We start from the raw sequence: 144,179 nt of genomic DNA, 5'->3' as shown, positions 1-144,179 counted from the left end.
AACCATGATTTCAATCCACATTAACACAATTGTCCTCTTTAAATACTGTACATGCTTAAATTACAACAAAGAAAGTATAAATGTCATCTTTATCCCTATATTCTGGGGACTCATTCATGGACTGAGGTCTCTGTTACATAAGGGGCTGCATTCTGGGGATCTAAACCAGAGATGCTGATCCAATGATGCATGCATATCAGGTGTTTTAAAATTAAATAGCTGCTTTGACAGCAGCTGTGGGGATTATTTTTAACATGTGAAGTATTTCTGTGTAAAGGGGAGGCAGTTTTAGGGCATGGTCTGGCTTGCTGATCTTTGCTCCAAAGCTTCTTTACCTGTTGCAAAAGGAAAGTATGCTGACAAGAAGCCCTTCTCTTATCTGCTACATGTATGGTTTTTGTTTTCACCACCTTCTCCAATTCTCTTTAATTTTTCCAGGGAAACTTGATTTTGTTCTCGGTTGGAACTTGTTTCTAGAGTTAGCCCCAGATTTAAGGCATCCTGGGCAAAGTTCTCGCTAACTAGCCACTTCTTCCATTGATGAGACTGGTTGGGGTGACATAGAAGAGATGGAAGACAGCAGAGACATCAGCAGTGCTTCAAACATCACTGATTGCTAGAATTAGCTGCCCTTTTCATCTCCACATTACCGTGACATTATGTTTGGAACATTATGTGAAATTTAAATGGTACTACATTGCCCAGGAAGGAAATCATCAGTTGGCCCTGTTAAGGACATGGCAGTTACCCAAATAAGTTAGATGATGAGATCTGGAAATAATGCTGGCTGATTCATCTCATCTATTTGATCTGCAATCTTTTGTGTTTTTATTTCTACCTTTTCAGTTTGCGTCATCTTAAAATGCCACAGTCTTTAAATACAGCTAGTTCTTTGATACTTCACTGTTTGTGTTGACACGATGAAACATTCAGTGCTGCAAATTTTGTTAAATGAATAACACAGTAGCCTGAACAAATAAATTCCTAACCCTTTGATCCTACTACAATCCTTCTGCTCTAAACTGGCTGCTGGGTTCAAATAATTTAAAAGTTAATTCCAGTAAGCAGCACCTTGAGCAAATCACTCTCAAACTAGCATATTTCAGAAAGCTTTTATGAAGATAACATGGGATAAACCCTATACATGTCACCCCCTCCCCCAAATGCCAATGTAACTGTATTTGATGATGGTGCAATTACTCTATTCTTCAAAATGGGGGGGTATCTTAGAGCTAAAGTATGTGTGTGTCCTTCATAAAAGGGGGAGGGGAAGTGGGGAGAATTTCTCCTCTGCAGAGATGTGATTGGGGCCATGGAAATTGGGCAGGTTATTGCTTTAGTTTTTCCTGACATTTTCCTTTTCCAATTTTGTTACCTAAGAGTTCCAGGTTTCAAATGCTTGCATCTGAAATACCGTAGTGGAAAAGCCATAAGTTATCATTTGGAGCAAGGAAAGAAAGGATAGGAAAACATGGAATATATTGTAATCGTTCTATGCTGAAAGCTTGGTTCCAGTTTTAAAAGATGTCTCTCGCCGGTATTATATGTCTTTGCATCTATTACTTAGTTTAGCCTTTCACACACTGTTAAAATATGTTTATAATAATAAAATCTGGGTTGTACATAAGGTTGTGACAAAATGCTCAGTCTTTGCTTCTGAGGCTGATCTGTAGACCAAATACTTGTGTTGTATCACAAATATACAACAGGTGTTTGTTACAAACAGGGGAGGGGAGAGACTTTTTCCAGAAAGAATTCAGTCTGACCTTGGTCCTGTTAATTGCAAACGCCAGAAACAAAATGTTTCATTCTCAGAATCTTGTGTCCTTCACCTTAGAGGTGCAATACTGTAGTCCTAAAATATGTGCTCACTAACCTATATTCATTTCTTTCTCTGTACAATGCCCCCCACCCTTTCCCCTATTGCTAAACTAGTTTTCAGCCTGTTTTTAAAGGTTTATTTTCATTTGGGATCAAACAGTTCCTTATCTAATGTAAGTATTTATAAATCCTAACCTTCTACCTGCAGTCTAGAAGATCTTGACTCTGAGGATATAAGCAGACATGCTTGGTTTGCTTTTTTATTTTTATTTTTGGACTTTTCCACTTGTCTGTTCACATACTGCATTATCTATAGGCAGATCCCAAGTAAAAATATTCTTATTATTCCTTTACTATTTATTATGTCTATACTCCACTGTGTAGCTATATTGTTTGCACTACCTAAGGGAAAACAAAGAAGTTGTTTCTTGGTATAAGAATTTAAGGGGAAAAATGGCTGCATCCTACCATCTCAATAATCATGTTTCACTATAAGGAGAATATGTTGGGGCCAGTCTTAGGTTGGCTTTCTCTGCTCTCTACCTTCTTCCTTCTGGCATATGGTTCTGGTAAACTACATCTAAAGTCACAAAACTGGGATTTGCACAACCATTAGTAGATTACAAATCAGTGTTTCATACCAAGTTCAAACTAAGTTTTTATATCTTGTTTTGTTAAGGGTGCCCTGTACAGATTGCTAAAGTCAGATGAAATCAGAAACTTGTTGCAAATTGTTTAATTTTTTTCCCCCTTATGCACAAAGGAGGACGGTAAAAGAGGAGCCCAACCCAAAAGTTTGCTATACGATATTTCTTCCTCAATGTCTTAAGTTTTATTATGAAGTCTAAGCACATCCAATGTGTAATGGAAGAAGTATCTTTGCACATTTCATAAAAAGGAACATAAATCTTTATTTCATATGACCATGAACTGGCCAATAATTATTTTAACCAAAGATCACATGATCCAATTAACCATAATACACTATTATATCCTGAGTAAGGAGCTTCTTTGTGTTACTCTCCATTTGTGCTGCTGTAGCATAATCAAAAGACAGATGCTAGAAAGGTAGTGCGAAAGGATGCATCTCACTTGCTAAGCCCAACTCGTTGAAAATTAAGCCAGGGAGACACCAGGTCCTGCTTTCCTTTACGACTTTCTATTCCTAACACTATTTGAAACAAGCTGCTCAGTTGCTCCCCCATAGGGAAGCTTTCTCAATATAAATGCAGATCTATAAGGAGAGGGATAAGTTGTGCAACCTACTGCTCCTTTCTTTGTCCATCCCTAATAATTATGCCATTTCCCCATGACTCAGTGATATGATAAGTGAGGTTGGCTGTGGAATGAGAAAGCTGTTCTAGCTTTATTTTATTTTTGCTCTCATTCATCACAGCTTAGAATTCCCATCTAACATTATAGGAGTGTAGAAACCACATAATCTACTTTCATTGCTCTTCTACTCCCACTAGGGTTGCTGAGGAGTTTCACAATTAGATTCAGTGGGAGCCTTGTAGAGACAAAAATGGTTTTCCCTCATTGATAAATCTTTTCCATTATTAAGTGTATGGATATATCATCTGGAGATTTCAATAATTCTAACAGTGATGATTAGAAAACATATTAATTGGATTTGGAGACATTTTTGGACTCCAGTTACAGTTCTAGATGAAGAATCTTATTCAGATTGACAGCAATTTGTCACTTCATGTCTGCTATTCAGTAGGACAAGCAAGCAAGATGAAATAAATGCAGATGACAATGAGATATTAGTTTGGATTTTCAAATTGTTTGTATTGGTTTCAGTGGAAAAAATATCGATTAGGCAGGAGCGTATAGCAAAAGCTGGAGAACTTGCAATAAAGTGAAAAATATTTTTTAATCAACAGTAAAGAAATTACAAAAACAAATTCTTGGCTGAAAGCTTAAAAGGATAGGTTTGGAATGTTATCTGAAAGTACATTACAAGCTCTGAGTTAGTAGTCAAACCTCAGATAAAGCTCTTTGTTTATATCTTACCCAAAGCCATTTAAAATGGCTTTCCTAATTGATGTGCTGGCAATATTTATCTTAGGGTTTGAGGACTGATATATCAGTTTAATTAGTCAGTTGTTTCTTCGTCATCCATTTTAATATACAGCACTTTGTAGATTAAATGTATCTCTCTGCTAATCTGCAGAATTTACACACAGGCATAATTTTCTATGTGCAAATCCAGAGTTATCCTGCTGAGTTTGACAGGATGCATATTTAAACCAAGGGTGTTAAAAGTTAACAAGGGGAGCTGCTTGAAAAACAAGTTTATGAGGTTGCTACACACTCCATTTCCTGATTGTTTTGATTCTTTATTAAAAAATTATTACCTTATTATTTTATTTGACATTTTTTGTGTATTGAGATATGTTGCTGTTGATGTTGCTTAGGCTTTGTAAGCCACTTAGTTATGATCTTACAGTGGCACAAAAATCTCAGCAGTCTGGTTGCCATATCTGTTCAACAACCGACTCCATATTTTGGATGGTCTTTGCCCATTCTCCTTTGTCCTGTAGCTCTCCTGCCAGCTACTACCTAGAAGGAGAGATGAGAGCAAGGAAGAGATACAATGCTCCCAGCAAGTTTTTGAAATTACTAATAGCTCCTGTGCAGAGTCGTCAACCTCAGCAAGTACCCCATTATGCCATCCATCCCCTGACATCAGTCCTGTTGACCAAGAATTACAGTTCCTCATGACTTACCCCAGAAGGGGCTAGTCAGTGGCCCAAGAATCATGAGTCATGCTAAACTTCATCAACCAACTGTCAAATAACAATGGTGGTTTTTCCCAAGATTTTTAGCAGGACATGAAAAATGACCACCTCGAAATATGAAAAAATAGGCTGAAAATCCTACCCTGTCGCTTTTGTGGAATCCCATCATTGCCACCCTGCCTACTTTATCCCTCAGTAGCCAAAACAATGACAGCAACTATACTAAGTGTGGCCCCTAAGCATGGAAAGGTTGCTTGCTCCTAGTTTACATTGTTACAGGAAAACCTTATCTTCAGGACACTTATCTTGGCAGTTGTTTCTTCCTTTTTGGCAATTGTAACTCAGGATCCAGGTGATTTCAAAAATGTCACAGCATGTAGGGCTGGAATAAGACTTGTTTGTTAATGGACTGGAGTAACCAAACTTCCTTTCTGGACTATTATTGCATGTCAACTATGAATGGGCTCCAGACACTTAAAACTGCAAGGCAGAAAGAACAGAAACTTCTTCTCCTGACATAAAGTTGTTAATTGTTTTACCTAGTTTTTGAAAACTGATTCAAATTGCTCAGTAGAATAATAAAGTGGAATTGCTATAGGAATAGCCTAACTCATATGAACTTTTTAGTAGGGCTCCATCTTCCTCTGTCTGCAGGACTCTGTACTTCTTGCCATAAATGATGCTTGTGTTGACAGGCCTTGTAAGATCTGCCATGTGCGAGTGAAAAAGGACCATTTTAAGAAGTCCTACATTGTTTTCCCACTTCAGACTTAAAAAAAAGTCAGTTCTTCTAGATCAGATCAGAACCAGAAAGAAACATTCCCAACGTATGCAGTAAAAAGGTTTTAGATGCTTTTCTTATGCTAAAAGCCAGATGTGCCACTACTCAAAGGAAAAGAAAAGTGTAATATATAGTATTGAAAGCAGGAGATTTCAATTTTATATCCTATTTTCTTTCATTGAGCTGATCATTCCCAAATAGTGGTAGAGATCCACCAGAGAGTATTAGAGACCTCATGGGTGGGTAGGTAGCTAACTGTCAGAAGATAGTTAGGGGACAATGGTAAATTCTTTGGGGACGCTGATTTCAGCAGGCATTTACAAACATAACCTTGCCTCTTGGGGATTCTTTTATGGAATATTTGGGGAGAATTGTATATTACAGATATCAATGTAATGCATACAAAAAAAAAAAAGTAACTAAGCAAAGATTAGCAACTGGCTTCCCTATTGGTTTATATTGTGTTCAGCTGTTGGCATTTGTTTAATTTCATTTAGGCAACAGGGCACTATTGTACATTCTTTTGCCTTGGATAATCCCTTGCCTACATCAGAACCTTAATACCACCATTACTGGCATTACAGTGAGCCGTAACGAAGTAGATCAAAAAGAGATTCACAGTTCTATAAACAAGTTTGCAGCTCACCTTTCAAAATATGTGTGACCATAGAAAACCAATATCTCAAAACCTATTAGTTGGCTGCTGTATTGCTGCCTCCCCCCCTCCCCCCCCCCCCCACGTTAAGGAATGAAAAGCCAGTCTTCTGCTTGTGCAGATTGAGGAGCAGTGTTGTTTTCTCAGCAATAGGTGGAAGAAGAGACAGGAGGACCAATAGCAGGTAGGACCACTAATGTTTTTTGGTTTGGGGGGAGAAGGAAATATCTCATAGTTGAAGACATTCACTGGGGGAGGGGGGGATGATGAGTTAAAAATTATTAAGATGGCAGCCACAATCGGACCGTCTTCCTGCCTTGCGAGTCCCCCTGCCTGAGGTCACTAAGGGCTTTTTGTGTGGTTCCCATCCTCACCCCCAGCTACCACCAAGTTTCACTATGTTAAAATTGTGATTTTAAGACTAATTAGGTTGTGAGCAATGGATGGGGGAAAATTAACTTAAGGAGAAAAGAGGATGGGTTTAAGAAAACAAACAAACTCTGAACATATCACCTTCTGCACTGACTATATCTTGACCTACCCACATTCAGCCTTGGGCACATCCCACTAATCCCCTACGCAGCCCTTGACCCCAAAAGATTGTCCATCCACCACAGGAGAAGCAGCAAGCGGGAAATGAAAGAAGGAAAGCACTGAAGAGGAAATGATGGCAGAGACGTTGTGGAATGTAGAGGAGTGGAGGCAATAGGAAGCAGAGGCTGATGCAGATTGTTAGTGTCACGGGCTGCAGTGGATGTCACCACAGGCGTCCCACGTTACTTTATGGTCCTGGCATAAAAGAATACCAGCCACTCCCACCTCCAGCATCCATCTGTGAAGCCTCACATTTCCCAGCAGGCCCAGGGGGACAAGTACAGCAAAGGAGCATGCAGCCATTCAATCTGCTGCTGCTCAGTACGGTCACCTATACCTTAAAAAGTCAGCTCAAAGCAAAGCCCCATGCTAGGAGCCTCTGTCGATATATACCAGTCCTGTGGGAGGCTGAAGTACATTTGTGTCTTCTTTGAGAGACACTGGAAAGCGTTGCAGTTCCACCTTCTGTCTGTCAAAGAGCACAGGAACCTTTTACAAAAGATGATAAGGAAGTAAGGCTACATCGAGAACTTGGCTTAAATTTCAACTGATGCTTGAGCAATTGCTTGATCCCTGGGAAGTTCAGCTGTTTTCTTTCAGGACTGAGAAGCCCTTCCTGTTCTGAGCTCCACACAACCCAGCCTCACCGTGCAGGAGAAATTTCAGCTCCAACTCCTACGCTTGCACCACACACACACACACACCCCGTGCAAGTTCTAACTAGAGTAGAAATTGGTCACTGTCATAGGAATGATGAGGTTGGCCTTTTATTTTCATGAGGAGGGGTAGTTCCTCTCTATATTCCTGAATCATCTATCATCATCGCTTGCACCTTTCAGTTTACTTCTACTTGGCTATTCAGGCTAATTGCTAGTTGAAACGGTGCTACAAGCTGGATTTGAAGACTGTCTCTGTGTATCATCTTTCTAAATTCCATTCCATTGCATTTCATTCCAAACTATTACTGGTTTTAATATTTTTATGCACTGAAGTAGTCATTTTAGTATTAAAACAATAGAATAGGCCCTGAAGTTAGGCATATTGTATCTGTAATATACTATCTAATTTGCCAGGGTTAAGGGAATTGAAGGGAATAATTCTGTAGTAGAGATTGTGAACACATTTATCCTCTGGACTGACATGGATTAAGCTGCAGGAATATCAGTTTATTGAAAAGGTTTTTGTTTTTGGGGGTCTAACAAACAAATCCAGATGGGAAATACTAGCAGAAATAGAGCCAAAATGGACTCTGAGAAGCACCAGTTTTCCACAAGCTTAGTTGAACCCTGAGATTTGCAAAAGAATAAAACTGTTAAAAACAACACTAAAAGGGTGAAACTCCTTCTGCTAAACCTGCCCAATTAATATGGAACATACTAGATAGTCACTGACTGCTGAGTGATTGTAGAGGAAGGCAAGTGGAGGGAGCAGGGAATGGAATAGAATATCCTGGTACGCGAGCTGGAACCTTGAACAGGAGCACTCCTATCAGAACAATATTTTGCTGCAGATTTTACTTGTATTTGAAAAACAAACTGCCCTTGCACATGGCCTTTGAAAACAGCACCAGCGATTCTACCCATAGATATTTCTAAGCATAGGTGAGTCTAAACATGGGCTGCGTGTGGACAAATTCATGGAATACGTGACATCTCCCTGATTGATTCAACATTCCTTAAAAAACAAACAAACGTTAGAATGGGAGCTGATAACAAAGCAAAGGAGCCCACATGGAAGTCAACTGCAATTTCACTTAATACACGGACAAAGGAATTCCACTTTTATCCACTTTATCCACTGTGAAGTCTTGTTATTTAACTCATTGTTTTAATACCTATTTCTGGGCTAAGACAGATTGCCGATGTTGGGCTGTGCACACACATTTTCTTTTTCATAGAGATAATGGTAATGCTCACTGCGTCTACATTCAGAGAGGCAAACTGCACATGGGGAAAATATGCCACGTAATATATACAGTGCATTGCACTGCCAGCCACGGCTGTTTAGGGTTTGGTTGCATTGGAATATACATTTATCTGAAGCTGAGTAATTTTATAGATCCATAAAACCTACATTTTCTTCTGTGCTCCTATTTTCTTTTTAAGTTAGATACTCAAACCTAACTAAAACCCAAAAATAAATCTTCAAATACTACAGAAGGCAGAACATGGCTTTTATTACATATCTCTGCAATTAGAACTAATTTACAGCCTTGAGAGCTGGGGTGAAGGGGGGAGAAAGTGGTGGGGGCAGCGTGCAAGCTACTTCTTGGATAAATATACCTGGGTAGGACAAGCAGAGCTTCTCTGTAAATGTTATCTCCTTTATTCAACAAGTACCAAGGTCATTCTTACTGCTACATACCTCAGAATTTTAATTAATGGCCCTGCAGCTGGCGGTACCACCTTGGCTCCTTAGTCCATGTTTTTCTGGTTCCTATGAGCAGACTTGGATAACATCCCATGGCTCGCTTCCCCCGCAGCCGCCTTTCCCCTCCCTTCCCCTTCCCTTGCTGCCCTAAAGTACAAAACAGACTTTAGTAGTCTCTCATGGAGGAATGCCAGCCGTTCACAGAAACCAGAGAAGAAGTTATGTCTATTTCTATTTATATCACTTTATAAAAAGCAACTAACTGTATTGTTCTCTGGGGTGAATGTGCACCTATTAGCCTTGTTTTGGTTTGTAGCCCATGTGGTAGGGAATCGCAATCCAGAATGGTAGGGCTGCCAGAAGAAAAAAGGAAATGAAGGAGGCCGCAGATGGCAGCTTCCAGTGCAGAGAATGAGGCTCCCCCCTGCCCGGCCTTTTCCCTCTTCTCCTTCCATGCAAAATAGGACCTTTGATCCTAACATGAGCTAATTCTAGCTTGTCTTTGGATCAGCAACACTATTTAGTATCTTAGGATAAGATGGTCATTGCAGCAGCATCAGGACTCCGGAGGGATGATTTGGATCAAATCTGCTTTAGTCCAAATTGGATTCCCACCCAACTGTCAAACAAAAAGTAGTATTTTATTATTTTTGTAATAAAAAATGTAATAGAAAAAGACACCTAGAGTTCAGGTCATGGAGCTTTATCACTTCACATTCTTTGACCTTGAAACATGGGGTGGAGGTGAAAATGGGATCCTGCTTAAAAACATAGCGTATAAGTTCTAGTAGGATTGAGAAGCCCATAAATATATGCAAAATTTGAGATGGTTTGGGTTTTTTCATGCTTGCAAATTTATGTAAAACTGATTATTTATATGTTAGATCTTTAGATTATGTATGTTAGATCTTTCATCATCCCAGCCCTCCAGATGTATTGGAAAGTTCTTCTGTCATCTCCTTGCTGCTAGTGATTATGGGAGTTGTAGTCCAATACATCTGGGAGCTGGCAGATTGAAGAGGACTAACCCAATGTGAAAGTCATTATTTAAGGTGGGGGAAGGACATATGGTTTTGTAATCTTCAGTACTGTTAACTATGTATATTTCAATATGGTTTGGTGCTGAAAAGTGAAAAATGTCTTTTGCCACTGAAACTTGGAAACATATTTTACAGTTTATGACAAGAGGACTTTGGGTAGAAGTAATTTATCTATGCAATTAATACCAATAAAAATGTTTCTTATGCTACTGGTTCATCAACAAAGATGTGAGACTTTCAGCAGGACTGGTGGTAGGGCTGAAATGGGGCAGCTGTTCAGTGTGTGATCAAAACAACCTGGGATGGGACCTTGTTTACAGTGAGAGGATAATGGCGGGGGGGGGGGGGGGGAGTCATGGTTGGGTGGATTAATGGGAGGATGTTCTCTTGCCAGTTGGTCCTTGGTGGACTGTTGGATGAGGTATGGAAATGTAAGTTGAAGTAAGCCATTGTGTTAGATATGTGAGGTGCCAGAATTTATTTTTTCATTTTCCATTTTTATTTTTATTGGACTGTGGACATTTTAGTGTATTCAGTGATGTCATAAGCAACGGAGAGTCTTTCAACTTGGCAGATAGAAATCAAATAAATGACCAAATAAATAAATAAATAAATAGTTCTTGCTGCATTCATCAACCAATCTTAAACTTCACCTTTGTGCAAAAAAATTCCATAATTCAAATATTCCATAAATCAATAAATGTACAATATACTTTCTTTATCATATTCACACTTTTCTCAGCAAGTGCATTTCCATCCAGCTGAAAAAAATATTCAGCCATTTCAAGGGTGTTCAGGCTATGAATTCAAGTGTCAAGGACATCCAGTGGTTAACTTAGTTTTGCATCTGTTGGCTGTATGTAATCTTACTTCTGCCTCAGTAGGTGGCAGCCCTTGGACGACCTTGTTTGGACTCAGGCCTGTTCAGTACTTAAATAAGAAATACCAGGAAACTCTAGGACTGTAGGCTAGATTGGGTAGTCAAAATTCATCCTAGAAGAAGACAGTGGCAAATCACAAGAAAACTTCATGGCTGTATCCAGGTAGATCCCAGGAGTCAAGCTTGATTTGGGAATGTTTTTAGGGTTGCTTTTGTGCAATCTTTTCTCTTGTAGAAATCTTGTAGCATATAATAAATAAATAAGGGAAAATCCATTGTATTTTTTACTGACAGAACCATTTCCATTAATGAAATAAAAAGGTGAAATGCATAAACCAAAGCCTCTCACACAATATTAAATTACATGTAATTAGAATGGGACTTACATTTTTAATGGAATGTTTACAGGTAGTCCTCACTTAATGACTGCCTGGTTAGTGACCGTTTGAAGTTACAATGGTGCTGAAAAAGTAACTTTGCAACTGGTCCTCGCACTTACAACCATTGCAGCACCCCCACAGTCACATGATCAAGATTTAGGCACTTCGTAACTGACAGGCATTTACAAACATTGCAGCATCCTGCAGTCATGTGATTGCCATTTGCACACTTCACAGCCAGCTTCTGACAAGCAGAGTCAATGGAGAAGCCAGCAGTAATGTTGCAAGTCACAGTTGCGTGATGTCTCATTTAACGACTGCATCACTGAGTGATGGAGTTGCCAGTCCCAATTATGGCTGTTGAGCGAGGACTACCTACAGTGGCTACCAATAAATGGCCACTTCAACTGCTACACAATTTTTAATATCCCTTTTTTGGGGAAATATTATTCTGGCAATGCCTTTTGATGTACTTATCAGTTATTGAGTCTACCATCTAACAATCTCGATATGTCTGTAATTGTTTTGACTTGATGTAAATAGCTCTTTGCATGATTCAGCAATACTTTAATTAGAAACTAAGATTTTCTATCTTATAAAATCTAGAACACAAATAAAGTCATATAATCACTATTTGCAATAAATAGCCATGACATTGTACAAGGTGTGACAACTTTACCATTTTTGGAATACTTTTATAGAACAACTTGGAACTCCTTTTGTCTTAGAAAGGGACACATTTAAATTAAAAAAGCATCTTATTTGTGTCTCATGAAAGAAAAAAAATATGTTCTTGAATATATTTACTAATATATGTCTTATTTTTGGGGGGGGTGCGTGTAATTTTTGCACATATATTCACATTCATTGTTCTTGCTGGCCTAAAAATATTAAGGTTAGTTGAAATGCTTTTGTTTGAGAAACTTTTCAAGCAAAGCCAAGACAGCAAATTAAAGATTTTTTTTCTTGTTTGTAGACAAAAATACATTAAAACAACCAAGGGAGCTATTACTCTTCCACATAATTATTTTTAATGTCTCTTTGGACATGTACAAAATGCCTTGTAGTTCCTTGGGGAGAAGAACAAAAAATGGGGGAAAGTACTTTTTGTTTTTACATTTTGCCGAGTGGCCTTTATTAAAAGCTGGCATGTTTTTTCCACTGGCCAAAATCTTCCTTCCAAGAGCTCAGAAAGAGTTTTGGATTCCAATGTGTAGTGCAGTGTTTCTCAACCTTGGCAAATTGAAGATGTGTGGACTTCAACTCCCAGAAATCCCCAGCCAGCATTGCTGGCTGGGGATTTCTGGGAGTTGAAGTCCATACATCTTCAAGTTGCTAAGGTTGAGAAACACTGGTGTAGTGAAACAAACAACAGTTGTCTTTAGAAATGCATTGGCACTCAAGTCTTTTAAGATATGTGCCATGTTTTAGGGCCAGAATACATAATGCTTATGTGTCAGATTTCTGAGAAACAGAAAATTTAATTTGGAATAACTAATCTGAAAAAAACTATCATTCTATCAATCTGCAACAACTGATAGAAGGCAAAGCTTTTGGATTCTAATAGATTAGTCGGTAGAGGATGGAACAACCAAAGCAAAAGTGTACAGGCTGAAAATGTAATGTCTGACACAGAAGTTTCAGGGTGCGTAGGTTGGCTGATGCAATTCTTGAGACTATCCTGTTTGGGGAGCTATGTAATTGTGGGAATGGAAGAAGATGTTGAAGCATGGGCAAGCTTGAGGACTAGAAACATGGCTAGGAAAAATGACAAACTGATAAATGTCAACAGTATCAATAACTGAAAAGAAGAAAATATGCACTGGACAGCCATAACACTGAACCCTTAGATAGCAGTATTTTTTACAAAGATGAATAAAAGCACAGGTTAAAAAAAAAGTCACTCAGAAATTATCCTGAACTGAAGAGGGTGCTCTAGTTAAGTCTGATCTGATCAACTTATAGGAGAAGAAAAGCGAATACTTTCGTGATAAGGAAGAATTCAGAAAGAATTGAAGCAGTAACTGGGGAATAAGATTTTATTAAGACTAGTAGCTAGGAAAAAAACCAGCAACTACTGTATACTGGAACAGTATCAGACACTTCAGCTGTATAGACCAATGAAGGAACAAAGGCCCCTTGCTGATAATTCTAGAGGGAAAAAGAGTCCTCACCTTCACAAGAACTTCCAGAAATAGAGTCAAATGAGTTGAATTTCAAGTAAGTTTGTATTATCAAAGGATAGTAACATCCAACAAACGTCATCAGATTTGGGTTCTTCGTCTTCAAACATAGAACCTGCAACTTCTAGAGGCAGAGCGCTCACAAAGCCTGCCCGTTACAAATTCTATGTTATGTTGGCACGTAGGTACTGTACTGGCTCAGAACAGTCCTCAGGTGAGCGGTGGTCTACTCATCTTCTTAGAGCTAGGAAATAGAAAATATCAGTAATGCTTATTTATTATGGATGAGTGGCTTGCATATAGTTCATGACTCAGCAGAGGAGAAAAGTAGTGAAATATAATCCCAGTCACTGAACAGAAGAAAGAGCCACTACTTTATGTGGTACTGAAGAACCCAGGGAGAAGTTTGCTGATGAAGCAGACAATGATTATAAGCGGTTGTGTATTATATTTATTGCAAATAAAGTAGGAATGTTGCTTGAATAGAAAGTCTCACGCCAGTTTATATAGAGCAAATGGATTCCTTTTTCTTCATAATCCATAAAGAGAATGATTACTTTGAAATCAAGGATGAATGGACCAAGAAACAGATAACACAGAAAGGCTAAAACAATATTGTAAGCTCTGGTTAACTGCATAGCAATGTATGGAGGAAGTGCAATGGTGATTGTCAGGTATATACAAATATGTACAAATCACAGTGTGTTTATTACCCATCTATTTTTATAGCTTTCCAAAATGAATGCACTGAGTAGACATAGATTAGGAACTTCATAATTAATGCTTCCATTTACAGCATGTGTTGTAATAGTTTATAAAAATAAAAAATAAAAATATTTTGCCCAACTCCTAAGGAAGTTATACACTTCTATCTCAACCAAGCAGATCTGTTGTATGTTCTCATTATCAGATTGCAACCAAACACCATATTTGGAAGAAACTAAACCCTGATAAGCACTGGTCATTCATGAAACTGTATGAAAGTGAGGTGCGTATGAGTAGTATCAAATTACTAAACCTGACATCCCACCCAGAATGGGATGAGTAGGTCATCCTGCCCTGAAAAACCGGCTAAGGAAATCTTAATGGTAGAGAGGATGAATCTGGGCGAGGGTAGTGGAGAGAACTGAATGTGAATCCAGTCGTCAGGGAGAGGGGGAATAGCCAGTTACATACATCAGAAAATGCTGACACAAGGCATCAGAGCATGTGGTGAGATCTGAAGTATGGATAGTTTAATGGTCTTTCTCATTGAGAACAATACCTTTATTTCATTTTTCCACAGTGTCTAAACAGAAATGCAAGCAAAAACATCATGAAACTACATTTAGTTCCTCATATTCTGCAGAAGACAGGAGATTTATAAAACCCCATGGAAAAGAAAACATCAGCAAGGTTGACAACGAAGTATGATATTGGCAAAATGATGACACATGTGCAAGGATGCCACTGAGTGAATGCCACAATTTTCTGCTTGTGTCACAACACATGATGCAAGCACAACAGTTGTGTTTCATCATGCATTGCACTAGACATCTTTTTCCTCCTTGTTTCCCCTTGCACATACCTCTGAAACACATATGCTTCTGGTGTGCTTGTGTCTTCTCAATATCCCAATGTGAGATTCAAGACATAAAGTCACATCCTGTGACAAACAGTATACAAATAGTATACAAAATTACTTTTCAGTTATTAGGTTTTTTTTTAAACCACAGCACAATTGCTACGAGTAACAGTTTCAGTAAATTGGTAGGAAGAATGTTTCCAGACCGAGAAATTGCTAAGAAATATGTTCCAAAGCCAGTCACCTTATTCACTGAACTGATTTGAGTTTAGGGAATGGAAGAGTCAACACTGTGAGAAACCCAGCTTAAGCCCAAGAAACCTAATGTCTTGATTTGGTCTCTTTCTTTAGAACTTCTAAGACAGAATCTGTTTTAGAGAATTGTCGGGGGGGTGGGGGGAGAGCAAGGGAAAAAAGCAATAAAAACATAATTTGGGGGAGGTGATATACTAAAGGTGGTGCATTTCTCACACCGTCTCCCTATGTTGGCAGATAGGGATTACTGTGCTTGTCCATTCCAGTGGAAAGAGGGGAAGACAAGGTGTTTTTTTCCAAGCAATTGAAATGTGCATACCTGTTCACTTTCCTTAGTCTGAACACAGGTTAATTTCAAGAGATGAAAGCGTAAGAAAAGAGGACCTCAAGGGAAATGGTGGAAGGACAAAGTGCAGAAAAGAAGACTAAATAATGGAGAGGCAGCAGCTATGTTGCTAAGCCATGGGACCAATGGGACTGAGATTTTGCTTTGAGTTCTTCACTAGCAAAGTCTGACTGATTAGAGGCTAAAAAGTGCAATTCTCGACATAAGTGGGCTTCCTCAATCATATTCCCTAATGGTGAGGTATGATTAAAGTTGCAATCTAGCACTTCTGAAAGGATCCAAACTGAGGACCAGTTTCTACTTCTACTGTTTTCTCTACCCTTGTAGAACAGAAGAACTGTTCCACATAGGAATTGTGATATGAGATTTTTTTAAAAAAAAATTAAACAGAGAAGCCAACAACACTTTTGTACTTTTCACAATGGCATAATGAATAATGGATGCAATTAAAGGAAAGGAAGGTTGAATAAGAAGATCTGTTAGATTGTGAACACATTTCTTGATGAACACGTTGGAAGCCCCACAGTGTGGGAAACATAACATGAGATTTGACAAAGAGTTGAAATGTATGCCATGGGGAGTAATCCTGCATTGTCAGTTGGAACCTGACCTGCATGGCCTAGTCACTCTTTTCCACCTCTTTTATTATTGTGAATCTAGGATCATAAGGAGTTCTTCTACATGCTGTAGGAGACTGATGTTAAGACCCCATGACTGCAGTTCTATGACTGATGCATTCCTAGTGACAAATACAAATTTGCTCCTTAAGGTCTACATTTCCAAATATGTTTAGATACAGCTTATAAAAGTGGACAGCAATGAACAGAATTAATTATTGCAGAAGACTCTTATATTATCTGCATTTTCAAATTACATGTATGCGTGTGGAGGTTTGGTCTGTTCTTCAAGGGCTGTTTTCACCACAAATAATATTTTGCTTAATCCACTGATAACTAGCAAGCAGCTCTTTGGGTGAAAGCTACAGTAGTTATACAAGAGGAATGTGAAGTTTTAGCGAAGCACATGAATGCTGATTCCAATTTCCTTTTGGCTCATCAAAAGCAGGAACAAAACTTCTGTTACCTTTGGGCATAGAATCTAAGCAGCTCCTCTGTTTAGGAGGAGTGAGGAGGGAGGCATTACTGTCACCTCTAACCCTCTCAGTTATGCCTTATGCCACAGAAGGGTGCAAATCTTTGGCGTGGCTCCCAGAGACTTCTCGAAATGGTTACGCAACTATTTTTCAATGTCACAGGATAATGTGTGGACTAGTGTGATTATATTAGTAATATTTAATTGTAATTAAAATTGAATGTAGAGGAAATCAAAATTAATTTTACATCCCAGCCCACCCATCTCTTTTGTGTTGATTGTCTTGGCATGCCATTCAAAAATCAAGCATGTCCTTTAGCTTGAAAAAAGATAGGTGCCTTTGCCCTAGACCCAGGGCCCCCACTCTCCATGGCCCCCTATTCCCAGAAACAGGGGGATCTCTAGGAGAATACAATGAAAAGGAAAGACCTGCTTTATGACTGTAAGAGCATTCTCTTCCATGCCCAGAAGGAATGCTAGGATTTAGACTAAGATACACATAATTGAGCATTATACCTGTTGAGCTCTGCTGAAATGTTTCATGTGCCACAACTTTGCTTCATAGCTAATTATTTTTCTCACTAAATCAAAACTGATCAAAAGTGCTAGTTAGAATTTCTGGAGGTGTGGGAAGAGGTGCTGAGCCAGAATAAGATAACGTGAAGGCTACTTCTAAAATGTTGCAATGATTTTAAGAATGAGCAGGAAGAAGATAACGTTAGTCTCTTTCTAAAATGTTGCAATTAGAAGGACTGTTGTTATTGTTTTTTATTTTTAATTTTTAATTTTTAATTACTGGCAGAGCTGACTCAAGTATTCTGGGCCTGAATGGAACCAAAGAGGAAGAAGATGCCCCCTCCCATTTCATAGGCAGAAACCAATTGAATTGGCCACTGAATCCTCCTCCTTGCTCCAAAAAAAGCAAGCTCCAAAATATGGAATTCTCTTGGATTTTAGATCTGGAAGTCCAAGATAGGGAAATCCTTGTAACTATATATGCCTCGATGGAAAACTGTAGGTTAGAGGAGGCCTACGACAGCATGTCAAGGGAAGGCTCCGTAAAGTAAAGTAGAGAAGCTGAGTTGCAAAGACTCCAAAGCAAATGTCTACTTTACTCCCAAGATCTAGAAGTACTGGAACTGCGGATTACTAACTTTTAAACACATTAAACAGAAATATCTGTTGACTCTTATAGGTAATTCATGGATAAATCATAAGATCCATAAGTGGACATTGTCAGTCTTTCAATTATCTTCTTATTAGAATTTTATATTTTTGCATCTCACAGGGAAATGCTTGGCCTGGCATCAGCAGACAGGTTTTCTAACAGGAAACTAGTTTTCTGTGGTGGAGGAAAAATGGCAGTGATGGAATAATTTTGTTCTGAAACAGTGGTCACAATGGAAGGTTCAACTGTTAGCCTTCTGGAAAGTGTTAAAAACCTGGTTTTTCTCCCTGGCATTGGGCCAAGATGATAGATGAGCCCAACTTCTGGGAGGTGAAGTGTGTGTTTGGTTGACCCCAGCTGTACGTTGCCTGGTATGCTGCTTATGGATTTTGTTCCTTTGTTCTTTGTTTTATTGGGGGGAAGGGTATATATTTTTTACTTATAATCGTTGCTTTCTGTCTGGTTTTTACTTGATATATACCGCTGGAGTTGTGGTTACACAAGTTGAATAAACAAACAAACAAACAACTGAACTCTGTAAGTAAAGTGAGAAGAGGAAGTAAATCTAATTTTAAAATGTACTGTGAAGGTGACATTGCATTTTTGAGAAAATGTGCTCTCTGTCTCTGTCTCTGTCTCTGTCTCTGTCTCTGTCTCTCTCTCTCAACAGCCCACCTTATTTTAAGATTTGATACATTTAACAGTAATCATATTAATAGCCGCCTGGAGTTTTCATGAGCTCCATTCCCTTTTGTAACTCACAAATCTTTTCAAGAGACTAAGATGATCTTCCAGAATGACTTTGGGTGGAAGAGAAGGGAGAGGATGGCAATAGGAAATCCCAGGAAAGAAGTGAAAGTCTACTGCTTCATACTGAATAATGTCACTCTTCTGAGAAAGGGAGTTGCAGAAGAAAGTGAGAACTGGTGAAAATCCCCCATCTCTTCTAAATTCCAAGATCTGACTTCTGCTATGAAAATTCTGCTATGAAAATTCAAACAATAAGAATGAAAATAAGAACACTTATGTTCCTCCATATTTGTGTGCCACACCCTCAATTTTTGGAAAATCTACCATTTATATCCATTGAAATAAAATGCTACCACCAGCATTAGTCTTGTATTAATCTTTGAAAAATGCTCTTGAAGAGCAATTATATATATCTTTTAAAAAATAAAGTAATAAAGTAGGGAGAGGGATTGATATATTTTTTTGCCCCAGTGCTAAATTGTAATAAATTAGAGGCAAGTTATGTTTCATATTCTTTGTCCAGAAAACTTACAGAACATTTATATCTTTTCATCTAACAGCAAACAGCAGGTTGATTGCTGAAAAAGGAAAGATATAAAGTCTATCAGCGAGGGCTGCAAAATATTTTTGCTGGCAAAAGGGAGCTCAGGGAGCTCAAGTCTTGATAGGCAGGCCAAAAGATGACATATTACATGTGCAAAGGGGAAAGTACTTTTAAAGTCTGAAAAATACATATTGCACACATACACAAATATTTGTTATAAATGAAATTTTGACACAAACTGCCAAATAAGGTATGGGCAGTTTTATCTGAGCTCTTTTTTTTTTTTTTAATGGTTATGAAAGTGCTTTGGTCACAGGAATTAAATGTAAAACATTAAATGTGCAAAACTGTCTCCCTAGGATACTGCTGGGAAACAAAGAATTTCACTGTTTGTCAAATTACTGGATATATTTAATGCTGTTCTTTAATCTGCTTTTGCATTTTTTCTCTTTCCTGCCATAAAATGGGCATCAAGGTCTGTAATACATAATGGAAGTTACTTTGTGTCCAAAGGTCAAGAAAGAAAATGTCCTATTTAGGGAGGAAATGAATAGAAATATGGATACCTTATTAGAGCTCTTGTTTGTCTGCAATCACCTGGAAATGATGGTTAGATTATATGAGATGTTGTGGCCCAAACCTGCTCACCTAAAGAAACCAAATCATTTTGAAGATGCCACATAATTTTATTTGCATGCATACGAGCAATAATACACCAGAGATAAATAAAAGTGTCTTCTTCAAGTCATGATTGAAGATGACATAGAGAGGTCCATGTATTTTTCTTAACTACAGAAATTTACCAAAGTGTTCTGGAATGTTTTGCTGACTTCTCAGTCTAGCTTACAGCTTGGTGTTTCCTGATATCTCCCTTCCAAGAATATATCCTACCTCCTTAGTTTTTCAAGATCAACCATGGTCATTTAAGTGCTGCTATCTAGCTAGTTCATATGGCACTGTGTCCCACATCACAGTCCAATGTTGTTCATCCTCATATGGCACAGTCCAAATAAGCTCATCACATTCAATGGGGTTTAGTCCCTAGAAAATCTGTCCATTTCTTTTAATGCACAGTTAGCGAGCTTTTCATTTATGGTTCCTGTTCTTCTGCATAGGAATTAATCTGTTCCTGTGCAGCTAGCATATTCCTCCTTTTTAAAAATCAAATTTCCTTTTAGTATACCCAGTTTGGTCTCATGAGTTTTTCCCAGGTCAAGCTTTTTAACAGATTTTTTTTCTTTTCCTTTTATTTTATACATCCTTGTAAAATGTGGTTTATTTTCTTCTTGATTATTGGTCCTAGAAGTTCTTCTAGCATGGTAAACTTTAATTCTGCATAACAGAATTTAAAGCATCACCATATAAATGTACTTTCTGAATATTTTTATATTCTTAGAAGATATGAACCATAGAATCAGCTTCAGATAGGAAAGAGGTATATTCTTTGCATCCAAATCTGTACATAAAGTTAAATAATTGTGTATTTGTGAAGAGGCTGACCAGGGATTTAGCTGTTCCTAAGGAATATATCATGGAATACAAATGACAAATTTCAATTATTTAATTTGTATAACAGTCCTTTGATAGCAATTTATGGCAGTAATACAATTTAGTCAGTTTAGACTCTAATGCTGAAGGCCTTATCTCCTCCCATTTTTAAATAGAAATATTTAGGTGGCAACATCTGCCCAATCTTGTCCTAGGTTTAAAAATTAATTCCTGATCTCTAGACTAGATTAGAAAAATGAATATATATATATATCCTAAAAGAAGGTAATGACAAATCGCTTCCATACTGTTGCCAGAAAACTGCATGAATGGCTGAGTTGACGTAAAGGAGACTTTAGTATTTTATTACTTCACTTATTTCAATACATTTTAAGCCTTCTATTCCTACCCATTGTCTTGACAACTGAAATACCCTCCTAAGATTGGGACAAGTGTTGCAAAGGAAGGTCCTGCTTTTAACTCAGGAGGAGCTCCTGGATGCTGTACTTGAAGAGGCATAGTAATGCCATGTATATTATATACTTACAATATATATTTAACAGTGAACTATACAGAGATCAAGAACATGTACTGTTACAAATAATATTTCTTCTGAAGGAAAATGAAAGAGTGAAATATTAAGTCCCAGGCAGCTAAGAAAAGGAGGGGGTGGGGTGGGGAGGAAAAGTAGAACATTTCATCTTTGTAAACTGTTTGAAATTTACTTTTGCTACACGAAGTCCTTGACTTTTTCCTATCTCACAAAGGGTTACAAATTACTTCTATTGACTCATGAACATTCTCCCCCCCACCCCATGTCCTACCAATTGCTCACATTGACTCACTACAATGTTCTGAGGAGTCCCAAATGTAGTTCCTAATTAACAAGAGAAATCTGCCCCTTTCCATCAGAGTTACCACATCCCCTTGCTTTAGATCCTTTCAGTTGTACCCCTTTACTAGTTTACCTGGGACTAAGCTCCAGGAAAGGTCAGTGGGTCAGTCCATGTATGCAATAACTAACTAACTAACCAACCAACCAACCAACCAACCAACTAAATAAATAAATAAATAAATGGCTCTTTCTCAGGCCTTGTGGCAACAGAAAAATACGCCAAGTACATTGCAATGCCTTCACTGGGGGTCCTATTTTGCCTCAGTAACAAGGCCAGGGAGTGTTGATAACCTTACTGTTTTAAGGAGGGACAAGTTAAGGAAAGTGATTGGTGACTTCTCCAGTTTTCTTTGCCCTCTTAGCAGATGTCACCAGCAGGCAGGAAAAGTATCCATCAATTGCTCTCCTTAACAGGAGGTGAGGTGTGTTTTGACAGATGACTAGATCAGTGGGTTTAGCCATCTGTCAAATGTTGTTCTGCTTTTGTGCAAGTGTTTTGTGTGGGTGTGTTTAAAGCCGGCATGAGTTTAGTGCTATTTGAGAATAGTACTATTCTGAAATAGCATTGTACCAAAATAAAGCTATGCTGGGAGAAAGAGAAATTTGTGTTTAAATATAATCTCCAAAGTGATTGACTGATTCCAAGGTGACGTGGGAAGGATGGGGTATGGACGGGTTTTCTGATAAATTTCAGTGGCAACAACCCCTGCAGGCTGCTTTAAAAAAAGAAGGAAAAATAACAACAACGAGACAGCATGATACCGACAAATCATATGAAGAAGCCACAGTGTGCCTCTGCCTTTCTTCTGCCTTTGAATATATATTGGCTCTTCCTTTCCCCTCTGGAGCCAAAGATGTTGGAGGGATAGAAGAGAGTTCATTAATGGGTTTAAACTGGGGAGCAGGAAGAACTTTAAAGAACTCTCTATCTAATTTATTACAATGCGATTGAGAGAGCAATGCTGGCTGGAACAGCATTTTTTCCTCCATCATCCCAGACCCTGCAATTCTTGGCAATTTTTCTGCTTTGCTAACACATATACATCCAAGAGAATGCTTTTCCTGTTTTTTTAAAGACAGCTCTACCACTCTCTCCAAAGATTAGTGAGCCTGTATTATAAAAAGCTTGTGTAACACCAGATAATTGTGAATTCAGAAAGTGCCAGTTGGGCATTGCCTCTGCATAAGCCACTCTCTTCTGCAGCTCAAGCCAAAAAGGCAATGGAGGGCAGTTCTCAGCAACTGTTTGGAAAGGCATGCCCACATCTGTCTAATGTGGCCAGTCCTGGCCCTTGAAAATGTCATCATCAGCACAACTGACGTAGCAATATAGATCATGTCTATGGCAAGCTTTGTACTAGGAGAGGAGGGAAAATGTTAAATTTAAACTGAAACAGCTAAAGATGAATGCAAGCAGTCTCCATGATGGAGTTGGGAGGAGAGGAAGGTAGCATCATGAGAACATGTCCTTTGAGAATGATTAGCAATGAGGCATCTTCATTTCACAATTACAACAACATAAAGATGAGCCGACATACAATGTGGAGAAAGATAAAACAGTGCAATGCCCTTATCTTTCCAACCTGGTAATCAGATCCCATTGAATTAAATAATTTCACTAGTACACTTACTATGGAAGACAAGACTGTCACCATTAATTTACAATTGGTGTAATGCTGAAATTAAACAGGGAGCCACTTTTTTCTTTCTTACCTATTTGAGAACTCCTAATCATGAATGCGTTCTCTGAGCAGCCTCAGCTAATCTTTGCATAGCTCCAGTTATGCAGCAGAGACTTTTAAAATGTCACAGCGATCTGAACAATGATCCAGTGCTTACTGGTGTATGAACTCTTGTTCACCAGAGTCTTGGCTGGGGTGAGCTGCGGAGGGATATTTTATAGCTTTACACATCCTGGTGATTTACGTTCAGCTTTGCCCTAGCAATATGCTAATAAATTTAACAAGACCTCTCTAGGACCCTCGGCCTTCACGTAAAATGAAGCTAGGTACAAGGTGAGACATCACTGTGATGGGGAGGGGGAAATTTGCCCCAGAGAGTAGAAAACACAATTCAATAATCTGCAATGCAGCTAATCCGTGGTTGACAAACCAATCTAGGGAATTACAAAAGGTATTCATTTATTGCTTTAATTAAAATGGCCCCATATTCCTACACCTACTAGATATGAATTCTACTGAAATCAAGATGTACTTCCAATAAACCACAAGGAAGGCTCCCCAGATTTACTTCTAAGCTATGTAAAGTGGGGTTGAGTGAATATCCCACAGGTATTGATATGGAAATCAGTCTGAATGGATCTTATGTGAGCATGTTTACTGGCAACAACCGGGACTGCAGGTGTCTACTCAAAGGTAAACTGGGCTGCGATCCATGGGTCCTATTCCCATGTTAATTTGCATAGAATGTCAATCCCTGCTTGGTTAAGGTCAAACTGGCTTCCAGCTAAAAAGCACTGGGTTCAGCCAGATTCACATTCCAGCAAGTAGGCCTTTTCCTCCAAGGAAAAAAATAATGCACAAACCAGTTCAAATCTGGACAGCTGAGCCATCAAGCCTTGTACAGGATGAACACTCCGAGATGCCCCAGTTGGGTGTTCCATCTGAAGAGGTGTGGATCGCTACCTTCACACACAGCAATTTACAGAGATAAGCGTCAGGGGGTCTGAATTGAGAATGCCCTGAGCTCTGAGGAAGAGGATTGAATTGGGGGGAGAGGCTCAGAAACTATTTGTCTAGCCACCCCAATCTCCTTCCTTTCAATACATATGGACAATACAGTATAAAGACATGGGTCCAGAGACAAGCATGTGTAGGCTAATTTCAAGGAAAATAAAGTTATGGGAAAAAAGAAATTAAAAAGCATTTTATTTCCTACAGGTGCAAAAATGACATTTCTCTCTATTCTTCCTTTTCTTTTCTTTTCTTTTCTTTTCTTTTCTTTTCTTTTCTTTTCTTTTCTTTTCTTTTCTTTTCTTTTCTTTTCTTTTCTTTTCTTTTCCCTCCCTCGTTCTTCCCCAAAGTTGAATCTGGGGTCAGAAATTCTCACTGTAACCCCAGACTGGAATTCCAGATGGTGTGCTCGGGACTCAGAGCAAGTCTCAGTTCATCAATTTCATGTGCTCAAGTGTCTGCTCTGGCTGTGGCCCCGACTCCATTCCCAACGTGGCATTAATGCAGAACAAATTGAGACATATCCTCTCGATAATTAGTTCCAGGATTGCCCAAGATTTACGGTAACATAATAGAGCAGCAAGTTCCACAAAGCGGGCTTCCCGTTGGCCTCCTTCCGCCCAACCAGGAGGAGGAGGAGGGAGGAGGAGGAGGAGGAGGAGAGCAATCGGCGGCGCGATCGCCGGGCCAGAAGGACGATCTGCAGCGCTGACACTGGAGCAGAAAAAGAGAGAGAGAGAGGCGGCGGGGGCGTCTGGGTTCAGTACCCCATGGGAGGGGGGTTAAACCATTTGTAGGGGGAGAACGAGAGAGCCCTCTTTCGGGGAGCGGGGGTTGTGGAAGAGATCGGGATCCATAAAACGCCAGGGCAGCAAGCCTGTGCGTAAATCATAAGAAACGTTGCTATTGTATTTAAATGGCTAGTCATTAATACAGACTCACTGAGCAGCTTAGGAATCAGAAGCACGCGATCGTTCTAGAGCAGGGTTCCTAAACTTTTAGTGTAGGTTAGTGTAATCTTAATGTACACAGCTCCTCTGAAAGTCCAAACATCAAAATGAACACAAGTGAACAATGAAAACGATACAATGAAACTTTGGAAAAGATGGATTTATTGTAACAATGTAACTAAAAGGTTCTTCACACCTCCCCTGGATTCTGTCTGCACCTCCCCTCTCGCAGTTTGGGAAACCCTGCTTTAGTAAGTCCCTCAAATACTGAAGTTCAGTATAACATCAGGAACATAAAGATGGTGCAAATAATACTTGGATGCTTCATAAGGCCTACAGACAGCTGAGGCTACTTCATAGCTAGAGGACCATCACCAAGAAGGGACTCCCTAATCATTTTTGGTTATACCTCATTTGGCAGAGCATCCTGAAAAGGACCCATGCAGGGAGACCTTAAAATGTGGACATATATACAGAGGAGAAATCAATATTCAGGTTTGCTGGACTTGGAAATAAGCACCACTGATCTTATAGGAATTAATTCTGAATAAGATTAAACCATAATTCCAGGCATTTACTGGTAGAACTGATTCTTGTTTGGGGAATGGGTAGCAGCTTTGTCTCCTACTAAGATATCTAAGCATCCCACAAATATCCAAAATACCCCATTTTATTAAACTGTAGAGGGCACCAATTGACATGGAAACATTGATCAGGGATACAAAAGCTTTAGGTGTCACTTTTGATGTAAAAGATGCTGTTCCTGGAGGAAAATACCACAATATCGCCATCTTATTGTTAGAAAACAGCAGGGGCCAAAGGAGACAAGCCTTAGTTTGATTCACCAATCCAGACATGTATTTTTCTTCCAGTCCCACTGAGTTCCAAAGAGAAACTACTCACAAGTAAGTATAGATAGGATTGTAAACTTACAAATACATAGACAATTTCATTTTTAGGATGGTAGACATAGGTTTTTTGCAATAAAAGCAGCAACACATCTTGTGGCACCTTAAAGACTAATTTATTATGTACATCCCAGTTCACTTAATCAAATGCATAGTATAGTAACACTGGGAGATGTTGTGGGGAGAAGGAAAGGGGGTGAATGGGAATAAGAAAAGAAACAAAATTGCTTTAGAAATGACAAACATAAGTGTGATAAAAAGACTGTGTTCACTAAACACAATTAACCAGGTCAAGTAAAGACCTAATGGCAGCCTATCCATAACATATTAAACCTGATTAACTTTAGCCTTGAATATGCATTTCTGATGAGTTAATGTGCTACACAAACCCAATCCTTTTATTTTGTAGCTCAATGTATTATGCAAACCCAAGTAATAGGTTAATTCAATAACCTGCTTAAATGTGTTGTGTCAGATCCTGAATAATTGGCTGACCTATGTAGGGGATCTGACCACTCCATGAAAGAGAACAAGACGGTTCTCATAGTTACTCAAAAAGTAAACAGCATCTTTCCCTTGAATTTGCATGAAATAAGTTTGAGAAAACCTACTATAGCTTCCCCAACTTGGAGCCTTCCCGGCTGGTTCAGTGCAACTTTCATAATTCTATCTACTTAGCAGATGGGAACTGTGGTAGAGTATTCCTGGGTGGGACCAGATTGGGGATAGCAGATCAAAGCATTCATACACTACCCATCCTGTTGTGACAACTGAATGGTGCAAAGAATGAGAAAGCCAAACAGGTTTGTCCAACTACTGGTTCCCTACACCACAACTTAAGTGTTAATACTTCATTACGTTATTGTGTTCCAATGAACAACTCAAGCCAATTCCTGAATTTAACAACCTCCAAAACAACTATCCAAAGAGCTGCTCAGCTTGAAGATGCCCCCAATTCACATGCTAGTTGAATAGAAATATCCCGTTTTGAATTGCTATTTATATATTAAAAATTTTATATCCTTCCTTTCCATGAATTATAGTCAAGGTGATAGACTAGAAAACTGAGTAACAGCTGTGTATTTCAATGCGTCTTTCTTTTAAATACTCTACCAACTGCTAGTCTCCATCATATGTCTTTGCTAGTCACTCCTAGAAGTCAAAAGCTATCCACCCCTTCAGTATCTTCATTGTCAATTCTAAGGCTGGTTGTTGTACCTGTTTAGTTTGGCTTTATATTTAATCTTAGTCCCATGTTTTCACTGTACTTCCTGACTTTCATTACTATTTATGTATTTATTATTTATTTATTAACTCAGTTAATAAATAAAAACAAGATAAAAACATCCAAGAGAAACAATAAATAACAAATATAGGAACCAAGACAAAACATAATCAAGATACGGGCTGAACCACGAGCCCTGGGCCTCAGGCTCGGAACAAAACCAGTTTTTGGAGACCAGTAGGGTCTGGAGCTTCCAGATCATTTGCATTTTTAGCTACCAGAGTAGTGTCATCAGCATCGCACAGGTTATTAAAGCTTCTTTCTCTGATTTTAAAATATGCTCATCTTGTTCCACTTCCCTCAATACACTATATATTCATATCAGGGGAAAGTATACAGCTTGTCTCATTCCTATACCAACCTAGAGTTTATCTGTTTTGCCATGTGCTGTCTGAACTATGGCTTCCTGGCGTGCGTATAGGTTTTGCATGAGGACCTAAAATGTTCTGGGATTCCCATGTTAAACTGTTGTCACATGATATCTGCAGGCAGGACCACAGCATCAAAATGGTGGGCATGATCAGGGGATCAAAGTCCTGCCCCCTGTTAATGTGCGCTGTGCACATTGCACACACAAAATGATGGGGCTTCAAATGCCTGCTCATGCTTACCATTTTGACACAGTTGACCTCCCCACAGACACCCCTGTTTGTGTGTGTGTGTGTGTGTGCGTGTGCACACTTATGTGTGTATATGTGTGTAGCTGAATGTGATTGAAACAGGCAAATACAAGGGAACTAACAAATAAGCAACAAAAGTTCAGCTGGGCATCTACCATTATTTCCTGACACTACAGCAGAAGAAAAGAGGACTACTACATTTTAAGATAAATGTATATTTCAGAAAACATTTACAGTGGATTAACACAGAAATGTCCCATATCCTTCCCCAAACAAAATAGCAGAGCTCTCCTTCCTTCCTTCCTTCCTTCCTTCCTTCCTTCCTTCCTTCCTTCCTTCCTTCCTTCCTTCCTTCCTTCCTTCCTTCCTTCCTTCCTTCCTTCCTTCCTTCCTCTGGAGAAAGATTGTGTCTGAAACAAAGTGCTAATGGAAAGGGCAAACTTTGGGAGAAAAAGGCCTATGGTGGAGGACGGCTAGTGACGGGTGGGGTGGGGGGCATCTGTGCCTCCCAGTGTTCCCCACAGACCTCTGCTCAGACCCACCACAGGTCAGCTGGCTTCCCTTCCAAGGTCATCTGTGACAAGGCAGGCTGCCATGGCTGGGACCAGAAGGCTTTCCCCACCAGCCCCTCGTCAAGCCGCAAACATTTTCTAGCAGCATCTTTTTAGGCCATGCCCCAAGGACATTGTTTTCATCTTGTCCCCAACCTATGAGTGAAATGAGTTTGAATCGTTCTTAGCCGTAACAGTATTTAACAAATATTTTCTCCTTGTTCGGATGCAATCCAAAGACACCTATTACTTTGAAGGAGGTCAGGTGTCTGCAGAGGGAGGGTCAAAAAAGTCAAGATGGTAGCCACAGCCAAGCAACCAGAGCCCCACCTCCTTTTTACACATGGGGAAAGTGAGTGGGAAAAGATCACATAGCTGCCATAATGAGATTTTGACAACCCCCAGTGGACACCCCTGAATTGCAGTGATGTGCAATGGAGGCAGGATAGTACTTTGTACTGCTATAGTTTTTTGCTGATTCAAGGACAGGCGGAGAGCATTTCAGCTCAGTAATAGGCATAGTCCTGGAATAAGGTGGAAAATACTATTTTTAAAGTGGAACAGCTAATGATGGCATAATGGGCTGCAGTTGAGATCAGTTCAGTCCTGTGGGGCCAGGAGAGAAAATTTCTGTTGTAAGGGCATGATGGTGCTGTGAGTAAGCGCATGTGGGGACAGGGCCTGAGCCTGCAGCCCTATACATTATCACTCCCTAATTCTGGCACCCTCCAGAGGGGTTAGAGTACAAGGCATTTTGCCCGTCAGGCTCATTATGTTGGCTGTGGATAATGGGAATAGTTGGCACCAGTTTGGGAAGGTGGCTATATAGGCTTACTTAGGGAATTCAGTGGGAGTTACTTATGAGTAGCTCTGCAGAGGACTGCCCCGTTGGACTACTGGCAATGTGTCTTTCTGGCTGGAACTGCAGGTCTGGTTCTTTGGACCTGGCCCTGTCTCTGTCTCCCACTTCGCACCTCTGAACTGTCCCAGCGAGGTGGGCATGAATTCAGCTCCCTCGGCTCCCTCCCATTTGTCATTGGTCAACGTCTTTGGATTGGCAGGGTGCTGCAGTCCAATTGCATTTCTGCCCTGGGATCTCATAATACATACTTGGGCGCTGGTTGAGGCCAAAGGGAGGTCACTGGGGCTATTTATTACTTTGTTAAGTTCCTGCACTAAGGAGTCCATGAATCTTGACAGATAACTCGTCTCTTGTCTGTTTTTACAGTTGTACATTGCTGCTGAGGTTACAGAGGAAGCGGGAAGAGACGGGCTCAAAGTACTTTTAATTCCCTGGCGAGGATGAGCTAACAGAGCCCGGCTCGTTTCTTTTTCCCCTTTTTTCCCTTCCCCGCTTAGATGTTGATGACAACATGTCAAAGTTTAAAGAAGGAGTTGGAGGGCAGAGGGAATCCCTCTCCCTTCCAGCGCGTTCCGTTTGATCTCCCAATAATATACACAGATCAGCTCGAGTGGCGATTTCGGTTTATCAAACATTCCTTGTGCGCTGCGGTTTCCTGCCTTCACGAAACCCACTCGCCCCTGAACATTTCTCCCTCTTCTGCCTTAGAGGGTCGCACGGGCTGCAAGGTTGATGCTGGAGCCCGTGGTCTGTCGAGTCTGGAAATATTCATTCAGTACAGTAGTAGACTTTGCAAAGAGTTTCAGTGTGTGTTGGTGGGTATGAGCGCGGGCGCACGTTTTACGGAAGAATTGTTTCCAGCGAGCTCTTGCCAAAACGCCGCCGCGCTGGACGCGAGCAAACTGGAAGGTGCAGGAACTGCTTCCTTCGAAGTTCAGTGGCCCTCCGCTTTCAGTAATTGGGGGTGAGGTAGGGGAAGTTATTTTTAAGAACTGGCAGTGAACATATATAGCTTTTGAAAGTTCTGGATCGATTCATTTAGAGCAATGGAGCCAAAATCCAAACTCCGGTTTGTGGCTTGAATAAGATTGAAAATGGTATTTTGGGTACGTCTGTTCTCAGCAAGGGCAGCCTTAACGCAGGCTGTTTGGCTTTCACGTGTGTCCAAGCTCTTATGTTGCCAAAGGTAGAGTGTGGGTGTTTAGTAGCATGGTTTGGGGTATATCATAACAAGTCTCCGCATGCGTTCCAGAGGTGTGTTGCTTTGATTATCCTCTCCCGCCATCAGTAGAGGGTACAAGCTAATCCCAACAGTCTGGAGCTACACACAACAGGTTACATTTCTTTTCTATTCTGCATTGCCTTTCGAAGCTATGCAGAACTTCTTGTACCTGCAGCCAGAGTCGCTTCCTTCCTGGAACTCATTGCCAGAACGCTGTTCACTGTATCGTTGCTTGATGAAGAGATCTGTGTAGCCAGTAAGCCTGCATTTATTTATTTATTTATTAGGTAAAAATTCGATGAAAACGGGGTGGCATGACGTGAAGCAATATCGGCAGGGAAGAAGGTCACTCTCTCTTCACCTGGCCTTCGGTGGAAGGAAGAGAAAAGGAAAAGATCGAGCTGCTAAACGTTGCTTTTCGCTGCAAAGCGGTTCTGGGAAGACGGGGTGGGGGTGGGGAGGAGGGAGGGAGGGAGGGAGGGAGAGGCAATAATTTGGGCAGCTCGGCTTGGCCTGACCGTCCTGTCCCGGAAGCTTCTGCCGCCCCGCCACATCCCATCCACCACCGCTTGCCCCGCTGCTCCTGCCGCTGCCCAGGCGGGCCGTGAGGAGCTGTACTGTAGTTCCATCCAGGCTCGCTGGGTGACAGCTCGCGCCTGAGAACCGGGGAAAGAGGGGCGCGGGAGGGAAGGCTGGCCGTAGGTGATTGATTTTCCGTCGCTCTGCTCTCTGCACCCGCCGCGGCTCCTGCCTGGAGATGGTTCGCAGCTTTGTTTCTCCTGGTGCTGGCACTTTAAATAATCAAACTCTGAACTGAGTGAGAGGAGACAGATCCTCCGCTTCTTTGCAGAGATTCAGCAGTGAGGAATAAGGATCAGAAGAGAAGACTGAATCTGTCTCTCATCTCGTTTGCAGGCTGCCCTGGGCCTGGTAGGAAGGCCCTATAAAAGAGGAGAGACTCACTCCTGGGTCAGTGGGATTAGATGGAAAGGCGACTTCGCCTCCGATCAGCTGGTCAATTTGGGGCAGGGTTACAACCCGTCTAGAGAGAGTGCAGAGAGAGTTTCAGTGGGTCAGCACCTAGTTTCATTCCGTTCCCACGTTCATTAGTGAATGGGTGATAATCAAATCGGTGGGTTTGGAATCTCTCGGTCGAAAACACCGATCTGCTTGCTGGTTGTTCAAGTGGCCTTCTAAAGCAAAGGGCTTTAGGACGAACTAGATGCAAGAATAAGCCATAGATTTATCTTGACGTCAACGTTTCCCTACTTTTTGGCGGGAATGGGTGACTGTTCTTATGGCTGTCGTTCCTAATGCAAAGGTTTCCTTTTTTATTAAAATTTCCTTGAAACTGGTGGCGGGAGAAAATATGGAACCGCAAACATTAGAATGCACATTGCTGTTGCTGCTGGGATTGTAATTTACCCACTTATTTCTGGATTCCTCTTTTCCTTTGGAAGAAGTCCTGCGCATCTCTGAGTTCTTTGCTAACCATACTGATGATCAGTTTGGGGGAGGAGAATCAGGCCCATAATTTCACATTTTTGAAGAACTGCTCTGTTAAGCATGACCTAAGATTGAGCCCCACAAGTCATCCAAACTATTTCCTTCCACTGAGTTCTGCTAGACCGAAGCAGCTAACATGCTGCTGGTTGGTTGTTTTTGTATCCTGCTCCTTCCTAAGGTTGGAGAAAGAATTACTGTCTTTTGAAAAACAGAAAAGAAGAATTGCCAGAAGCGCTATACTATAGAAAATAAATATTATTTTCTAAAATAATAAATTCTAGCCCTGTTTATAAGCTGGGGAAGGGGGGCAGCAGGAAACACTAACATGGGGTTAAAAGCAACAACAGCTGCAATCAATCCTTGTTATGATAGTGGGTGAACTCAAGATAGAGACGATCATGAGAATGGGTCGATTGACAAACTATTACGTGCAATCCTAGTCTTTCCAAATTATCTATAAAAAGCCTTTTAATGACAATCGAACAAAATGTAAAACCTTTGGAATACTTCAGAAAGTTGAAAGACGTGAAACCCTCAAAACAGACCTTCGAACACAAGTTAGTCAGTAGGGCCAGCATTTTCAGTACAGTAGGCAGAGAGAAGCAATCATTTAGGGAGGAATGCAGGCCATCTCCCGTGGGGGAACCACACTAGCGTCCTGCCCTTCAGATGGAGTGAACGATGCTTTCCTAAAGCCAGCGCCAAAATAAACCGCTAAGTGACAGAGCTGTTGGGTATTTTTCTTTGTGGAAAAGGGGGGGAGGAGTCTTTCTTTTCACCAAAAGTACCGGTGTCTTGGGACGCCCCTGCCAACTGTATTACCTTACCAAAGTTACTCACCTCTGTAAATGTAAGTGGTTTGCAAGAATCAACTTGATCCTTCGTTTGTGTTCAAGGTGACCATATTTGAAGATATTTCATTCTGGACTAGAAAGAGTTTTGCCTGCTGAGAAAATATTTTAGAGACATAGCCATTGGGCAGTGAAAGAATCTACACTTAAAAAAAACCATTTATTTGAATAGATACAAGTTTTAAGTAAATGTGACAAAGAAGTTGCTTACACTGCTATTTTATGGTGCAGATCTGAATGAAATGTCTGAAACTAGATCTGCTCAAAAATCACCTGTCAGAAATTAGGTATCTTGTTATTTCCAATCTACCATACAGTATGTATAGAATCAGAAGCAGGCCATGCATTTATTATTAATGTGTTACTATTTTTAGATTTACATATAGAATTGGCAACTGTGACATTCTCTATCATTGGTTTCAAATTTATCTACTCAAATGTACCAATTGCATTCAAAATTAATGTCACCACCTTCATGAATAATATGTCCAAAGCACATTTTAAGAAGGGCAAAATAGATTTTTTTTTTAAAAAAATCCCATTTTGCAATACTAATAATTATTAACTAAATTTTGCTGAATGACATAGGTTTGACTGGCTAGTTTTTAATTGTTTTAACAATATTTCTCAGTGTTGCTGAGATTGGAAATGAATTACTACATCAACTGTAGGTATCTCACTTATTTTTACTTTTAAAAAGAAAACAACATCAACACATCTTACATTATGCTTATATTTGTATGTTATTAAACTAGTACACTCAGACTGAAATTTTAGATGTTGCCCTTTTCATGTACCAAGTAACCCGGTCCCCTAGGGAGCATTACGTTAACTAGGCTCTTTAATACCTGCTGAAAAATTCCAAGTGACATTAGAAGAGTGATTTGCAACGTTTTGCTTCCTCTCCTGTAACATACACCAGCAAGTTTATTGCACTAAATTTCATCGGTTAAGAGCTGTCATCAGAGCCAGATGTCAAAAACATCTCAGGCTGCCATCTTGAGGCTGTGAGAGCATGTACTTACCTCCATCTGCCTCAGTGGGTCTTAACAGCACGAATTTAAGCACCAGTGTAGCTGGGCGATTTTGGATCCTGAACTGAGGGAGCGAGGAGGCTTTTTAAATGGCATGGCTCCTTGTTTTAGTTCACTAACTTCAAAGTAAGCCAGACTTGCTCTGTTTGGTGATGATGCTCCAGCTCATTCAGCTGGATGATGCTCTGGACTTCTGCCCCAAAGTAGGATCCAGATAGACCAAATGATGTTGTACATGCCGATTCAAAACTAAAAGCTAAGAAATTCACCAGGTCTTACTTCCAGGTAAATTGGTGGTTGCAATCTGACTGCTCCCACTGACAGGATTTATTCGGAGTAAATTTACTCCTGCAGGATTTACTCAGAAGAAAATTCCAAGTTGCGGAGGCATTAGCGCTTTAGAGAGAAGGAGGGAGGACCCAGATATTTCATTGGTTACACAGGTCAGTTTAGCGCAGAGATATATATGAGTTTGGGGAAATAGAAAAAAAAGCACACTCAGTGAGATTCGAAGATGTGTTTATCTTATTTCCCAAGACACTATTTAAAAATAATCCCAATCCAGTCCTCCTCAAACTGATGTTCGTCTATGCACATTTTAAAAAGGAAGTGTCATACAGGGCCCACTGTTAAATCCTCTTTCTGCTTGGCCTGTTAAAGAGGCAGGGCAACAGTTCACAAGTCATACAGCGACCTTGTAAGGAAGACTGGACAGACACTGCTACTCGTCCAGCGACTGGAAATTCAATGCTCTGGCCCCTCCATCACTCCCCCCCCCCTCGGTTCCAGGTCCTCCTCGGGGTCGCTTTGAATCCGACTCTTCGGCAGAAGGGGCAGTAGGACTTCAGAGACGTTGCGTCCTCCGCAGCCTGCAGCCTTCTTCAACACCCGTCATGTCATTGAAGGCTCAGATGAACCCAAGCGCCGATTCAGCCACGTATCATCCCCTATCGCTGGCTTTAGACGTAGGTTCGTACGGTTCTTAAGAAGGCTCATAATCCCACCAAATTGGTAGGAAGGCACTTGCTTTATACAGAAGGGTTCGCACCGAACTTCAGAATGGAAGGGCTGTAAAACGCTTTGCACCTGAAGTCATGAAGGAGCGTGGTGTTAAGGATTAAGCTGCTGGGGAAATTTAGGATTCAGTCCACGCTCAGCCACAGGAGTCTCCCGGCCACCCTGAGTCAGTCACTCTCTTTCATCCCAATCTCCTTTTACATCTGATAAGAAGCTGGTGGCAATTTAAGAGAGTAGCAGGTTTATTCTCACATAAACTTCGGTGGAGTAGCTGCCACAAGACCCGCTTGCTCCTCTGAAAATATGTTTCTGCAACATGAAGATCTTCCTGCAAGTGCTTGTACTGGGCTCAGTGAAGTTTAGGGAAGGAGGAGGGATTCGCTTGTCTGTGGCTGCTCCTTGGATTCCCCTAAAACGCACCCGGCAAGAGTGAAGCTGGGTGAACAGAATCCTGCCAAGTGCGCCTGCAGGATCTCTGGCGAGCAAGTTGAGGGGCCGGAAAGCGTCTCATTCCAATAGAACGTGAGAGCCAATAGAAAGAATATGCCCCGTGGAGGCTTTAGGAGGCATGCAGAAATAGCAAAGTGCATTTCAGGATTTGGAAGAACACGTGAAAAGTGCCCCTCCTTCCCAGTGTTGGCACCCCTGGGGTGGCTGATGGCTGACTCTTTGAGGAGAGTTGTGAAGTTTTAGGTTTAGTAATGCATGAGATTAGGGACCCTCTTTCCAGAAATGCTGTCCGCACAAGATTAGTCTTTGAGCCCACAGAGATGGGAGCGGACCCAGGATGCGGGCAGAATCGCCCTCTGTGAAAAGCAGTTCAAGGCTAAAGGCTGGAAACGGAAGAGGACAGAACAGATCTTTTACGTCGCCTTCCATTCATTCAGCCCAGCTGTTTGGGGCAGCGAGGTTACTGTGTGTTGGTGGAGAACATGGAGCATCCACGAGGGAAAACTCCTGAACGGTTCGAGAACTATATTAAACTGCTGGAAAGCCCCGATTATCCTTTTGCTTTGGAATTTGGCCCGTCTGAGCAGCACAGTCTGGCGGCAAACTCAGATTGAAGGAAGAAACTGGTTCCTTTTTAAAGACCACTCTCTTTCCATCCCCCTTTCCTGTGACAGCGCCATCAGATCCTCTTCTCCCCCCACCCTTCGCCCCAGGTTGGCCAGCTGAGGATTAGTCCCACAGGCTTCTCCCTGTATCCATTTAACTTGATGCTGACCGCCAACCTGGACAGCTTTAGACAAATTCATGGTCAATGAGGGTACTGATGGCTACCAGGTGGTTTGTGTGTAGCCTCCCTTATGGAAGAGTGTGTTTATGTAACTATGTTGACTCATAGCCATCCCTAAAAACTGTATGCTTCTGTAGGCCTGCAGCAGATGGCAGCACCCACCTTGAAAGGTCAGACTTGGTTAGTAGGTGGATGGGAGACCACCAGGAGCTCTTAAGGCTGTAGATTAGACCAGGAAATGAATGAATGAATGAATGAATGAATGAATGAATGAATAAATAAATAAATAAATAAGCAACAATCTCTCGGAAAAAATCAATGGCAAATCACTTCCATGCTGTGCGCCAAGCAAACTGTGTAGAAGTTTCCATGCAGTCACCAGGAATCCAGCTTGATTCCAGACAGTATAACACCCCAGTTTTTTGGAGAAAGCCAGAAGCAGGACGAGGTGGAGAAAAAGTGGGACTAGACTGGCCTTGCTGGTCTGATCCCACGTGATGTTTTAGGGAGTTCACCAAAGCATTTTGACCCTTAGCTCTGGCGTGTTCCAGAATTAACTTGTCAGGCCCCCATTATTGGAGGTAGTGTCGCTGCGCTCAGGCGTGCCCGTGAAAAAGATTTCGGGACAGCTGCAGCCCAGTCGCTTGGCGGCAGGTGAGCCGACCTAGCTCCTTTCTTACTACCAGGACCTTCACCAACCAACTCGGAACCCGTCCAGCCGGGTGGCTGAGCTGAAAGGCTTTACGGTGAACCACATGCTTGTTTCGAGGTGGCGCAGCGAAGTTCGGAAAGCAACCCACTGGGAACTGAGGCAGATTTGAGAATGTATTTGGGGGAAAGGCTGATCTTTGGCTCCTAGTTTAAATCAGGTGAGACTGAACATCTCAAGGGGCCTCTGACCAAGGTTAGGTGCCCTCTCCATCTTCTGTAAGCGAAGAGGTGGCTGAGAGGGCAGGTAGTTTCCACAGGGGTTCACAGTAGTTTTCACAGGTAGTTTCCACAGGTAGTTTCACAGAGTTTTCAGAACTCGCCTTCTCCCAAGGGAATTCCTTCCCCGCCACCTGTGGCATATTTCTCGCCTTTCTCGCCTCAGCAGCCAAGAGCCTCTGAAGACCTCGAATGCTCAGGTCTCTCAGGCGAGGGGCGGGTGGGCGAGGCTTATAGTTCCCGCGCCCTCACGTCTCTGCCACGCTCCTTGGTCTGAGGGGGAGAGCGCGGGTCCCTTCCTCTCCCGCCCCCTGCCTGCCTGCCTCCCTTCCTCCCTCCGCCGGCTGAGCTTTCTGCGCTCGAGGAGGCTGTGTTGCTGCGGGAAGTGTGAATGGAGCGCCCGCGCGCTGCTGACTCCTCCTCCGCCTCACGCGGATAGTCGCTCTCAATTAGCCGAGCTTTGGGGACTTGAGGGCAAAGCGCGGCTGAGGGAAGAAGTTCAAGGCGGCTTTTCAAATCAGTCCTGCGGGCCGCCCGAGCCTCCGCCTCCCTCTCGACCATCTTTCTGAGCGTTAGCCAGCAGTTCCTCGAGCTCCTTCTATCCCGCGGCTTCGAGCCTTTCTTCTGCGCCTTTTCCGCGCCGTTCGGCGGTCAGTCGGACCAAGGGGCGACCCTGGAGACCAATCTCGCCCTCTCGCTTTTGCCGGCGGCCGCAGGGCTGGAGCCGGCGGCTTGCCTTCCCAATCCGGACCCGGCGTCCCCGAAAGGGCTGAACTCGGCCGCCTGGTGCCTCCAGCCAGACCCAAGCAGGGGCCAAGGCGCTTGGAACAAGTGCGCTGGCCCCGGGGCGAGCGGAGGCAGAGAGTGGTTCCCGGCTCCGAGGAGAAAAGTTTGCGGCGAGCAGATGGGCTCGGACGTTCGCGACCTCAACGCGCTGTTGCCACCGTCGGTGCCGCCCCTTACGGGCAATGGGAACTGCTCCATGCCGGTGAGCAGCGCGACGCAGTGGGCTCCGGTGCTGGACTTTCCGCCGGGGGCCTCCTACGGCTCGCTGGCCCCGCCGCCCTCGGCCTTCATCAAGCAGGAGCCCAGCTGGAGCGCTACCGAGCCGCATGAGGAACAGTGCCTGAGCGCCTTCACCGTCCACTTCTCCGGGCAGTTCACTGGCACGGCTGGCGCTTGCCGCTACGGCCCCTTTGCGCCGCCTCCGCCGCCCAGCCAAGCGCCCTCCAGCCAGGCGCGGATGTTCCCCAACGGCCCTTACCTGCCCAACTGCCTAGAGAGCCAGCAAGCCATCCGCAATCAAGGTAAGGCCAGGCACCGGCTAGCTGAAGGAGGGGAGGGGGAGCCTGCGCTGTTTTCGGGACTCGCCGCTTTCACCTACCCAGGGGTCCCCCTCGCTTTCACGGCACCGCCAGCGCAATGGACAGGGAGGCTGGAGGAGGACCTTGGTGTTCACGAGCCCTCCACTGGACCAAGCGGTCCCTCGCAAGCTCCTGACCCGGGGCAACGTGGCAAGCCTGCAAGCCTCCGAAAAAACCTACAGGCTGATCCCGAGTATCACCGTTAGCAGGTTTTAATGTTTAAACCACAGCCGAAAAATCATTTATAAGAAAAGTAACCAAACAGTTATTAAAGGGGAAGGGATATCTTTCAAAGACGGCAAACTTGTTTAAGACCACCGCCATTAGCAACTCTAGCCACGAGAGACTGGACGTGTGCTAGGATGGCAGTTTGACTTCCGAATAAGGGGTGCAAAGGATTGCAATCATCCGAGACTAGGAATCAATCATTAGTCCTAAATATCCATGTAGAAAATCGACTGGAGTTACTTTTTCAATGCACGCGCATAGGATTGCTAGGGTGTAAAATTAGCACCTCTGGAATGTTACATTTCAGAATACTGTATGGTTAAATCAATGTACGGATCTGAATGGGTTGCAGATAAATGCTTCAGTGTTGGTTTTGAACTAAGTGCATGTAGTAGATCAACATACTTCACGTGCCTTGAAAGTGAACCTGTAGATTAAAACTGTAAACTTGTGAGAATGCCCTATTGAACTTAATAAAGCTAGGTTCCAAATAAATGTATTCAGGGATGTGCCATTAGTTATGATTTTATATTGTATGTTCAAATAGAAATATACATTTTGCAGACTCTAGAATGAGCAGCTGTAAATTATAGCTTTAAATATATATATTTTAAATGCAGATATTTATGGATTAAATGGCTTGTGGGTTTGATCCTTCTAAATATAACTTCGAAGTCTTCCCATGGAGTTCCCTGATAAAGCTACTTGGAAAAAAGAGGGTTGAGGATCGCAAGAGCTTTTGCTGTTGGTGCAATCCATATTCATCCCAACGAGTGGAATTGTGGGGCATGGATTTACTTTATGGTCTCTCCTATACGGCAACACCCTTTTGTAATATTACGCTTACTGGATTTTCAAGCATTGAATGAATCATACGATTGCTCCACCTTCTCCTTTCATAGTGGTATATATATATGCTTCAGAGCGAAATTCAGCAAAACCTCAGGGAAAGAAAATCTAACACTTGTGGTTCTGAATTAACTGGGACTTGCTTCCTTTCAGAATTAAAATCAGGAATGTAATGTATATGTGATCCCATTAACGTTTATTTAAAAGTCCGTTGTCTTTCAATGGGAATATAAACAACACTAAGTCTAAATTAGCAGTCTGATTATTCTCACTTATCCAAGAAGAGAACCTATTGAATTAAATGCCCCAGATTTCTGCATTAAAGCACATGGGACTATGCACTCAGTGAGTTGTTATTACAACTTTAATGTGTATGGAATTCACTTTTAATAATTATTTCACATATGGGCTCTCCTGTTAGTTTCTATTTACTTGCTAATGCCTTTGTGAATTATACTTGGTTTTCTCTTGCAGACGTTTTTTTTAAAGCAAGCAGGTAGTTTGTTTATAACTGGACTGTCTGGGCAGATACAAAAAAAAAAAAAGCATTCTTGATGAATCCAGCATCTCAGTTAATGTTACTGCAACCAAACTGCTGGAATGATTTCTATCAATAGGAATAAAGAATTGATTCCCATGGAAATAATTTTTTAAAGTTATTGTGCATAGGTACTCATATATAAAAAATAGTGCCAAGTGGATATTGGTGGGGGTGGGAAAGATGAATAATTATGATCTAATATAGCTTTTTGTGCAGCAATATAAAGTGAAAGATCACAACCCTCATGAGATTATGTTATTACATTAGCTCATCTACATATTTTAGGAAGCTAAAACTGCACAAAGGGAATTATACTGAAGAGAGGAAGGGTAAGTGGTTCCCTGGTTATCATTTTTAACACAGAGAAGTTGCAAAAATGGCATGTCAGTTCTCTTTTATGAAATACTGTAATCTGGCTCCCTAAATCTGTTGAAATCAGTGAGAGCTATGCTGCAATCTGAGAGTGAATGCCATTGATTTCAGTGATTTCATGCTGGGTAGGTGTACATAAGAGTGCACTGCTACAGTTTCAGAATTCATTTATACGGTGCTCTGTATTTGGCACTTAGAATCTCCATGCATTAAACAACTTTATGCAAAAACATGTGTTTCATTGACTGCAAGGGAAATTGCATCCAACAAGTATACTCAAGCTACATTCCTGTAAACACTGATTTGAGAGAAGTACCTTATTGAACAAATGGACATTGCTGGGTAAACACATGATGAAATATATTGCTGATTCCTATGGAATGGAAGCAACTTGACACAGCAAGTTTTGTGCTAAAACACTAGTTTTTATCTAGGTATCTTATGTGTGAATGGAAAAGGAATAATTTCTGTGAAATTCATGAAACCAGAATACAATTGGCCTTAACAAAAATCTTAGAAGTTAAAAACAAGGAACAAAAATTTTGATGGGGCTTGTGCAAAAGAATTACAATATCAGGAACTTATGACCTAAATTCTAGGCAATAGCTTACTTCAGTAGATGTATACACAGTATAATTAGCCAGAAAATAGTTAATTGTGATTTCCATAATTATTTGGAGTTAGTTTTGTAGTTTAGTCTGTTGCAGCAGTTACTGGTAGGTTCTGTAATGCTTTGGAGGAGTGTAATTGTGATGAACAGTTTAGAACAAGAGAGAGAATAATTCATTTCTAATAGCACATTTATTTTAATTATTCTTCAAGCTGTACATAATTTAATATTCTTCACATGATTTTCAATTCTTTAAAACGGTTTTTATCAAACTTTAATGACTCTACAAATAACTTCTATTGCATCTAAAAATAGTTAAGTGCTCAGTGTTTTTCAACACATTGACCTGTCTTACTCAGCATGTTAAGTTGTGGAGGCAATTTCTTTCACTATTTCAGGATATCATTCCATTCCCTAAATTGCTGTTCTCTTCTTGTTACCATTGATTTCTTGCATTTGGTTAATGTTTTAATTTTTTTAATCAACTCCACACTATTGGAATTCTGGAGTGTGACTACTGGACCCAGCTGATATTTAAAGCAATTAAACATCTTTACTCCGCATGATAGGATGATGAATAAAAATGCATGTGATGTTTTTATAATGTGTGACAGGAGGAGGGATCCCACTTCAATGAAATCAGCAGAACTGTCAAAACAACCTGAGTTGCAATGCTAACATTTTTGATATCACTAACTACCCTCCGAGTTTAATCTAATGGAGCCTTAGGGGTTTTCTCTTGTAAAATTCATCAGATTGCATGTGTGTGTGACACTCCCTCAGCTCTTCCATATCTATATTCATGCATGTATGCACACATAGCAAGAAGTGACGTATTGAAAATCTCCCATTTGCATAGGTGAGTGGGCACCTACATATGCAGAACTGGTTTGCATTTTATTACTTTATCAGATATGGATAAAAATTCTCACTCTACAACATTTTTTGTGTAACTGCGTCTCTTGATTATTCTAGTGATGGAGAAAGTAATAAAAAGAATAAAACTGAAAAATAAAGTTCTTTTAAAATAGCACCACTTAATTTAGAAAGATACTTTTTCTTGTACAAGCAACAATCTATACTAAATTTTTGTTTAAAAATAAAATCAGCTTAGTGCTGTTTAAAAACTACTAAGTAGAAGGTGGCCCAAAAGGCTATATATAATTCCATTCACAATAATTATTCAAGATATTTATTATCTGTATATTCTTAACACAAGACTTGGCAGTTGTGCCCAAAGTAGAACTTTAATCAGAAGGTTGAGAGACCATAGTTCTTTATGACACCATGGGTATGCTGATGGCATTTAAGACCTGGGACCTAACTTGATTTTATATTTGAAAACTCAGTCTTCTGTACTCACTCCAGAATAAAAGGGAACCCCCCCCCATGCTCTTGATTTTTAAAAGGATGGGTTGAGGAGTCTGGGCAGTTGACTTTAGAAGACCCTTTGGGTCCTCTTTTGGGTCCTCTTATGTGACAGGTCTAACCAAACACCAGAGATTTAGAGTTAGGTTGCAATTTCAGTCATTATAGGCTAAAAAAGTGAGAAGCCATTTTTTAATTACCACTTCAGAAGAACAGCAGTGGCTGAGAAGCAGGCATGATTTTAAAATTCATGAAAAATACCTTGGTATCCCAGAACAAAAACGGGGGAGTGTGGGGTGGGGGAGGAAGAGGGAAAGTATCCGGTGACAAATCCAACACTACACACACCACTTTATGGCTAAAAAGAATTTGGGGAAGTGGTCATGTTTGAGGGATGACTATAACGTTCTTTGCTTTGAGTCTATCAAGGTTGAATGTTCCGTTTGAGACGGGTTTTCTCACCATGGGAAAGACGTTACCTTGGCGTTTTTGCCAAGTCTTCGCCGGAAGAAAGAACTCTTCTGCTTTGAATTTTTTGCTGGGCCGCCTGCCCCCACCCTCTCCTTCCCCGCCACGCAGCTGGGTCCCCTAACAATTGTACCCCTTCAAAAGAGTTGCCTTCTTCGCCAGATGTCCACATTTCAATTATTTTCAGCACGTTTTAATCAGCTCAGCCTCTGATAAAGCCCTAATTAAAGAGACCTCGCTATCAGGGGGCTGGTTCAGAACTCCAACCTCCTTATCGCATTCTTGAAGCTTTGGGTCACGCAACACCGGAAAATGTGGCCAAAACACCATTCTGCTCCGGGCAGCGTTTTGAAGGCCACCGAACTGCTAGGCAGAGAATGCTCCAGATCTAGAGCGTCAATGCTTCAAAGAACATTGGAGAGAAAGGAGGAGGAGGAAAGCCTTGGCTTTGTGGGTTATGAGCTAAGATAAGGCAGCTTGGAGCAGCTGATGCCTGGAAGTGCAGGGGTTGGGCATCGGCCTGTCATCACTGTTCGCGGCCGAATAGACAAGGGACGCTAAGCGCCAGAACGCGTCAGGCACATGCGGCAGCTTTGAAGGCGCAGGCCGCGCCAGTTCCTAGTTGCCTGCCAAATGCATGGCGCGACGGCGGGTGGGAGGGGGAGAGAGAGAGAGAGAGACGGGGTGGGGGGAACAATCTACTGGACAAGGTGTCTTTCTGTCTCTTGCCCCCACCCCTTTACCTTCAAGTCAATGCACTGGAATCTCCATTCCATGGAGTGGGAGGGCAGAAGGACCTGAACTTTTCAAAAGCCGTTTAAGACTCTTTTCAATGGACCCGAGATAAGAAAGCAGCCCATTCGCCTTTTTGAACGGATGTGTTGTGACTTGAAACCTATTTCTGCCCAGGCTTTAGAAAGTTTTGTGCTACAGCTGCCCTATATGAGTGGGTTCAGGAGTAAGCCCCCTTCAGCACAGTGACTCTGGTTTTCTAGTGAAGGAAGAGGTCTGCAGATGAAAAGGCTGATCCCCACTTCCTGGAGAGTAAGGTCCCCTGAACTCGACAGAACAGACAAATTGAATTAAACTCTGTTCCCCCAAAGAGGTCAGGATAAATACACTTAAGATCACAGGTGTTGATTTGAAAATCAAATGGTGAAATATCTCTTTAAAAGTGAAGTGTGATTGTAAAGGTAGGATTCCTCAGAAACACCTTAAAACTGCTGAGGTTTTTAGGGGGTGATGAAACTGCAATATCTAGGTGACTCCCAGCTTTTAGACCAGGTCTTTGCATGAATTTGGAAAGACAGTAGGCTCCAGAGTCCAGGAGCCTTTAGCAGAAGAACTGAAAATTATGATCCAAGTAAACTTACCTGGAAAATAAATCCATTGAAACAGGAAGTTTTCTACATTCAATTTCCTTACATTTAGAAATATCTATATATTTGCAGTTAGATTCACTTCCATGTGTTGAAATCCATCCGGAGAGGCCCAGACTTGGGGAAGGCTGGTGTAGGCAAAAGGGTTTATAGATTTCAGACAATGGAATTCAGTAGGCTTTAATTTCAAAGAAGGAGGTAGTGGCTTGTTAGATTTCAGACTTCACCACTACTTCTGAATAAATAGATTAAAACATTTAGGAAGAGTGAACTTCTGAACTGAGAAGGTACGGCTCCCTCTTTCCGAGCCAATGCCCGGCACTGTCACCCAGGCTAAATGGCGACTCACCCAACAGAGGACAAAATGAGAATAAAACAAATATCGAAGCATTTCTATCCTTGCTGTCACCCACTTCAAGATGTGCAAGAGTTTCTTCACAGATTTTTGTTCATCTAACAAGGTTAAAGTAAAAATTTGTGTCCCCAAGATGAGAGTACTGTACTGCAGTGATGTAGGCTGTCCGCCTAGCCCATTTGTAAGAGTAAGTGGGAACGGCTGAATTCCACTATCGGCAGCCAGCACGGTTGATGAATTAGGAGCACAGGTTTACCTTGTCTTCTTCCAAACTCTTCTGTTGTTTTGAGTAGCTTGTGAACTGAGCCGCATCTTGTGGGCGGTCAGTGATGCATTTGTGTGAGTGATCTGCAATTTTCCCCCTTTCTCCCGTTTCTTTAGCTTCAGTTTTGTCACAGTCTGCTCTCGGTCCTGTGTAAAATCTGATCCCTTTTGAATGAAAGTTAACAGCTTTTTCGACATTAAGAGTTTGTCCGGAAAAGCAGGTCGTGAAGCGCTGCAGAAAAAGCACTTGCCGTCTTTTTCTCCAGCAAAGCTACGGCTTGCGGGTCCTCTGGAAAGCAACTTTGGTATTTGGAATGACCAAACCTGTTCTCTAAAGGGTAGTGAGTTTAAAAGAAACTAGTTCTAATTGAATGTTCCGGAAACCAAGCTCCCATAGAGTGATCATTTACTTTAAATTGCGTTTTGTGAGGGATTGGGAAAACAAGGGAAGATTTCATAGGGACTGCGCTAACATTCCACGGTCTTGGGGCAAATGCTGATGCGCTGAGAAGCCTTAAAGATAATATTACTTTGTAATTACTTTTTAGCCGAAGTTGTTTAACTGGCTCCACGTAATTAATGAAAGTTGGTGTCTAAACGTCTGATTTACGATTCCGTGTCACCCCGAGGTCACAATAGGCGATTCTTTTCCATCTGAATTCGCTCCTTTCTTTTTCTTTTTAAAATAAGCTGTTTATTATTATTTGAGCGAGTAATTTTCGGCTAAAGTAGGAGGTTATTTTTCATTTAATGGGCTGCCATTTTTATTGCAGACTCTCCAGAAAGTTAATCTTACAAAACAAGTGAGAAGCCAGAAAGAACAAGATTAAAGGATAACTTTAACATGTGGAATAGCAGACAAGTTTGTTCAACAGATGAGGACATTTTCTTATATATGGGGGACAATTAATGGAAACATCGCTTACTGGAGGAAACAGCCGACACAGGTGTTTAAAAGATAGCCAAACCCCGTTAAAGCATGGAGTCCAAAATTGAGAAAGTCCTTTGAGACTTCTTGCCCCAAAGTCTTACTGGCACTAAAAGTTTTAAGCACTGGAATCTACATCTAATATGCTCCGAGTTACAGATCCTCCAACTTCCCGCAGCTTCTGCAGCGGGAGCCTGAGGGAGTTCAACTTTTCTCAATTGCAGAGAGACATTTCATCGCTTTATAAAACGGGGGAAGAGACACAAACAAACCCCAATTCTGTATATGAGTAATACCTTTATTGGTACCAATCAGAACGTTAGAAAAGAGTGTGCACGTTTCCGACTTCTCCAGAATTTTTCACCGCAGGATAAAGAGTTTTGGAGAACTGGAAAATTTACACACCTTTTTCCTATCATTTTGGGTTGGTGTAATAAAAAGTAACCATATGTGGATTTTGACTTCACAGGTGGTTGTTTAAGGTAGCATAGATGAAGACAAGTAACTTGTTCTCTGCTCTGAATGGACATCTAAAATCAACTTTTATCTTTTTAATGGGCAGCAGCCCCTTCGCCCAGGCTGAGTTCAGTTGTAAAGGTAGGAGGCACTGCCGGAAAACGAGCCTGCCCTCGAATCAGCAAGAACCCCTGCCATCCATGGAGAGCGCCCCTTCCTTTCCTGGTCACCCAGCTCGGGTGATTCTGAGTTCACAGCTTTGGCCCTCTCTTTTTGCAAAAAGGAGCTATCTGCCGCTGCACAGAGCAGAGGCTTCCTATTTCTGACGCCTTCTTGCCTCCTGCCTGTCTGGGGGGACATTCTTGCAGGAAGAAAGTTCAAGGGCAGGCGATTCAGTCCCTGATTTCGACCCTGTTGTTCTTTTGGCAGGTTACGGCACAGTGGCGTTTGATGGAGCTCCAAGTTACGGCCATACTCCCTCTCACCCTGGGGCACAGTTTACAAACCACTCCTTCAAGCACGAGGACCCCATCGGCCAGCAGACGCCTTTAGGTAATGGTAGCGGAAAACATCTGTGCGAGGAACCAATCCCGCTGGGAGAGAGTGAAATTGCTTGCCCCACCCCCGGTCTAATATTGGGGCCGTGCCTGTACTAACAATAGAGAGGATTTGGCATGTCTGTGTGCCTAATCTGGCTCATCCTAATTGCAAAGAGTAGTCGGATAATTGGGAGGCTGGAGACAGAATGGATGGAACCTTGAGGCGTAAATAAAAGTGTAAGAACCACAAGCGGCTTTGTAACCTCTATGAGAATAACACCGCTTTGCCCCTCCATGCATCAGCAGTAACTTTGCTGCTACAGAACAGACCTTCCTCCAGCATAAACCAAAGGCAATCAAGTATAACCTTTGGGTTCTGTCCATATTTCTTCATTCACAGACAAGTCCAACTTTCCTCAATATGATTCCCTCCAGTTTTCTACATGATGTTTCAGCTCCCAGAATTCCCAGTCAGTACTGAAGAAGGTTGGCTGAGGATGACACTTGTTGTTGTTCTATATATAGAGGGCATTGGGATGGGAAGGCTGGATTAAATTAAGCCTGTGCAACCAAGCTATTCTGTACCCAACTCTAAGACATGTACCACTGTATTCTAAACTTTGTAACACACTTATCTGGTACCATGCTTTTGTGAACCTCTGTTTACTTCAGGGTGAATCTATTTAAGATTGACCCTGGTAAGCAGTAAATTTTAATGAAATCACTGATGATGTCCACAAAAAGTCTTTAGGGTTTCTAACTTCTAGATTTAGAAAACTCAAAATTATGTTGGAATCCTGTTGGTTCTAACATTGTTACTTTATTATTGTAATTATTTTTTTATTATCCACCCTTTCTACTGTAAGGCACATGAGAATAATGTTATTTTTATGTCACTGCTAAATAATTAGGGCACAACCCTAAAAGTTAAACATCAGTTTTAAGTACCATTGAAGGCAAATGTGACTTCAGTGGTATGTTAGCTCACACACTCAGTTAAAGGAGTTTTTGGGGTTTGCAGGATGCACTGAACCATGTGCTAACTATATTGGGGCTGGCTGTGTTCACACAGCACACTGGGTAAAACATTGTAGTTTGTTATTCAATGTGTTGTGAAAACCCAACCCCAGTGAGCAGTGCATTTACTATGCTTGGTGCTCAGGACTTCTTCCAAAGGAAAGTTCTTTCAGAGCTTGAAACTGCTTTGGGGCAGCTTTATAAAGTTGGTTACAAATATCACTGCATCCATATTAAAAATGGGAAATAAGTGTTTGGGGAATTCAAAACTGGGCTGAAATCTGAAGCAAGGCTTACTTGTCAAACAGCTCTTAAATCACCCATTATGTTCTGTCAAACTTTTTAATGTGACCTCCCCACAAATGAATGCTACAACTGAATTATAAGAAAGATTTGCTAGTCTAGCGAGGGCTCCTTGCCCCAGTCGATTACCCTTTAAAATGCAGCTTGGGAGTGTCTACAGAACATCGCCCCCCAACTTGTGACATTAATCAGTCATGCTGCAGGATTGTGAATTTTTTATGGTTTGTCTGCAGGTGACCAACAGTATTCGGTGCCTCCCCCAGTGTACGGCTGCCACACTCCCACAGACAGTTGCTCCGGCAGCCAGGCTCTTCTCCTGAGGAACCCTTACAACAGGTGCGAATCTTTACTGTGTCCTCCAGCCTCTTTTGCCTCCTGAAGCTTGGCAAATCAGCTTTTGAGGTTGGCTCCAATCCTTCTCTGAACTGAAGAGCTCCTCCTTCTCTTCTTCCTCCTGCTTTCCACCTGACTTTATTCCACCTCTGAGAATAGGGCGTACCATGTCATCACCCCTAGTTCTCTTTGAGGAGAAGTAATTAAGATCTAAATGCAAAGAAGAAGGAAGGAAGGAAGGAAGGAAGGAAGGAAGGAAGGAAGGAAGGAAGGAAGGAAGGAAGGAAGGAAGGAATTAGGCTTTCTAATCAACACCTGGGGGTGGAGTTATGGTGATATAATGTATTATACTCATTTAAAAAAATTAATATATGCAGGTGTTGCATAAATTAACCCCCTCCTAAAATAATAAAAGTCCTCTCTTGTCACCTGATACTGGCTCATTAGTAGAAATGCAAACATGTGGATGGAATAAGTCTAGATCATTGATTGGCAGACCTGACAACAGTGGAGACCTTTTTGTGCCTAACACAGAAAAACCAAAAAATAGACTTGTGGCATCTTAAACATAGGCAGGGAATGATTAGTCCAAACATCTGCAGGGCACCAGACTGGAGACGTTCAGTGTAAACTTTACTGTCACCATCAACAGCTTTCTTCAGTGTCAACTTTTATCACTGACACAAGTTGAAAAATCTGTAAAATATTTCTTTCTGTATACCTCTTCCAATGTAATTAATACCAAAAATAGATGAATTTTATGCCATTTTATCCAATCCTCTTTTCAGACCTACTCTTGTCCTCTGGTAGAACCATGTGGTTTTTTGAAAGAGAGCTTGATTTTTTCCAGAGTATTCACTATGGAGTGTTTGCAATATATCACTCTAGTCTGCATTGAAATGAAAGAGATAATCTGGCTTGAGAGAAAAGTATTGCCAATAGAAGTGAGATAGAAAGTTATGGAACATGTTCATTTGTTAATTAGTGAGCTGTGGGAAGGACTATTTAGGTCCTTAATTTTTCTTCATTCTAGTGAGTGACAAAAGCCCATCTCTCTGACATGAGAGAAAGGGAGTAATTGGGTGTGTTCCTTTCCACTAATACAGAAGGACAGAACAAAATAGAGGTACTTAAAACCATTAAAGGCATCTCTGAGGAGGAAAATGTCCCAGAATTCTTGGGTTTTAAAATTAATCAGGATAAATGGCCTCTTCCCGCAGTTCTCACCAACTGTGAGAAAAGAGAACATTACTAGTTTAAGTTTATAGGTTGCTAGTTCAGAATACACCATTCTTCTTTGTTCTCTTGGAATGTGCCCAGAACATTCTTGAAACCCTCATTTGCACTGTTAAAACAAATAGCACCCCTGCTGTTTATCTGAGAGATGTGGGGTGCATTTCCTTAAACTACTCTCCTTATAACAACTTGGGTTTTTAAGCTGAACCCTTCCTTTCCCAGGGGTGGGGTGGGTGGGTGGGTAACTGTGGCTGAGAATGTGATTTATTCAGAAGGCTACCTACCACTTGTCTGCCTTAACCAATCCAAGCAATCAAGAAGTTTGTTTTCATCTTTAATGAGCTTTAGGGCTTGGTCACCATACAGTTAAAAACAAAGCATCACCAATATGTCAGTCTGTCCTTGGGGCCACTAGCCTTTGCTGTTTTCTTGGACAAGACCATGGAGCAGGACCAGAAGGGAAGAAGGGAAAGCACCTTTTCACTTATTCTGAGTTTGCTTACTAGCCAGAACAAAATTCTCTTCCCCTCTTCTTTCCCCCACCTATTCTTCAACTTTTGGTGAACTTGGAACAATCCTATGTCTCAGAAACTGCTGAAAAATATTATGCACAAAACAAAGGGAGCTCTGCAAAGAGGAGCTATAAAACATCCTCCTTCTCTTCAGGCAGGCACCCTCCATGAGTGGGGACTATAGTGCCCAGAATTCCTAGCCAGCATAGAAGTTATAGCTGCAGCACACTGGAGCGTTCTGGACTGGAAAGCTGCAGTAAAGCTTGATTATACTGTAGAAGGGTATGCCTGGTTGTATAGTAGTATTGACTAATGGATAGCAAAAAGTCAGCCCCTCTCCAATTCTCGAAACCTCCTTTTTAGGGAACCTGCGATGATGTCAAGGGACAGAGATTAATTAATTAATTAATTAGCTTTATTCACATGGAGAAATCAGTTGCATAACAGAACAGTATGAGATAAATATTTTTAGGCAAAAATGCTGGGGGTTGGGGGATATCCAGACTTGACAATGTGTCTATTAAATGCATACTTGGAATTTTAATAACCCCATTAAAATCCGTAATACCTTTATTTAGACCAATCATGATCAGCATAAAAAGGATTGGAAGCTTTTGAGTTCTTTAAAACCTTTAATCAGGCAAACTGTTACAAAACAGAGGGGATGGGGAATGAGAGTACACAGGTTAAATCAGAACTTTCTACCAGAAGTTAGTTTGAATTGAATGGCCCTGACTTCTGAGTATAAGAGCTCACAAAGCTGTATCTTGAATCAGGTCAAAGGGAGGCCACTCTCCCCTGTCCTATTATAATCAAGGCCAAGCAGGTGAGACCCCAACAGAAGGTGTGAGCAGAAAGCACCTGAGATGGAAATGACTCTGCTTAGGAATTTGCAGGCAGATCCAAGGCCACATTGGGCTTTGCTTCACTAAGCTTAATGAGCAACAGCTGAGATGTGGGGTATCAGCGGTCAGCTAATGGAACCAAATAGTATCCGTAGAGTCTACAGCTTGGTGCCAAAAGCAATGCTGCAACAAATAGACTGGAAAAATATGCTATTTAAGCAAGGTTCTGGCCTTGTCAGATTCCCACCTTTCCCAAAGTGGCACCCTTCAGATGTATTGGATTACAATTCCTAATCACCGTGGCCATGTGGATTGAGAATTATGGGAGTTGTGTTCCAGTACTTAAGAAAGGCTCTACTCTGGTCATTAAATGATGGTTTAGAGTAGCTCTTTACTTGCACTCTGTGCATGGTGAACCTCATTTGTGCAAGTGATTGCTGAAGATTTCTTTTTTCTATTTATGTTGGCTCATTTGTAGATATATCTTCCTGCAAATTACTTTTCTTAGCAGCTGGTTTTGCAAGTAGATTAGTGCTTTCTTCTCTCATCCCATTATAACTTGAATCTTTTTATTCATTCATTTAAAAATATTTGTATCCTACTTTCCTCTATAGCATTCTAGATGGATCACAACAGTTACATACTTATGAACAGCATCTCTGAAGCAAGAGAGAGAAAGAGAAATAGCAGGGAAACATAGCAAAGACATTTAATTTTTTTTTTAAAAAAGCAATATTATATGCAAAAAGAAATAACCACCAGTTCCTGCAAGTTTGTTAAGGAGAAACAGAACTCCCTTGAAAAGGAGTTCCAAAGGTTATCAGTGAAAAAATCCTACAGTTTGGTAGATTCCCTGAGTTCCCACTTGTTTATTATCTGAATATCATTGTCATTTTAAAGGTGTGACAAATTATTTTAAAACATGTTTAGGTCTTAAGAAGTGTTGTGGAGAAATAAATCTGGCCTTTCCTTCTAATTATAACTGATTGTAATAAACTTGTAAGGATTTACTGAAGATCTTAGTTATCTATTAGCAAAATAATTCTTGTGTCAATCTGTAATCCCTATTATTTACTCTGTGGGTTGATAGAACATCGACTCTGCTATATACTTAGCTGCTTCCCTTATCCACTAAACAACCCACAAAACCAGATTTAAATTTCCGGAGTCTATAATTTAGAAGCTGGTATAAAACATTTGTTCTCTTAGTCTGATTCATAGCAGAAATAAACCACTACAAACTGGTCCTTATCATTTTTAAAAGTTACTTTTTGGGCATTATTTACTGCACTCTTCTATGTCTTTCTATTTTAAATTTCTTCTATTTTAAACCTTAATTTGTAGACATGAAATTCTAATATTGAAGTCCCAATTTCATATTTCTGATAAAGCTGAATTACAGCTTTATAATTTTAGTAGATAAATTTTGCAATCTGGACTATGATTGGAACTCTCCAAATCTGTATATTGCGGTGTTATTGTTTTAATTAATTAATCCCCCATGTCAAAGTAAGAACTTCAAAAAAACATTTATGTCACAGAATCCTGATTGAATGAGGAAAGTTATTATTTTTTCAATATACATGCCCTAAATAACTGACTTTCCAGTAACTGTTGAATATCCATAGTGCCTACTGACTTGAGGTTACAACTTTAATAATTTTATAATGTAGATTTGTAAAGATAATTGTGCAAGATTGAGATACAATAAAATGTGGGTGTATTTTTCTGAATCCTTATTTATATTCAAATAAAAAAACAAGGATAATTTCTCAGTTATATACTATTACTTCAAAGGACACCTCAATGAAATTGAGTGTGCAAATAAACCTGTATAGAACTGGGTGGGGAATTATATTGTAAAAAGAGTTATGCTCAAAATGCCAGTTTGCTCTCTAATTCTCCCTAAGGTTCTGAGCAGACAAAGCTGCCATTCTGACCATCAGCTCCATATTTGACCAGGCTCTTAAGATGGCTTTTCACATTGCCTTTCTGGCAGGAAAATTGATCCGTGCCATATTGCAAACTTGCCTGTGATTTTTGTTACTGTCTCGTATGTCCCTTTTATAGCACTCAGCTGCCAAATGTATTTATCTCTCTTGTCACTCTAATCACACAACCTTTTTTAAATACCTGCACTAACTTCTAATGTCTCTCTCCAAGCATAATATATTGCTTCCTCACTATTTTTTTGCTCTCATATCCCAGTGTATTTATACCTATGATTCTGTTTTTTTGCCACTAGCAGAAGATAACGGGAACTTTGAAGATTCCTCCTTTCTTTCTTGCTACCTTATATTCCTGGAATATGAGAAGCTCCTTTAATATAAATTATCTTTTTCACCTAATGCAAAGGAAAAAAAATAATTGGTCAATGACCAGCAACAGTTGAAAAAAATACAACACAAAAGTAAAATCAAATGTAAAGTCTTGGTTTTGGTGAGGATGAGCATGCTGAAAATATTGGGACTCGGCCAACAGTATAGGATTTTCTAGATTCCATAAGATTACATTGACAAGGAGTATGTCTCAGTAATTATTACTGAGCCAATGTGATCTGCTAACAGTTATCTATGCCTTGGCTTGGTTACATCATAACTAGATTAATATAATGTACTGAAAAATCTATATTGGTTGCTGATTGTTCTCTGACCTTTAGGTTTGTTTTTTTATGGGATTACTTTATCTCAGTATAAACCTATTTACATGTTGAACTTTTCAGAAGAGGCCGTTTTAAAGATTTTTAGAAGTGTGCTTCCAGATACATTAGAAAGGGACTTGTACCCTACTGTTTTTTTTAATGTGGTGGAAACCTCTCCCCTCTGGAACAGCAATTGTTTCCCATTTTCTTTTTATATCACTGTATTATTGGATATTATACAAATTGGATGATATTCTTATTCCATTGCATCTGAGCTTCTAACTCAGCATCAGCCAATAAAGCTGGAAAACAAACCTTCTCAGATTGCTATTCTGCTTACCTCTGCTTCCATTTATCTTCTCCTCTATTGTTTTCTCTATGTCAGGTTTTAGATTGTATGCTTTTTTTGAGATAGGTATCTGTCATCCTGTATTTTGTCAAACTTCATATGCACTGGATGGAACTGAATGGTCATTTTTACTTTTAGAATTTATTCCATCAACAGAACTGGGAGAGGCTAATTCCTCCCCTCTTTCAGCCCTTTATGCTCTTTGTGGGATGGGGGGGGGCACTCCAAGATCAGCCAATATCATCTATCATATCCCTCAACTTCTCATCTTAGGACTTTGTTTACAATTTTTGGATCATCCTTGTTGCCCATGCCTGCATTTGTTTCTGTTTGCTTGAACCTTTCTTTAAAGTACGATGCCTAGAACAAGACAACATACTGTTGTAGAATGATTGCTGGAACACAGTAAAATTGTTACTTTCTCTAATTTGAAAAAGAGGCTTCAGCTGGTGCAGCCTTTCTTGCAGGAGCATCAGCTTAACTTAAGTCTTTAAAATGATTTTGAATGTCTTAACTTTTCATGCACGTTTTTCCTTAACCCCACTTGAAAAGCTTGTTTATTAAAGTCATTAGAATCCAATTTTAAGTAAAAAAATATTTAGAAATAGGATATATAAAACTGAAATAACACTGGATAATTTCCCCCCTTTCTTCTCTGATTTATGGTCTCTGAAAACATCTGTTTAGGGTTTTGTTTTTTGCCTTTGAGTGTGGAAATACTATGGATGAATTGTTCCTTTGCCAAATATTATTATGAAATGAGAGAGAGCTTTTCCTGCTCTTCCTTTAGCAGTGGTGATCTCTGCTGCAATTTCATTAATAATTTAAAACTTTTTTGCCTTGCTCAATGACCAAACTTCTGAATCTTTAAGACTGCAGTTTTAAACGAGCCTACTATAACTGATTAAAGTGAGTGGAACTGAACCAAGTGAAGCCTCTCTTGTTCCAGTGGGACTGCATAGGGAAAAAAAAATGTCCATGGTAACATATTTCTTATAAATATATGCAAGGGAAAGAACAACAGTAAGTGTTAGATTAGTTGAATTGGTAAGATGGGTTGTGAAACCATAGTTGAATTTGCACAATAGGCTTGACCAGATCAATAAAAGTTCACTGTGTTTAATCAATTTGTTAACCTAGGTAAATATGGGAGAAAGTCAGCCATATTGTGATATTCCAAAAATCTGGTCAGCTATTCGGCAGACCTTCAAGAAAGTTAAGCAAAGGTGCAGAGCCAGCTGAAAATACAATGTATTCTATTAAAAAAAAAAAAAAAAACTACCCGCCAAGACTTGGAAACTAAAATATATCTCTCAAACATTGATTGGTCACAGCTCCCAAGTCATGCCTACTGTTGTTTCCCTGGCTAATGGGGCAGGGGCCATATGAATCCCTGCCTGCATTCTTCTAGAGTAAGGCTTATGCTATACCAGACAGGATTGGAGGAAGTGGCTGGGGACTCTGCTTTTTCAAAATGGTAGCTCTTTGCCTGATACTGTGAGTGTACTGCCACGTCCATCAAAATGGAGCTATGATCTAGGGACTGGCCTACTAGATTAAATGTAAAAACATAGCCTACATCTGCCAAGAATATTACATTCGTGTAAAATGGCCAGGCAGAGGAAGGCAAAGGAACTCTGGCGTTAAATGTTCATTAGGTATCCTCTATTCAAATTACACTATGAACTTTTCTACATTATGCAGTTTGATATAGTAAACATGTTTGAAGATGAAAATTTACTATGAGTCACACTTGCAAAGTCTTTAAGAGTGGAGGAGTTGCAGCTCAGATTATAGTTCTTTCTGCACCAAGGTCAAGAACTCGTAGGCTGCAATACGGGCCAAAACAAACTCTTTGTGATCTACTACTGGCTTCCTTTTAAGATATTTTTTCCTCTCAGAATTAATTTCCTTTTATTTCACTCCAGCTAACATTAATTCTGCCTGCACAAATGTCTTCCTCTTCCCTATTTTATTTTATTTCTAAAAAAAAAAAGATTTTTACAGTGGTTAATCCCCAGTGATTTGGGAAATTCAGTTCAAACCATTGCAATAATTGTATTTTGAATTTAGTTCTAGCAATTCTGCTTTAAAGCAGATATTTGAGAAAAGAGGTATTGGTTCTAAGAATGTATCTTTCTGTTCTGACAGAGGTCAGCCAATTTAAATTACATGTGAATAAGTTATATAATACAGTTTTTAATTCCTCTGAGATGCTATCATAAATGACCTCATGAAGTTATTTTCTGCTCCCTCATAAATTAAAAGATATAGCAATCTGGATTTTTTTAGACTTGTATTCCAGTTAATTTTCATTAATAACTGCAGTTGAAATATATACGGAGTTCTATTCTATGCATGATTATTCAAACGTAATTCTACTGCTTTAGATTTATAATGTAAACTTACACTTATTTGAACAGAAGCTACCCCCAATGACTTTAATGGGATTTAAATTGAACACAACAGGAAATTGAACATAACATTTTAAAATTTTAATTTTTTTTTCTGTATAGCTATGCGTAGGACCCATTATCCAGGCACTTTCAGAAAACTCTTAAGACCTTGCTGTTCTCCGAGGCACAGGGGTCATGAGATTAGTTGAACGGGCAAGGTTCTGTTAATTTATTGTTGATAGGTTTCCTTGGTTGCCATTTTCTGTTTTTATGAATATATTATATGCTTTTTTATTATTTTTGTTACTTGTTGTTATATTGATGTCTTCAATTTTATTAGATTTTTCACGTTCATTTAAATGCGTTCAGAGATTGTAGTTTATAAGCTCTTGAGACTGGTTTTTATGCTGGACTGAATATCTGTTTTGGATGCTGTTCAAAAGCAGACTTGACCATGCAATAGCCACGGAGTATAGTCTGGACATCTTGGTCTAAGTCATAGTCAATGTACTATCAGGAGCTGAAAAGGCATAAGTAAAGTTACTAGAATTCTGGGGACAATTATGGATTTAAAATCATTAAACAATAGACTTATCTTTAAACTGGGATTATACCCTTCTCTAGAACAGGGTGCTGCTTAACTAGACAGATGAACCACTTAAATCAACGTCTCCATCTTGTCTGGATTGAATTTATCCTTATTTAGTCCGTTACTTCACTTGAGCATTTAAATAATAATCATAAGGTATTTTTGATCATGAAAATACATCTTAATTTAGGAGAAATTTTGAGTGAGCAGACATTTGGAATTTTATTACTCTTTTGCAAAAGGACAAGCATTATCTGCATTTTTCAAAATTGCAATGTGCCTGTCTTTAAAACAAGGTATTATTTTTTTAAAACAAGCTGTCCCTATAATAACAACTACAGCAACTCTTTCTGTTCCTGACAAAAATACCACTACAGTTCTAAATGGGGTAATGTATCTATAGTTTCACCCTGATTATAGGTTATATGCAGTAAATTTATGGAATGTCTCCCTAAAAGTGGGATATAGACATGGAGACACTGAGCCTATATCATTTTTTTGTGAACTGGCCATGCTTGGAGATTATTAAAATGCAGAACTTTTGGATAGCATTACCAGTCATGATAGCTATAGATTATCTCCAAAAATGGATTATGCCTCTGGACTCAGTGGTCTCCAACCTTTGGGAACTGGTGGGCATGTGTAGAATTTTCAGAATATGTTTTGGGCTTTCTCATTAAATGGCTGCCATGATGGGCCATTCACAAAATATCCATTTATCTTAAGACAATTTGGTGAGTTTGCTTCCCAACATCTCTTCCAGCCTTTCCATGAAGCTTTCGGCCATCTCAAAACATGGTGCCGCAACCATAAAGCATAACTGGAAATACAGATTGTTTGAAGTTGATGTCTTGAGTCCACTGAAGTAGGCAGTATGTAACAATTTTGTATCAGCAAATTAAAACAAACATGCTAACTTTGCTTTTTAAAAAAATAAGCATCTAAAACAGAAAAAGAAAATCAGCTAAGGTGAGATATTTAATGGGGTCTAATAGAGGTGTTATTAGGCACACTGATGTACCTGAACCTGAAGTTGGGACTCAGATTCTAAATAAATAGTTGCTGAAAACATTATGGAAAATGCTTTTGTACCAATATCCCCATTGGCATTGAGATTGCCACTATGGAAACAGATTGCTGGTCTTGGTCTGATTCAGCAAAGCTCATCTTATGAAGAGCCATACAAAATAGTAGTGCTGTGCAAAGCTTTCTTTGCATTGAATTGATCTTTCATTGCATTGAATTATAGGGAAGTATGTGTATATGTGCATTGGAACATACTGGGAGCAGTTTATTTTTCTATTTTGAACTAGATATGAAGGATCAACTTTATTCTATGTGTGTCTAAAGGATTTCAGCCTAAAACTTTTGATCTTGCAACCCGTAATGAAAAGCCCAGGTGCCCATTATAGCTGTGTTTGTCTTCTCTTCCTCTGGTTCCATTAATGCTTTCTTGCCCAGCTTCCATTCCAAGACTTCCGGGGGGGGGGGGGGGCAGGTGATGTCATAGAGCAATAACTGTTTTCTCCCCTAAAGACATCCAATACTGGCATCCCAGTCTGTGCTCATCGGGTTATTATAAATGCTTTCTTTGTGCTAGGAAAGGCATGGGATATTCATATGCATGTTGAAGCTCGAGGAAGGAAAATGGCTCCACATTATCCTTGGTATTCTGAATGAGAAGATCTTATTGGCTCAAGGGATTTTTTGTAGATTCTGGAGATAAAATTCTGAAGTTCAAATACATTGAAGTTCAAAGAAAGGCAGATTAGAATTACAATAAATGAGTCAATGAAAATATGGAAGTATGCTGCAGAGCGTTAAAAGCAAATTCTGCAAGTATTAATGTGTCAGAAAGTATGATGTTATAAATTCAGGTGCAAAATGTCACAAACTGAAGCAATCACATGCAACAGCATATATGTAGAATCACTGTTTCACATGCAAGGCTGCACATTAGCATGTTTTATGACCACACTAGGTAGATATTTGCATAAAAATATTCTAAAATTCAGACTGATTCACACATTCATGCATGTAGGAATCAGGGTGGCCTATAAATCTTATAAATAAACAACAGTGTTTCACATTAAAAACACAATTCAGTTACATAAAGATATGTAGTAGCATTTCATAAATATTTGATGAAAGTAAATTGTGTTTTTTTTGTGAAACACTGTTGTTTGTTTGTTTAAAATAGAGTATGAAATGAGTTGCAAATTGCATGCAAAACCAATATACACAGAAGTCACATACAAATGTTTGCACAGCACTACTGTAAATAACTGCAGTAAAACATGACACAAAGGCATGTTCATATACTTGCCATATTTCACATACAAACAAATGTATCAAGATTTCTGCCAGATATGCACAGTGGCACATCAAACACAAATGTAAGCCAAGACAAAGCAGTAACCTGAGGCAGCAACTTAGAGGTAAAGACACCCAGCAGCCCTTCATAAACGTGACAGATGAATCACCTTCTTCTCCCCCATCTATCTTGGCTTGCCTGATGTAACCTGAACATTCCAATAATTGTTTTTCTTTTAAGAAGTAAGTACTGATCTGATGTTGGCATCTTTCATAATATTTGGCCTTAGTTAAAGGTTACTAATTAAAATATAAACAATGATGAGGATGACAGGAGGCACGTTTCCACAACAGCTAAACTTCCAACAGGATACACTTAAATATTTCGGACAGGCCCCAAAATACTTCCAAACAATGCGAAGTCTGCAGTGCAAAGGAAAAGTTAAAATTAGTATATAACCTTTTGTTTTTCCAATTGTTTAGATCATATCTCCCACCAAATAGTTTCTCTGTGCTGAAATTCATACTGACTGATAAACTGTATTGACTGTATGATGAATTGTACTTTCAGGCTTTTGAATGATAGAATGTTGGGAAAGTCATCTACTTTACAGATGCTGTCATTAGTATGTAATATTAGAGAGCTGGAAAGTCTGCAGGAAAGAAACCAGAATGAGAGAGAAATGGCAATTCCCCCATGAGAAAAAGCTAAAACTAAATGCATGGTTACAGAGAACTTTTCTCTCTTTCATATAATACTAGAATTTAGGGTTTAGTCAATGGCTATGTTTGTTTGGAATGCTTACCTATGACTAATTTAACCATGATTTTTAAAAAATCCAGCTAAGTGTTATGGATTCACATAATATACTGAATGACATGGAATTAGTGTACACAACACAGAGTAAGTTAAAATGTGGTTGGCTAGCTCATGATTATGTGCCATGTGAACTCAATGATGAAATGGTCCAGGTTCAGTAGAGAGTAAGTAGTTATGAATAAGCATATTTATTTCAATTGTGAACTATTTTTTAAAAAGAATAATACAATATTTCACCTTTTAACTAAACAGACATTTACAAGTTATACAAATATATGATCAGCATGAAATTAAAACATGAGTACAACCTGAAACAGATACTTATTAACTGAGGGTTGTATCCAGTTGATGTCTCTCACTGATATAATAAGACTTTCATCTCCAGAATGGGAAAGTGACTTTCAGCTACTACTCCTAAAATCTGTTCCAGAAGACTAGGGGAATTTTTCAGAATAAATTGAAAAGGGATGTGGAGGGAGCAAGGGATTAAGTGCCACCAGAAGATGTTCATTCATCCATGCACTATGGAGAAAAAATTGCAAATTTCTTAGTAACAGTAGAAATGTTCTCAGTTGAAAAAAGAGCCTCAAAGAAAGAGGTGTGATTACTAATATCTGGGTAAAAAATGCAACATAACAATGCAGCTAGAACAGTTATCAGATCTCATAATTTGATTACCATTTAGGCTGGTCAAATACACAGATTTTTTATTACTACAGTTGCCATATTTAGACTGTAAACTTCCAGGTGACCTCTAGATAGCAGTAAAGAGTTATTGGTTTTCTGTATCTCCTTGCTGTTGTCTAGTGGCCACCTGGATTTTTGCAGCCTAGGTATGGCAGCACTATCTAGCTATAACATCTATTAAAATGTTTACAAGTGCTGAAGACAGGATGCCTGGGAATGTTTGCTGGTTCACATACTGAACTAACAATTAACTAACAGTGAACACACACTGGTTCACATACTGTAAAAACCATGGCTTAGCCCAATGTACGAACCTAGCTACTGTCTTCATGTGTTACTTTTGTGGCCCAAGGAGCATCTGGTTGAGTGCTATGAAAAATGAACACTAGGTGGATGTTGACTCTGATCCTGCAGATATTTTTTATAATGCAATTTCTGAGTTGAGCATCATTCTGTTTTCTAACTTATTTGTTCCACTTCTCCACACCCAATAGTGTGTTCTGAGAAGATTGCACCAAATGTGGTTTCTCTGTTACTATGAGTAAAAAGTTATCCCCAGGAATGTTCAAGTTCTAGCCTTCTTCTCTGCCTTGGCCTGGCAATTTTTGTGCCTTTTTGTTGATGACAAGATGAGTAAGTGTATTACTTGATGAAAAAGCAAATGAAGGAAAAAAGAGGCCTTGTGGAGGAGGCTCTTATAAATGAACTGTCAAATGAAATAAAGTTAAAGGAAAATCTCCTGCTGTAAATGCACAGGTCTGGCACTTCTAATAAAAATCAAGGCCCTTGAGGAATTAATTACATCAGCATTACAAGAAGAATTCATGGAATTGCAAAATGTGGTGGCACAGACCAGCACGAGCTTCTGTTGCAAATGGGAAACTGCAGGAGTGTCTTAACAATTTCTGAACTGATATGCAGGACATTGTAGTCACATAATAGTAATTCAGACACTCTAATGAATAATAGTATGCCGAGGTAATAACAAATGGTATTACACATACTTTGCAACTGAAGTCATCTGACTTTATTTTCTTCATGTGCATATGTGTGTGTAGATGTGTATGTAAAAAGTATTTTGGCAAAATTTAGACTTCAGATTTCTGTAGAGAAGATGATTTAAAATGTATTTTACAGAATGTTGTTATAATCATATTCAGATGAATTTACAATCAATGGATGGTCCATATAAGTATGATTTTTAGGATATATCAAACACATTAACATTTTTACCAGAAAGATTTTTGTCTTATGATTAAGAGCATGATACAAAGTAGAGCAGACATATATACAGAAATGGTATTCTTTCTTTATCTAGACAGATGGTTTCTTTAGAAGCTTGTAAATAAGTTGAACTTACCTGTTAGCCAGCAAAATATCTTTCTGGAAAATGTCATCGAAATGGGGGATTTTTCAGATGATAATTTGTCTACTCAAATATTTGTAATGATGTGCTGTGAACATCTGTCTGGGTAATTTGGGCACCACATTATCAATCTGCCTAAAATGTATTTGTGATTGAGGGACATGTTCAGTTAGAGATGTAGAAGCAGTCAGAACAGTCCTAGCCATTTGAGAAAGAATAGAAAAAACAGGAAAAGAAAAGAGTCTCAACTATTGTTATATGGAAAAAGTATTCAACAAAAACAGTCTTAATTCCTCCTCCTCCTCCTCCTTCTTGAATAGTACTAACAATTTTCTTATAAGTAGATATTATGCTAATACAAATTAAGTTAACTTTTTAAAAAATGTTTTAGTTATAATATAAGGTAAACAAATAATAGTTGTCAGTCTATGTTATTTATACATGAGTAGGTCCAATTTCCTTTTGTGTCAAATTATTTTATATAATATTAATTGTCCCCATAGCTAATTCAGCTAATTACCTATGTAACTCCTATTCAATAATATGTTCTTCCAAAACAGGGAATGATATTACGGATTTAGAAACAATGAAACTAGATATATTTCTTCCTTCTTGGGAGTAAAATTGTAGAAATAATTTTTCAACTGTATCCAATTTAATGAGCGTAGAAAAATATTAGAGATGGTATTCCAACAGCAGCTGGGCTGCACAAGTGCTAATGGAACAAACAGCACAAATTCACAAGCAGAATCTTTCAGTAATGTAACTTACAAAAAGTTGTACAAATGTAGTATAATATGTTTACAGTCATAACCAAAAATACTGGATTTAAACTGGGCTTCCACAAGCTACAAATGGTTTAAACTAGGAGAATATCTTTGGGTCTATCTATCATCTATCAACCATTTTGTGAAACTTTTGAAAACTCTGGAGATAATATGTCTTCTCTTGACATTATTCTATTTTTTTTTCACTCTTGTTTTGTTTTCCTAAAATTTATAAATTACACATTAGTCTTATAAATTAGTCTATGATTTTACAAAGTTATAGATGATTTACTTTAGATTGGTTTAGATTTGTTTTTGAATTTTTTAAAAAAGGAAATAATGTTGCTTCTCTATTAATCTAATTATTTGAAGTGGATCATATAACTTTAGTTCTAACTTGAAATATTTTCATAACAGTGACAATATATACCAAATGACTTCTCAACTTGAATGCATGACATGGAACCAAATGAACTTGGGATCCACACTTAAGGGGTAAGGTTGTTGTTGTTTTTTTTAATCTTACACTGCAGAATTATGAAGCAATTTATTTTTTATTACAAATAGAACAAGGAAATCATCAAATCATCAAAATATTAAACTTCCTTAGCATGTGGAGATTTGTCACTGATTATATTGGGCATTTAAAATTTTATAGAACACATTTATGCTCATTATTACTACATTTGTTCAATTTTCTTAAGATAAGCAACGAAAGGACACAAGAAAGCAATATTTTCTATCAGTTAGCACTAGATTGCATTTGTTTTAAAGTATCTTACCAAAATGCTACTGTCATAATGTAATCATTCTACTGTAGAATAACAAGTTGATGCAATTGATATTAAGTGGCCATTGACTTACAATGCAATTTTATATAAACTATGTTCAGCAATACATTCCATTATTTTTATATTTCCAAGGCTTCCTAGGGGCGATATAGATTAATAAACCTGATAATGCATTGATGATTCAGGAGCAATATAACCTGACCTTATTTGTAGCTTTCCAGCCGTACGTCTTCACTCCAAGTCACAATGATGGAAAAATTATTATTTGCAGTGTTATATTATTACACAAACCCCGTTCTTAAATATATGCATCTTGACATTTGAGCTTTGCATCATGACACATGTTCTGTCACCTGACCCTCCTTGTCCTCCCACAGACTCCTACATTTCAAGTCACAGTTAATTGGCTTTTCAGTTACTGGGGGCTGGGGGGGGGGGGGGAGAATGGTCTCCATAGCCAGTTTTTTTTTTTCTTTAAGTGCACTCTGAGTATGCTACTCTTGTTCTGGATCTGATCTTTAGATGTGCCTCCAGTCCATGTCAAATTGCAGAATTCTTTTATTTTATTTATTTCTTTCATTAAATTTATTATAGCCGTCCACTCAAACAGATTCTGGGCAGCATGTAAAATCTAATACAAGATAAAACAAACACATAGACAAAACAAAACAGAATAAAAACAGCCATTAGAACACAGTCTGAAAGGGCCCTCTCTGTTTGTTCCCCTAGAACAGTGTTTCTTAAACTTTTTTCTCTCAGGACCTCTTCCCACTTTAAAAATTATGAGGACCTCAAAAAAGCCTTTGTTTGCATCAGTTACATTTATCAATATTTACCCTATTAAAAATTAAAATTGAAACATTTGCTGATACTACTTCTCACAATTGTTTGATGGGATTTTAATATTGTATTATTTTTCAACATAGGCTGGCAAATAATTTTGATTTTGCGGACCCCTGAGAGGGTCTTGGGAGACTGCCAGGGTCCTAGGACCACACTTTAAGAAACACCCCCTAGAACTATCCAGTGCTAATTTTCCATCATTTGTGGAGTCCTTGGGGTTCTCTGACATTTTGTTACCCAGCTAGGTAACATCTTCAGTGCTAGAATGGAGTGGGGTTTGCTCTCTGTTTATATACAGTAGCTTGTCCTTGGACAGGGACATGGACAGACTTAACCATAGTTTCAACTGGGAAACTGTCAGCATCTTAGACCAAGCTAAATCTAAAAATGCGAGGGAATTCCTGGAAGCTTGGTATTCAGATAAGTCAGCCATAGAGATAAACAACATCTACACACTATTCAAAAGAGACAATAAAAAGGAAACAAAAAGACCAGAACATCTCCTTGCCAGCAGTCATCACCCAGATAAGCAGAGATTAACACCAAGATTAACACCAGACAAACATCAAGCAGTAAACAATACCCTAATCAAGGGCCTACCAGAGGGGAAAAATAAAACAAAAAACAAAACCCACACCCTCACCAACACTGGCAGGGCATGCCACAGTATATAAACAGAGAGCAAACCCCACTCCATTTCTAGCACTGAAGATGTTAGCTAGCCAGGTAACAAAATGTTTGCAAGAAAACAACCAAGCTCAGAAAACCCCAAGGACTCCACAGTTCAACCCTGAACTACATATATTCTCTTCTATTGTTACCAACATATTTTATTTCAAGAAATGGAAATAATACACATCAGCACTCTTAAAAATAATTTCTTTTAACTTTTAATTTCTTGATACAAATACTAGAAGATCATGATGGTGATAATGAAGATTTAACAGTAAAATGTATCCAGACTTAGGGACTTCAATCAATCACAATTGATTTGTCCCGTTGATTTCAAGTGATGTTCATTACTGTACTATGTTTGTATAATGCTGCTGCTGCTATTAACAGAAGCACTTCCTCTGCTCCCCATGAGATCACAGTATAAAAAAATAAAAGGATCACAGAGCAAGTGCTTACAGCAGCCCTGTTTTTATGCAGTTGATCTAGGTATTCATATCTAAGCTAGCATCTAGAAGGAAAAGTTAAGCCTATGAATTAACTCTTTCTTTGGTGTTCATATCACATGACTAATTGGGGAAGTTTATAACCCCAAATAATCTTGGGTTGGTTTTGGTTAAAGCTAACCCTTTCTAACTTCAGTGTTCTCTGGTTTAGCAAATTCATATAATCTGCTAATCACCAGAGTTAAGCCTTTCGTGCAAACAGGATCAATGGGATACACATCTGCTTCATTGATCTCTTATGCCACTTCATATGAAAGATTCTTTGCAGCATGATTTAGCTTGGTAGCTTTAAAGACTTGGATGTTTCCCTGGGCATGGAGGTCAGGAGGCTAGTTGGAGTCTGTGAGGTTTTGTTAATTTATTGTTGATTGGGTTTTGTCCGTGGTTGTCATTAAATGTTTTTTATATTATTGCTGTTCATATTGTATTGAGTTTTTATGTGGTGTTAGCCACCCAAAGTTGCTCTAGTGAGGTGGGCTGCCATATAAATCAAATGAATGAATGAATTTCTCCCACTTCCTCATAGTAGGATGAGTCACATATCTGTATTATTTCTTGTGTTCTTGCCATGGGTCTGGTGCCTTAACTGGTCCCAAATAATCCACCAATGGCAAGCACCCAGGGCCCATCTTTGCTAGATTTCCTGCCAATGAAGCAGTTAAATATCTTTCAGGAATGAGTATACGTTGATTTTAACCCCTTTTGATTAGGAAGAAAGGGAATATCATCACAACATTTCACTTCCAATAACAATGTTGTGTGCATCCATATTCCTCAAAGCTTAATTGTTATCTATGCCATTTCTAAAATGTAATTAATTTTCTGTCCTGTAGCAACTCGTCCATTTATTTCCTTCCCAAATTCACAGAGACAGTTTGCCTGGTCTTTATGCCACAGTTTCTCCATGTTGCTTAACAATATGTGATCCACTACCTCCCATTGGTTCATGCTGCTCTAAACATAAATTGAGACTGAAAAATAGAAAGGAATGCAAGATGTGGGCAAGTGGGCAATTAATAAAAACATGGTCAAGAAATGTGTGAATAAAGGGGAACTATTGATTTGTATCAGAATTAGTCAATGACAAAAGAGAAATATAAATATAGATGCTGACAAATTGTAGATTGATTTAAAAACAAAACACAAAACGATGCCCACATCTGTGTTCTAAGAGATAAGAGAAGCACATAATTAAAAAAAAAGTTTACTTAAATAAAAGGCTGATGTCCATTTTATATCATACAAAGTGATGATTTTTGTGCAATGTATTTGCAGGAACTATTTTGTGGGATGATACTCAGATATTTTCCTTGAAGACAGTTGTTCTGTTGCAAATAATCACCTTAGCCCATCTGGAAAACTGGGATTTATTTATTTATTTAATCTATAGGCTGACATAGTCTGTTATGACTCTGGGTGGCTCACCAATAGAGCAGTAAAGCAAAAGATTGAAACCAATAATTATACTATTAAAAAAGAAGGTCCAGAAAAAGGGAGAGGGAGAGGGGAGGCATACAAATTAAATAAATAAATGAATGAATAAATTGCCAACACTGTTTCAAAAGACAGAACATTACACAAGGAGTCTATTACCCACAAGGCCTGGGGCAGAACCAGGTTTAAATAGGGCCATTTGACTGCACTATGGCTATTCACCCAGTGCTTGCTTTCCAAGCAATGCATTGCAAGTTCCAATGCATTCCAATTTTTTGCATTGGGACTTGGGGAAATTATAATGCAAGGATAACATCTTGACTGAAGCACATATTCACTGTCTGGTCAAGTTCTGGATTATACCCAGCTCAAATCATAGCCACCTTTCTTAGCTGCTTTAAGAGTTAGCACATCCCTAATCCAGGAACTAATTCTTTAGAAATGAAGGGAAAATAGATCTGTTATCCTAATTATAGTTGTAACAGAAGCAGCCTAGAGAGTTGACAGGCAGGGAAGGTAAAACCAGGGATTTCATGTGAAAAGGCTAAATTATTGAACTATAGCTTAGGCTATAGTTTGCTTTGGGTCTCAAAATTGAGGTATCAAGGCTGTCTAGATCCAGCATTTTACAATACATCTGGAGGCAAAGTTCTCATTTCTCCAAAACTTGGGAAAATTCCACTTTCTTTTTTTCCTGGTAACTGGTACAAAAAGTAAGGATGTGGGATGTGGAAGCTTTTACAGCTTTACCAGGTGCCCAGAGGTTTGCCTAATCTGGAAAGGTGATAAGTAGCTCAGATGGTTCACAATACAACAGAACATACCTGAAAGCCTGTTTTTGGAACTTAGTTTCTAACAGTGATGATGCTGCAGCTGATACCTTCAACTCTTTCCCCATTTTTTGTGTTAATCTTTCTCTAAGTTCTTTATTCTCTTTCCACGATTCACATCCTTTTAATACTTTGAATTCTCACAATTCTTATATCTTTGGCATATGCTTTCCCATTCCCTCCCATTTTCCTCAGCTTCCTCCCTAAAGAACTTCATTCTCTCCAGTGTCCCATCTAGAAGGAGTGAACTGTAGAATAATCACTACTTGTCCAGAAATGTTTCCTGTTACCCTGGAAGCAGGAAGTCCGTTTGGGGGAAGCTGCATAATAGGTGAGATGTTTGATGAAGCTGCAGACAGGATGTAGGGGCTGTTCTGGATACTGTTCTCTATTCTTTCATGAAGCTTGGACCAAATGGGAAAATGAAAGTCATTGCAAATATAATTATCAGCAGAGATAATACAATTTTATTCTCGGCAGTGTATTGATACGGAGCAGATTCTTATCATAGAAATATGCAACTTGAAAAGGATGTTTAATCATCATAACATGTTAATTAGTGTTCTGATTACAGATTTAAAATAAATGCAAGAGAAAATGCATATTGGCAAATATAGAAATGATCACTTTTCAGAAAAATCACCAGGATCATAGTTAGTATTATTTTTTTTTTCTGACAATGTTTTGCTCACATTTTCTAGTATTTATCTTCAGTAATTCGGCATATTAAACTTGTTCAATATTAATCGGTAATGTTAGCATGTTGAAAACATTAGTTGAAGAACAGAAAGTTCAACGCTGTAATGTATGACAACATGAAAATATATATGGACCAAGATTCCAGTCCCAAAAGTTAGATTGTTGAAATCAATAGCATGAAGTGCATATAACTCTCTCTTTGTATGTATTTCCACTGCCTGTTGTCTTTCCCCCCTACGTCTGTTTTAAATGGCATGGTTTTAGTTTGCTTCTTCTGATAGTACTTTTTTCGTTTGTTGATATTCTGTTTAAGGGTAGAGAAATTGCTTTATAGTAAACAAACATGCAATAATTGTTAGACATCCTTTAAAAATGAAAAAAAAAAAAGGTTAGGAAAAGTGGATGAATAAAAACTAGCTCTGTGGTCAGTTGTCCCCAAGCAATCAAGCAAGCAATGAGAAAAATCACTCATTCTCAGCTTTCAGATGTTTGACTATAATTCCATATACAGTATATTGGATAAAAAGTCTTAGAATTCCCAAACAATGTTATTAATAGTTGTTCTCTCTGGGAATCCTGGGTTTCGTAGTCCAACGTATCTGGAGGACATCCAGTTTGAATGTTTGATCTGTAATGCATACGTAATACAGAACTCCAAGATGAACAGAAAACAGAGATAAGTTTATCGTTATATTAAAAAGCAGTGGATTAACTACTAAGGATAGCTTAACATGACAATGAGAATCCTTATCAAAATGTGAAATATAGTAAGTAGCTCTGTAAACAGCACTTTCAGATTATTGTTCTTCTTACGTTGCCTTTTTTGAGAATTATGTCTTATGCATGTAATGAAGATAATAGGAGGAATGAGATTAGGGGAAAAAAACGGCTTGCTCAGAGTATCTATGGAATTCAAGGCTGTGGTAGGATTCAAACCATGTCTTAGCCAATGCTCTAGCTGCAAATCTCTGAATATAGCCACAACCTGTAACTGGAATCTTTCATTAAAAGGAGTTGTAAGTTAATTGTGAGTTTTTAGAGATAATATCTGCACCAAACAACTGAGGGTTAGATGTGTTAGCCACTTTAAAAATAAAACAAAAGTCACAATTAACTTACAACTCCTTTTAACAGATCACTCATGGACATGTTTCTTGTACTGGTCTAAGGCTGTAATAAACTGACTGACTGACTCTCCCCTTTCAACCTTTCTGCCAATCTCCAGTCAGCACTCTGTGACCACTGAGTATATTGAGCTGGGTTTTGGATCCCCCCACCTTTTTAAAAATTAAATATTTTGTTGCATTTTTGCAAACCTTGCCCTTAATCCATTGATACTTCTGCCCTGAATACAATTAATGCTATTTTGGTGACATAAGCAAAATTGAGCTAAGCCAGGATACGAATTTATACTGCTTGTAAGCCATTTTGGGAGTATTAGTCTTCTGAAAGGAGTATGTATGTATGTATGTATGTATGTATGTATGTATGTATGTATTCATTCATTCATTCATTCATTCATTCATTCATTCATTCATTCAGTTTGTACCCACTGTAATCAACAACAGATATAAATAATAATAATAATAATAATAATAATAATAATAATAATAATAATACAATAACACATCCCCAGTAAGAATACATAAAATAGATAATAAATAAAACACTAAAATAAAATAACAGTAAGAACCATAGCTCACCATCATCTTGATTGCTATAGGTGTTCTGAAACTATTTGGTTTAACAGCTTTTGGAAAGCCAATAGTTTGAGGGGGGCAATTTGATGACATTTAGGAGGCAGGACATAGGGATAGTCATTGAAAAAAAGCGTCTGCAAGCCTCAGCCTTTATACTGCAGTAGTGAGGGATCGTAGGCAGCTTATCCTAGGATGCATGGATTGGGCAGGTCAATTCCAGTTGGAAAAGGTGGGTACCTTGGTGCCAAGTCATATAGGGATTTATAGGTTAAAATGTGCACTCTCAATTGCATCTGGAAGCCAATAGAAACCCAGTGTAGGGCCTGAAGCACCAATGTAACATGCTCACGGTAACCAATGCCAACTAATGACCAGTCTATTCAGAGTGGTCTTTGGAGACAGCCTCATATGGAGCGGATTGTAGTACTATAATGATAAAGATATGAGTCACTGTTGTGATCAACATAATTATAATAAATAAATAAGGAGTGCCACCTGTTCTCAACTTAAAGAGTTTTATGAACTCATCCAATTGATGAGATTATTTGATAAATCATTGTTAAGCCAACTATAGTTTTGGACAATGTACATGTCCAGTTATATATTGTTTATATAATTCAATTTAGACAGAGAAAAAAGTGAAAACAATGTGGTTGACTGTATTGTGATGATACCTCTGTTTACTGGGAACTATTCCAATTAAATCATCTTTGTGCTAGATGTTGGCAAGGCTTCTGATGTCAGTGGCATCTTCAGGGGTCAAAATCTGCAAGATGGTGAATGCAGGACCACATCTGAAGCCCTGCCACTTTCAACCATGTGTTGACATTGCATGGATATTCAAAAGGTATAGGGCTTTGATACTAACACTGTACTTCACCTTCCTCTCTCTGTGCCCATTCATGGACAATGTTATGGCTGCTGTCCGTATGTTCTTGCTTTCTCTTACACAGCAACTGCATTATGAGGATTTGATTTATTGTCCTTTTAGAACAACTAAATAGGAAGAAAGTGCTGATAGTTCTGCTCCTTTTTCATATGATCTCCATTATTAGTTCTGCAGGGTACTTAATATAAGACTTAACATCAAAAGGTTTTTTAAATATATCACTTGTTGAAATATTAGATATTGTTCAGGATTCTTCTGTAAAATGAAGAAAGTCATCTATTTTGACTGAGATAAAAAAAAAAGAATTAAAGGAAGGGATTTTTTTCAAACATCTGCATCTCTTGTATTAAATAAAAGAATTTAAAGTGCAATGAAGAAAATAAATGGTCTTCCAGCATCTGTAAATGCTGACAATTAGAGCTGATGCCACCTGGGATATGCCTGGGAGGAAAAAGGCAAAGAGAAGATTAAATCAAGGTGAACCATCTATGGGAAAGAAAATTTAAATGTTTTGGCATATGCCAAGATTATAGAATCTGGGGAAAATCAGTGCTAGACACAATCTCACTGCTTGTAATGTGTGCCAGAATATATCTTCTCTGGCTGAGAGAGTTATAATACACGGTGCCTTCAATTTCAGTTGTCATGAGCATAAGTTACTTTGCTAAGATTTACATCTTTTGAAATACATAATGGATTGCTTATCAAGGATTCCCAGGAGTTTAGTGTTTCAGATATTTTCCTTTATTTTTGAAGTACTTTTTGAACATTGGCATCTTCCTTTATACTGAAATATGCAACTTCTTATTTTGTTTTTTCCTCTAGGGCTGATAGCTCTTATATACTTGCTCACTTTTTCATATATGGTTCAATAAAGATCTTCTCATACATAAATAATGTTTTAAAAAGCTTTCCCTACTTGGTGGCCATCTGTGTCTGCAAATGGGCTGCAAAAACATGGACAGCCACTAGATGGCAGCAGAAAGTAGAGTTTACAATATCTCTTGGCTGCCATTATTTTTGCACTGTATATGTGGAATGCCCCATGAGCCCATCACAGACCAACAGGCATCTTTTCTCAGACATTTCTTTCAAAAATGAATAGCAGTACAGTACTTAGCAATTGTTGGGGAGGTAGACGGCCCATTTTTAGATTTAATACCCAGCTTCTCCCAAAGCAATAAATGTGTGCTTTGAACACCATTTACTTGATCAGTCCAATTTACACTGAAGAAATAAATAGTCATGGTGCATTATGAAGTACTGAATAAACACTAAGTAGAAGCCAATTCTGTAAAATGCCAGGTATTCTGGATACTAAGTAAATGATGAATTTTTGCAATTCTCATTTAAATCAATTACATCAAATCTCTGTTTTTGACAAAAATATGTATATAGATCCCTATGATTTATTATTCATTGAACATATCATTCTAGTAAACATGTACATTAGAAACAAAGCAAAAACTGTTTAAAAACAAAACATCTTTTGGCCGGTGTCTTACAATCTAATGGTAGTTAAGCAACTTTCTCAGCTGTGGTCAAACAACTGTTATAGTTACAGAAAGCAATCTGTTATTCTCAGAGAAATTTCCCATCCATGGATTGTTATTCATTATATTTCTCATAAATCACCATATTAATCAACTTCTTTGTGCTGCACATGAAGGGAAAATAGAAATAATAAAGATCCAGCTGCAAATACATTTATATATTTTTATTGATGGGATTTCTGTTGTTTATAAATGCCTTTCCTAATTTTGAAAATTCCAAAATATCTCATGATAAATTACTTTTAATAACAGTAAAGTTTTAAGCAAGGCATTTATAAGATGAGAGCCAATCTGGTATAGTGCTTAAGGCACCAGGCTAGAAACTGGAAGACTGTGAGTTCTAGTTCTGCCTTAGGCATGAAGCCAGCTGGGTGACCTTGGGCCAGTCACTCACTCTCAGCCCTAGGACGGAGACAATGGAAGCCATTTCTGAAATCTTCCAAGAAAATTGCAGGGATTCATCCAGGCAGTTGCCAGGAGTCAACAATGACTTGAAGGGACCCCCTTCCCCACAACTGCCAAATTAATAAGATAGAAAATAAGTTGGGTTAGTAGATTCACTTATGCATATGTCCAGTTCTTACATGCTTACATACCCTCTGTAATTTGTCCTGATTGCACACGTATGGCACTGAATACAATATTCTATGTTTGCTAGAGGACTTTCCAACCTCCTTTTCCTAAGCTCATAAGACTCTAAGATTGCCATTGAGATTTGGCATGAAAATATCTAATTTTGGATAGTGCAGTCCCCCTCCCCCCCGAAAAGCCCTAATGGCAGAAATGATAGCTGGACACCTCTGAGAGTCAAACTGCTTCATTTTCAATCTTTAAATATCCCCCAAAGCTGAAAAAACAGAATTTTACCATAGAATTTTGGTGGCATAAGTTCAGATCTTTTGGAGGAGGCTTTCTAAGGATACAAATAGCAGAGGGTTGATTTCTCACTCCCATTTCTACCCTTAAAAACCCTAAGCATCCCAGAAAAGTGTTGTAAAAAATTAGCCCCACCTTTCCTGTGGCATCTGAGCAAGAGAATGAGTGCATTTTGGCCCCAACTCTGGGAAAGTTACCATCTCTTGTCCTATTGTACAAAATCTAATTAACACCATTGTTTCAATTACCCATCATGTATCTGCTAGTACTTTCACAATCATTTTGAGTTCATTTCTAAATAGTTCCTGCTAGCTGGAAATCAATCTGGATTGTAGTGGTTTGGCATCAGGGCTGGGTTGGTGCTCAACCTATGGCTACCATAGTCTCTGATTGGTCATTCCTCTGTTTCTTGCCTGGATATGCAGGGAAGACAAGCCTCAGGGGCTGGTCCTTCTATGGGTGGTTCTACTAGTGCCTGCCTTCTCCTTTTAAGGATTGTTCCCTCCTCATTGGTCCCCATTCTTTTCCTTTGTTTTGCCAGATGTTTGAATCCATGGATGCCTTCACATCCCATTCTCACATTTTCTCCTTTGGCACGAATGCAGATCCATTCTTTGTTTCTTTTTTCTTTTCCTCATTGTACCCTAATTGCTTCAATGCTGCAATGATTAAAACCAAAGGAAACTCATTGTTCTGTTATTCCTTCATTTCACTGTGGGTCCATAGAAACTTTATGGCAATTAAGAATTTATGGTTTAGGTCCACAGAAATAAAGAAGTAGCATGCATTGAAATTTTGTAGATTCATTCTAATTTGCCTGCATTGCAAATTAAAGTTTGTTTAAAAAAGAGAAAGGAACCTGTTGTAGAAGTAGGCACAAGATGAGAAAGAAAGGGGAGTGAGCTTAACCCAGTCTGGGCAGAAACCAAAAATGTGCACACTGGGAGATATAAGAGTGGAGCAAAGTTGTGTTGGCAGAAGAGGTGGGAAAACCTGGATGTCCAGGATACTTTGCTGTATTCTATACTGTTTGTGTGGGTCATTCTTGGATCAATTGGAAGAAATAAAAAAAGGAAATTGCAGCTCCTTTGTGAACATAGAGGCCCAGCAGCCAGGATGAAGTGGCGCTACAGGGCAATGACCAGCCACTGAATGGAGGGAGGTGTGCCAGAAGTTGCAGCCAGTCAGAGCTGAGTAAGTTACAAAACTGGTAGGAATCATAGTAAACTAACTGCTTGGAAGGGCATAAGTTGATTCAGGATGGAAAACAGTACTTTTGAAGCAGAGTTTCAAAGCATAAAATATTGCTTTCCCTAACTTGTTGTTCTGCTTTTATGTAAATTATACTTGATGAGTATTGTGCTAGAACACAGACCACCAAAAATAACAGTAGGTGGCATAATGGAATATTCAGTTTATTTGCAAGTCTGAATATAATTAGAGTTGAATTCTGGGCACAGCCACAGAGCCAGTAATCCTAAAAGTAACAAGTGTCACAATAACAATGGTTTGGACTCTAAAATGCATGAAAAGAACTCTACTCATATATGGCTCACCTCCTCGCCATTACAGCAGTCTGCATCCAGAACTGTCTATGAGAATTAGTGAAAGGAATGGAATGAGGATGGAATGGTGATGTGGGTCTTCAACAGGAGAGCACAATTTGCATTAGCGGAAATGTCATCTCTTCATAAAAAAGCACCTTGGATTCATTTAATGTAATCCACTCACAGGCTTAAAACTACTAAAATTTAATGGATAGATTGTAAGAGCATCCTAACCCTAACTCTGTAGGCAGTGTACAACACTGATCTTAACCAATGAGAATACTTCAACAAATACTTAATTTTTTTAAAAAAATCACAAACCATCTTGATAATATAGCTGCTTTAATAGCTATCTTTAAACAAAAGGTGATGGATATTTTTTTTTTTTGTCTGCGCTCAGTCATTACTGACCCTGCAGTGACTGCTTTGGATGAGTCCTTTGCAGTTTTCAAGGCAATTGTTTCGGAAGTGGTTTGCCAGAGCCTCCTTCCTAGGGCAGAGCCCAGCTGGCGAGCGCAGGAGGCGGGGTTTCCGTTGCTTCACGCCCTTTTTCAGGCGAGCGCGGTTTCGCGCTTACCGGCAGCTGCTCCCGACTCCTTTTTGCACGGCGCCGCCAGCATTTTTCCTCCCACTGGAGTGAGAGTCCCCATTTATCTACTCACATAAGTTTTCGAACTGTTGGGTTGACAGGAACTGGGGAGGAAACAGGAGCTCACCCTGTTTAGCGCGAAGGCTGGACTCGAACCGCTGAAGCGTTGACCATTTCTGGCCGGCAACTTTCAGCGTCATTAAGCCGCTGCGCCACCGCGTCCCCCGATGGATATTTACAGTGTTCTAATAAGAAATATTTTAAGGAACTGGTAACACTAAACTCCTTTTCATTTGTTTCTAAATGAAAATGGCATCTTTCCTGTGCCTCACATTTTTGGCTATTTCTATATGCAAGCATGCCAATTTCTTCTTTAAAATGCTATAGCTTAATGTAGGGTCTGTTCTATGTAAACTCTTCCCACCCCCAACTATTTTTAAAACATTCAAGTCTGATGATGATGAATTGTTCTGTATTCATATTTCATGCTGATGTTTGCTAACTTGTCACTGTGTTCTTCAGAAGTGCTTAGTATAGCTTTATTAACTTGGGACTGTAGACTATGAATCATATGAAATTTGCCAGTATAACAAAATAAAGGTGGTGTAATGAAGTAATTGAAAGTTTCATACTTTTCAGATCAGAGATTAATCTTTCTAGGAGATTTTTTTTTTTAAAAAACACACACTAAAGTGATTCTTCAGAGCTGCTCTGTTTTTCATCACATAATATATTCTGTTTTACCAGTTTTATACAAACTATATAAAATTATGATTAATAATTTTAATACCTTCTGCCTTAACTTGAAAGATTTTTATGGATTTTCAGATAGCTAAATAGTCTTTACTTGATATTTTTCAAGTATTATTTTTTGTTTCCCCCTTGTATATTCATTGATTGCTAGGACATGAAGTATACATATTATACAATTCTTTCTCTTTCTTTCTTTTTCACTACGGGCTAAACATCAGAACTGGGAGCTTGTTATATTAGCATTATAAAAATAAATTGTTCCGGCACTTAATCACAATTTCTTTTTCTATGAGTCTTTAACCATGACTCATACATATTTGAATGTACTAGCTCTTAAAAATTGGTGATGCTTCCAAAAAGTTTATTTAAGATGGAACTGTTAGACTGATTTAGTGCAAACTGTTAAGTGTTAGTTTCCCATACAGACATTGTTCAGTTGTTACTTTCCCATGGAGACTTTTGCTCTGGCAATTATTAAATCAATTGATAATAGATCTAAGACCAGTTCAACTCCATAGGTCTTATCCAGTTCTGTTTGTCTGGAATGGACATCAGTGGTGGATTCTTCCCTTCTTGTGAAGGATTCCAAGCTCCCTATGCCACTGCCATACTCCTCACTTATGTGAGATTTAGACCAGTTGTCTGGCTAATATTAAAGAAATCCATTCCACTCCTTGTAATACAACTGATTTTAAACAAACGCTAGAAGAAAACGAAATAAAAACATGATTACAAAATAAATAAAATGATTCTCCTTCATCATTTCTGTACTGCCGGGCTGCAAACAATAGAACTTGGGGTATATCAGAGTTGAATGCTTTGACAAAATCTAAGGTTTCCCTGTTAAGATTATGGAAAAGTCACATAGTTCCTAGCTAAAGAAGAGCTCTGTGTGACCAAAAACCATATGCTGAACCAATTTAACAAAGTTGGCCCAATAAAAGTTTAACTCTTCATCTAGATCAGAAATTTCAACAGGATGCCATCCTATGAAGCTACAACCCAAATGGAGCCAAACCCCATTTGAACTCAAGATGCTGATCTTGTTTCAGGGTAAATAATTCTTACTGTATATACTCACATATAAGTCCATCTGTGTATAAGCTGACCCTCAAATTTTTAACCAAAATACCATGAAAAATGTGCTATCCACAGATAAGCTGACCCTAAAAATGTTCGTATGTTTTAATTTTCACAATTGGCTTATCCATGGGTGGCACATTTTTCATGGTATTTTGGTTAAAATTTCGAGGGTCAACTTATCTTCAGATGGGATTATCCACGAGTATACATGGGATATATGGGTACTTTAAAAAAGTATTATCCTATATACTCATGGATAAACTGAACCCAATTTTTGGGGTGTATTTTGGCACCTAAAATTCTTGGCTTATCCACGAGTGTATAAGGTAAATCATATACAATTAAAATTATGTTTTTTTCCTCCCCATTCTAAGAGACTTTGACTCTTAGTTGAAGAAAAAAGTGTGCCTCAACCATTTGAAGTTCAGTGTCATAGAGGAAAAATTAATGACGTGGATTATCAACTAGGTTTATATGAGGGTATGACCCTGCCAAAGATACAGTTCTGCAAAGACTAAATGGTATTGAGTCTCAGATGGAAGTAAACAGCTTGGCATAGGGAAGTCAAGGAAAGCTTTTTTTCTGGGCTAGGCATAATGTGCTATTACAAGAAAGCTATTCTAAGATCCCATGTGAGAAACATGTTTGCCCATGGAATTTCAATATTTCAATATCCCATGGGATTTCAATATTTCAATATCCCATGGGATTTCAATAGTTATGACATGAGTTCAACAGTTCTACATGAGTTATTGTACTATAGCATCCACAGGAACATCCGCAACACTTACATTTCACCCTTGCTTCCTCAACTCCCTCAAAGAACAGAACTTCCATATGAGTATCCTTTTTTCAGATTTCAAATCCTCTCAAACCCAAATTGTAGCAAAATACTGTGCAGCAGCAGTGAAAATGAGGCACTAATGCAAGGTCTCCCATAGTTATAACTCAGTTTATTTGTTGACCATCTTGATGTCATCCAATGTTTTGTTTTGATTACTGTCTTCATTGGTGTTTAATATTTCTGGACCTTGGCCATCATAACACATTACAATGGTCATGACTATTTGAAATTTGGGGAGCACAGATTCATGTGCAACTTATTGCAGAACATGTATGATTGATGTGAACAGATTTCTAGTCTTGAATTTAAAATTCTAAGTCTCACTGGAAGTAAAAGAGATAATTGATTTCTACAGGGAAGAGTTCTCCCTGTTTGTTGATTTTACTAAAGGTCAAGCTACAATGCATCTTCTAAGCAGATGTATGAGTGAAATAGTTAGGACCCTGATCTGTAATCCTATCTTGTGGCTGCAGCACTGCTCTTCTTGTAAATGTCATCACTTTCTCTCTTCTATCTGGTTATATCTGAGTCATGAGGTGCTGACAAAAACCCACTGCACTTAATGTGAAACCTGAGGCATTTGGCTAATTCCAAAGATATTAGTAATTACCAACTTGGCATTTAGCTAATAAATGCCTTGCACATATGCAGCATTACTTTTTGTGCCTCTACTATTTTTCTCTATTTTTAAAAAAATTGTTTCAGTATTCAAATGTTAAAGTATAGGTACCATGATCACATTTTCTTGGAAAAAATAAAATACAAACCTGAAAAAGGAGCAAATCTGAAAGAGATTCATAAGGGTAAAAACATTTAATTGTTTATGTTTATAACTTTGCTTTGCAAAGGAAAATTAAAGAGCAAAAACAAGAAAAATTTTGTAAAAAACACATATTCTAATAAAAATATTTAAAATCAAACAGTATACTTAAAGAATTCAATTTCCATATTTTTCACATGAATGTGGAAGACTGTGTGTTAAATGGTACCATTTGTACAATAAAAGTTAAACGACCAAAATAAAGGACAAACGTGAGTTTCTGAAAAGTAAATAAATCTAAAGAACTGCTTTCTGATATAAAGGACTGTCCTTTATAATAAAGTACGTATGGCCGCTGTAAGTATAGGTGAACAAAACTTACATTTTTTTTTCAAGCCTAAGTTTTTAGCAGAATTGGGGTATCTTTCATCATAGGATGTTTGGATTTTGAAACTGTTTCAGCATAAATAAAGAAATATTGCAAACGTTTTTCTAACAAGATTTATGAATCAAGTTTTCTTAATTCCAACTTCTGACCTCTTTTTATTTTCAGCCATGCAACAGGATATGAAAGTGATAATCACGCAGGCCCAATGTTATATAGCTGTGGGGCCCAGTACAGAATACATACCCATGGAGTTTTTAGAGGAATTCAGGTAAGTATATTAGGGAAAATATATAATTTTAGACTGCTTGCCTGGCTGCTATTTATAATGACAAGAAAACACTATATTTTCTTTTGATTAGAATATATTGTTCACTATAAGATCTCTCTAAATGGAAAATGTTTAAGTGATCTAGTGCCGACAAATACTAATTTGGCTCCTTTTGCTGAGAGGTGTTCCAGATATATTGAGTTACAATGCCCATGATTTCCAAGCAATGTTGGGTAAAAAGCATGGTGGGGATTTATGGGCATTGTAGTCCAACATCCGGAGGGCCATCCTGCAGGCAGAAAATTAATGTGAGGTAAAAATGAAGGACCAAGTATTTTATCTTGTGAAATGGCACCACATTACAACAGCCTTCTGGATTGTGGAAAGCTGTGTTACAATTTGCTTTATGACATGATACAAATAACAGTACTGTATCAGGATTTGATACTACATGTATTTTGGGGAAACTTAAAAGTCTGACTGTAGGAAGTCTTGTTGAACTATAGCTTTTACAATTCTCTGATTAGTTCAAAATATATTGTATGTAAAACCCTCTTCTTTATGCCATTATAGGATGTGCGGCGGGTGCCTGGAGTGGCTCCGACAATTGTTAGATCAGCAAGTGACACAAATGAAAAGCGACCTTTCATGTGCGTGTATCCTGGCTGTAACAAGAGATATTTTAAACTGTCTCATTTGCAGATGCACGGTAGAAAGCACACTGGTAAGTATCTTCATGGACTGCACAACCCCTAAATAGTTGCCTCATTCCGTATCTTGGTGCTCTTGCTGTTGTAATGGAAGCTTCTCATGGTCTTTCTAGGAGTAAGTATTCTGTGAGACTTTGGCAGCAGAATTATCAGCATAATACTTCAGTGGGGTCATGTACTAATGAAAATGTGGTGTATGCAGTTCTTCTGCAAGAAGACACAGAGGGACAATGGTATAAGTTCACATTTGAATGTTAGAACAAAACCAAAAATGTTGCCATAAAATCAGCAACGACCTACATGGCAGAGGATGAGATGGTTAGATAGCATCACTGAAGCAATGAGCATGAAACTGAGCAAACTCAGGGAGGCTGTGAAGGACAGGAAGGCCTGGCGCAATATGGTTCATGGGGTCACGAAGAGTCGGACACGACTTAACGACTAAACAACAACATATACATATGTATATTTATATGTATGTGTATGTACTGTATGTATACATATGTATACATAACTTTACAGATTGCAATGATGTGAGCTATAATCCACAGACGTGCATATCATAATACACACTGTAGTATTTAGGACATCTCAGACTTTTTTTTTAGAGGATTAGTGCATCATTCTAAATGAGTGAATAATATTTGCTGGGGGGAGCCTCATAGTGAATGGTACTTAAAAATGTAACTTGCATTTTATACAGTGGAGAAATAGGGCAGCTGAATAGCAACTCATTTTTTAAAAAGAAGAAAACAGAGTGGGTCATAAGATTTCCCTTTATAAAGCAACTGATTCATTATACTTTCTGCAGACTGTTATTTTACACAGTGTTACTATCTGAGGAACTCTGATGCACAAAGCTGGAATTTGTATCAGTGCTTATCACTGTTTCAGCACAAATTTTGCTGACATCTCAGTCACCATTATGGTTGCTTACTAAGTCCCCTCCTAGTATTAATACTGTTGACCTAGATATAAAAAGGTACTCTTTCCTTGGAGCACCCGAAATAATATATTTTAAAAAATCTTTATCAATAATACTGCACCACCTTCACCTATCATTAACATGAAGCAGCAATAATGATTCATGAGTTTGCAAGTGATGTATGACTTGAGGATTTTTTTTTAAATACACAAAGTGATACTTAGTTTCTATGAACTTTTCTTCCCAGCAAAGCTCAACTGTGAGCAAACTGAATACAATAACTCATCACTTTGAAGAAATAGCTTTTGTAACAGATTATCTGTGTTGAAAATAATAATTTCATTAAGTAACAAGATTTACATTAATGGACTTTTTTTTTTTTTAAGTCAAGCATCTCCTCAAGGGAATAGAAAAAAGGCCATAGAGTATTGCAAGTTAAATAATTGTAACTCTCTTCCTGATTTCCTTTATGCAACACTAAAATCTGAACCCACTCAACTCATTTTATACAGACTGGAATTTCTTTGTTGACTTTACTACAGAGCTGATTTGTTGCTGAGAGGTCAGCTTCCCCCACTCAGGTTTCTCCAGATAAGTTGTGACTACTATTTTCATCAGAAGTTGGTTCATATATGTTAGTAGATTACATCTCAGTATGGGACATAACAGATGGTGGGATTGTAATTCAGTTGTTTCTGGTTATCCAAGATAGGGAACTAGGGTAAAGGTAAAATGCTTTTAAGTTGAGCCTAACTCTTAGGTGACTGCATGAATACATTTTTCTTGGTAGTATTATGAAAATTGTTTGCCATTGCTTTCTTCCATGATGTTTTCAACTCTCCAGTCTAATCAATAGTCCGGGAATTCCCAGGTAGTTTCCCCATCCAAGTCTAACTAGGGATGACCCTGCTTAGCTTCTAAGATCAGCCAAGGTTGGCTGGTTGGCTACTTTCACCATCTACTGAGGCCACAGACTGATCAGTAACTACTGAGAAGCAAAAATATCAACATATGTAGCTCTTCTTGAAAACAAACTAAACAACGAACCTAATGCTCATCCTCCTGCTTGGGTTCTATATTGAGATAATTTGCTAAGGATGCCAAACTTTCAGATGTTGCTAGCACTTCCAGAATTATAACTTGATATGAGAGAAACACATTTTGTAAAAAGATACTTTCTGTTGCCGGTCAGTCCCCATGGACTTAACGCTGCTTCAGATTTTGGATCAGCCAATGGAGGAATTATCTGTGAAACTGAATTTTACATGTTTTGATACATGCTAAGGGCAAAAAGAGCAGGTGATCAGGCTGGGAATACCTCATAGCTTTCATTTAGCTGGGCACTTACCATTATGTGACTTCACTGAATTAGTATTTGAAATGGTTAACTTCAGAAGAAATCATAAATGGCACTGAACACTCTGTTGTTTCCTCAAAAATTTACATAAAAAGCAGGCCTACAGTTTAGTTAATAAACAAGTGGTCTATAAAAAAGGTGTTTATTATAACCACAAAGCATTAAACAATATACTCATGACTCAATTAAACAACAAACTCATGATTCCTTTTTGTAAAGGATGTACAGCTGGCTTGTTGAACATTACCCTAATTTTTCAGGGCTGATTCTTTTGTCACAACTTTTCACTGTTTGCATTTTCAGTAATAACAAACTGATATACAGTATTTCACAACATTTTGGAGTTGGGATGAAGACTTTCATTGATATTTGTCAGTTAAAATTTATGCTACAGAATAGATACTGTTTGCATGTGTGTAATGGTGTCAGTCTATTAATGCATGTCATCAGTCTACTAATTTATATTAATCATCCAATCATTGAGACTATTACACTAACACTCTTTAAATGTGCTAGGAATTAAAACTTCTTCAGAATAAGTTTCAAGGCAAGTTTATTTGAAATGTGAGAGATAAAATGTTCTACATAAATAAATTACATTGATTAAACATGAAAAGAACCTAGGTTAAAAACCTGCATTAGTCTTTAGTAATACTAATGCAACATCAATTTTTGCTTTACTTGCTTCCTGTTTTGGCCAGGAAAACTATGCTGCATATTGATGGTGAGCTGGAGTTGAGTTCAGCACATATAGAATGCGTCAGGGAAATGTCCTGTATACAATAAACTATTGTATAATATAAACTATTATATTAGTTTAAACTTTGAAAGATTCATGTCTATAACTTCCAAGAAGATTTTATATAACTGTATGTTATTAAATGTAACATTTTACTGTATCACTAATAACTAAATTAAAAAAATAATAATTTAACTATTTTTTTAAAAAGTGCAATTTTAAGCACGTGGATACTATCCAGTTTTTTAAAAAAAGATATATGTATTCCTTTTTCTTTCTTTTTTTTCTGTGCTGTCAAGTCAGTGTTGACTCCTGGTGACTGCTTGGACTAGTCCCTGCCATTTTTCCGGCAAGATTTCAGAAATGGTTAGCCATTGCCTCCTTCTTCCTGGGGCTGAGAGAGAGTGACTGGTCAAAGGTCACCCAGCTGGCTTTGTGCCTAAAGCAGGACTAGAACTCACGGGCTCCTGGTTTCTAGCCTGACCTATCTACATGCCCTATCTATCTACCTATCTATCTATCTGATCTAGCCTAACCACTACACCAGACTGGCTCTATATATGCATTCTATCACTGGATTTATTTAGTTGCAAATACATAGATTTGAACTGCTGCACGCATAAGCTATCCAGTCTCTACACTATTTTATTTATTTATTTAGTCAATTTATATAGCCACCCATCTCAGCCAATGATTCTGAACTCTGAATGATATTTAAAAGAAAAATTAAAACAATTTTTTTCTTTATTTATTTAGCATATTTATATAGCTACCCATCTCACAAAAACATGACTCTGGGCAGTGTACAACACAATAGTTAAAAACTCCATAACAATCTAAAAATAGTCAAACATAAATAGAGTAAACATATAAAAAGGTCATTATAAAATAAATATCAAAATAAACATAAAAAACCAAGAATGCAGGAGAACAAACATCACTTGATCTCATACAGCCACCTTTCATGCTCTCCCAAGAATACCCAAGGCTGATGAAAAAAACATGTTTTAAGGGCCTTTCAGAAGGCTAACAGAGATGGGGCTAACCTCACCTTGGGGGAATGTGGTTCCAGAGGGCGGGGGCCACAACAGAAAAGGCATGCTGTCTGGGTCCTGCCAGATGGAGTTTCTTTGGAGATGGGACTTGCAGCCTACCCCTCCTGCCTGGCCTGGTGGGATGGGTAGACGTAATTGGGAAGATGTAATCACAACTACAAAAATTAAAATACATAGCAGGTGAAAAAAGCACAGCAATCACTAACACAACCAGAAGGTGGGTCTCTTCACAGGCCTTGGCACAATAAATTGTTTATGCAATTCCAACCATTTATTTTTAAGTTAGAAAGTGGAAACATAAAAAAAAAACAGTTATACTGACTTTCTCTAGGTATTCCTTTTCACTAGCTCTATATTATATGTGAGTGTTGTTCTAGCATGTTAATATGGGGTTTTATTTAATGCTTACAATTTTATTTACTTCCTTCAAATAAAATTGTTCTTTCTAAGGAGAAAAGCCGTATCAGTGTGACTTTAAGGACTGTGAACGAAGATTCTCTCGTTCAGATCAACTCAAAAGGCATCAAAGGCGGCATACAGGTTTGTTGCATATCTGAGCTGTTGACATTTGTTGCAATTTGCAGTTTCCCTTATCAGGGGTATGTGAAATGGAATTGTAATTTTTGCTTTTAAGAGTGCTAAAGGCTGGGACTATGACCTTTTATATGTTTGTGTAAGTTCAGAATTATACTACAAAGAAGCAGTATTGAACTTATGTTGAAATCATTTATATGCTCCTTGAAAATATAGCAATTTTAGTACAGATCAGTTAGACAGTATCTTAGGAAAAGCGTTTGTGCCTTAATATGTAGTTAGATGTAGGACAATATAATTGTTTATAACAGTATCTACTGATGTAGATGCTTAGTAAATAATGGAGGGAGGGTATTCCTTAATAATTAAAAAAAATACTCTTTAATAGTTTAAAAAATAGCTACTAAATAAAGCTTCTCCAACCCTAACATTTTTTATAACGTTTTTATAAATGATATGGGAGAGGGAGTCAAGGGAATGCTTACTAAATTTGCAGATAATACAAAGCTAGGAGGGGTGGCTAATACTTCAGAGGACAGGGGGGAAAGTTAAAAAAGGAGTTAGGCTAGAACAGTGGGCGGAAACAAATGGAATGAAATTTAACAGGGAGAAATGTAATGTCATGCATCTAGGTAAGAAAAATGAAAGAAACATGTACAAGATGGGGGAAATCTGGCTCAAGAGCAGCATGTTGGAGAAGGACTTGGGTGTACTAGTGGATCATAAACTCAACATGTCCCAACAGGGTAATGCAGCTGCAAAGAAGGCCAACAACATCTTAAAGAGCATCAAGAGCAACATAGAGTCCAGATTGCAGGAAGTAATTATCCTGCTCTATTCACCCTTGATCAGGCCTTCCTTGCAGTATTGTGTTCAGTTCTGCACACCCAGTTTAAAAAGGACGTTGATAAACTGGAGCAAGCCCAGAGAAGGGCTCCAAGATGGTGAAAGGACTGGAAACCGAGTCCTCTGGGGAACGATTCAAAGACCCAGGAATGTTTAGCTTTCAGAATAGAAGGTTGACAGGGGACATGAGAACTGTCTTCAAATATCTGAAGGGCTGTCACATTGTAGATGGTTCAGACTCATTCTCACTTGCTCCAGAGGGTAAGACTAAAACTAATGGGCTGAAATTTTAAGGATGTAGGCAAAGATTAGATATTAGGAAGAACTCCTTGACAGTAAAAGCTGTCAATCAATGGAATAGGTTTGAGTGGTTTCTTTCCCTTTACTGGAGGTTTTCAAACAGAGGCTGGATAGCCATCTATTGGGGATGGTGTCAAAGTGAATCATGCAGTGTCCAACTCTATGATTCTATGACTTATCCTAAAAAAGTATTTGGCAATTGTATGGAAACATGCTAGTTGAAAGATCATGACACATTTCAACACTGAGTTAATAGGAATAATTTATATGATTCATGTAGCCATGATATACTGCAATTTTAGAATAGTTTAAAATAATGAATCGTGCAAAATCACTTGTCTATTTCTTAACAATATAATTAGCATCACAAATACTATAGCTATTTTGTGTGTGATCACATCCAGAAATAAAAAGCAGTGGCAGTTGCTGCCCTTCTTTCTGTGCCAGCAGAAGAAGGACATTGCCAGTGATTTCATCACCTATCACATAAAGCACAATATCTGGCAAAATTCTGCCCTCTGACTGCTGTCTCCCTTTCCTTCCTCTGCTGGGGCCAAATAGGGCTGGTTGATGGGGAGGGCTTCATCCCATGAGAGATGGTTCATAATTGATAAGGATAAACATAGTTTGTCGGGCAAACTATGGCCAGAATTTCATTAATGTGTAGCCAAAGAGTTGTGTGTGTGTGTGTGTGTGCATGCATGCATGCATACATACATACACTGGATATTTCTAATGCTAATGGAAAATCATGGGAATTACCATTAACATTAGAAATATTTAATTGTGCAACAGACATTAAAAAGCTGTGGAGCTTCAATCCTCTGGTCATGCCTGCCATTTTGATGTTGTTGAATCCTCCCCCCCGATTTCCCTATAGGCAAGTGTACCCTAGAAGCAACAACAGAATGTAAGGAAAAGCATAATTAAACAAATCCCAGCCAATCGTCTTTTCTGACAGTATTCCTTTAAACAACTTTTAGTGGCTTTCAGCAATATTGCAAACAAAACAATCATTCAAGTCAAAGCACTAGGAATAAGTAGACCCCAGGTTATATAATCAAATCCCAGAGTTCCTAAAGCATGCAAACACATTTGTATCTCAATTTCAATTAATTTCTCCTTCCAAAAGAAAATACTGCTGAGCACACACAAATCCCATCACTTTACACCATAACACCATAACCTTTTCCATTTCCTGTATATTTGGATTCTGCAGAGAAGCTGTAAACCTTCATTAATTAGCACCATCAAACCCTTGCAAAAAGTCCTACTCTGCTGCCACCATCTTGCAGAAGAAATACAAATGTTCTGTCAGTTCCTTGCAGCCCTATAGTTACTTTGTGAAGTAACTAGAATTATCCCATGTACTGACTCAGGTCATCCACCCTAACCCAAATACATCAGACAGTATAAATAAACTCTCCTCATGTTGTACAGCTTACTTGGCACTGCAGTCTAGAGAAGCAAAGCTCTTGTACATGTGTAGAGAGTATAGAGAATGACCTTGGCAGAGAGAGGGAAGATCCACTACCAAGGCAACAAACAGATAAACGTGGCTTAAGCCCAAAGAAAGAGAGAAATTTATGAAAACATCTCAGACCTAATTCTCAGAGGGAGGAAGGGAAGCACATTCAGACCCGCAAAATTCTGGTACTATAGCCATTCTAATAAAGGTAGCTTTAGGACAAGTGGTATCTGTTTCTTGGTCTGGTCTACCTTGTACGATTGAGAGCGCATTTCAAACAAATATTCTAAAGCTTGTATATATTTTCAATAAAAATCACAGCATTGGAGAAACAGCTAGCAGTACAGTCAGAAATAAAATCCACTAAGCTCAATAGGGTTTGCTCCCATGTAAGTAAATTTAAGATTTCAGCCTTAGTACATTAAAAAAAAAAAAAGCTGGTTTCTTAAGATATAACGAGAAAATGTTTCATGAAAGACATGCTTGCGTGGATGTCTACACATTAGGGAATATTTTATTATTTATTTATTTATTTCATCATATTTATATAGCTTCCATGTTTTAAAATATCTAATTAAAATATCTAAATTAATAGCATACTACCAAATGTTTGGAATTCCTTTAGGGACAATCATAAGTATTTAAGCTTAGAAATGAGGTAAATGGAATACTGTGCTTGATTTTACATGCATAGTTAATTTTTAAAGAATCTTCTAGGTATAGAGAATAAACTCAAATTAATTTTTAAAAAATCACCTCCTGTATAAACTTTTTAAAAAGTGCTTGGAAAATGTGAAGAATGCTGTACTGAAGTAAATGGAAATGGAAAAAAGCCCAGGACTTTATTGCTCTGTAGAAATAACAACCAGAATTACATGATGTTTCTTATTTGCAATTTTTCAAGTTTTCTATCCAAAGTGAATTAATGCTTCCTTTGTTTGCCAGAAACAAAGACGTGGTGAAAGCACTAAATGGAGTTAAAAAGGACAAGGAAGTTGTAAAAGGTCAGATAGTTGAGATGCTTGATTAATGAGACTTGGGATGTGGAGATTTGTATTTAGGGAAAAAAAAAGGCAATTGTTAAATAAAACTAAAAGCCCATATTTCTGAAATTCAGAAGAACTGATACTCTCATACCCCTGAAAAGGTATTGGAATACAGGAATAGATTTATTTTATCTATTTAGGTGTGAAACCCTTCCAGTGTAAAACCTGTCAGAGAAAGTTCTCCAGATCTGATCATCTGAAGACTCACACCAGGACTCATACAGGTAAAACAAGTGCGTATACTTTTTTCCCATTTATATATTTTATTTATTTTATCTAAATTTAAATTATGATATTTCTGGGAAATTATTCTGGGTATGTGTGATACTGATTTGTCTTAGCTATTACAGCAGAAAATAATACTTAGAACAAAAACAAGAGCCACAACTATCATCCTTTAGTAGAAGATTTAAACTCAGATGACAAGGTTTACATTTGTCCTAATCCAGTGTTGTCCAAACTTGGCCACTTTAAGATGAGTGGACTTCAATGGCTGGCTGGGGAATTCTGGGAGTTGAAGTCCACTCATCTTAAAGTGGCCAAGTTTGGACAACACTGCCCTAATCTGTCTTTTTAACTCAACTCAGTTGATTTGGGGCTGCAACTTCTAGGACTCCAGCCAACATTCTAAATAGCAGATACTGGCCCAAATTTTAGATTCTATCCCAGAGGTGAGTAACCTGAAACCTCAGGGTTGCCTCCGGGCCCTGAATGTGGCCTTTGGAGTGGGTCTGCTACCTGCTTTGGAGACTTTTTAAGGCCCTATCCTGTTTGCCCTTAACTTCAGCAGAGCTGTAGTCTGACCACACAAATTTCCCTCCTGTGCCCATGACAATGTCCTTATCCAGCTGCTATCCCATGAGTGAGGCAGACTTAAATGGCAATTGGCCGAAACAATATAAAAGTTGTATTTTCCTCCATACTTTGACATTATTCATTGTCAAATATATATATATTTGCAATGTATATACATGAAATCTGTTACATTTTGCTGCCAATTATCATGTTTTGGGCATGATGGGAGGTATTTTGGGAATGATGATAGGTACAGGCACAACCCTTCCCCTGTGGTCACTAGCCAACCTCCATCACAGCCATTTATTTCTCTCTTGCCCTCTCTCAAAGCCATTCTTATGCTAGCCACTTACAGCATCTTCAAGAACCATCCAATTATAGTGCTGATGGAACAGTAACGAGAACGAGCTGCTGTCTCCTCAGCAATGGCTGAGTGATGCTGGGAGATGCTCCACGGGTGGAGAAAAGGCATGAGCTTCTTTCATGACCACAACCTCCCCTGCCCCCAGTAAGGTAGACGAGAAGAAACTGCTATTTCATTTGAGGACGAAGGGGCATGTGTGTGCTTAATCTGCTAGTTTCCCTATATTTGTTACTTTCAGTATCCCCACCTCCCTGAAATAATGGAGGCAGTTCTCTAGGATCTAGTCAGTTTCAGTCATTGTGAACTGACATAGGACTCATCTATATGTAGTCATAGCAGGGTTTGCCTTCCTCCTCTTTGAGATAATTTCTGATTGGTGTCGTTCTTTCTTTCACATTATTATACTCAGGAGATGCCCAAAGAGGTGTGAGAGGAGGGGCAAGCTAGCCTAGAGAAGGCAAAGTTCTGAAATCATGCGTGCGTGTGCACACACACACACGCACACACATTCCTGCTGCAGGGCCCTGATTGGTGTATCTCTTCCCCACTGGTTTGTGATAAGCTGCAAGGAGATATCAATAACACCAACGAAAGACGTTGCCTATATTACTCACAAATTAGAACATTCAGTGGTGACCCCAAACAGATACAAAAGAGGCAGAATGGGGTTAGCAATGGGGAGAACCATTTTTATGGCAAAATTCCTTTGTACCCACTCAAGAATGGTCAGACAACACTTTATGAGAGTAGTGGAGAAAGGCTCCAAATGATTAATATCCCAGCAGCATGACTTGTTTAGAGCTTATACCTACCAGCTCTAGTTTACTCTTTGTGGTCCAATACAGCAAGATATTTGGAAGGCTAGTAATGCATGCGTGGTTTGTTTTAAAAGAAAAGTGTCACCTCTTTACAAGACTTGATGTGTCTTCTCATAAATGTTAAAAGTCTAAAAATAGTGATAACTGAAGTTGGAGAATATATTGATCAGAATGTACTTACCTGCTACTTTCTTTTTTGAATAATTTTTTTTATTAAGAGTTTTACAAAACACATAAAAATTAACACAAACTAATAAAGAGTAGAAACAGTAAAGAAGAAAGGAAAGAAGAGAGAAAAAACAAAAGTGCAGAAAAAAAGAAAAAGAAGCAGCTTCCAATTTCCTTTGCAGCAAATAGAAGTACAATTGCAAAATTATCTCTTACTCTATGATTACAAAAAAGCTTACTTTTTTCTATTATCCATTTTTTTCCTAATTATCAAAACCACAAATCATAAGTGCATTTTTTTCCGTTTCATGCAAAAAGACTAGAGGTTTCTAGTCAACCATAAATGTAGATATTGTTTTTTCTCTGATCAAAGAGGTTAATTTAGCCACCTCCTCAACTTCCATCTTCACCAACCAATCCTCTGTTGTAGATAGTGAGCATATAATAGTCTTGCTGCATATATAAAAACAAACTTCCATGACTTTTTTCTAATTGCTTGTCCATTCGTCCCAAAAGAAGAGTCTCTGGTTTCAGTTGTACTTTAACCTTTAAAATCTTCTGAATTCATGCATGTATTTGTATCCATTTTTTTGGCTTTTTTACATGTCCACTAAACATGATTTTACCTGCTACTTTTGTCAATGGACCATCTACAAAAATATTTTAAAATTTAGACTGAAGTTTCTATGGCATAATGTTTTCTAAATTTGTCTCCCTGAGAACAAACAAAATGTGTTAAATTTGGTTTCAATCCTGTTTTTTTTTTAAAAACCTTTACATATTTTTCCTCAATAAAACAGCTACAAGGTGATCTGGATTGGAGCCATAACTTGATATGACAACAGGGAAGCGACCTTTTTCTCTGCACTGTTTTGCAACTGAAAACAACATCCGTCTGTCTTCTTTCTCTTTCTTTCTTTCTTTCTTTCTTTCTTTCTTTCTTTCTTTCTTTCTTTCTTTCTTTCTTTCTTTCTTTCTTTCTTTCTTTCTTGTGCCTTCAAGTCAGTGTTAAATCCTGGTGACTGTCTGGACAAGTCCCTGCAGTTTTCCTGGCAAGAGTTCAGAAATGGTTAGCCATGGCCTCCTTCTTCCTAGGGCTGAGAGAGAGCAGCTGGCCCAAGGTCACCCAGCTGGCTTCGTGCCTAAGGCAGGACTGGAACTCACGGGCTCCTGGTTTCTAGCCTGGTGCCTTAACCACTACACCAAAGTGGCTCTGTGTCTTTAGCTGCTATTTATTCCCAGAGAAGTCATTTTGAGCAAATAGTACTTAGTGGGCAATTTTCTTCAGCGTATGCATGTTGTACCATAATGCAGTCTTGGTATGGACGGAACTCTTTGAGCTTGTTTTAAAGCAAAGTAAGGACGAAAAAAGAGAAGCCATGGATGTCTCAATGGAGGACACCTGTTACAGGACCACTCAGCAGAGTAACTTTCTGGCAGTGCTACCCTCCAGAGTTTTCATTCTCTCTTGTCACCACTTAAGGAATAGAAATGCTGCCTTCTAATGTGAAAGGGAGAGTGCTGCTGGTCTTGGCTGTCTCCATCTCCTAGGCAGAAGCAATGTCCTGGGCTGCCTTTTATCAACTTCAGCCGATTTCCCCCTCGCCCTCCCAAAACCCATTGAGGCCACAGGGGGAAGGTTACCTCCACAGACTCTGGGCTTGTTTGGTAGAGATTTGGGACTGAGCCTTTTTTGTAACCATCCCTGATCTCTGGAACACACTTTTGTTCAATGGAGGGATTAAACAGGGAATTGAATCCCTGTTATTAAATGTGCATTTAAGACACATGTGCATAAACATGCATTTAAGACACAGAGTTTAAATTAATTATGGTTTAAAATATTTTTAATTGTACTTTTAATATTTTTATTATGAATGTTGTTTTTACATTATTATTGCAAACTTCCAAGAGGCTATGGTGGTTAGTGGCATAAAATGTAATGTAACGCATTGCTGACTTCATTTTTTCTTTAAACATCCTTGTGAAACTTACTCTTCTCTGTCAAACAGGTAGAACATAAATGTTCAGACTATAGTATCTCATTTAAATTGCGCATGAAAAGGAGAACATCCATTCATAAATCTAAAAGATAATGGAAGGTATAACTGAGAAAATAATCTACTGAGCACCTTCTATACAGGATACATACTGGAATCTCTCTGAGTTCCTCAAAGTAAGAAAATGGTGCAAACATATAGAACACATTTTTATTCAAAAGTAATAGAAGCTAAGAGAGTAACCCAACTTTTATTGGAATTGTTGGAAAGTTGAACATGATCTTAATGAAGCACCACATAGTCAAAAGATATAGTAGTTCAACTCTATTTAACCAGAGTTCTAGGAAAGAATAAGGTGGTAGTATATGTTAGGATGTATGATGATAGTATATAACTGTATATTTTGTTAACAGGTGAAAAACCTTTCAGTTGTCGGTGGCCCAGCTGTCAAAAGAAATTTGCTCGATCTGATGAATTGGTCCGCCATCATAATATGCACAACAGGAACATGACTAAACTTCAACTAACCCTTTAGATGTTTCATAGTTTTTGCACAACCCAGATGGGATTCTATGAACTGTTGCAAACATTTTCAGCCATCATCTCTCCGCTCGTATGGAAGTCTTCAGATGCCTTCAACTTGGACTTCGGACTTTTCCATTCTAAACCTCAAATGGTTTAAATTTGTAACATTATTCTATAACTACGTTGGCTAGGTTACACTTTAAATTTTGCTATAGACTCTAGTTTATGTATATTTGTTCTTTCCTTCAGAAGGTTTTGTACTTATTTTTTACTTGAAATTTCTCACAGTGCTCAGTCATACTCATACATAATGAATGGTATATGTAAACATCAATTCATGTACATTATATCTTTATGGTGAATAACAAGGTTTCCAATACTGCTGCAGTCCTGTACAAATGTTTAGTTGGGTTTAGTAACCTCTGCACTATCCAAGGCAGGTCAGTTTTATTCTCTTTGGAGAATTTTCACTGTCAACTAATCCAAATCCTTGCAGCTCTCAGAACTGTGGATGCAATAGTTATTTTTGTATAGATATAAGCAGCTCATTGAGAGGTGAGGGTAAATGCATCTCCCGATGTGCATTGGAATCTTGCATTCCACACTGATCTTGTGATGTTCCTACGTATCTCTACACTGAAGGTAGGGAATATATAGGGAAAATTGCATATCGTGCAAGGCCCTTTCAGAATTCCATTGAATATTTGTTGTGTGTATGCTTCTGTGTGTGCATGTGTGCATGTGTTTGTGTGTGTATAAGTCAGATTGTGCATGCTGTTATCATCTTGATCTATACAAACTCATTTATCTGCATAGAGATGATAAGCATATACTGTATATGTGTATTACTTTCTCTGTATAATTAGGAATTTTGCTTTTGCAGGATTCCTGGTCATATGGAGACAGCCTAGTACACATAGTCACACATTCATATATTGTGTGCAAATCCTGATTATGCATTACTCCAGGCCAATTGCCATTATGATTCTGCTTTGTGTCCATGTATATTCAGTAAACGTGATCTAAAAGATCTGCCACCTGTATGATGTCAAGTCTGATAATGAAAATAATGATGAATTTTTATTTTATCTTATCTTTGGAAAACTTAGGAGCTGAAGGAGATTTTCTAGAACCTGTTCATAGAAGAGTGAGAGATAGTACTGACTTCATTTCTAAAAGTGAAAAAAGGATCATCCCCATGTCTGATTTTTATCTTATCCCATCATATTTGCATTTAGATATCCAATCTATCATCTCTTTTTTGCCCTAATAAGAAAAGAAGAATGTGGCAATGTACCTGAAATCTTTTCAGGAGGTTGACAATGCAATCCTATCCTGAAAATAAGTACCACTGAACTTAGCTGGACAGACATCTGAGTTGATAGGTATAAAAATGCTGTGAAACACTGTGTTGCATAGTACTGTCACCTTCAATAGATGACCATAACAGAATGTCATTTCTAAATTTGGTGATGTCAGAGAAATCAATCATTTTTTGTACTAAAAATGGGAATCTTGCACCGAAGTTGACTGCTTTTTATCAATAGCTGTCATGTAGAAAAATTGTACATTTTTTAATATTGTGGAGCTGGTCTAAATTTATTTCACATTGAGAACAGATCCTTGCACAACATACAGTCATATAATCATAGAAATTTAGGATTTCTTTACCATGCAGCCATGCTGGTTATATGGCTAGCAAGGTGTATAAAATTAAAATTGAACTTAAGAGGCTGGTCCAGATTTTCCATTAACATATGGCTCTTAATCTTAAACAAATAGCTCTTAAGTGACTTGAACCTCTCCTCATTTACAATTATGTGTGCAAAAAACCCTAAAATAAAACTTAAAAATGCCCAATGTGAGGAAATATATTATTTCAGGGTTGAGGTTTATTATTTACTATTAATTGCTTGAAATGGTGTATATATCTATCTATCTATAAATATATATCAAATAATGTATTTGCTTTTAAATAATTAAAATTAGAAAGCAAATAAACATTAGATTTGTCAGGAATCAGAAGTTCCTGCAAACTATTGATACCACAAAGACTGTACCTGTGTTTTTCACTGAGCTTTCAATTAAAGCCCATTTAAAGAGAAACAAATAATAGTCCAACAGATGTCTTATTTCATGGCCTATTAGGTTTCAAATTTCTTCAATAGTGTTGACTTCTTTTGTATATAAAGTACCATCAGAATGGATGACCACTAGTTAACCTGTTTAGGTCTTGACCACAATCTATCCTTCTCACTGGGGAATTGTACTGACAACAGTATCACATTTCATATTATGTTGTAGAGTTTCACTTTTTTCCCCAAGGCACTGATAGCACTTTTCCTTTAAGAGAATGACCCAAAGGCCACACTTGTACTGGTTTCGTTGACTTCAATGAATTATCTCTGCTATTTTGGAACAGACTTCACCACCTTCAGAACAAACTTAATGTAGATATGCCAGCATAGAGATTTCAGTTTATTCCCTTTAAAATCATAACCTCATTCTACAATCCCCACATAACTGAGTGTGTGCTTTATATAGTTATTCATAAATACAGTTTTATTCCAAAATTCTTCCAGTGAAGCCATAATATCACATGAAAATGTATATACTGTGTGTTTTATCCTGGTAACATTTCTTAATTACATTTTGATTTAGAAAGAATGCATAGATAAGATCTTCCAGTCATTTTTATGGATAAATGGGGATCTGATCTCTAATTTTCATAGAGAACATTCAATGCAAATCTAGCTTTCTTGACTATCTGTTGGATATTTAGAGAGATGATTAGCTTTAACTTCCATTATTCCAAACAATTATGGCCAATGCTCTATTACATCTTTATTTTGATGCAAATGTATTGCAAACACTATGCTTTACATAGTAATTTTATGACATGAATATTCTTCCTGGGGGTAGTGAAATATGAAAATGAGCAGAAAATATATTTGCAACCAAACCATTGGATTTTACCAAGCAGCCAAGATATGCTTGGGCATATGGCTTTAATTTGTTTTTATCTTAAATTTAACCTGTATATTTTTTTCTTAAAAATATGATAACACCGTTTCAGTTTTTCCATATTCAAATATAAGACAAAAAGCACTAAAGTGAACTGGCTTAATTCCTTTCATTGAGTACAGCTGCATCTTCTAGGATAACACAACAGTTAATTCTTCAAGTCATCTTTCTTACTTGGGAATTTAATCACTATTTCAAGGGAACTGTGACTCATTTGTATCAGTCAGTTTTATCTTTTGCTGTCAAAAGACAGCATGCCTCTGGAGAAACTCATAGCAAGAATGGCAAACAGAACAAAAAAGATTTGGAAAAAGTAGGCTATGTATACACACATATACATTTTTATTATACACAATTATTTTTTTAAAGCAATTTCCCCTTACTTTTCAGCCAACATTCCCAGAACTATTTAAAAATCAATAATCAGATGGTCCCTATATATCACATATAGCCCAACTTTCGAGGCAAGTTTCTCTAATGTCTGAAGGAAAAGGAGCAGCAAAGAAGGAGGATCTGCCTCTTCAAAAACAGATGTATGCAGGCATTCACAACTCCAACCCTAATCCTAGAACATAATAATATAAAAACTTACATCTTCATTATCATTTGGCACATATTAAATCAGTCTTTAGTGAAGTAAATTGCCCCAATTAAACACCACAGCCCTGTTTTTGTTATCTGTAATTTATGATATTTGGTCTTAATAAAATACACTTAGGGCTAATGTATCTGGGTTGCAAAAATCCAGGTGACAACTGGATGGAAGCAAAGAGTTAGTGTTTTCTACAGTATATCTCGTTGCTGGCCCCTAGTTGTTCTATGACTTTTGCAGTCCAGATGTGGTAGTCCTAAATTCACTAATATTCACCAGCTTAGCAGCTCTTGTTAGTGGTTCTTAATATAATAAAGCAATCAAAATCTTCCAAACAATTTAAAACAATACATTATAATCTAAAAAGCATGCCAGAATATATTTTTAGTTTCAGTCATATATATAGAGAGCCGGTTTGATGTAGTGGTTAACGTGCTGGCCTAGAAACCAGGAGCCTGAATTCTAGGTCTCCTTTAGGCATGAAAGCTGGTTGGCTGACTTTGGGACAGTCACTCTCTCTCAGCCCAACCCACCTCACAGGGTGGTTGTTTTGGGGAAAATAGGAGGCAGGAGATATGTTCACTACCTTGAGTTGACCAAATTAAAAAAAAAAGTGGGATAAAAATATAATAATAATAATAATAGATAAGGACAATCCAGTTCATCTTAGGTGAGAGTTCTCTCACCTAAGTTAGATGTTGTCAGCAGGATGCTGAAAAACCGCTACTGGTGTCATTGCCAACATCTCTCCATTTGTGAAGATCACAGAACGGGTTCATGAAGATAATTTCAATTGATGGACAGGTTCATATGGGAGGAAGTAGTCCTCACAAGCAGAAATTCCATGTTTTCTTACGTCTAGTGATAATTTGGAAGTATATTATGGGTTTGGGTATTAGTCAAGATGTCCAAATGTTCTGCCTTCCAGCTCTGAAATACTTCACTCTTACGATACCTGTGTCTGGGTTTCTACAACAGAAGTCAGTTAAAGACCTAGGAACTAAATTAGCATGATATGCTAAGCTTGTTGGTTTGTTTATGGCTTGGAAAATGTGGGCGAACCCAGCCCGTTGAGTTAGTTTAGGATATAATGCATTGTGCAAACCCAGAAAATGGTATATATCAGTAACTAGGTTAAATATGTTGGGCAACTTTCAGTTCTTTACTGTATCCCTTGAAGTTCCACAAGATCGTGTGGTTAAATTTAATAGCAAAATGTTGATATCTGATGGTGTCATATTTGTCCTTTTAAAATACCAAAGAAAATAGGAAAATTTCTGGTAGGCTTAATGGGATTCCATTCTGTTAAATAGACCAAACCAAATAAGTAGGGAAAATCCTACCAGTTCTGACCCCTTTTTACTCCCTTTATATTAATGGAAGAAATGTAAGCATATTCTTTAACTATTCCATTTTAGTCAGAGGCTTCAAAAGTACTTAATTTTGGTTGCGCTGTACCAAAATGGTTGGCTATGATTAAATTTATGAGCATGCTGCTCACATTTGATTAAATATAAGTCTAGCACAGCAGTACCAGTTCACAGAAATTGCTGAAGCAGCAGTTGGCAGCGATCTCTACTTCATGCCAATTATTTCAAAACAGAGTGGCCATGCATCCTATTTTATAGAAGATGGCTTTCTATTTGAAGGGCTGCAGGGTCATCCACAGGGAAGTAAAAAAGTCAAATTGGTAGCTGTGATTATGCCAAGCCCCTCCCTTTTTCTACATGTCTAAAAAGGGGTGGGGCCATTTTACATGAATGAAAAGGGGTGGGGCTTTAATCACATAGTTGGAAGTGCTCTCTTGACTTTTTTGATCCCCCTTGCAGGTGACCCTGCGGAGTGTAAGAGACCATCCCTCTGCCTGAAGTCAGCTGTTCAATCCATGCCTATTTTAAAGACAAGGAAATATAAGACTTCTCTTCTATTGGAACTATAAGACTGAAGCACAGGATCCCTGAAATTTCCTATCAACAATTAGTTCATGATGAGATGACACGGCAGAGACAAAAGTCACATAGTCTCACATGGTGAGAATTACGTTACATGTAATTTCTATAGTTGCATCTGCAAATACAAAATGGGGTGTGCAGATTGTATGTTTACTCCTTTGCTCTCTTTTTTCCTTATGCATTTCTTCCTTTGTGGTGATCTGTAAGTAGTTCCCTTCTTATGGGGTGGCATCATGCAGTCCTTGTGATACTCTATGGAAGTGAAAGCTAGACTCTGAAGCAGCAGGAAAGAAAGACAATTGATGCTTTTGAACTTTGGTGTTGAAGAAGTCTCCTGAGAATTCCATGGATAGCAATGAAAGCAAACAAATGGATCACTGAATGAATCAACCCAGAGTTCTCATTCAAGGCACAAATGACCAGGCTTAAATTATCACACTTTCAACACATTATGCCAAGATCTAGCTCTCTTGTGAAATTTATAATGCTGGGAAAGGTCAAAGGAAAGAGGACCACCACCAGCAAGACGGATAGTCTCAGTTACAGCAGTGAAGGGTGCATTGTTGGAAGACCTGAAGAGCCAGTTTGAGGACAGAGTATCTTAGAGAAGGCCTAGCTATGTGGTCACTAAGAGGTGAGGTTGACTTGATGGCACATAAATAATCAAAACTTTTTGGTTAATATAGTAATTTTATTAAAGATTATAATTACAACAGTAAAAACTAATACAAACTGAAAAAATAGAAGAATAAAAAGAGTAGAAGGTGCAGAAAAGAAAAAATAGAAAGAAAAATAGAAAAGAAAGAAAAAATAAGAATATAGTAAACAAAAAAGAAAAGAAATATATAAAGAAGTGACTTTCCACCTTCATCACAACTAGTAAAATCAATTTTAGTAACCTTCTCTTAAAATACAGCAAATGATCTCTTCTTCCCATATCCCATCTCTTATCTATAAACAAATCCATGAAGCCATCCATAAATTTATCCAAAAAAATTTTTTTTTAAGTTCTTAAACTTGTAGTTAAAACTTCTTTCGCTAAGGATTGAAGGAAACTCACCCAGTGCTGTAAAACATGTTGATCCAAAGATTCCTAATAGTTGAAAAGCAGTTAACAAGCAATTTCCAAAATGATTAGAAAAGGAAGCACGTCAATCCAGTGTCCTTTCAAAGATGCCATCAGCGGTTTGAGCAAGATGGCTATTCCCTCATCTCCCAGAGCTCTAAACCCACTAGAGACTGCTGTTTTGCGGTCTCCTCATGAGAAGCAGCTGTCTGGAGTACTTGTGGACGATCTCAAGTCTGGAGAGGAATTATTAAAGATCCGATCTACTCACCGGCTCTTCATTCTGCCACGGTCATCGGCTCTGCTTTTCGCGGAGCCGTCTTCAGTTTGCCATTTCTTCCCCAGAAGTCCACAATCAAAACTTTTGAGGGGAACAACAAAGTTTCCTACTTTTCTGCTAAGCAGGGCCTGACAGCTTCCTGTCTCAGCACTGCAGCCTATTGTAGCCACCAGGTCACAACTCCTCCCCCCACCCCAACAAACAGGGAGAGAAGGAGAATGTATAATAGTGTAGGTAATATTAAATGGCTTGCAATTTTGGATCTAGAAATCTGAATTGCCAAATTAAGAAGTTGGAAAACAACCTTTAGCCTAAAGACACCATTAGCAGGTCCTCCGCTATTTCTAGAGAGGGGCCCCCCCAGGTTGGGGGAGGGGCCTGGATTCTGAATTCTGTAGGACCAATCTAGAAGGGGCCTGTGCTACTAGTACTATGCTGCCAAAAAGTGATGAAAATAAATGTTAGACAATATAAAATGTAGGTCCTAGGAGCCCAGTCAGACTTGGATCACATCAGGAGGAAAAGAGTTAAATCATTCCTACAGCTCATGGCAGAGTTTTGCTTTAGCTGAATTCCATGGTACTTAAAAATATACTTGTATCTTTAAAGTGATACATGATTTAGTTCCAAAATAAATAACATGTTGCACTTTTTTAAGGATCAGTGGGAATTATTTCAGTATAAGTAGGGTTATACCTCCATATGTCCAGCAAATGGAGGACATATCCTCCTTTTTATCCTTATGTCCTCTGTCTGGCAAGCATAGCCTTAAAATCAAATATTGTCTGGCTTTTTGAATGCAGGTACAGTATCTTGGAGTTTTTTTGTTTTGTTTTGGGAAGACTGTTTTTACAAGAGTAATCATTCAAACTTTTGTGTATTGTAACCTTGTAAATTGTCTGCTTCCTTCTTTCTCTCGCCCATCAATAGACTCAACAGACTAGTTTATTGTTATTTAATTCATTTCTTTCAATCAGCTTTAATTCAGATTTAATTCAAATCTATGACCGCTGTAGTCTGTAGATCACATGAGTCATCATGCAGGTAGTCCTTGACTTACAACCACAACTGGGAGTGGAATTTCCATTGCTAAGCAATGCAGTCGTAAAGTGAGACGTCAGGTGACTGCATCACCTAGCGATAGCAATCCCGGCACTCTCTGTTGCTGTTGTTAAGTGAATTCCACTGGCTGTTATTCAAGGACCCACCCCAATCCAAACCATTCTGGGCTTGGTCCCTTTCAGTCTTGAGCCTCAGTAAGGTGAGGGACTGCCTCCAACTCCCCCCACCCGTCTATCCCCCCCCCCCCATTTCTGCCCATTTGGCTGCCCTGCACCCTGCCTTGTGGGATGGCAAGCAGCCCCAGAACCGTGTGGCCCTGGGGCTGTTTGCCATGCTGCGGCTCAGGGGCTTCTTGGCCCTCCTTCCCCCTTGGCTTGCTTGCATGCACCAGCACCCTCTTTCCCTCCTTCACTTGCTCACGAACTGTCCTGTGGCACTTCTGTCACACGCTCTGCAGCTCACGTGGGAAGCTGCTGGCTGTTTGTGAGGCTTTCTCCTTCCTCCTGGAAAGTCTTCCTCCTGCAAAGCCCCATAGCCACAGCACAGCATGAATGGGGGCACAGTGTGTGCATGTGACCAAAGGGGGGGAAGGAGGGTGCAGTGTGTGCAAGTTAAGAAAGGCCAGGGTGGGTTGGGAGACTTACTGGAGCAGCTTGTGATCTCCCCTGCCGGCTTCCCTATTGACTTTGCTTGTGGGAAGCTGGCAGGGAAGGTTGCAAATGGTGTCACGTAATCATGGGGTGCTTGGCAACTGGTCATAATACGAAAGTGTTGCCAAGTGCCCATATCGCAATCACATGACCATGGGAGTGCTGCAACAGCCGTAATTTCGGGCACAGGTCATAAGTCCATTTTTTCAGCACTGTTGTAACTTCAAACAGGCACTGAACGAATGGTCATAACTCAAGGACTACCTGTATGTTCCTATGGTGAAATTTGAAAAGCATGTCATAATTGATTCTATATTATGGCTAGCATATGTTCTACAAAATAAAGATTTGTTGGAAAAATATTGTAATTGACAAACCAGTCTTTCTGATGCTGGAAAAAGTAATTTCATATACACGTAGGCCTAAGAACATTTTTTTGCATTTTTTGCTGTAATTTTTGTTGCAGATGCCAAGAAATTTAAACAGCTAATGTGTCCTCTTCTCACCACCCCATTTGTCTTCCTTTCCAATTGTCTGTGTCCTCCTTTGCCTGTTCAGCTAACTGGTAACCATAAGAATAGGATACTTTAATTCAGTATAATCAATATGGTTTTGCATAACTTTTTTTTCCTGGCAGTATGTTCTTTTAAACAGGGTTGTTATTAAAGAATTTGAAATAGCTGCCTGAACATACTACAGAGACATAAATGGTCAAAAGGAGAAGTTATGATTTGGGGCTTGTGGATTCACTGAGTGGCTCTTCTTCTCTACTCTCCACCCTCTATAATACACATATTAGTTCAAGAAAGATTCAAGAAGAAACCACTCTTTTTGGCTAATACTTTTTAACCACTAGATGGCTCACTCCCAAAGTATTTTATTTAGCTGTGCTTAAGAACATTGAACAAAAAAGTTGGTTTGTTTAGTAATATGAGCAACAGAATCTGGATGTTCTCACAAGCACAGAAATGTTGAGAAAATGCAAGTGTGCCACTCTGCTGAATGTAAAAACAAACAAACAAATTCTAGTGATGAATTAACCGGTCATTTGCAAGTATACAAATAACAGGTATGACTTGTATTGGGCTTTATGCATGTGGTTTCTTAAGTGAAATAATTAAAAAAAGAGAACGAAAGAGAAATGAAGAACAGAACTGAAGAAGCAACATTTGGGCAAAGGCTATCTTATCATAACTAGCCATTCAATCCAACTTTTTCAGAATGCAGTGAAGGGCCTGCTTTTATAACAAGAAACAGTATTTCTGAACCTATTTTAGATATAGAATGAGATTCCTGTGAGATATTATAGGCTGGTTTTCACCTCCTCATACTTCATTACGATTTACAGTTCACTGTGAAAGGTGACTCTATTGAAAAAGATGTCAAAATAGAACTAATTAATTTGTAAATATAACTTATTGATAGGAAGAAAGTGTAGATGCAAATCAGTCACTCTAATTCCCTTTGAAACTGGCCATGATGGCAAGGGAATGAGTTATACAGTAAATATCAGTGAGTTTTGTTGACATTTGAAAAGAAGGATTATCCTGATTTAAGTAGAGGTATGCCTTAAATCATTCAGAATGTGCTCTATCATATCTATCTATCTATCTATCTATCTATCTATCTATCTATCTATCTATCTATCTATCTATCATCTATCACCTATCTGTCATCTCTATCTAGTAGTTCACATGATATGCTAAAACAATGGTGAGGGGATTGCAAGGATTCATATGTCATTATCTAAGTCTGTAGCCATGGAGGAGCCTAGGCTGAACCTGGCCTCCCTATATTTTCTCTGCCTTCTGTTTTTTGTTTTTTTACCACAAAGTCTGACACCTGCTCTTTGTTTTTAAAACAGCAGATAAATTTTGCCTATTCTTTTGGGATGTCCTCCTGAATTTTTAGACTGGATACAACATTCCACCATGTTATTGCCTGTTACACAAACCTCTTTAACCATGAGTCATGGGGTCTTTATTATTACTCATATCATCCAAACTTATAGTGGCTGCCATCTTCAGTTACTGCAACCTGGAATTTAAAACTCTTTATGGTTTACCTTGTCATCTACACCACACATAAAAAAGTAGAGCCAAATGTAGGGCGTGCTATGACATCATGGGATTCTATTTGCAACAAGGGAGATCTACATTCAGTGTTTGCAGTGTAGAGAGCTTCCTGTCCATTCCTCCCCAAGTCAGGTTTTCCATTTTTTCCTTCAGTGATCAGCTTGATCAGCTCTTTTCATTCCCTAAACCTACTCAGATTTTACTGAGTTATTTTGGGAGCTCCTTGTTGCTAAGGATTGGTTTTTTCCCTTAAAGGTTAAAACATTTCTTCTTAAATGTCAAGTTGGGTCTCAAGCTAAGCTGGGGGGAAGACAAAATGATATCACAAGACTAATTACCCCCAGCCCATAATTCCTTCCAAACATTTCACCAAATTGAAATGTTGAAAATGAAAGAAGAGGTCAACTATTAATACATGGGGAGCAATCTTTAAAAGTCTTCTGCCTTTTAGACACCAGATCTTGTCTTCATTTACTCCCCACTTCATGGAACCACCTGAAACTCATTTTGCCCTGTTGCAGAGCATGACCAATACTTCTTTCCCACATAGTACAGAAGAGGCATTCAGAAGACCAAAGTCTTGCTTTGGTTGAAACAGATGATATCACGGGGGACCCTGAACTCCAATTTTAGTCTAATTCTCCTCTAATTAGCCCTTGTCTGCTGTCTTCAGGAAGGGCAGAGGTACCCAATAACTGAGTGCACTGATCTCTTGTCCTGTTTTGACTGAAATGCAGGAGTTCAGTACAAATCTGTTGCTGACTTCCCTTCGAACTGTGATCTGTGACACAGCAGGCCAACAGGCAGGACAAACAACAGTCTAACTTGCCTAAACTTTATGGGCTTATTCCTGATATCCGTTCCAGGCAGAATTTAAGTTGCATGTGGAAATGCTGTACCATGCGCCAAACTGCCATAAACCGCTTGTATAGGAGTATATTTATCTGAGCCCCATTGCAAGAGTCCGTCAGGACAATATGAGGTCTGGTGCTGAAAAAGAAGGCTGGGGGATTTTCTGGCCAGAGATGAGGAAGTCTAGTCCCTGCTGAACTTTTACAACTGATAAAAGACGACGTCTGCTGGCAGTATTCATTTTTTAACTGGGCCATCTGCATCCAGTCAAGGATAACTTGACTCTTGGCAAATGCCATTCATCAGAATCGGCCCTGCACAACTTTCTCTTGAGGAGTAAAACAACACAAAAGACACAGAGATGGTTAATATACTTCTCCTGGAGCCGAAGGTCAATGCTGGCATAAACAAACCAGTGTCATAGTAACACACAGAAGCATTGAAGTTCCCCCCAAGTGTTTATATGGCTGATGCCCCATTTCTTTTTATCAGCGGTTGTTATCATTTATTTAGCTCTGCTTTAGCTGCTCCATAAATCTTTACAGCAGTGTTTTTTTATTTTTGTAATTTTTGGTCATCTTTCTTATCTGCTTTTATCACCTGTTTATGTGCACTACATTTGCTGCTACCCTGCTGCGGCTGCTGTGGGTGATTAAAGATTGGCTCACTCTCGGGTCCTCTGTCACTCGGTCAGCATTAGAAAGCCTTCCTTGAAGTGAATCATGGGAGATTCCTTTTGTGTTTCACATGGGAGAAATAGTTTGAATAAATAATTCAAAGGGATGTCATGCTGATGGAAGTTTGCAGACTTTAGGAACATCTTTACACAGAATACAGGAACCAGTCATTGTTTCCTATTCTCCATCTACTATGTCCTGTGCAATAACATCTGAGCAAAGCTTGGAATAGCCAGATGACCATATTGTTTTGTGCAAGGGGGGCAGATTTTCCTGTCTCAAAGCACCAAAGTTAAGCCTGTGACATCCTCTCATTCAAGCCCATTGAGTTACTTATATGTAGAGCCTGCCCGAAAACATTGCAATGGTTCTGTTGACTCTTTGTCAGCCCTTCCTCTTGGTGATGCTCCATTCTGTCCTTTGACTGCATTTGGCTTTCCTTTCCTTTTCCCACCTTGACCCAAGTTTCTTTTTCTAAAGATTTTTTAAAAAAACTTCTCCAAACCTTGGGATGGTTCTCTTAAGGCTGATAACACTTTTGTCTTCTGTATAAAGGGTATTGTTCAACGCACATATGACTCTAGGACTAGGGCCAGTCAGATCTTCTCTAATAGCAAAAGATAGGCCACATGCTTCTCAGCACTTTTATACATGCCATAATGTCTTTGGCATTACCAAACACTCATTGTTCGTTCATTTCTTGGATTTCTGTTCTGCTTTTCTGCTCTGGCAAGTACTCAAGACAGCTAATTAAATTAAGAAAGAAAAACAGAAGGTAGAAAGTTTAAAAACACATTAAAATCAACAATAAAGTAGGCATTAACGTTAACAATTAAAAGCTTGGTGAAAGAGATAACATCTTCATAGCTTTTCTGAAAGCTAAGAGATTCTGAATGCTTAAGGATGCAACTCATGCATTCATTGGTCAGTAAGCAATGTAGGAAAATGCCTTCTCCTGTATGCCAAAAAGATGGGTTTTTGACAACAATGACATCTTCAAAAGAGCTTTTCTTGCAGATCTTATCAGCATGACAGGTTTACAGCAGAACAGATGGTCCATAAGATAAAATCAGGCCATAAGCCATTTAGGGCTTTAAAGGTAATATCAACACCTTAAATTGTGCCTAGCAAGCAACTAGTGACCAAAGCAGATCTTTTAGTCAAGTGTCTAATGATTTTTTTAAAAAATATTCAATTTATATGGCTATGCATCTTGCATAAGTGACTGTGAGCAGAGTACACAATAAAAGCATCAGTATAATCATAAATAACAATGCACAGCAAAAGAAATAAAAATAATAATAATTGGGGGAAAAAACATGGTGGCCAAGACCATCCCTGTACCTTCAACCACTTAGTGGACTAACTGCTACTGTGTATTTGGTACCAACTGCAACTTCCAGATTCTTTTCAATGCAGCCTCACATACAGCAAGTTGCCATGTTCAGGATTCAGTGACAGAGGTTAATGCCCAGACTGACTTAGGACTTCTCTACACAAGGGCTTTGCAGCAGTTGAGAAGCAGCATTATGCCTGCCCGATCACAAGAAGCTGGCTGATTACAGTATCTGGGCTGCAAAAATCTAGTGACTGCTAGATGGCAACAAAGAGCTACAGAACCTTCTACCCCACTCACTCAGATGTTTACTGTCCAGATCTGGTAGCTCTGGTAAAACAACAACAACAACAACAAAAACATCCCAGGTATGATATATGTGTATGAGTGAGATGGGGGAGTAAGTAAACAATGACAGCGTGTGAGAGAAAAGTGTGTTGTTTGTGGCTGAGAAAGCTGTGTCCTTAGAATGAATATAAAGGGAAAGGTATATTGTAGCATTTTGACAAGAGTCTTTCTTAGAAACAGCACTGGTTAGCTAACTTATCCAAAATGCCCCAAATAAAGACTTAATTTAACACAGAACAGTTAAAAAAACACACATTCCTAGCAAGGCGTAGAAAGGATGACTGCTGTGCATTTTGCACCCCATGCCACTGTGATGAGGACAGCAGCAATAAGGGGATGGGTGCTCTTCACAATTTTGCTAGACATCAGAAAGCTGCTAAGACAGACCCACAGAAGGACATCAATATTAACTTTAATCTGTACAGTTTGTTGAGCACACATCATCTCATGTTTGGTGTGATATGTTCTTTCTTCAGTGCATTTAGTGTAAAAAAAATAGTCCTCATCAATGACCTCCTTCATTTGGTTCTCCTCACAATATTTTAATGGCCACCCAGCTCTTGGGCTGCCACCAGCCTGTCTGGTTCCTGGCCAGTGCTCAGCCCTGTTGCTGCTGCCCAGGCTGGACTCCTCCTGCCACCCCCACCCCCACCCACTCCCAGCGCTACTGCTGTGATGAGGGGCAACCAGCACAGCAGAGATTGTCCTCCATCAATCCCATTTGTTGCCTGCTGGAGAGATCCAAATCCCATTTGTTGCTGGAGAGAGAGCAAGAAGAAAGGGAAAATAGGCACTATTTGACAATGTGAATGTAGATATCCAGGTAACATGGTATATTTGCACTTAAGAAAAAGATTTTGACAAAGTCCTTCACCAAAAACTATTGAGTAAGCTTAAAAGTTTTGAGTTAACAGATATGTCCACTCCTGCTTAAATTAATTGACTGAAATACAGCAAACTTATAAGAATAAATGGACACCAATATATTACTTTTAGAAGCAGGAAGACTCTCTCAGTGATGGACTTTTTGTTCTGCATCTGAAACAGAGCTGATGGATCAGTTCTGTACAGTAGAAGAATAGAGAACAGAAAGCAAATAGTGTTTAAAAACCAATCAGTTTCTCTCTCAATTAAGTAAAATATCTTTTTCCCTCTCTTTCTCTCTAAAGAAGACTGTCTTTTTAAATAAAACTAGTATTTAGATTTTGTATCCAATAATTTCAGTTTAAGTTCTGCAGGTATTCCTTTCATCTGTTGTTAGGTATTATGAGATGTTAGGTACTGCCTAACATCTCATTTTTCAAGAATCCATCTGGATCTAGGGCTGTGTGTGGAATGGAGTGTCCTAAACCAGATATTGCATTGGGCCAACAAATTCTCTGTCCTGGGGGTAGAAAATATTGTTGTACATGACAAAAGAAAATAATTAATTTTCTTATTAAGATACTATTATAGATCTAAAAATCACATTGTTAAGGTGAAATGTATTAATAGATTCTAGATTACATAGCCAAGATGTATTTATATAAATTAAAGTCCAAAAAAATTACTCAAGATTCCCAGCCAAAATCACATATAGACTGGAATGGAAATATATGTAGCAAAAGTAACAACCTCTGCAGCTGAAGATAGGACAGAAAAGTGACCTTTATTCAGGAAATGCAAGTGATCAGTGCATAACAATAGTGACACTGGAAGGTATATATGTATAGGAAAAAGAAGAATACTTAAGACAACTAAACTGATCACACTGATTGTTTTTGGCAACCAAACACAAACTTTGATCACAAAGATTGTCTCCATAATACCTATATCAGTTCTAGCAATGGTTATTTAGAAGCAAGCCTCATTGTATTTATGGAACGTAAGCTGTTGGGTGCATGCTTACCGCGATAGCTACAGAGGTTTAAATTAATAATTGCTCTAACAATTTTTCTTATAAAAATAGGAAATAATAGTACATTTATGAGAATTTTTCAGAGCTTCCAAGGTAAAGTACTTTTGTGGACTAATAATTAACAATGCTTTTTTAAAAGAAAAAAAATACAGTAGAAAATTCTTTCATGGCCAACTACTTTTTAAGGTATTAATTGCTCTAAACAATCAAACCTGATCAAGATTTTCACAAAACAGCTGTCTGGAGAAGGATATACTGATGATTCAATTGCTTTTTCTTTCTCCTGGAAGTGCATGATAATTTGTGGGAATTAGCCTCTGGATAAGATAACAATAGTGGACATCATGCAAGTAAGTCTACCAAGTACAATTTGCCATATTGTTGACTCTTTGAGATGTTGCCATGCAAATTACCATTAAGGGATTAGAGTTTTACTGGATGAGTAGTTGTATAGAATTGTCTTACTAAATCACTGGTACACTAGGTCATTATCACTGATACTGGAGACAGTCAACATCTGTGCCCAAATGCCTAGCCAGTGAACTGAAACAAACAGTGTATGTGCCAGAGAGGAACAACATTAAACAGTGAAGCAATGCTTTCTAAGTTCTCTGACTTCCAGGTTATATTCCCTCCTCCCTCAGCCTGCTTTTTGGCATTAAAATAACCTACAGATTCACTGTACTTAGTATCAGTATAGTTGGGGTGTTGTAATCTATTTCTACTTCCTTTCCTGCTTGCAAACTCTATTAACTTAATATTTCCTTGGAAACTATGTTAGTGTTGGCAGACTGAGTTTAAAAATAACAACAAAAACACTCCCCAAGTGTACTAAACTGTCTTTCCAGTTGAAGAGTTTATGTACAAAAAAGCTTTTTTTTTTTTTTTAAGGCCTTCAAGTCAAGCTGAATTCCTGGGTCTTCATGGACACATCCATGTATTTTTTCAGCCACAATATGGAGGTGGCTTCCATTAACTTCTTCCAGAATGTTTTTTCAACTTCCTAGTCTAGCCAAGATATTTTCTGATTGTCTGCTAAGTATTATCCAGTCCATCTCTATTTTGGCATTTTGAGGTGCACTAAGATTAGTACCTTGTTGTTGGGTTTTCTATTTATTTGAGAAAATGACATTGAAGAAAGTTTATTTTATATAAATGCTTTGTACATTATCATTTGAGATTAGTTCTTGACATTGGGCCAGTCACTCTCTCTCAGCCCTAGGAAGGAGGCAAGCCACTTCTGAAAAACCTTGCCAAGAAAACTACAAGGACTAGTCCAGGCAATTGCCAGGAGTCAACCCTGACTCGAAGGCATCAAAAAATAATAATAACAATAAAAAAAATAATACATAACTTCACTTCTGTTAAATTTCCTCACTAAAGCAGCAGGCTACAGAATATTTTACCTGCTGGGTTAGTTCCCATATTTATCTGCTGACAAATAGCCATGATATAATGATTAGAAATGTTTCAGAATATGAAAATATTCTTTCTCCCTGGCACAGTAAAATAGAGTTAATAGGATGGATGGATGGATGGATGGATGGATAGATAGATAGATAGATAGATAGATAGATAGATAGATAGATAGATAGATAGATAGATAGATACTGTACCTTCAAGTCAGTGTTGACTCCTGGACTAGTCCCTGAAGTTTTCTTGGCAAGATTTCAGAAGCGGTTTGCCATCGCCTCCTTCCTAGGGCTAAGAGAGAGTGACTGGCCCAAGGTCACCCAGCTGGCTTCATGCCTAAGGTGGGACTAGAACTCATGGTCTCCTGGTTTCTAGCCTGGTACCTTAACCACTACACCAAACTGGTTGTCACAACTTTATATTACTTGCTTTTAACCTGCTTATAAATGACCCAGAGTTCAAAGTCAGCAGTGAGGTAGCCAGATATGCTAATGATTTTTGATGGATGGACAGACGGGTGGATGGATGGATGGGGATATATATAAAGAGTAACAAATGTTATTCAGTGTAAGGAAGTACAAAGTGATGCGCATCAGAAAAACAAATCAATTTTCACTTATATGGTAAGTATCTGAGGTGGCAGTGACTGATCAGGAGAACATTTGGGGATCATTGTGGGTAGCTAAATGAAAATATCTACTCAATGTATGGCAGCAGTAAAAAAAGGCAAATTCTGTGATTGGAATCATTAAGAAGGGGACTGAAAAAAACCTGCCAAAATAGTTATGATCTTATAGCACACTTGGAATACTGGGTATACTTCAGTCACTGAATCTTGAAGGGGATCTAGTACAGCTGGAAAAGATGTAGAAAAAGGCAACTGACATGATTAGGGATTATAGCAGTTCCCAAATGATGAAAGGCAAGGGTGTGGGGGATTTAGAAAAAAGTAGATTAGAGGAAAGATTTAATACATGCATATAAAATTAAGTGTGGCATGGGAAATGTGAATAGAATTGTTTTTTCTTCTCTTGCTGTATAACCCAGAGCTACCCACTGAAACTTATATGGAGAGATTCCAGACTGATAAAAGGATCTTCTTTACACAATGCGTAAATAAACGGTTATCTGATGTGGTGATGACCACCCAGTGTATTGTTTTAAGATAGACAAATTAATGGTAGGTGTAACTATTAATTTCTATTAGTCTTGATAGCTATAAATTACCACCTGGATCAAAGGCAGCATATCTTAAATACCACCAGCTTGCCAGTGTGCAACAATAGAAGAAAGCTGTCACCCCCATGTCTTGTGAGCTTCCAGAGCATCTGGTTGACCACAATGCAACATAGAATGTTAGATTAGATAGGCTTTTGGCCTGATCCAGTAGGCTTTTTCTGATGCTCTTATATGACCCAAGCCAACATAAGCAGAGTATAGTAAATTTTGAACATATGTGGAGGACACCAGAAGCATAATGGAGCTGAAGTGCCCTCTAACATCATTTTCTGGTGTGGTCAATTGTCTTTTGGCAGTCTGGAGGAAAGGCATGTTTTCTGCTGAAAAATAAATACATAAATACTGTGAACTTTTCAGTTTCTTCTCTCCTAATAAGTTTCACTCATATCTGGGGATGCTGAATCGTAGTAATTATGTAGTTCAGAAAATCCTGAGCTCCGGAGCCTTCCCATCTACCTTCTTTTACCACCATGCTTTGATTAAGAAGACTGGCTGATCAATAAATTCAGTTCTAAGGTTAATATGGGGCTTTAGCTCTGTATTATGATATGCAAGGAAATGCCTCCCTCCTCCTTGTTTACAGGGTTTCTACTTCTGGAATGAAAAAATGCACCAGCAAGTACCATGCAATGATTTCACCTCTTGACAGAAACCAAAGAGATTGAACCGAGACATGATACATCTGCTTTACGACTTTTAATTGCCTTTGTGTGACCCAGTTCATACCAAGCTCTCTCAAAGCAGAGGCCCTCAGTATGCCCCACTAGAATAAATCTCGATCAGAGATGCTCTGCTTAAGAAAACACCACCACCTAAAATAGCAGCACTATTTCTTCTTCACATAAATCTTGAGGTGCTTATGGGTGACCTGAGAAAGTGAGATGGTGAGAATTCCGCTGCCTGGTCAATGGTTTGTTAAAGTTTGGGGGGAAAGAAGAAACCTATTACTAGCCTCGAGATTCCTTCAGTAATAAATTACGGGAACTTCCATCTGCAAATAGCTTTGGGGGCACTATTTTCATTCACATCAACAGATTAAGTCAACTGAAGATAGGGTTGCAGATGGCCATTTATTGCAATCTGCCAGATTGGTTCCCAGAATGTATGTCTTGATAAACTTAATAGATGTAGTCTTTAGTAGTTTTCTAACCAGATGAAACTGTATGACTGGGTGTACCTATGTATTTCCTAGATATCAATGTTGAGTGATAAGTAGTATTTACACATTACATTGTAGGATCTAGTTGTTGATTGAAAGGAAATGCCTCTAGATTACACTATATTTGTGATTATTAAGATTTGCCATTTGGTTTATTTAAATTTGGTAAGCTTTTAAAGAAAATGTTGGTAGATAATGGGGCAAAATTAATAGGAGATCATAAGGCTCTACAAGAGATTTATTTAGGGTCCCTAAAATGAAAGCCTTTTCCATCTCTTTGAACAGAAGGAAAGTTTTTCAAAATCTGCTCAGTTTTAAAAGCAAATTGTCACTTGAGCAGGCTGCAGTTCATGAAACTCAAGATGGGCACTTGATTGAGCACACAACTAAATGTGAATTGCCTTAGATCGCAACTGCTCTTCTTAAACAGAATGTCTTTCTCCACCTCGGCACTGGTTTAGGATCATTTGATCTTCACCGCAAAGTAGGATGGTGCATTAACTTGAAACGATGCCTGGTGCTGGCATTGTCAATTCAAGGTAGTTTTGACACATATGAAGCAGGATGTAGGTGGCTAATTTAGTTTATCCTTGATTTAAAGTTCTCCATGAAGTTTTGCCTTTGATACTTGGTTCAGAGCTCAGGATTCTGGACTGTATGTGTGTAAAAAGGATGATTTCCTTCTAAAGTGCCTTTCTGTGTGACAAGGCTCTCAAAAACAATCAAATGATTTTAATGTTAATTCATCTTAGCTTACATAGCATAGCCTGAACATGCATGTGGTAAAACTGGACTTGGGTTGCATTTGAGGCATATTACAGTTCTTTCCATTAGCTGGGAATGCTGCATGTGGCATTGGGGTGAGTGCAGGTGGCAATCTAGTCTAACTCTGTATCTTGTTGAAAAGCATTATGTGAAACCAAAGTGATGATGGGCAGTGGAGGTCACTATCTATGAGCCCTCTGGTGACGACCATGGCATATGAAAGATTACAACTTGGAATATAAAAGATGTAAATGCTGAGGGGTGTGAATTAACACATAAAATGAAAAGAAAAACACATGAAGCGAAAGGGCAAAAAAGGAATGTTGTGTGCCTGTGAAACTAAGATAAAAAAACTAAAATAAAATGGTTAGGTTTAATTATGAATGACAGGTTAAAGAATAAACCAGAAACTATGAATTGGTAACTAGGTTGCCGTGGGGAGTAAGTGAAAATAGGAGCCCACAAGTTGATACATGTTATACTCCAGAAAATGGTGATAAAGGAAGAACCAGGAATGAATTTTGGCAAAAATTGAACAACATTCTTAATGAATGTGTTCCAAGTTAAAAAAAAAAAAAAAGTTGTATTAGGTACATGAATGGATGGGTAGAAAGAAATGGGAGGGTAGAAAGAAAAAGTGCAAATTGTTAAGGCCCAAATTATTCATAGAAGGCTAATGAGTAGTATGTGGACTACAGAGAGTTATGAATGCTTGTTGAAAGAGCTGAAAATGGCTGTGTATAAAATAATGCTTCTGCCCACTTTGTTCTATAGAGAGTTGGGCATGTTCAGAGAAGCCTAAACATTGCATGCAGTGGGAACGGGTTACTGAGGAATGTGCATGGTAAAACAAGGACAGACAGATCAAGAATGGGCCAGGTGTTGAAGGAATGTGGACTGAATACAAAAGTTAGTGACCAATAAAAAAGAAATATCTTGAACTGTTTTGGTCCTATAAAGAGAAGGAATGTGGATCAAATCACAAAACAAATATATGAAGGAAGAATGAATGCATTCTTGAAGAAAAAAGACTGAGAATGTCATGGTTGGATGTAGTTGATGAGACTTTCAAAGAGAGAGAGAAATGAGTTTAAAGCAGGGTTCCTCAACTGTGGCAACTTGAACATGTGTGGACTACAACTCCCAGAATTCCCCAGCCAGCATGGAATTCTGGGAGTTGAAATCCACACATCTTCAGGTCACCAAGGTTGAGGAATCCTGGTTTAAAGAATAAGAGACTGTGTCTGGATATGGTAGAAACAAGGATAGAAAGAAATAGAGAGGTATAGTCAATGGTTGGGTGCCATCTAGATTTCCCTAGATTTTCTTCTATTTTTCTTACATCAGGTCTCACTTAATCTTACTGTTTCTTAAGCCTTTTCTGCACTTTGCAGAAGGGAGTAGTGTGGTGAGGATGTATTTGTGTATGATGCTGAGTACCCTGGACCCACCCTGCTGATAGGTGGGAGCAAAATCACCAATTTTCAACAGCATGATTTTTAGCTTCGGCGGTGGGGGTGAGAATTGAAGCTAAAGATATGAGAAGCACAACACATCCATTTTCACTTTAAAAATGCCCTTTTCCCCCAATCCTGAAATAAACACACATATACACACATACAAACATAAACTAGTGCTTACTTCAATCTTCTCCTTAGCTGGTCTTAGTTGGTCATCTTTTATTCATCAGCCTCAAGGGTGGTTTTTTGGGTTTGTTTTTTTTTTACTGTGTAAAACTGTAAATACATTAACTACATGTATTTCTCTTCCTTTGGTATTTTGTCCATTAAGCAGTAAGTTAGTATGTTAGACAGTAACATTGGAGAGTTTGGAAGGGTGGGGCTCAGACAGATGGCAAGGAATTCCTGGGAAATTTGAGAATGCTATGGAAGTAATCTGTATCTGAACAAGTAGTTGCAATGATAAAGGGGGGAAAAAAAAGCTTGGACACCTCTGCACCAATTTTGTCATTGAATTTCCTAGGAAATTTCATCCTGTTCATTACAAATCCATTATGCCTTTATTAGAGTTGTGCCTGAAGTAGAAAGTAAGTTTTGTTCTGTGGATGTAACAATTAAATTGTAGCTCAGAATGTTGGCTGAAATGAACCTGCATCATCTCGGTTGTTCTGGGTTTCAGCTGTGGGAAATTTCAGAGGGGTCTTTTGAGAGGCAAGGCTGCTGCATCTCTTCCTTCTTTCCTCTCTTCTGCATAGCCTGTGCAAAAACACCAACACATTTTTCCAGTGCCCTTTTTCTCATTCTCTATAACCTCACCATCCTCTGAGCCACCACCTATTCTGCTCCCCCTTTTTCCCAGTGGCTTCTTTTCCTTACTTCCCTACTTCTGCTACCCAAGGAACATATCAAAGCCTCTTGCCCCCCTCCCATTCTTCCCACAATTTTTCCTATCTCCCCACAATTGCAACCAGCGATAATGTCTTCAGCTGTTTTTTCCACCCCTTTCAAAGTATCTTCTCTGTAACACTCATATCTTGGGTCTTTGGTCCAGACATGGTCCACCTAAAATGATTGTTCCATTCACGGGACAACTTGTCCCTGGAATGTTTTGAACATCCCAAGCGTTTGTGTTTTTTTCTCATGCTAGATGATGGGAGTGAGGAGCTCTCTTGTTCACCCACAGGAATCAGAGTGAGTTGGTGTCAGCCCCACTGCGTAAACCAGACCAGGAAATCAATTCCACTAGAAGGCTAAAACTATTTTTATTGAGAGTGGTTGTAATAACAGAATCTTGCAAGTCTGATTGTTCTGTACTTCTTCCTCCTTCTTATAGTTCAGTGAACTGGAGAGGTGTCTGCCTAGGCTGATTCTGAATGTTATCTCATTCTGGACTTTAAAGAAAATGCTTCAGCCTCTTTTGCCTAAGCAGAAGATCCTGCATATCTACTCTCTTTAGAGAATGAAGAAGGTAATCTTTAATCACTACAGATGGGATGGGAGGGGCAACTGCTTTCAGAACTTGGGATATGTTTGTGAAGTTGGTCAGGAAGTCCTTGCAAATTTCCCTTAAATTGAGTCACCAAGTGCTGAAGTGTCTTCTTAGACATTCTATCGCACATGCTGGTTTTTACATTTTGGGAATGTAATATTTTATATGATAGAAGATAGCAATGGACAAGTAACTAAGTGTGATACTTGGTTGGATTTGCTAACTATGATTGATAGTAATTGAAACTTCTTAAAAAGAACTGTTCCTATTTCTCCTAAATACTTCCTAAATGTCATGTGCTATCTTAGGAGATATGATAACAAATGTAATGTGTTTATCCAAAGAAATAAAGTTTTTTCCCCCAATTTTATCTTTGTTATTCATTCCTTTTAATATAAAGGGATCAAGCATGATTCAACTACCAAATATGTAACATAAAGCAATAGAAAAATATGTATATTTTTAATGTGAACCTGTACTAACCTTTCATCACAGCTTTTGCTCTTCTTCCCTGCTTTGATATGTACAATGTGTTCTCAGTTTTACTGGCAGCTTTCCTACCCTCTTTAATTTCTTTGTATTCATTTGATTACTGTACATACATATGAACCTGCCCTACTTTTGGGATCAGCTGCCATGCCTTTATTTTGTGTGCTGTTGCTTTTAGGTGCTATCTTCAAAAAGAGGAAAGTGGAAGATCCATCAAACTATAGACCAGTCAATCTGACTTCAGTACCTGAGAAAATTATCGAGTAGGTTATAATGAGATTTATTTGTAAATACCTTGAAAACAGTGGGATAATTATCAAAAGTCAGCAAGGATTTGCCAACTAATCTAATTTTTATTGGGTAACTTCCTTACTAGATTGTGAGAATGCTGCAGACATATCTTGGCTTCAGCAAGAGATTTGACAGAATACCCCATGGCATGAAATGTAGGTTGGATAGCATGACAGAAGTGGGAATATGGCTGGCTTGAAAATCATGGTTGAAGAATATTAATCAATGGCTTCTCATCAAATTGGAGAGAGATGTCAAGTGAGTGTCGCTAGTATCAGTCCTGGATCTTCTACTGTTCAAGACTGAATAGTTTGGATGACAGGATTAGGTGAACGTTGATCAGATATGCAGATGATGCAAAATTGGATAGACAAGCACAATGTTCTTCACTAGGAAACAAAAATCAAATGCACTGGTTTAGGATGGGAGATACCTGGCTTGGCAATAGTACTTATGACATGATTAGATTGCTTTATTTATGACCAAAGATCAGAAGTCTTTTATGCATTACATACCATTAAAGTACAAGAAAAAAAATGGTGAGGAAGGACAGAGAATAGGAAAAAAAACCTGAATGATGTACTACAATGTGACATAGGTCCAAAGGATGTATGCAGAACCTTGTGTATCAAGATATTAGGTCACCTTTCTCTTTATCTGTATTCTGCCATTTAGTGAAATTATTTCTTGTTAAACAAGCATTCAGTGTTATGGTTTTGTCTTTTTTCCTGCTTCTGGCTTGTTATAAATATATTTTTACAACTTTTTAAAAATGCTTTGGTTTCTGAACCACGGAATTTCAAAACAATGGCTGTAAAACAACCATTTTGAATTCTGTTTTGTCATCCAATATTATATCAGCGTTGTGGTCAGAGAATATACTCAGCACATTGGGGGCAATCTGCTATTTTTAGATAATTGCTGTTGACTTAAGTTGACATGTCTATGGTCCAGATCCAACATTATGTGGATAGACACCCACTCATATAATTGGAGTTTCCCTTCTCTTTACTGCACCCTTTTGGAACCGGAACTTTTGAAGTAGATTCTTGTGAGAGGCAGGAGGCAGGGAGAGAAGGCATACAATTGTGAGTATTTCATTGTTACTTCTCCAACATTCTTTGCCTGGGCTGGTTGGGTTTTCCTGTCCATTGAGAGGGCTGATCTCATGATGGGTGCCAAATTTACTCTAAGGATCTGCTGTCTGCTTCTAAGATTATCCTTGATCCCAGCTGGCTTTGCTTGAGTATTTGCAGATGCAGAAGTACGAAGTGTAGTACAAAGAAATCCCATGTCACTCATCTAAAGAAAAACGAGGGCTTTTAACACTACCCCTTGAACTGCTTAGTCAAATGAGTGTGAGGAAACATGTTCTGCAATTTCCAAGGGATTCCTGAAAGAACAAACACTGAGGTATGTACAACTCAATCCAACTCACTTTGTAATATACTAAATTACAGTGTAAGAATATTTTGGCCATAGTCTGATCTAGAAAATCAGGCTGTGGCTATTTTCTCCCATTTAATAATGAATTAACAGAACCCCATCTCTTAGGTTTTGACATCTTAGTGTTCATTGAAGTGAAGCCAAAGTGAGTTCCAGGAAGGATATGTCATCAAGGAAATCATGAGAAGCCCTGGTAATAAGCATATACATATACATACACATGCTAAATGTGTGTGATTGTGCATGCTAACTTTTCAGATGCAATTGCCAATTACAGTAAAAAGCTGATGTTTCAGAACAGGGAAGACAGTCATGATATAAAGAAAATCATACCTCAAGGCAAGCTTCTTCACTTTACTATACAACACCTTGTACAACACCTTGTACAACACCTTGTACAACACCTTGATCGTGGGCAACATTCTCAAAACTGTGGTCCAACACATTTACAGGGTAATTGGATTGTTACCCAACTGGGTTAGATCTCAGGCAAGTGGATGTGAAGAAGAAATAAAGGATAAATGTAGCCAGCTTTTTATTACAGAGTTTTAGCTCCATAGAAGACAGTAGACCCTTGGCTGACTGTACAGTTACATAATATAGAAAAGCAACTCACTATTTCAGTAACAGAAGTTGTTCTGTGGGGGGTGGGGAGAGAAAGAGAAAGAGATGCTTGGAAATTAAACATTCTTTGTAGGAAACAGTGAACCCATGCTGCCCAAAGGAGTTGTGCTATACAAACATGAGTGCCACCTACTGGTATAATTATACCTATTTACTGGAGATGTTCCCAGAACTTTCTGACAAATGTCTTTTCCCAGAAATTGGATTGGGTTTTCTGAGAGCCTTCTCTGTGATTTATGAAAGTGCTCAAATTGTTTTTTATTACTCTTATTCAAATCAGTGCATGCAGAGTGGTGCAATGGCTTTGTAGAGCTACATTTGCTTACTAAAAAAGCCTAAAAGACAAAAGAAGACACTGAGAATATTTTAAGTTACTCACATTGATTTAGTTTCAAATTTATACCAACCTTCATTATATTTTCCCATAAATCAGTGTAATATAATTGGAACAAAATTAGAGCAAAGCAATATTATAAGCCACTCAAACAAATAACTGTTACAGTGCACAGCTGGAATAAAAATTAATATAGAAAAATAAAAAAGGATTTCCAGTGTTTTAAAATGTTGCATCTTCACAATACTATTTTAAAACACAGACCATTAAAATGCCTGAAAGAATGAAAAATATTCTAACCTGATGCCTAAAGAATAAGAACGTAGGCCCCATGAGAGTCTCCAGGGGAAAGAGATCCATGACAGGAGTCTTACTAGTCATAAATCCTTTTTGTATGCATTTGCTCCAAACCTGGGCAGAAAGAACTTCATCTTCAAATATATTGACAGGGTGTGATGCAATGTTAAGCTACTCTGAGTCCCAATTTAGAATGGGCATTTTGGGGGGAGGGGTACCTTCAAGTCTTTATTGACTCCTGGCAACTGTCTGGACTAGTCCCTGCAGTTTTCCTGGCAAGGGTTTTTGGAAGTGGTTTGCCATTGCCTCCTTCTTCCTAGGGCTGAGAGAGAGAGACTGGCCCAAGGTCGCCTAGTGCCTAAGGTGAGATTAAAACTCATGGTCTCCCATTTTCCAGCTCAGTGCCTTAACCGCTACACCAAACTGCCTTTCCTAGGATGGGCATTAAAGATCTAAAACTAGCCGTTTGAATTAGGAGTACCAATAAAAATAAATTCTTTGATTTCAGAGGGAGTGCAATTGTATCCAAAGAGGAGCAGGAAGCACAATGGCTGGATTATTCAAGAGTAGGTCATTGAAGCAACCAAAACAGTAGGGAACCATTATTTTTGGCAGGTTCTGTACTTCCTAAATACTACAGAGATGAGGAATAGCAGGATTCTATCTACAGCAATTCTAATTCCAGTGGAAGCATAACTACCACTGCTAGTATTTTCCACTATTGCAAGTAAGACTTCTTCCAGGTTCTGGGGATCTGATTCATGAGAGCCAACATGGGGTGATGCCAAAAAGGAGTCTTTCATTGGGACTCAAATCTGAAGCATGGCAAAGGCAATGCTTAAGCATCTGTTATGGTTAGTAATATTAAAAGCTGCTGAATGGTCAAAAAGAAACAGCAGCTTTTGAACTCATTGACTACAATAGCTTTCTGGATTGCCTAAATGGGTTGGAGTCATGGCAGTTGTTCCTGGATGCCAATTTCTATTCTTTTTAATGGGTTTTACCTCAAGGTTCGAGGGCTACCAGATCTGGAAAAACCACAAGATGGTAACAAAGGGTCCCCCCCCCCCCCGCCAAAAAAAGTCCTAACTCTGCTGCCATCTCATGGTCATGTGGAATTTTGTAGTGGAAAAAATAAACCTAACAAAAAAAATAGAGTCTGCACCCCTTTCCCCCATCTTTTGGTTATGACCAAGGTCAAACCCAGTTCCTCTGTTTGCCTAATCCCATCAGATCCCAATTGACCCTCCCTGTCCCAGACAAAGCCCTCCTGCAATCCTATCTAGACCAAAGAATAGAAGCCTCCCCACCAGTTCACAGCACAGCCCAAGGACAACCTTAACAAGGGAGTTGCAACCTAGAGAAACTCCAACCTTCCATCTTTTTCTCAGCTCATGACCTCAACATTCCATCACCTTAACAATGGGCTTCCCTAGCTTTGCTGCCCTCCTGAAAGGCCCATGTTGCCTAACAATAGAAATAATCCCAAGTACATGGACAAGGACTTGCCTAGCTTCTGGCCAGCAAATCAGACCCTAGGATTTCCCATTTTGTAGCCCTCAACTTCTATAAAAATCTTTGCTTTTCCATAGTTCAGGACCCTGCATTCTTCTAAAGCAGGCACCCAACGAACATTGCAATAAACATGGTTCTTCTCAGTGTTGTGCTCCTTACTTTGGCAAAATTTCACAACACCTTTGTATCTTCCAATTTGGTAGTTCTAGGGGACCACAGGATTCTATCTTGTTTCAATGCTACTTTGTATTTATATGAATTTGCTGAGAAAATGCATCCAGACGTTTGGGCTATACTATCCATAATATGTAATCTGGATGATGTCCAGCTCCTCTTTCTTTTTCATATATAAATACCCAAAAGGTATGGGATTCTTAAAAGACTGGAGAAAATCAGATTAGTTATAACTTAACACAGACTAGATGGAGAGGTAATGTGGGGGGAGGAATATAGCTAATTGGAGTAGTGTCAGGGGAGGAGTACAACTGATCTGTAAAGGATTTGATTCTGGATCTGATGCCATCTGTGAACGTGCAGGTGGAACTGATGGTTAGGGATACCTTTTAGCAGTACTGAAACACCAGCACTTCTCTGCCTTTATTGCATTGGTTGGCTGTCATCCAGCAGCACTCATGAAGGTGCTGTACTGAATTGGGAAGGACGGTCAGGAAGACCTGTGATGTTCCTGGACAACATTTTGTTAAGAAATTCCCTTAAATATTCCTGATTCTTGACTCTTTGGAGGATAGCTTTCTGTATTATGTTTGGGGGTGTGTGTGTGTGTGAGAGAGAGAGACAGAGAGAGAGAGAGAGAAAGAGGGAGGAGAGAGAGTATGTGTGCATATGAGTGCCTGGATCTGGAAATGGTCAGTGGTTTCTTGACAGAAGAGGTTGTATCAGGTGCTCTAAAGGAGGCAGTGATGCAGCCTCTCCCAATGAGGCCTTCCTTGGATCCAGCTATTTCGAACAACCACATCCCTGTCTCCAACCTTCCCTTTTGAGAAAAGTTTACTGAGAACATAGCAGGGCTCCAGTTTCAGGATGCTCTTGACAAAGTGGATTGTTGGGACCACTTTCAGTTGGGGTTCAGGCCTGGCATGGGATGGAAGTGGCATTGGTTGAGCTTTATTTTGGGTCTGGGAGTGTGTCTCTCCTTGTCCTCCTCCTCAGTGCTGTTTGATGTCATCAACCATAGTATCTTTTTGAACTGCCTGTAAGAGTTGGGAGTAGGACCACTGTACTGAAGTAGTTCCACTCCATTCTAAGTGGGCAGCACTAGTTGGTATTGGTGAGGAATGAGAGATAATTCCTTTACTCCTTTTTTAAACTATCTACATAAATCCTCTTGGAAAGATTATCAATCCATTTAGGGTGAGGATACTCCTCTCAGAGTAGATGGGCCTTGGAGTGATGCAAAACAAAGCAACATGGTTGCTCTGTTTTCAGAAGTGGTGGACATATGGCTTCATACATTCGTGTGAAGAGATGCTTTGCACAGACTTTCGTTCCAAAGAAGCACTCCTTTGAAGCTTCATAATGTTTTAATTTTGCAGGTCTTTCGATTCTTTTTTATCTTCAAATCTGACTTTTAAAAGATCCGAGCCTATGATTTTGTACCGCAATTTTTTAAAATGCATGATCTGACCAGGTGAATTGCCCTGGTAACTTGTTGAAGGATGAGGCGATAGAGTGCCAGCCCCTCTTGCTCCTTGTCCCATGCTTCGTTGCAAGATCTTGGGGTGCATGGCTGCCTAAATGCAAACTTACTATTGCTGATACTCCATCTATGTGGATGCAATTTAAAGCTGGAGGACTGCAATAGTAGTAGAAAGAACAGAAAAAAGCGTAGCATTGGCCAGAAGGCACCTGGTTATATTTTCTTCCACTTAATGAATTTCTGGATGGAGAATGAGTTTGGGCTTTAAGCCTGTTTCGCTTGCACTCTTTGGAGAAAGAACTGTAATTCATATCTTTATCTACAGCTTGAAAATGAACATCCTTCTATTCTTATCATAATGTTTCTGTTTTGTAAAACATTTTTGATCCTCAGCCATATCCCTCTTGGCAATTACAGTCCTGTTTGGTTGTAGGCTGCAATGGATTACCTTTGGACGTCTCCCTCTTTCCATGATTACATGGCAGAGGTTCTCTTAAATTGCCTGTAAGCAGAGAGCCCTGCATGTTCTCTTCCAGCTTAATTGATAGCAAAGGAAAATTCTGGTAAGTCAGCTTTAAAAATAACAGGAAAATCTGATCAAAATATTATGTTCACCCATTCAGATATAAACCTAGGAAATGATGCATCAAAGGAAGCAAAGGCTGGTCTACAAACCGTACTGACAAGCTTGATGGAGCTGTGGCTGAAGAAGTCACAAATCCGTCCTGCAGCACAGGAGAAAATACAGCTGGCCATGGATGACTCTTTCTTACAAAGGATGTAATAGCTGACACATGTAGAAGTGTTATAATCCATCTGTATATGCAGTTGGTTGTAGCTCAGAGAATCTGGGGCAAAAGCTTCTAGAGCTCAGAATAATCTATCAACTGTCCTGGATGGGGGAAAGTAGATCCAGCCGTGATAGGATACTAACCTTTTGCAAAACGCCCCAAATAACTCTTTTCAGGGACTGCATGTTCCCTGCAATGCATGTGTGTGTGTTTATATCTCTATTCTATCTTGATAGGATTTCCTGCATTCTCTGAGCATTATGCATAATCTTCAGCAGGCCCTGGGAATATACATACAAAATTCAGAGGTTTGAATGCCATTGCTTGGAAGCTGCAGGCAACCCAAATGGAGAATGATTGCAGATTCCTTTGCCATGCCTGTCTCCCGCTGATCAGTACTGTAGGGAGACTATGCAAGGAAGGAAAGTTAACCCTCTTTCTCTGTGAATTTGATTAAAACAACATCTACCTGGCTTTGTTATTCTGTTTAGAAAATAGCTAAGAAGCCACCTGGGAGGGGGGGGAGGATGCTCTTCAGTGTGAGAAAAGAAAGGGTTCAGTCAGCCTTTCTGTGGTCTACTCAAGGAACAGCTGAGCAGGCAGGCAAAGGGGCAAAATCAGGGTGCTATACTCCTGTTCTTGTCTCGTTCAACCATTCTATGAAATTGGAGCTGAACCTAGATTCTCCCTGCTGCCCCAAAAATATATTAGATCTAGTGGCTGTTTCAGCTTTCTTCAAGCAGGTGCTTTCTAGGTCAGACTTGCCATAATTGATGACTCAAAAATCTGGGAGTTATAATCACAACACATTTAGAATGTATCAAATGGGGAAAAGGATGCATTGAAGACTTATTTATTGTATAGCATTTCTAGACTGCCCCACCTGGTGAACAGTAGAAGACCAATATAAGTAAAACAAATCACAACGAATCCCATAACATTCCTATTTAATAAGAACAGTATATGTCTCATGAAAGTATATGTCTCATGAAAGACAGTTTGGGCACAGACTTGGAATAGGTCAAGGCAAAATGGAGTGGAAAGGATTGCCAATGCCCTAGATGGTGGGCAGCTGCAGAGAGGACAAATGACAACTTATCATTGTGCAAGTGCCAAGATATATGAACTTGGATCAGATCTTGAGATGCAAGTCTATATTGGTGGCATCTGCATCATGTCATCACACATGCTGGTGTCATATTTGGTGCAACTGCCCCATAACAACATTAGGTTTCATTCATCCATTAAAAATTCTTTGCTTGATTTTCTATAAATATCTAGTGTACTCTTCACAATATCTTGCCTAATTGATTATGGAGATTTAACTAGTTTATGTTTGATCACTATCGGTACAATTAAAATAATCCAAGTAGACATTATGACACTTTTTTATACTGATATATGCAAAGAATCCAAAGAGGAAAGCTAGCATTTTGATTTTTCTCTTCTTAAATATATTCATCATTGAGTAGAGAGTATTGAAGCAAGAAAAATATTTCTTCAGTTCAAAAATTATATCAAATTATTTATAATTCATTTATAAAATATTTTAATAGTGGATGTGAATTCTAATATCATGCCTTTAGAATCACACTTTATCACAATTCATTTTCTTAAATGTAGAATTAGTATATTTTCATTTCTGGGGGGAAAAGCACATGAATAAGAACATTTAGTTGATTGTAGTGAGTAGCAGTAAAAACAAGGTGGCTGTTAAGAGCATGCATACATTGGATAGCTGTGTTCATACTACTCACTTAACCATATTGGTTAAGTATCTTGTGGCTGCATTTGCACAACATGCTAAGTTAGGTTAGTGTTAACTACGTTGTGGCTCAGTGTGTTGTGAAAATTCAGCCCATTTGATTAGTTTACGGTTGATTCAATATATTGTTTGAACCAGAAAATGGATGAATTCAGTAACCAGACTGTATTGTGTGAATACAGCCAAGGAGTCTTGCTGCTAAGAGCGAATGTCTACCTAGTACAGCATTCTGCTTCCCAGATGGCCAATCCAAAACCTCCTGAAAACCCATCAGCTTCCATGGCTCCCTAGAACATGTTGAGTTTGCCTCTGATCCTGGAAACTTTGTGTCAATAAACATTGATGGAATTAGTTTTCCATGAATTAGTTTAATATTCTATGGTGATAGTAAATTTTAGCTCATCTCTTATTTTTTCCAATATGGTCTTCAGGTATTCAAAGTTTGAGCACTTCTAATTCAGACCAACACTTTGCAAAGGAGATTCTCAGCAATGTTAGCTCATGCTGTGTCCATCTGCCAGCACAAATTCTCTAAACTTAGTACTCTGGAGTGATCCTCTACATTTGTTATGGTTTCTAGGGGTGGAGGTCAGAATTCTTCACAAAACATGTTTTGTTTATGTTGGACACCAAAGACAAAATAATTCAAAATTTGGGGGTGGGGTGGAGAGTGGAGCCAATTCAAAAAGAAATTTAAGGTTTATCTGAGCTGGATGAAATAAGCTTGCTGGCCCATTAGTAGAAAGTGAAGTTCTTGGCAAGCTGCAGCTTCTCAAAGCTTTGTTCAAAACTTTGAAGAGTGGATAGTTTTGCATTGAAGATCTTAAATCTTCAGGCCTCTTTGTGTGAGCCATGAAAAAGAGGGAAAGACAAAATACTTCATATGGAAGGTGGCTTATGATAATCTATGATAATAAACTACAAAGGGCAGAACTAAATCAGCAGTTTGGGGCTGCAGTGATTGAAGAAGAACATCATTTCTTTGTTAAAGTTACATGACTTGGAACATTGGTCTCTTTCCCTGTTTTGACAGTATCCTAAGCTATCTTTTGACAAGATGCCAGGGTGAACTATCAAAAAGGATAGTCCTCATGCTCTCATCAGTTTAGTTTGTAAAACCATTTATAAAGAAATATGGACATGCTACAAATGTGCATTAACTTGAATCCCAAGAATTGTGAACGGAAAAAAAAATGCCTGTGTTTAATTTTCGATGATTTCTCAGTTCCCCATGTTCCAACCCACACTATTCCAAATAGACTCTAGGCCTTCAGAAAAGCTTCTTGGGGTATGGCATTATTGGGGATGGGGTTAAGATGATCCTTTGGGGTTAGGGTTAGGGTGAACTTCCTTCTGCACATGATTCCCAATGGCTAAAGCCTAAGGCTGAGGCCTAATGAATTCAGTATAACATAGCTTTCTTTTAGCTCAGCATGAGGTGTTAAGGGCAGAAGGACAATGAAGGAAATTACAGTGATTATATTTGCTATGAATCACTAGAAGGCAGTACGTGGCCAGTTTCATTCTTGCCGGAACCTGGCAGGCATAGGTAAGTCCTGTATGTTAGGTCTTATATATTACACATTCAACCCAATAAATGGACGGTTTTTCTCCTCAGTGCTGTGCTCCTTTCATCTGAATTTTCCAAGACAACTCTGCTTTTTGTTTTCAAGTTTAGCTATCTCTGTATTCAGGGTAGCTACTAGGAAAAGCTATGTAAGATTTTTCTTACCTGCAGCTCAGATCAGGACTGCTGGTTATCACTATTTGTTCATCAGGATTAAAACAGTAATCAAAACAAGAATACAGATCGATACTCCATGGATTAAATTAATGTGGGTGAAGCATAGAAATTCAAGTGAGTTTCAGTTTATTTTTTGGATATGGCAACAGTAGTTCCTTGGATTATATTTAGTTTATGAGATTTGGTTCATCCTAACCAAGATTCTGCTCAACTGCATAGTGTGGAACATTTGGATTGTGGAACATTTTGAGGGTTATGTTTATATGTTTATTATATCACTGGAATGCCTCTAATGATATTTTGTGTGAGAAATAAAACGCTGTGGGAATGGAAATGGTCACCCAGGGAGATTTTACTCTCTTTCTTCAGAGGTTTCCCATTGTATCTGACAATCTGTCTGCCCAAATGACTTTTTACATTTTAGAGTATTCTTTGAATTTAAATAATGGATAGTAGACATACTGCAAGATCAGGTACTAGCTTCTAGCATTAACTTCCAAATTGGTCCTATAAGCTTTCTTTAAAAATTAAAATTGTTGATGGCTACAGACCAATGCTTTGTTTATAAACACTATCTCCCACTCCCAGGAAAAGGAAGAAAGCTATACAGGCTTAGTAGGACATGTCCTGGAGGGATGGTTAGAGAAGGCACTAGGAAACATTCTGATGAGTTAATGGTTTGTAACTGATTATGTCCATATGAACAGGCAAGTTGCTCCAGCAAGCATCCATAACATTTCAAAATTCTCAATGTGCCCACCAGCTGAAAAAGATTGGAAATTCCAGAACATCTTGTGGATCTTTTCAATCCTCACATGAGACTGTGAGAGTCTGTGGGCAGGCAAGAATTACTTCTTCTCTTTCAGTGACCCCCTTTGTTATTTTTAGATATGTAGGTTTTTTGGTAGATGGATTACAGGTATCAGCAAGTTGTAAATGACGCCATGTTTTTAGCAGTGATTATTTGATTGGCTAATCACGAATTGTATTAATATGTATTAATATGAAATTGTTTTGCAATGGTGAACTCAGAGTTCATTTATTTTAATTACAAGTATTTCTATATTGCCCAGCTCAAACAACTTTTGGTGATTTACAATAAAACCTCAGCAATCAGCCTCTTAGTGCCCATTCAGAAAGTACCATGTAAGCTACCTTACAAAAGGCCAACAGAGAGGGTAGGATGGGTTAGATCAGTGTTGTCCAAACTTGGCCACTATAAGATGAGTGGACTTCAATGGCTGGCTGGGGAATTCTGGGAGTTGAAGTCCACTCATCTTAAAGTGGCCAAGTTTGGACAACACTGGGTTAGATGCTGACACCTATTATACATAATGGTATAGATAAACTTACTTCCCTTTTGAAGTGAAGAGATACAGCTCTTCTCTGAGAAACATATCTAAAGGATGAAAGTTGTCCACTCTGCTCATGACCGTCAACTAGATTTCTGTTGGGTGCTTCTATTTGGTAGAGATTAATACTTTGTATTTGTGCCACAGAATAGATTATGTTAATATATTGAATTAATTTAATTTACTTTAAAGAGCATTTTATTCTGAAACTGATATATTTTATCATTTCAAGTGGGCTTAGATCTGAATAAAGGAACTCTGAGAAGTTTACATGCTACGTCAATTTATATTTGTTACGCTTAATTGGCTTGGCATATGCTGAACTTAAATAAAAACATTTGGGGAACTTTGGGTAGCTTACATACAGTAGCTTAATTAAAATGAAGAGGCCTTTTTCATGGTTCATTCACTTCAAGTAGCTTTCAATATTTTTCTTGTCAAATATATTTTAATATGAGTTCTGGGCTGCCTCCTCCACCCCCACATCGTTGTACCAAAACAGAACTATTCAATCGAATGGAGTATTCATGGCATCTGTGCTTTTTAATGACAACTCATAAAATTTACAACCACTTTTGCTCAAGTGATGCCTGTTTCATGTTTCTGAACTGTATGTATTCAGGGACTGTCTGTCAAACACCAAATGGAAAATGCAGATAAGGAAAGATGAGGAGGTGGAAGATTAAACTAATGCAGGCGCTACCATTTATAGGAGATATAATTTTAGAAATGTACTTTAGGGAGAAAGTCTTAAACAATAAGTATAATCATAGGTTTAACTAATAGATGCAAAGTACTCATTTTAACAAATGTTTTACTAGAATAATTTAGTCACCTTTATGCTGCTGTTCTAACTACATTTACTTTGAAAGTAAGATACTTAGCTACGTTGTTGCTGCTATCATCATAATCAAATTGCTGTCCATCTTATACAGAATAACATAAGCAAAACAACAATCCTTACTCCAAGAGTTTATATTTTAATTTTAAACAGAGAAAAACAATGGAAAAAGGAGAAAAAGATGACCAGGTGTGACATAAGAACACAGGGTGGCAAGAGCTAAGACGAATGCAAGTGTAACCTGTGCAGTATGTTCTGTGGTGGCAGATTTTAAGGGCAGCAAACATTTATGTTGTTATTATTTTATGTTTACTACTAATGATGAGAAAGATCCTTGTGAGTCCTTGGCCTGCATAACTTGGCTGGCTGTGGATACTATGCAACTTGATCAGGAAGCTGAGGGGTGCCAGTTACTGTTGCAGGCACTGGTGCTGTTGGAATAACCAAGGAGGGCTGAAAGACTTGACCTGGGCAGGTAAGGGTCAAGTCACCTTCAAGCCAAGCCTGACACTTAGTAACTTCATGAACCCAGACACATACTTTTCGTGGCACAACACAAACTTACAGCTGTTGGATTTCCTGGAGGTTTTCTATCCATGTAACAACTGGTTCCAACACTAGATCAGCCAAGATCAGGTACTGTTATCTAGCATAACCTTTGGAAATGTTCCACCATAGTTGTGGCCAAAGAAACTTCATCTCTTGCAGAAGAAAAAAATTTGGAACAGTTTCAATAGCAGGACTCCATTCTAGCAATGACAGTAGCATCAGTATTAATGCTTTTGCTGCCATGTTTTACTTCCATGATCCCAAGGTCTTCTGCAAGATTAACAGAACAAGGGTTTAGGACTCACTTGTGACTTGCAGGCCAGAGCTTCATTGCCCCTTAGTATACCATACCTGGGCTGCAGAAATCTGGACTGTCACTAAATGACATCCAATATGTCTGTGCTAGTACTCATGTAGATTTTGGCAGGCCAGATTAGGTAGGCCTACCTCCCCCTGCATTATGGCTTGAAGAACTGGGAAGTTTGAACAGCCTGGAGAAAAGTGAGACTGTAAACAAAAATTGTCACACGTGTTCCAATTATATTTTAGCTAGGAAAGAAGATCAAAACCATTGCAGGAAAGCCAGAGACATTATGGAAGAGATCAGCTGGAGTTTGACAGATAAAATAATACTTATTCAGGTATTTAGGGAGAAAGTTTCAAATATAAGGGTTAGCAAAGAAGGCTGGGGAAGTGCATTAAAAAATAGAATATTCTTATATACATAGCTGAGCAGCAGTGGTGTCCTCAGAGAGGGTCAACTGGCTTCAAAATGGTGAGTGTGACTGGTTGATCAAAGCCCCACCACTACTAAATGTGTGCTGAATGCACTACATACACATACAGGTAAATAAGTGTGGGGCTTCAATCACCCAGTTACCCTGGCCATTTTGAAGCCAGTGATCCCTACTGGCTAGAGCTGAAGTGGTAATGTGACAGTACTGGCAGGAGTGTGTGCATCTGTGTGTATAACTTTTTATTAAAAGAAGATTTTACACAAGCTTAAAAAACTACAGAAACATAAAAGGAAAAGTAGAAAAAAGGAGTTATGAAAGAATAAAAGAAAAAGTGAAAGATAACAAAAGAAAAAGAGAAAAGATATCTAAGCAAGTGACTTCCGATCTTCTTTGCAGCAGTTACAAACATAGTAATTACCATCTCCATCCTCCCAAATTACATATTGTGGTTCCCTTCTTCCCATAAACAAACCTTTTTAATCAATAAATCCTGAAGTTACCAAAGTATTGTACAGGAGTTTTGTGAAGAAGATTGGAGCTTTCACTTGCCAACAGAAAGAAATCAGTGAGAATTCTGAATAAACCTAATAGGGGCAACATTAGACTTGCACACATTGTTTTATAAATGACACTTTAGTTTTGTTCAGGGCCTGCCTTCTTTGAACCTTGAACTGAAATTGTGGAATCCCATTTTCAGAATATTTGCAATAGTATCTCTTTCTGATCTACTGAAAGCTAGCATCCAGATTGCCAGGGTTCATTCCCTGTCCTCAAGCTTTGGGTAGCTGCTCACTCTTGGAGCACTGGCTAACGCTTGCCTTGAGCTTTGCTGCACAAAAAGCTTACTCATCACTCAGAGCATCATGAACTACTTGAAAATTAAAAGAACCATCTCAAGGCAGTGATCTGATGGTCCTTGGCTTCATCTGAGCTTTGCAGCTCTACTTGGTGGAGCCAACAAAGGTTTGAGCTAAAAATTCCCAGAAGACATTTTCCAGAAAGGTGGAGGTAGAGGAAGCAAGCTGATTTTCCTTTTTCTTGCTGTCTCCTCTAAGAAAAGCAAGTCCTTTCTGTAAGCTTCCCCCCTCTCCGCTTTCCTAAATGTTTTTCATCATTTTATTTCCCACAATTTTCTTTCAGCATTTTCAGTGTTCTAGGACAGGTCAGACTACTTAAATTGGTCATTTTTGCCACGTGCAAAGAAAAATCAAATGGTAAGATAAAGAAAAGAGGCTGTGTGCTATTGCCCATCTCCTAAGAAACTTACTGAGAATTTCTTCTGCTAGAGGTATTTGTTGGAACCGTCTCCTAATTGTCTGCCCCAAAATAAGTTGACTAATCTTGAGAGGTCATTATTGTTGTGTTATCATGCAAGGCTAGATTAAGGCTAATTTATGCCCTAAGTGCAGCCCAACAAAGGTGCCCCTCAATGGTAGCTAAACTCTCATGCCATGAGATGGAAACAAATGTGATACCTGGCAACACTTTCAAACCAAACTTTTAAACTTTAGTCACTCATCATGCCAATTTTTTTTTTTAAAAAAACAATGCAGGTTAAAATTGAACATGGCAGGTAAGGTCAATTACAAAAAAAATCAGCTAAAGTTGAGTATGGCAGTGAAAGAGTTAAGGGCTTGATAGCTAGGGGGGAAAACTCTGTGGTGCCCCCCTTCACTTGGTGCCCTAAACATGTGCTTATTTTACTTAATGGTTAATCCAGGGCTGTTCTCATGGGAGCTGAAGAGTGAAAGAACATTTCCCTTGCAGGTGAATTCAGGTCAGTGGAGAACATTCAGTCAAGTAGACCCCTGTCGATTCTTCGTTGGACATTTGCCACACAGTTATTCTCTTCATGTTTTCATCATTATTCAAGTTGTGATTTGAGGATGATTTGAGGTTAAAAGCATTTTATAGTTTCAATAAATTTAATACATTCCCCCCCAAAAGAAGGGGAAAAGAAGACCCCTTCTCTCCAAATCCATCTGTTTGATGGTGGTGGTGGTGGTGGTGGTCAGAAGTTACAGCTCTTTTGTATTACCTTGGTAAAAGTGACTGGTCTGGAAGTCAAATGTTATTAACTTTAATGAATCAACTTTGATGGCTGGGTAGATGTTATACTTCCCTAATAATAAACCAGACTGACAGATAAAAACAAACATATACAAGATAGGGCATACCATTTCTGAGAATGGGGCCAGTAAGTAATGTAAGCTGATGTGACCTTTGCTTCCTTTTAAAATGCAGGGCTCCTTATGTGGTGGCAACATCTAAGACAGAAAAATGTAATCTTCCACTCTTATAGCAGGTTGGCATGTTATTATCAAAAGAAGAAAATATTATCAGAGGAAGAAATATTTGACAGGTCCCCAAACAAATGACTAGAAAACAACCAAGAGAGAGCAATTTGTCTTATTCTGGTATATTTGTTGGGTGAGAGAACAGGGAATATGTGGACCTACTGTATGTTGAGTCCAACCACTGGAGCTGCTAGCCCACCATAGCAGACTCTGACTGACAGTGGCTCTCTGCTGCAGGACTTTGCCAGCCATATCTAGAGACACCAATGACTTTTGTATGCACAAACCCATGTCTCCCTCTTTAATCTCCTTGCCCCAGTGGAGATTGTACTGATATTGTACATGGTTATTGCAAATCTGCACCAACAAGATGAATAGGCAAAAGTCTTAGGCTAGTGAGACACCACCAGGCAAGACTGAGAGGAGACATGAGAGCCATATCCAGGTGCCTAAAGGGAAGCTACAGGGAAAATAGCCACTATTCTATGATTTTTAGGTCCTATCTAGAATCTGAAGTACCATAAAAAAAATTGACAACTACTCCAAGTTAGTGAAAATCATTCTAAAACTTAGAACCAAGGTCAACTGCGGCCACAATAATAAAAATAAGTATAATCTACTAGCGGGGAAGTAAGTGATACTACAATCAGGAAGCTATCCTAGAAATTTACACAGGGTTTCCACATTTGAAATAAGTCACGTGCTACTAAATTACTCCTCTGGCACTTGCCATTTGCAGCCTTGAAAACATGTTCTTGTGGCATATCTATGTAAGTGGATTTCCTCCTGCTCGACCCTTATCAGCAACTGAATGTCTTAAAGCAATATTTGTGTTCTCCTTAGATGTAATTTTCAGTTTTGCCTCTTTGTGTTCTTTCCCCCATTTCTGGAGAGATTTATATGTGGAAGCCAGGATGCCTGCAAGTTCACTTGTCCTCATACAGATTTCTCAGGGACTGCTACTTTTGTCTTACAGAACCATAAAACATATGGGGTAGTCACTTGGGAATAAACAAATGTGAGATCATTTGAAGTTGAAAAAAAGCATGACAAATAGGTAAGATAAAGCTTTTCCGCTTATGAAAAGAGGAAAAAAAAAACAAGAAGAAAAAGTAAAAGAACTTAATATGTAAAATGTACGCAACTACAGTACTGATTTCTAGTTCAGAACAGATTGAATTAAAAATAGTTCTCACACTACTTGCCTTTTGATCAAGTAATGTCTTCATTACTCCCCTGGCTTAGATATGTTTATTTTTGATAATTACAATTTTGGACTAGGGATTGACCTGGGATTTCCATGGAAAATCGGGGAGTAATATAAATATAGTAATATGTAGCAAATACTGTATGCTTGCATGACTCAGCTGCCTCCATTTTTGTGACAAAGATTAATTTTATCAACCTCTCCAATGTGGTATTAGATTATACAAAATATTCAAATTATGGAAGTCCTTCCACTGGTCCATCTTAATACCCTTCTGTACCTTAAGACCCAGGTCTATTTCTATAGCCTCTCCAAACACTTTAAGGTTAAGATGCAACAACACCAGACTTATTTCCTTCCCTCTCCTTTTTGTTTTCCAAGATTTTTAACCATCTTAGCTGTTAAAGAATTCTTAGAAACTCAAAAGCCTGCAAATACTTAGAGCATTTCCACACCCCAGATCAAAACCAGCTTTGCATTTCTATGATCCCACAATGCTAGCTGTATTTGAGAACTAAGCTGATATATTTCTGATAGTTGCAATGTGTTTGAAACTGCAATAAAGCTAGCATTGGAAACACTGCAGCTCAGTGGAACTCATGGATAGTCAGTTTTCTCATTTAAAGGATCTTTTTTCTTTTCCCTTTTCCTGGCTCTTGGATTTCAGCTTCTCTTTCAAGAGGAAGAATGGCTTTGCAGCTCCCCCTCATAGGAACACTTTGATTTTTTATTATATGACCTCCCCAGAGGTACACGATATGAAGGAGATATACGGTGAGAGCCGGTTTGGTGTAGTGGTTAAGGCACCAGGCTAGAAACTGGGAGACCAGGAGTTCTAGTCCCACCTAGGCACAAAGCCAGCCGGGTGACCTTGGGCCAATCACACATTCTCAGTCCTAGGAAGAAGAAGGCAGTGGCAAACTACTTCTGAAACCTTGCCAAGAAAACTGCAGGGACTTGTCCAGGCAGTCACCAGGAGTCAACATTGACTCAAAGGCACAAAAATATCTAGGTAGATGGGTAGAGTTGGGGCAAGAAATTTATTTTATTTACCTTTTGGATTGCGTGGAGATGAAGGAATTTTTCTTTCTCCAGAACTTGCAGCAGCTTGGGCCAAGGTAGTGATTCTTATCTCCTTATGGACAGTATTGTGTGCCTGGCTGCAGAGATAATTGCAGATCTTCTTTAAACTGCTTTTGAGGATTGGAAATGGCTGTATGGTAGTGCCCTCACTTGGTCTTTCTATGCTGCAATTCTTGCAACATGATTTCTGTGAGTAGACTTCACCATTCGGGTGCCCTTCAGCAATATCACTTAAATCCTGACCCAAGGGCAATGCTCCCTCCATTCAAGGTGAGTAAAAGTAAGTTTTGTTTGTGTAACAGGAAGACAAACCTAAGATAGATTTTAAAAGAGCCACTGTGATGTAGTGGTTAAGTTGTTGGCACAGTTCAAGCCCACTCTTAGGATGGAATTCACTTTGTGACACTCTCACAACCCAATCTATTTTATCAGATTATAGTGTGGATAAAGTAAAAGGAGATCCCCTTGTAAACTGCTGAGTCTTGGAGAAAAAGCAGGTTATAAATCCAACAAACAAGTAAACAAAGAAGTGCATACAAGAAAATAAAAGTAGTGGGTAAGGTGTTGGACTGGGACTAGGTTCAAGACTCCATTTGATTGTGGCACTCCTAGATATCTTTGGGCCACCAGCAGTTACTATCTAGAAAACCAACCTATGTTCCAGGAGATGAAATTGGAAGAGGGAGTAACGTGTGAGATACCTGGAGTTCCCAGAGTATAAAGTATAAAATTTAAAAATAAATAAGTAGACTAGGAATGTGGTGGTGAACAGAAATTTACTGTAGCACTAGTGATGGGAATCCATGGAACTGAAACTGTAGTAATACTGGAAATGATCAGTGAACTACATTCAGGGAAACTGAACCCTGAGCTAAATGCTGCCATTCTTGAAACAGCTCCACATGTAACAACTACACATAGGTTTCAACCTGTCTTCTAATATTTATGGAGGTAATTTCCTTCAAAGAATTCACTTTATTGGATGGAAAATTACTTGGTTTTTACACTAACGATTTTATTGACCTGGGTATCAGCTGGGTATTTGCAGCATTTGGGTTGCTTTATTATTGTTATTTTATTTTATTTTATTTTATTTTATGTTATGTTATGTTATGTTATGTTATTTTGTTATTATGTTATTTATTGTTGCTTTATTATTGTTAGAAAACTAACAATACAAATAATACACACACACACACACTGCAAATTGATATTGCAAAAACTAGGAGGAACATCCTGTTTAAGGTCTCTTTTAACAGAAATGTGATTTGCCATACAAATTTGTGAGACTTTAAATTCAGCTTAATATAAAAATTGGAAGACGTCATAGATCCACCTAGGTTACTGGATCTTGTAGAAAGCAAGGGAAACAGAATCTGTTGCCTGCTGAGTTTCCAGGTGATCTTTTAAATTCAAGCTGCAGAGAATTGCACCCTCTGGTGTTCATCTGTGAAAATACATACAGTGTTGATCAAATTTTAACTATCTTATTAACCCAAATTTAAGATGACATCCCCCAATGGAAGAATAGACAGAAAAATAAAATTATAAACATAAAAATAGGGTGCAATGCCCAGCTTCTCTGCCTTGTCATTGAAGGGTTACCAACGCTAACTGAAACTGGTCTTAGGGATTTTCCCCACCTACCCAATAAACATATGTATGACATACTAGCATATGTGTGGACATATATGTGCATGTACCTATATATAATTGACAGCAGCCACACTCCCAAAGGGACAGGGCAGGGATCAAAATTTCCAACATTTAGCTGAATTAATAACAATTGATAAAATTGCTTGTTAGGGTATAAAATGAATTAATCCCCCAAGCAGGAAAGGTAGACTGCTAGGCCACTTGCAATTTCCAGGATGGACAGATGATCTATCTATCTATCTATCTATCTATCTATCTATCTATCTATCTATCTATCTATCTATCTATCTATCTATCTATCTATCTATCTATCAGCTAATTACAATGGTAACCCATTCACCACGCAACTCTGGGTGGTTTACAACCAGCTGAAAATATCAGCAATGTAACAAAAATAGCAATTAAAACATACTATGCCAGAGGCAGCTTCTATATCCATAACTAAAAAACCCTATAGTCAAATATAGGGAGGCGCAGTGAGAGAGAAGACATTCCTCCTGGATCCCACCAGGTGGCACTGTTAATAGAAGGGATTCAGAGCATACTGACCCTGACAAATCTTGTGGGATGGGCAAAAATAACTGGAGACAGATCGTTCCACAAATAGTCCAGCCTTGTGCCCCGTGCCCTGAAGGGTTTTTCAGGTGCAAATAGCATCTTGAATTGCATCTGGAAGCCCACTGGAAGCCAGTGCAGCATGCAAAATAGTTGTATCACATGGGTGTGTCCATAACTATCTGTATCACTGCATTCTGGACCAGCTTTAGCTTCAAAGTGATCTTCAAGGACAGCCCAATGTAGACTACATTACAATAGCCTAAATTAGAGGTGACCAAGGCATGAGTGACCATGAGCAGGACACAGTTGGTGGACAAGATGGATTTGTGCAAAGACCCTCCTAGCTATGGCTGCCACCTGCTCTTTAAATAGGATCCAAGAGTCTAGGAGGATCCCCAAGTTGCACACCAGTTCTATTTGGGTAAGTGCCATGCCATCCATAAACAGTGGTGGAAGGTGCCCAGATCAGGGTGGTCCTAAAACCCACACCCACTTGCGTTGACCCTAAATTTGAGCTTTCCCATCCAGACCCTACAGCTTACTGACACTGGGAAAGAATCTTGATGGCATCATTTGGTTGGCCCAGGGTAGAGTTGTATAACTGAGTATCATCAGCATTCTGATGATACCAAATCCATGCCAGCAGATGACCTTACCCAGCAGCATCTTATAGATGTTAAATGGGAATTAAACCCCACTGACAGGTCAGTTAGAGAGAAGGGCACAGATCGTAATGGTACAGTCTAATTCCAACTGTGACCAAGTGGCAGGGAGAATACTAGGGGAAACAATTGCCTCCTTTCTCCTTATTTTGTTGTGAATGGGTCAGTCTGTAAAACCTCTCTGAGGAGGAAGAAGAAACTCTGTCCACATGGAGGATGGCAAGCTGGCATGCAATAAAAGTTGTCTTGGTGGATCTCAGTGGTATGCTTCATATACTTATCCATACTAGGAACCCATACTATATTGTATAATTTCATGTAATATATTAATATAAGCCCTTATAGAATTGCAGGTTGTGCTGCACTTATTAGAAAACTGCAGAAATCCAGATGAACACTGGATAATTTGCTGCCTGTAATGGTTGTCTGGATTTTTGCAGCCCAGATCTGGGAGCTCCAAGTACACAGGAAAATGCTTTTTCTTTGATGTTGCTTGCTATATAATACACATATGGCTCAACGAAGTGTGTTTTTGGCTTCAGACATATTTTACTACTTTTATTACTTTCCTATTTATGTTGCCTTAATGGCTGGATGAACTTATCAATACGATTGTTTTGTGACTGGCCACATCTCCATGTCAGCTCTTTTGTAAGGGGGCAAGTCCTCCTGTGACAGCCATTTTGTTTTGGTGCCCATGACGTGGTCCCAAAATTTTAGTTTTCCACGCTGTCCTGAAATGACTGGGGACTAAGGAGAAATTGATTAAAATGCCTTTAATTGGGCTGTGGCCTGATGCACATTGATAGGTTTGTGTGTGTCTGTGTGTGTGTGTGTGTGTGTGTGTGTGTGAGAGAGAGAGAGAGAGAGAGAGAGAGAGAGAGAGAGAGAGAGAGGGCTAGCAGAACCTTCATAAAGATGGAGGTACAGTATATTTAGATATAATTAGCCAGTGGAGGAAAACTGAATCTGCAACCTTGCATTGCCATCTGCAGAATCATCCTAGCTACCCATGTGGGATTTCTTCTTGTCAACCTGCATAATTTTATACAAAAGGAAAGATACCATCCTAATGCCTGGATAACAGTAAACATTTCTGGTAAAGAGAGTTGGTATGCAGCTAAGCTAAGTGACTACTTATCCTCTTTCTCCACTTTTCTGATCACCAATCACTACCCTTCAGGAATGTAGTAAGTCTAAGAGGCAGTTTAATGGGGAAGTTCCCTTTAGGTCTGCTCTCAGATTGATGATGCAAAAGACCTTAGTATTTCTTTGGTCCATCACAATAATTCTGCAGCACTTCAATTCACCAGTGGCCTGCCAGATGCATAAAACAGGCCACAAATTTGCATTTTTTTTCACTATATTTTTGAGGGCAGCTTTGATACTTAGCTAGAATTAGCAACAAACATTTGAAACAAATTACTGGATTCTTAGAATTTCCTTTAAATTCTGTTTTGCATATTTAGAAATTTAGATTTTAAAGGGTATGATTTAATGAGATGGGAGCGGGATTTCAGAAGTTCTCGATAGCATATTCAATCTAATTGCACCTTTTAAAAATAGCTTGATCAAAATAGCTTAAAATTAGGTTAAATATTGGCTTATATGGGGGAGAGCTTTTCAAACAATACGTTAGACTACTCACTCTTCTTTTCTCTAGAGTTGCCCCATTTAGTCTGGGTCTTTTTAAGGATAAGTAGGATGCAGGTTAGAGCTTTTGTTTGTGAAAGGGGTAGCCTGTTAAAAGAACATAACAGTATCCTGTTTCAAACTGACATCCGTTCTAAAGCCAGCTGTCATTGACAGAGTGTTTTGTGGTAGATACATCAATGTTTTTCTAGCAGAAAGGGTAATGTGCATGCTGTTAATTCATTCTTAATTGCATGGAATGCGAAGGTGGACAATTAATCCAAAGGAAGTGACATCAAGCCCAAGGGAAGGGTGAACAATGTAGATGGAGCTAAGAAAATATTTCAGGGGCAAGGATAAATTTCAGCTGAAATCTTTTGTGCGGGACTCTAATCTGAAATTGTCTTTACAAAAAAACCCTTAACAACAGCTTTTTGGTGAATACCTACTTCAGGATCAATTGGATCACATGTTTCTCTTCGGTTGTAGCAACTCTGGGTATCTCATACAACCAAAAAGAGTAACTAGCCACAGTAAAGGTGAATTGGTGATAATCAAATAAACACTGTAGCACAAAGCATTAAAACAATTATGGACAAGAAATTCCTTAGAATTTAGTAAATATTCATCAGATTAAAAGAAAATTGGTTACATACATTAAGGCATGGGCAAACTGAATAGGAAAATTATTTCTTTTCTTTTTCTTTATGTGTATTTTATGATATTTTTAATCTTCTCATTCTACCTAGAGTTTTCTGGGCAGATTATAAGTCTTTGAAACATTAAAAATTAAAATACAAGAGATAAAAGCATTAAATAGTAAAACAGTAAAAATGATGGGATACATAAATCAGTAACACAGGAAAATATAAACCATTAAATCTTAAATCAAAACTATCAAACAAAATGCCTGAGAGAAGAGCCTGAGATAAACATTTGAAAGTGCATTTATTTATTCATTTCAGATGCTTTTATACTGCTTCAATCAAATGAATTTATTTGGCCAGGCTTTTCTGCATACTGATGATCCTCATTTGGCACTTGAAGGGGGGATTTGAGTAGAGGCTTGAGAGAATATAACATTCAGGCAAGTTTGTAAAGATTTCAGTCCTTCAGATAGTTCTAAAACTCAGGTCCAACTTTAAAGTGAGGGTGGACATTTCATAGCTCTAAGGCTATAGATAGTCCCTAAATCTTTTACTTGTAGCCCCTGAAGCTTCCTTGGGGAAGGTAAAAAGGGCCATTAAATGGGGTGGGGGGAGGAATGAGAAGATAAAGAGGTACTTGGAGAAGAGAGGACATAGTCCTAAGACTGAAGCAAGGGTGAGAAAGAAACTCAAGGTAACGTGCCTTGATTTTGTTTAGTATAAGATGGGGCAGAGGGAAATGTATTATTATACCCTACAACAAGCATTCCTGGAATCCCTGCAGTGTCTGTTTCTTGACCTGTCCTATCCTGAAGGGCTGACTTGGTGATGTATTGCTTAAAATTGTACCAGAGTGTAATACATTGTACTGTAAATCTTATAATAAATGTAACGTAAACAAACAAACAAACAAACAAAAATATCCAGAAATCCTAGTGCCACCTATGAAGGCAATATGGTCCCACCCATGTTAAATTTCTGCCTGCTGTTTTCCTTGCAGGAATACAGTCTGTAATTACAAGATAACTAGTAAGCTAGCATTTATATGCTTAGGTACTTCCAAACCAGATTTTCTGCCTCCCAACTCTTTTATTTCCAGTTTAAAACAATAGTTCCTGGGGTGACTGGAAGGCCGGCAGTTGGAAATCTACACTGAACTGGTGTTATTTGGGTGTCTAATTAAATGTGGAATTGTCACTCCAGTCTCAACATGTATCATGTGCACAAAGTTTTTTGCTGACAAGTTACCCAGGTCATCCCAGGCATCGCTGGGGATAATGGCAGGGTCAACCATGAAGAGTCTTAGAGCTCTACATGATACTGCATGAGTTATAAAAACAGAAGATTGAACTGAAGGAGATGGGGGATCTTGTTAGACCATTCCTCTACACACAGGGCATGTTGAAGCATGGCTAGGAGCATAGCCAGATGAAAACTCATCTGAATCCACATCCCCGGAGAACTGGCCTGTAATTTGGTTTTACATTTCACAAGTATTTTAGAATCTTTGAAAGACATCTAAATATGTTATCCAAGACATGGTTTCGTTAGTTTGGATTTCTGTGCTTGGAAGCTACTCCCATATCTAGAGGAAGCCCTGCTGGGTAAACCTGCCCGGACTTCAAGAGGCTGATGGAGAATAAAGTCTAGACCCTTTGGTGGTGTTTCAGGGAATTGCCCTGTAAATTTAATTAAAGGTTCTTGGTAAATTGAGGTAGCTAAATCTGATACGTTTTTGTTACCGTTTGCTTCATTTTAAACTGCAGCTGACATTGCTGACTCCTCCTGCTGCATTCTTCCGCAAATCTGCTACATTAGGAACTAGGTTTGATTGACTGACTGATTGATTTAGCTTGGAGAGTGGTCTTACCTGCGTGTATATATGCTTACTTTGTCTTTAAAGAGAGAAAAGCCAAACCCTGGAAAGGCACCTATCTTTCTTTAGAGGTGCAAACCTTCAGTTTGCATTATTGTATTCAGACTCAGGTTGTGCTATTGTAAATCACATGAATAGTGGCAGGATACCTGTCAAAAGAAATATATAGAACAATGATTTGGGGGGTTAGCAGTTATCCTGCCTAACAGCAATAGAGGTAGAGATCTTCTCTTCCCCATGTATAGAGACCAATGATGCAGTGTAGGGATAGTAAAACTCACCAATTTAGGAACAGAATGTTCCAGAGTGTTTTTGGAATATCCCAGTTCTAAATCCAAGAGTTTTTCATATTCCTAATCGGTGCTGCCCAACAAATTCAAGGTCAATAGCAAACAAGGAAAAAGGCAAGGGGAACCAAGGGGAAGGAGGTCAAGAAAGAACAAAGAAAGAATGGGGGACATAATAGGTCTTACACTGAATAGCCCCCTGCCCTGAAAAGTGAACTAATTAGTTGGTTCTCATTTGGTGCTGCTGGACAACACTGCTTTTACACAAGGCATAGAAATCAATTTCTCTGAGAAATATCAGGGCAGATTAATTCCCCTTCAGTGGAACCATTCCACTGTAGACGATGTAGGTCATATATGTATGCCTGAATTGTTATTTCTAGGATGAGCATCTGAAGAAATAATAATGGTGGCAATAAATGAAAGTGCCCAAATGGCCCCTTTGGAAACTGAGTGAGCGTTTCAGTTAATCCATCTGAGGCTGTGTTAGGCTCTTTTTATACTCAATCATTTCTTTGATTCATTTGTTCCCATACATTGCCCTTCTAATAATTTATTCCCAGTGGACTTCCTATCCAGATTTCTCCCAATCAATATTCTTCTGCTTCAGTTCCAAGAAAGGATGTGGAGTTGAATTTTCTGATCTGTACCAATACGTTTATGGCAGTTATTTTTTTCAGGGTCTCTTCTCAGCTAATGAAAGATGGAGAACTACTAGAA

The 144,179-nt window shown here is 38.7% G+C and overlaps 1 protein-coding gene across 2 annotated transcripts; it reads left to right on the top strand.

Annotated features, from left to right (window-relative positions):
- The first annotated feature begins 37,608 nt into the window (after positions 1-37,608).
- WT1 (WT1 transcription factor) lies at positions 37,609-95,835 on the top strand. Of its 2 annotated transcripts, none has more exons than XM_088145869.1 (9): positions 37,609-38,523; positions 46,828-46,950; positions 48,491-48,593; positions 63,529-63,606; positions 80,034-80,136; positions 80,710-80,860; positions 85,373-85,462; positions 89,257-89,340; positions 93,675-95,835. In XM_088145869.1, exons 1-9 carry the CDS (start codon positions 38,121-38,123, stop codon positions 93,794-93,796), a joined length of 1,257 nt encoding a protein of 418 aa, XP_088001995.1. In that variant the 5' UTR covers positions 37,609-38,120; the 3' UTR covers positions 93,797-95,835. The 2 variants fall into 2 exon arrangements, with proteins under 2 accessions (XP_088001995.1, XP_088001994.1); XM_088145868.1 differs by having other exon boundaries at positions 89,257-89,349.
- Positions 95,836-144,179: the final 48,344 nt, after the last annotated feature.

The sequence above is a fragment of the Python bivittatus genome, unplaced genomic scaffold (genome assembly GCF_059951505.1).
Source record: "Python bivittatus isolate LINGU-HERP-01145 unplaced genomic scaffold, Pbiv_v1 ctg000480_np1212, whole genome shotgun sequence".
Taxonomy (NCBI): domain Eukaryota; kingdom Metazoa; phylum Chordata; class Lepidosauria; order Squamata; family Pythonidae; genus Python; species Python bivittatus.
The sequence above is the reverse complement of the archived record's forward strand: the minus strand, read 5'-3'. Positions and strand labels throughout refer to the sequence as shown.

What these genes read in the sequence shown, in the direction of transcription:
- WT1 (XM_088145868.1), top strand. Translation starts at nt 38,121, where the DNA reads ATGGGCTCGGACGTTCGCGACCTCAACGCGCTGTTGCCACCGTCGGTG. An exon ending in CGGCCAGCAGACGCCTTTAG is followed by an intron (nt 46,951 to 48,490) that starts GTAATGGTAGCG and finishes GTTTGTCTGCAG; the next exon opens with GTGACCAACAGTATTCGGTG. An exon ending in TTGGGATCCACACTTAAGGG is followed by an intron (nt 63,607 to 80,033) that starts GTAAGGTTGTTG and finishes TTTTATTTTCAG; the next exon opens with CCATGCAACAGGATATGAAA.